The 126,872-nt window shown below is 40.7% G+C and overlaps 2 protein-coding genes across 2 annotated transcripts; one reads left to right on the top strand and one right to left on the bottom strand.

Annotated features, from left to right (window-relative positions):
- Positions 1-79,596: 79,596 nt before the first annotated feature.
- Positions 79,597-93,947, top strand: LOC124097289 (claudin-23-like). The gene is made up of 3 exons (XM_046451736.2): positions 79,597-81,420; positions 89,027-89,120; positions 92,513-93,947. The coding sequence occupies exon 1, from the start codon at positions 80,337-80,339 to the stop codon at positions 81,219-81,221; it is 885 nt and encodes a 294-aa protein (XP_046307692.1). The 5' UTR covers positions 79,597-80,336; the 3' UTR covers positions 81,222-81,420; positions 89,027-89,120; positions 92,513-93,947.
- LOC124097306 (prolow-density lipoprotein receptor-related protein 1-like) lies at positions 87,077-126,852 on the bottom strand. Its single transcript, XM_058582024.1, has 29 exons — positions 126,684-126,852; positions 124,980-125,099; positions 122,399-122,524; positions 121,634-121,837; positions 120,240-120,408; positions 119,754-119,922; positions 118,243-118,468; positions 117,397-117,525; positions 115,821-116,045; positions 109,899-110,210; positions 108,416-108,628; positions 105,634-105,825; positions 104,925-105,140; positions 102,775-103,013; positions 101,416-101,545; positions 100,991-101,175; positions 100,011-100,197; positions 99,262-99,480; positions 98,688-98,871; positions 97,543-97,744; positions 97,288-97,452; positions 96,612-96,812; positions 95,084-95,633; positions 94,570-94,695; positions 92,945-93,055; positions 91,793-91,954; positions 90,397-90,874; positions 88,725-88,833; positions 87,077-88,033 (listed from the first exon to the last, which is right to left on the bottom strand). The coding sequence occupies exons 1-29, from the start codon at positions 126,736-126,738 to the stop codon at positions 88,004-88,006; spliced, it is 5,634 nt and encodes a 1,877-aa protein (XP_058438007.1). The 5' UTR covers positions 126,739-126,852; the 3' UTR covers positions 87,077-88,003.
- Positions 126,853-126,872: the final 20 nt, after the last annotated feature.

Below are 126,872 nucleotides of genomic sequence, written 5' to 3'. Positions count from 1 at the left end.
ACTTGCCAATCACTGTCCTGGAGTCTGGAGATAGAGAGTAAACAAATAATCTCTGCCCTCACAGAGCTTACATTCTTTCTGCCCTCCACTAAATAATAGATTGTATTATTTTTTTTTTAAGTTTAGAAAAGGTCCAAGTGAACTTTTTCAAGACCCAGATTTAGTCTTTACCCTAATTCTCCATAGAGACCACTTCCTTTTTTTATGCCTGTCATTAATAATAATTAATAACACCATTGAATATGTCAAACTCAAATGTCATTTTTAGCTGCAAAAAATAACTTTAAAATTGTGCAAAAGGATAATAATATAACATTAATTAGATATCCATAGGTAATACAGGGTAGTACAAATATATCTAGGTTAGAATTCTTCTAGCCTTGCCAGTTAGTAATTATTTACTATGGACCAGGCATTTTAGTAAAGTGCTTACATGCATTATCTCAATACTACAACAGATATGTGGTAGGGACAGTCATCATCCTCACGTTTCATATGGAGAAACCAAGATATGAAGCATTTAAGTAATATCCCCAAGTTCACACAATTACTATGTGGTATGGTATTCTAGAGATATATACTACCTCTCACTGTGTTAAAATGTCTGCCTCAGGATTGTTGAGTTAATTTGAGATCATGTATTTTATGGAAAGAGATTTGTAAACTGTGTGATATCCTCATTAAAAGTTTCTTTAGTCTGAATGGAAAATCATCTTGAAGTCTAATGGCTTTACTTCCAAAAGTATATTCAGTCTCCATCTCTAAGTATTAAATAAGAAGAATACTGGCTAGAATACTGACTAACCTTTGCCTTTTAAAATTAACTTCACAAATTTATGTACATTTGTTACTATTTTAATTAAATGTTAAATATAAGATGGCTTTTCCTCCTTCATCTAAAAACATGCCCTTCTTTGAACTTCCCCAGATGCAACCATAGTTTCCAGACTATTTTTCTGATATTTTTCTCATAATTTAGCTTGAATTGATCTCCATGAAAAAGCTTCAGCCTCTGATTCTTTAAATATCTTGCTTTCTCCTGTAATCTGTGTACTTTGAGTAGTAATGTATTTATCTTTGCTTTTGTAACAACTGGATATAAAAAATACAAAGCATTGATTTGGGGACAAAGAAAATTAGCAAGTACCAAATTAGATATAGTGTAAAGGCAGTGCATTGTTGTGTATTGTTCATTATCAGTTTTACAGTGAGAAATATGCCATTTTATAAGTGTAGGCTTAGGGCATCACAAGTCATTATGTGTTTTAGGTGCTTAATTCATACTTTATATTAAGGAAAAGAATTTCCAGACACCTCTTGATAACAAAAATTTTCACTTTAAACTGAGTTAAGGAAAAAACCTGTTTACTGTGTTCGTATTTTTATAAGCTACATAGAATAACTTCAAAATAACAGAATTTGGAATATATAATATAGAGAGTAAGGCGTGGCAAATAGCTTCCTGGCTACTCATTATGCTACAGCAGGAGGATCCCAAGTTTGGGTGTAGCCTCAGCAACTTAGTGAGACCCTGTCTCAAAATAAGAAGGGCTGGGGATGTGATCAAGGTCGAGTGCCCCTGTGTTCAATACTGAGTACCACAAAAATTTAAAAAAATATATACATACATATGTACAACAGTTAAAGTTCTAATACTCACCAAGCCTTGTTTTCACTAATGGTGGGGTAAAGAATTTTTAAATGGATGGTGTAAAACAGTTCAAAAATTATTTTTGGCATATATATATATATATATATATATATATATATATATATATATATATATATATACACACTGGGAAACAAACTTACCCAACATCATACCTTGATCTAATTATTCCCTGGCTCTGTCTCTGGGAGCCTAGGACTTGCCAAAGTAGTGAAAGGAAAAGACTCTAGGTTTTCAAGGGGACTCTAGAAAGTAAATAAAATCATTTAAGGAAAGTCAAGAATTGATATATAATACTTTGTTCTAAAATCTCAAAAGACAAATGGGTTGGTGGTCTCTTTTTTTTTTTCCTTTCTAGAAATGGGAAGCAAATCTAATTCTACAGAGTTGCTAAAAATACAGCTATTTCTTGTTCTCTTAAATTAATATGCTGTAATAATAAGACTATATATACACTTTGTGCACAAAATTTAGTATTTCAAAAGTTTAAATTTTTTTAGCTGGGCAAGGTGACATACTCCTGCAACCCCAGCAGCTCGGGAGACTGAGGCAGGATTGAAATTCAAAGCCAGCCTCAGCAACTTACTGAGATCCTGTCTCAAAATAAAGAGGCCTGGGGGTATGGCTCAGTGATTAAGCTTCCCTAGGTTCAATCCCTGATATTTAACCTATATTCTACAGTAAAAAGTCATGCTTAAGGGCTGGGGTTGTGGCTTAGTGGTAGAGCGGTCGCCTAGCACGTGCCAGGCTCTGGGTTCGCTCCTCAGCACTACATAAAAATAAAGATATTGTGTCCATCTACAACTAAAAATAAAGAATATTTTTAAAATATTTTTTTAAATCATGCTTAACTTTGGCATTTACTATGAGTTTTTCCCCCTCAAATCAGAAACTTTTAGGTAAGTCTGTATAATTTGGGGTTGAGGGGGGGGTAGTTTCAGCCAGGCACTGAGGCACACACCTATAATCTCAGCAACTCAAGAGGTTGAAGCAAGAGGATCACAAGGTCAAAGCCAACCTTGGCAACTTGTCAAGACCCTGACCCAATATAAATTTTAGAAAGGGCAGGGAATGTAACACAGTGGTAACTCCTGGGTTCAATCCACAGTAACAACAAAAAAAAAATGCATTTCTGTGACTTTGTTACTAGTTGGAGTTAAATCCACATACACAGAAGTAAAACGATAAGGAAACAACAGTCCTTTCCCATAATGTAGAAACAATCCAATAGTCTTCCCATTAAAAAAAAAAAAATTCACTTTTTAGTTGTAGATGGACACCTATCTTTATTTATTTATTTTTATGTGGTGCTGAGGATTGAACCGAGAGGCAAGCGCTCTACCGCTGAGCCATAACCCCAGTCCCTTCCCATTTTTCCAGTAATGACAAATTCTTAACATTTTCCAAACTGTTGTTTTAAGCCTCAAATATCATCTCATTTTTAATTCTTAGTTAAGATCTTTCAGAATTCCTAAACTTTGTAACATTTCAAATAGAAGTCTTATTAAAATATTTTGTTTTATAACTTTTTTTAAAAAAAGACTATAAAGAAATTCTAGGTTAACAGACATTGTAACTCCTGTTCTGCCTCTGCTCATTTCTCTTAGGTAATGCTGAATTTTAACTAATTTAGACTCATTAAAGTGTTCTGCTTACATCTGTCCTTAAGTGTGTGCCTTCTGTCTTCCAACATTGTATTATCCCTGTACGTAGTGAGGACATTTAATTTTCTTTAAAGTGAGAACCATTTTTTCATTAGATCAAAGGGATAATTTTTCATCCAAATTAATCTTATCATGACCATCTAACTATTTTCCTCAAGAAGCCCCAAGCCCAAGCCTCCAGATTTGAATCCCTGAACTACCTAATAGAATCTCTAAAGATTACCTTTTTTCTAATTGCATTTTAGTGGATTATCAGGGACCTCAAAAATTACTTAAGAGAAAGCAAATGCGAAGTATTCTAGAATTGCTGTCACCTGAGGAAAAAAAATTGTAAAGATGGGGAAATTATTTTATATATATATATGTATACACACACACATACACACACACACATTTTTTTTTCTTAATTCATGTAGGATTCCCTTAAATATTGAATGACTCGGGAGGACATGATGGTTCACACCTGTAATCTCAGAAACTCAGGAGGCTAAAGCAACACAGTCACAAGTTTGAGGCCAGCCTTAGTAATTTAGCCAGACCCTGTGCTAGGGGTGTGGCTCAGAATCAGGGGACCTCTGGGTGCAATTCCCAATGCCCCTTCCCCAATTTTTTTAAATTTATTTTTTTTTTAGTTGTAGTTGGACACAATACCTTTATTTGCTTATTTATTTTTATGTGGTGCTGAGGATCGAACCCAGGATCTCGGACATGTGAGGTGAGCACTCTACCATTGAGCCACAACCCCAGCCCAATTTTTTTTTTTAATTGAGTAATTCTAGTAAAGCTATTCGATTTGTAAAATTTAAGTTCCTTTTGGCCATGTATCTATTGCATGGCTTTTAATACTGTAGATTCCAACAGTATTATTAATATGGGTTATTTGTATATTATCTACAGTGAGATAGGTAAGAATATTCTATATATAGCATCATTTTTCACCACAGCTCCAAATAAGTCATTGTCTGAATTTCAGTTTTTGCAGTCATAAAATGATACCAGTCTCCTGTGGGGATTGAATTCATGAATTTGGAGGTGTAGACTATTATAAATTAATCTACAGTGCATCACTCATTAAAGGCTGACATTTTTTAAACCTATGTAGCATAACTTTGCAACTTACACATGTAAAACTTTTTCTCTGCCTTCAGGAGACAGTCGCTAAAGTCATTTGAGTTAATAATCCGAAGGCTGGAGATTATGGTTTTTATTGTGTTTTGGATATTAGTCTTTTCATTCTGACATAACAAAATATCATAGATTGTGGGGAGGACACTGAGACAAGGATCCCAAGTTTAAGGCCAGCTAGGGAAACTAAGTGAGACCTGCCTCACTCGTCAAAAGAGCTGGGGGTGTTTCATTTCCCAGTAACACAATTTTTTTTTTTTTTAAATCGGGTGACTTAAGTAACGTTTTCTAAAATTTTAGATACTGGGATTCCAAGATCAGGGTGCCAGAATAGTTAGTTTCTGGTGAAGGGGCTTATAGGAATTGAGTCCTCACATGGCCAGAGATAAGAATTGATTATTTAAGAACAACTTTTCAAAACTAGATCTATTTCTTTTGGCAGGGTTTGATTTACAGTTGGGCCTATGACCTATTCATTGAAGGTCAATGATTCCAGAAGAGAGGTCTACTAACATGCTTAGAAAAAAATTTTTTTTTGATTTTTATTGTTGGTTGTTCAAAACATTACATAGTTCTTAATATATCATATTTCACACTTTGATTCAAGTGGGTTATGAACTCCCATTTTGACCCCATATACAGATTGCAGAATCACATCCGTTACACATCCATTGATTTACATATTGCCATACTAGTGTCTGTTGTATTCTGCTGCCTTTCCTATCCTCTACTATACCCCCTTCCCTCCCCTCCCCTCCCCTCTTCTCTCTCTACCATATGATTATCTCGATAGATGCGTAAAAAGCATTCGACAAAGTACAGCATCCCTTTATGTTCAAAACTCTAGAAAAACTAGGGATAACAGGAACATACCTCAATATTGTAAAAGCAATCTATGCTAAGCCTCAGGCTAGCATCATTCTGAATGGAGAAAAATTGAAGGCATTCCCTCTAAAATCTGGAACAAGACAGGGATGCCCTCTCTCACCACTTCTGTTCAACATAGTTCTCGAAACACTGGCCAGAGCAATTAGACAGACGAAAGAAATTAAAGGCATAAAAATAGGAAAAGAAGAACTTAAATTATCACTATTTGCAGATGACATGACTCTATACCTAGCAGACCCAAAAGGGTCTACAAAGAAACTATTAGAGCTAATAAATGAATTCAGCAAAGTGGCAGGATATAAAATCAACACGCATAAATCAAAGGCATTCCTGTATATCAGCGACAAATCCTCTGAAATGGAAATGAGGACAACCACTCCATTCACAATATCCTCAAAAAAAATAAAATACTTGGGAATCAACCTAACAAAAGAGGTGAAAGACTTATACAATGAAAACTATAGAACCCTAAAGAGAGAAATAGAAGAAGATCTTAGAAGATGGAAAAATATACCCTGTTCATGGATAGGCAGAACTAACATCATCAAAATGGCGATATTACCAAAAGTTCTCTATAGGTTTAATGCAATGCCAATCAAAATCCCAACAGCATTTCTTGTAGAAATAGAGAAAGCAATCATGAAATTCATATGGAAAAATAAAAGACGCAGAATAGCAAAAACAATGCTAAGCAGGAAGTGTGAATCAGGCAGTATAGTGATACCAGACTTCAAACTATACTACAGAGCAATAGTAACAAAAACAGCATGGTACTGGTACCAAAACAGGCGGGTGGACCAATGGTACAGAATTGAGGACACAGAAACCAATCCACAAAACTACAACTATCTTATATTTGATAAAGGGGCTAAAAGCATGCAATGGAGGAAGGATAGCATCTTCAACAAATGGTGCTGGGAAAACTGGAAATCCATATGCAACAAAATGAAACTGAATCCCTTTCTCTCGCCATGCACAAAAGTTATCAAAATGGATCAAGGAGCTTGATATCAAATCAGAGACACGGCGTCTGATAGAAGAAAAAGTTGGCTATGATCTACATACTGTGGGGTCGGGCTCCAAATTCCTCAATAGGACACCCATAGCACAAGAGTTAATAACTAGAATCAACAAATGGGACTTACTCAAACTAAAAAGTTTTTTCTCAGCAAAAGAAACAATAAGAGAGGTAAATAGGGAGCCTACATCCTGGGAACAAATCTTTACTCCTCACGCTTCAGATAGAGCCCTAATATCCAGAGTATACAAAGAACTCAAAAATTTAGACAATAAGATAACAAATAACCCAATCAACAAATGGGCCAAGGACCTGAACAGACACTTCTCAGAGGAGGACATAAAATCAATCAACAAGTACATGAAAAAATGCTCACCATCTCTAGCAGTCAGAGAAATGCAAATCAAAACCACCCTAAGATACCACCTCACTCCAGTAAGATTGGCAGCCATTATGAAGTCAAACAACAAGTGCTGGCGAGGATGTGGGGAAAAGGGTACACTTGTACATTGCTGGTGGGACTGCAAATTGGTGCAGCCAATTTGGAAAGCAGTATGGAGATTTCTTGGAAAGCTGGGAATGGAACCACCATTTGACCCAGCTATTGCCCTTCTCGGTCTATTCCCTAAAGACCTGTTAGAGTCTGTAAACAAGCCAAAAATAACACCTGGCATTTTGCCAGGGGAATGTTAGAGTTCATAAACAAGTCTGGATGGTGCCTGGCAAAATGCCAGAGGGAGTGGTTTGAGAAGTAACAAAAGCGAGCCATTAAGTGTGGAGATTCCTTATTGGTTGACTGATGTATCTAGTTTATGCTAGTTAGATAAGCTGTGTGGAATGTATAAATACTGCTCCTGTCCTGCAATAAATGGCTCCCACTCCTGCTGTATCAACGTGCACAAGTTGTTCGTCACCCCCCGGTTATTTTGCTGCAGCTGGACTGCGGCAAAGACCTAAAAAGAGCAGCTACAGAGACACTGCTACATCGATGTTCATAGCAGCACAGTTCACAATAGCAAGACTGTGGAACCAACCTAGATTCCCTTCAATAGATGAATGGATAAAAAAAAAATGTGGCATTTATACACAATGGAGTATTACTCTGCATTAAAAAATGACAAAATCATAGAATTTGCAGGGAAATGGATGGCATTAGAGCAGATTATGCTTAGTGAAGCTAGCCAATCCCTAAAAAACAAATGCCAAATGTCTTCTTTGATATAAGGAGAGTAACTAAGAACAGAGTAGGGACGAAGAGCAGGAGAAGAAGATTAACATTAAACAGGGATGAGAGGTGGGAGGGAAAGGGAGAGAGAAGGGAAATTGCATGGAAATGGAAGGAGACCCTCAGGGTTATACAAAATTACATACAAGAGGAAGTGAGGGGAAAGGGAAAAATAATACAAGGGGGAGAAATGAATGACAGTAGAGGGGGTAGAGAGAGAAGAGGGGAGGGGAGGGGAGGGGGGATAGTAGAGGATAGGAAAGGCAGCAGAATACAACAGACACTAGTATGGCAATATGTAAATCAATGGATGTGTAACTGATGTGATTCTGCAATCTGTATACGGGGTAAATATGGGAGTTCATAACCCACTTGAATCAAAGTGTGAAATATGATATATCAAGAACTATGTAATGTTTTGAACCAACAATAAAAATTTTAAAAAAAATTTACATTAAAAAAAAAGAGTTTGTTTCAGACACACACACTTCTTACGTTGCCTTGGTTGGAAAATAGGCCAAATAAAGACATCTTTGAATAACGCAGGGATAAATGTACTATTGTAAATCAGATCTTTATTATATTTCCAAATATTTAATTTTTGGTTGTAGCTCTCTGCTTTGCTGAGCGTTATGGTTCAGACATAAGGTGTCCCCCAAAAGTTCATGTGTAAGACAATGCAAGAATTTTCAGAGGCAAAATGATTACTTTATGAGAGCTGAAACACAATCAGTGGATTAATCCACTAATATGGATTAACTGGGCAATAACTGAAGGCAGGTAAGGTGTGGCAGGAGGGAGCAGGTCACTGGGCATATGCTTTGGGGATTTATATTTTGTCCTTGGTGAGTGGAGTTCTCTCTCTGCTTCCTGTTCCCTGTCCAGAGCTGCGTCCCTCTGCCATCCCCTTCCTTCATGATATTCTGCTTCACCTTGGGCCCAGAACCATGGAGTCAGCAGACCAGGAACTGAACCCCTGAAACCATGAACCAAAATAAACTTTTCCTCCTCAATACTATTCTCATCAAGTCTTTTGGTCACAGTGATGAAAAAGCTAAAACAGTGAGCATATTTTTAAATGAAGTTTCCTCTCACCATTACCCCTCCTTCTGAGGCTGAAACCCAAGGCCTCCCCCATGCTAGGTAAGTGCTCTTCCATGTAGATACACCACCAGTCCTTTGCTGAGCATGTTTTTAAATATATTTTTTCCTTATTTTTTTAAAGTAATATTAAGTCCCCAGGTCATTTCTTCGAATAATGTTGTCCAGCCTAAATATGGGCTTTAATTGGCACAAAAAACCTGGTCATCTTCTTCACTGGAACGCAGCTCCAGCGCCGCCGCGCTCCTCCGCCCTGCGCTTCTCAGCTGTGGGCGGCTGCGCGCCCGTCATCGCCTCCACTGGGATGCCGTCACTACACAGGTCTGAGTCACCGCGGGGAAGGCCGAGGGAAGTGTGGAAAGCAGGGCAGACCTAGGGGCGGGGCCGGGCCGCCCTAGGCCCAGCCTCTCTAGGCCCTGCCCTAGGTGAAGCTTATTAAGTAAGAGCTAAGGTTTTCTACACTTTGCGGTAGTGTTTGTGTCTTCGGAGAAACAAAGACTCCTGCAGGCCAGGAGTCTTTGCTCCCCAATCCTTAACCATTTCCCTGGGCAACATTCTGCTAAATTCCTGCAACAAGACGTTCACCATACAAGTGGGTGTTAGAGGCCTCTGTCCACCGTTCTGGGGATATGACCCTTTAGGTAAGCAAGACTAAAGGGTCTTATCCCCCAACACACACACACACACACACACACACACAGGCGTTTACTATCTAGAGAAAGAGACACAACTTAAAAACCACCAAGTCTTACTACCACTTTGAAAATCCTGTTGTCAATCTCTGAAGAAGTTCAAGGCCTCTAGGAATGAGTATTCCTCAGATCCACTGGCTATGTACGCAGAGAAACTATCACTGTGTAAGAGGACGTGTGCAATACTTGTAGCAGTAGAAATGAGGGTGAATCTCAAAAGTAGGGGTGAGGGGGAGAATGCAGATTGCAGAATGACTTTGTAGTAACATAAATTGAGGCAAAACAATATGGTAAGTGTAAGAATATTTATACACATGTAATAGAACCGCATTGACAAACATGGAAAGATACACACGAAATTCAAGTAAAATTTCGGGGTAGGAAGAGAGCAGAATGGTAGGCCTACTTCAGAGTGGGCTTCAATTGGCAGCGTTTTATTACTTAAATTGGGTGATAAATAGATATATGTGTGCACAGTGTGGGACTTTTTAAAAATATATTTCTTTGCATACCTAAATTATTTGATTTTTTAAAACAGTGTGATTAGTGCCATATTAGAAGAAGGACAATGCTAAAGTAGCATTTGACAACATCTAAACTAGCCACCTGGAAATATTCCAGGAGGCATTTACCTTTGTCCTGAGGGTTGTTACCCAGGAGGAATGAAGAAGTGCATTTCCAGCAGAAGGAATAGCCTTTGCAAGAGCTCAGAGAGAACGCAGCTTACAAAGGAGCTGAAAGAAATACAGTGCAACTGGAAGAGTTCTATGAAGGGAGTGTCAGGAGGTTAAGTAGACAGTATAGACTTTTCCCTAGGGACAGTAGAAAGCTGTTGATGACTTTTAAGGTGGAGAATGACTTTCAAGAAAGCAATGATCATGAACTCTCTCAGTCTCAAATTCAAATTATTTTTCTCAAGTGAAGCCCCTATGCCAGAATGTCAGGGAGAGGTCTAGTTACTCTCTGCCCTACTTTTAGTTTTAGGTAAAGTTATTGGGGAAGGTCTTAAACAAGGCAAAGATAGAGATGAGACCTGAATGAAGTGTTGAAAATCCCGGCAGTGGAGGAATACTGATGTCTGAGCATTCTAGCAAAGCCATTGCTAACCAGTCTACCAACCACTGCTGATCTGCTCAGCAGTGACCCTCTCTGGCCCAACCCTGGCTTGAACCCACAGGGTCATTGGGTGGATATACTCTATCAGAGGACAGCTCTTTCAACTTGATCAACACCCTCTATACCTTAGAGAATCCGGAGTGCCTGTCTTAGGGCTGTATGTGAGCCATTCCTTCTACCTAGAACACCTTTCTCCACTCAGATATTTCATGGCTCCCTCCCTCTCAGCTACATCGTTGCCTTGTTTAAGGAGACCGACCCCCCCCCAATAACTTCACCTAAAACCAAAACATCCTCCATCCCACATCCTACTTCATCTGCTTTATTTTCTTCATTGCACTACTTTCTGATATGATGGTATACATCTGTTTCCCTTATGTAAGAATGTAAACTCAATGAAGACAAGTAGTTTGTCCTAAGGGCAAATCTTCTCCATAAAAGGTAATACATTAATGAATAGTTCCAAACTCTTGGACTTATCCCAACCAAGTTTGTTTCTTTTTTTTAAAACATCAGAAATTTATTAGGTGCCCAAAACATTACATTCATCTTGACATATCATATATCATACATTTGTTTCAAATGGGGTATGAATTCTTATGATTCCCACATGTACAGATTGCAGGATCACATGGATTATACAGCCACGTTTATACATACTGCCATACTAGTGTCTGTTGTATTCTGCTGCCCTTCCTATCCTCTTCCTATCAAGTTTGTTTCTTGCTGGCACTCACACAAGCTCACTCCAATGCTCCATTGCAGCAGGAGCTTCCACCATTACTGCAGCAGTGGGAAGACAATATAGCAAATCTTACACTGATTATTAAAGCTCCTGCTCAGAAGAAATGGATGTAAACTCCATCCACATTTCGTTGGCCAAAACAAGTCAGATGGCCTCATATGGCCAACAGATGCAGAAAAGAACACTGAGCAAAATGCAGCACCTATTCAACCCTCAGCAAAGCAGAAACAGAAGAAGACTTCCTCGGTATGATAAAGGACATCTACAAAAAACTTAGAACATGAAAGACTGAATGTTTTCCTTCTAGAATCACAAGTAAGGCAAGGACATTTGCCTTTAACACCTCTATTCAACACTGTACAGGAGGTCCTAGTCAGTGCAATAATGCAAAAAATAAAAAATAAAAATAAAAAGCATACAAATAGGCTCTGTTTGCTGGGCATTGTGGTGCATGCCTGTAATCCCAGGAACTTGGGAGACTGAGGCAGGAGGATGGCAAGTTTGAGACTAGCCTTGGCAATTTAGTGAGACCCCAAGCAACGTAGAGAGACCCTGTTTCAAAATAAAAGGGCCAGGGATGTGGCTTAATTAAAAAGCACCCAAAGGTCCAAATTTAAGAATAAGGGAAAGGGACTTAAAAATTATTAGTCAATCCAGGTGTGGTGGTGCATTCCTGTAATCCCAGTAATTTAGGGACTGAGGCAGGAAGTTGTTGAGTTCTAGGCAGCCTTCCCAATGTAGTGAGACTCTGTCTCAAAATGAAAAATAAAAAGCCTCTGTAAAGCTCAGGGGAAGAGCACCTTTGGATCAATCTTCTGCACATAAAAAACATGTTGTTATTCCAAATTTGCATTTAGTCAGGCTCCACACATTACTATGATCATATGAATATCTTTCTCTGACATCTAATCAGAAAGCAAGGTAGATGTATAAACAGAGAAAGAAAAACTAGAAATAATAAGAATTTATATACATTTTTGGGACAAGAGGAAGGCCATGGAGGCAAACATATGAGGTTTAATAAGAAGCTTATTCCTATATCTTAGCCAGATTGAAGGCCAGGAAATTGCCCAGCTCTGATCAAACAGGTTACCATCAAACCAGAGTGTGGGTTTTGTGGTGGTGTCAGGTTAGGCATACATGCAGATCTCCTCTATGCTCCACAGTGAGTGTTTTAGATCCACGGTGTTTAACGCAGGCAGCACTCTTCGTCTGGAATGGGCACTGCAAAACCAGTCCCAGCAGTGCAGGTTTCAAGAACACCACAGGCCTGAGAGGGGAGTTGGCAAATTAAGCAGTCTGGATATGATGTCCCATATTCAGCCCACGTATGAGCAAGTCCCAGCCTGTCCTGGAGACTCTAAACCCCTACACTACACCATAGGAAAGCCTGGCCAGCAGTTGAGTGATGTACCCAAGGGCGTCTGGGGTGATATCATACCCAAAAGACTAGGCATCCCATTGCTGCCACTCACTGTTGGAAGGGTACTGAGTTTAAGCCCACAGCCTGGGCTGAGCTTCCCGGGTGGGTTACCCTAAATGAATGTGTTATGCTACCACTGCCCACCAGGGCTCTACATGAGGACTGAGAGGTGGCTCTAGAACTGCTGGGGATCTGGAGAGTTACACTTATTCCCTGCACCTGCTGTGTATCCCAGCTGGTGGAGACTGGAGTTGAGGCAATGCTGCCACTCTGATGGTGGTTCCCAGAACCAGGAAGCAGCCCATATTATGTTCCAAAATTTTTCTAGGAGGCAGGAGGGGACAGTGATAGGGCAGCCTAGGAAGAAGGGGTGGTATCTACAGATTCCTCTGGTGCTGCAGGCTAGGAGGATGATGCCGGAGACACTGTGTGCCAGGTGGGAGGCAGTGCATGGTTCCTAACTGGGATCGCTATAAGCAGGGCAGGTTCTCCATGGAACCCAGGAGGGCTCCCAGATGAGGGCTGAGGTGTGGTTAGTGGGACAAAGGATTGGTTCAAATGGGAGTTGGGGTTGGAGACCTGAGGTGTTGGGGAGCCAGTGGGCTGCCTGTGCTGCCTAGGGCCATGGACCTTGAGGCATGGGCAGGAGCTGTCATTGGAGGCAGGTGCAGTTGGAAATATTACTGTCATAGAAGAGGGAGTAGTGTCCATGGCCATGTCCTCAGACAGCACAGTGGAGGGTGAGTCACGTGAGCAGAGGACTTGGCTGTGTGGGTGGGAGAGACTCTTGTAGCAGTTAAGTTCTGGCCAAGGCTATTGGGGGTGCAGGTGGAAGGGACTTGGAAAGGAATGAAGAGGAGGAGGAGCAGGAAGAGGAGCAAGATGAGAAGCTAGTGGTGAGAAGCAAGTGGAGAAGTAAAAGGAGGAGGAGGAAATGGAGGAGGACCAGGAGGAGGAGGAAGTGGGTCATTAGGAGGTGGAACAGATGGATGAGGAATAAGAGTGAAGGCACATGGGGGTTGGGGATTTCATTCTGCAGGGCTGTAGGGTTGGAGGAGAAAGAGAACAGGATATGAGGTGTGGGAAAGTGAAAAATGGGAGGTGCTACAGCTCTTCTCAGGTGAGGAGGGGCATGAAACAAAGTAGGAGTAACTCCTATATTGGGACTGGGCCTCAAGGGAGAATCAGAGTTAGTGGGATGAAACAGAGTTTATGAGACTTACATGGCTTGAAAGAGTTTGAGTCAGCTTCCTAGTCACACAGGAAGGGACAACTGAACTCATTGTCCAGTTACCACTATAAATTCTAGAGTGCCTACAAGAGTTTGATTTGAGCAAAGAAATGGCTAAACTCCTTGCAGGAAGTGAAAAAGATAGATAACACTTATTGAGAGCTTAAGCCATTTATAATTTTGACCATGTAAATTTTGAATTTAAATCCCCTTCTCAGTAATCCCGTAAGATAGGTACTGTATCATTTCCATCCTATAGAGGAGACTAACAAGCCCCAGAAACATTGATTTCCACATCTAATGTGACATGGTCTCCTGAATTTGCTCTTTTGACTCTTCTGCGGCTCAGAATATTAAGGGTAACAAGTACCTAATATGATTAAGCTAATACCATCATAAAGCAGCTTATATAGCCTCTGCCTATTAACTATTTTAAGTAATATTAAATAAAAGAATGTTCTAATATAATCAGAAAAGTCATATGCTCTTCTGACATTCCTAATAATGGAAATTGAATTATGACCAAATTACTAATAATACTTTAAAGTATCCAGAGGAAGAAGTCAAGGACCGAGGTGTGATTTGCTTTTTTTCCTGGACAGTCAAGGTAGTCTGACAAAACTGAGCTATTCCAAACCACAAGTCAAGATGTTTGACAAGCTCTTCCTGGCTCCTCTAAAATGCAATTGGCCGCCGATTTTCACAGGACATCCATCACACACATAAATAGAAGGACATGGATTATCACAAAGAGGACAGCCCTGAACTCAAATATTTCCTATGCATGTCTAAGATAACCCCACCACCACCCCATAGTCGTGATTCCTCTGAAATCCTTTGCACTGTGGACTCTTAGTTTCTCTCTAAAGCAAATAGCAAGGGACCCAATCTGCTGTAGGAGTCAGAAAGCTGTTTCCAAGAGGTGACATTGAAAGTTTCTGAACTGTGGGAAAAGGATCAGCAAGAAGGTGGCAGGAGTTATTTCTGGAAGAAGGTGCAGTAAACTCAAAGAACTGAAGGTCAAAGTGTGCTGCAGAGCTCTCCCAAAACAGTAGTTTAGTGTAACTGCAAGTTAGTGTTTGAGAAAGGGCAAGAAGAGATGAGGCAGAGATGGGCCGTGGAGGAATTTATCCCTAGGGCAACAGGAAGCTATGGAAGCATTTCAGTAAATGTTAAGTGTATCTACTATTTTCTAGGCTTGGTTTAAACATTCATGAAATAATGTTTGTAAAGTACATTTGCAGCCTTTAAAAATGAGTACTAAGGAAATACCAAGGTGTTTATATCTCTTCTCCCTGCTACAAATGCAAGGCACCCTCCATACTGTCTTTAGAAAAGAAACTCAAGGATCATGTTTCAGTTGTGAAGGGCTCCCAGACATTGCCTCATGGCTAATCCCACGAAACCGAAACCACAGGTCAAAGGCTACACGCTTGGAATGTCCAGTGTCTACATGTTTATAAGCAGCTTTAGTGGAATCATACTTTCGGATATGCTTTGGCTCATGAGTCCCTGCAAAGTGACAAAGCCATAACCTGCACCATTCCCGGTCTACCCAGGCAGCAATTAACAAGGGTGCACAAAACAGTTTCAGCTATTGACTTCCCAGGTGCACAACAGTGAACAAAGTTCATTATCCATGGAGCTACTGGAATCAGGTAAAACTATAGCAGGTACTAAGTGCTTGAGTATAATGTGGAAAAATTCACTGTTGGGGAGAAACAGAATAAAACCCAATCCCTGGACCCAATAGGTCATGCTGCAACATCCCTAGGTAATCACTATTTTGCTAAAAATACATACAATTGGCATAAATGAATTTTCATCTCTTCATATTTTTTTAGCCTAAGGAAAAGATGGATGATTAAGATGCCCTCTTTCTAGAACATATCATTATTATGCCATTTCATCCATTGTTATGCCATTTCATCAATAAAGTCCAGATTTTATTGAGTTTGTACTTTGTTCTGAGCATTATGATGAACACCTTAAAAGTGAAATTACTTAGGCCTAGTCCCTGCATTTGAATTGCTTATGGTGGAGGGAGAGGTAGACAGATTTAAACAAACAAACAAACAAAAAACAATATAGAGCCAGGGGTAACAGATCCATTAGAATATACAAAGAATTATTTGAAACTATGAGATATATGTTATCCTCAGAACCAGGGTCAGAATAAAAAATAAACAGGAATTCCCAGCTGCAAATTCTTACTAAACAATCCCTTTTACCCAGGACAACAGTCAATCTTTAATAAGAAAAACAGGAAGCATCTTATTCAAAATCCTGGTTAAAGGATGCAGCCTGAATATTCATTAGGATGGGGGTGGAGAGGAGCAGGAGTGAGAAAATAGCAGGAAGCTAGGAACACCCATCGCATGAGAATTTCTCCAGCCCTTGAGATGTGTTTCCTAGACAGCTTCCACAGAAGAGGGATATTGAAACTTTCCTATTGTGAGACTGAATATGACACTGATAACCAGTTTAGAAAATAAACTCTTCTTTAGTTCCTAATAATTGTCAGTTCACAAGCTCTATATTCATTTTAACATTAATGCATGTGAGAATAAAAGCATGGTTGTTTTCTGTACTGTCACCTACAGTCAGATTAGAGGAATACAGAGGCTGTATGAAACCATAATTATGATGTAGTGCAGCTGGAGAAGCTAACAAAGAAAAGCAACCTCTCTTGTTCTTCTTGTAACTGTTATGAAGCCGTGGTCTGTCCTGCTACTATCATTGAGCTGGGCTGAATGGTTGATGGCCAGGTGAGCTAGGGTCAGACTGCCAGAGAGGGGATCATGTATATTCAGTAGTGCTACAAACACAGGGCCATGAACTAGCCCCAGAGGAATGAGATCTTTTTCTCTTTATTTCTCTGAAAGAGGAAGGAAGAAATGCATACTGGCAATATAATATAATTAGCCATCAGATGTCTTGCTGAATTAAGACATTCTCACTGAGGACGGCTCTTCAAAGGGCTAGTTGGGAAAATTTAAAGGTGACCTTAAAAAAAAAAGGTTGTATTATAAGAACTGAAACATACTTGCTGGCAATATTAAGATAGAAGTTAAATGCATTTGGCTGCGCTGCATAGAGGAAATCAATGTTCTCAATTAGCTAAATTTGAGGTCACTGGGTGATTGTTTTCCCAGACCCTGAGGATTTATGAGGTCCAACAACCCAATTCTTTCAGAATGAGTCACCCTCCTCTCACCTTCCTTCCCCACCACCTCCCCACTCCACCTCCATGGCATCCAAGGCTCAGATAAGTACACAACCCTTTGTGTTCTGGATCTGTCTCTCACCTCTTCCTAGAGGAATGGAATGGTGTGGGCGTGACAGCCCCTTGTGATTCCTTCCCAGTTCCACTGACATTAGTCCCTCCTTCAGAGTCACGCCCTGAAGGTGTGCAGAGAAGACCCAGCTCCAGGAAGGGGGGAAGGGTACAGCACCACAACCATAATGTCACCTCCTCCTCCTCCTCCCCAAACACACAAGTGAGCCTTGAGGGAAATCAGGAGCCAAAGAAAGTCATTCTGTTGGGAGAGAGGCATGGTGTGGTGTTGAGTGAGGTGCAGAAAGTGGGAAGAGGGAGTAGTGGACTTGATTGGTTGAATACAGCCCTCGAGATTTACTGTTTGCACCTCTTTTAGGTGCCCCAGGTCTCCCCGCCACCCTTATTATTCTATCCAATCCCCCTATACAAGCTTTCTAAAGAAGGGGACTTAACTTTCGTTATAGATGTTTATAGTCATGGATTCTTTCCCTAGAAAATAAACACACATTTTTTGAAAAAAGAAAAAAAAAAAAAAAACAGTTTTCCAAGGTCCTCTTCTTCAAATGAGAACTCCCCCTCTTCTGACCAAGGTACCATCCAGCCCCTTCTCCATGTGAATTCAGGGGTCAACACTGTTGTGATGCCCCAGAATTCTGACCTGTCCTTGTTCCACACTAAAACCCAACCCCCCGGGGCTGCTTTGGAAAGCCCTTCCACATCCCCTATTCCGTTGGCAGCCTCTGACACGTGGTTTGGTTGGTCATTCCCCTCTGAGAGGAGACCTGATTCACCTCCCTACGCCCTGAGTGGGAACCCAGCTGCAACTCTTAATGGCAACTCTTGATTCCAGAGCCCTGATCCATTCTCTGTACCTGAAGCTGATTTTTAAATTCTCCTAAATTTAATCCCGCAGGGCTGGGCACTTAAAATGTGATTATGGTCTAGATTTTTGTACAAGAATTTGAGAACCCAGGGAGTTTCACCTTCAGGGTGAAAACTCACTTTAAAACATAATTGAAAGCATTCTTTGGCATTTCACAGCATAACAATAAATACTTTCGGAGTACACACCCTTCTCTGTTGGCAGGTTTTAAAAAAAATGTGAACTTTGACATTCCAATAGGAGGTGGCTTAGTATACCCTTCAACATCCCCTGAATTGCTCCTCACCTGTGGCCATTCTGCCTCTAGAAACAGGATGTCCCAAAGGCCTAAACTTCAGGCAGGCAGAGACACTGGGTACCATGTTAGCAGTTGGAAGTTAACTAGCAAGTTGCAAAGTTAAATCTCTGGTTTGTTCTTTTTACAATATTTGTAAGAAAGCAACTTCAAATAAATCACTTCATCTCTCTAGAATGTTTTCTCCATGTATATAATTAGCATGACTAAAGAAGAGGTGTGGGGATGATAGAGTTCTTCAAAGGTGTACAAAATTTCTGAGCTCCTGGGTGATGGAGTGTGTATCAGGGCCCCAGGGCTGCTGTAACAAAATGGCACAACCCAAATGGCTAAAATAAGAGAAACTTACTCTCTCATGGTTCTGGAGGGTAGAAATCCAGGATCAAACTTTTGCTCCCTCTGCATACACCATGGAAGGATTGACCTACTCCAGAGTCCTCACCCAGCCTCCTGTCATTTCTTGGTTTGAGGCAGTTTAACTCTAATCTTTAAGTGGAGTTCTCCCTGTGTACATGTCTGTCTCTTCAAATAGCTATTTGAAATGAGCCATATTGAATTGGGGTCCATCCTGTCACAGTGTAACCTTATGTTAACTAAGTACATCTGCACTTATTTAACTATTTTACCATTTCCAAATGTAGTCCCATTCTTTAGTACTCAGGGTTAGGACTTCAACATGAAATTTAAAGGGATATAGTTCAACAGTGAGCAACACTGTGGTTGTCCACAGAGGTAGTCCTGTATCTATACATATCTGAAAACAGAATCAACTGTATGGGCTTATAGTAATTCAGATTCCATATTAGGTGAAAAAATGAAAATTGTCATGTAGACTATGTGTGTGTTTGTGGACCTGTTGACATTAGAGTAGGCATCAGAGAACATGTCATGCCAGTTCCAAGGCACATACCCGTGTGCAGCTTTACCAGACTCTTGATTCTGTTGGTTGCTGACCAGAACCAGGGCAGCACAAGCTGAGGTTTACAGAGGCACCCTGAGAGGCTTGAGAGGTGACTGAGGGTGCTCACCAGTGGCCGTCAGCAACTGTCCATGTTCAGGGGCTTCCCCCCAGCCCCAAGGTACTCTGGGTTTATATCAGCTAGGAGAGGCTGTTCCAAATAACACCCAAGTATTCAAATCCAAGCTCCAATTGGTTCATTTCTACTGAGGGATTATTTATTTCCTTGATAAAAATGCCTTCAGAGGCTTGGGACACATCTAGGATGTGTCATGAGCGTGCAGGAAGCCAGTTGAGGGTCCATGCATTCTTCTCATCTGGCCCACAATAATCAAGGCCTGTCCTGGAGGTGACCAGGCAGGGTGCCTTTCTCCTGTGGACATGCCACCTGAAACTGTAAACCTTTGCCTTTGTCTTGCCTTGGCTGGGCCCGAGGCTGACCACACTCTCATGTATATAGAGCTTTTCTTCACAAAGGCCATAGGGAAATCTCATGAGATTTCACCTGCATGGCCGAGAGGGAGTCAGGGAAAGAGGGGGAATGATGGTCATTTCTAGTCTTCATAGAACTAGGGAAGGGTCTCTCCTGTGTTTGAAGAAATGAAGAAATCCTAGGACCGTCTCCCAGTAGTCCCAGGCCCTGTTAGCAAATCCACCTTAGGGGATCCTTTGCTCATCCTGAGAATGACCACAGCTGCTGGTCCAATATCAGGGAAATTCAAGGGACGACCTGAGATAAGACTACAACACCTTCTCCCTTCCCAGCTAAACACACACACACACGCGTGCGTGCGCACATATACACAAACACTACTACCACACACAAACATAGACACTACAAAAACACACCACACATAAAACCCACAAATACTATGCACACTACACACAGACACACCAAACACACACACATACACACACATATACACCACACACATACATCAAATACACACACACAATCACATACAATAAACAAAACACCTGCATTCAAGTGAGCCAGGGACATACATGGGTTGTCCTCTGCTTCCAAGCTAAGGTTTTGGAGCCCCCTCAGTCTGACATCAAGATCATTTTCCAGAAAGTTTCAACCTGCTAAGAGTTGGAAGAACACAAAAAATTAATTTAATAATTCTACTTCTGAGGTCATACTTTTAGAATATAATTGCATATTTACATACATACACAACATGCGTACAAAGGTGGGCATTGGAACTTTTCTTTCTATTATTTCATCATTGTTCTGGGGAGTGAACCAAGGGGTGCTTTAGCACTGAGCTATGTTGACAGCCCTTTTTATTTTTTATTTTGAGTTAGGGGGTTGCTAAGTTGCTGAGGCTGGCCTGGAACTTGTGATCCTCCTCCCTCAGTCATTGGGATTCCAGGTGACACCACTGTACCCGGTGGAACTCTTTTTTACAATAGGAAAAGTTAAAAATTATCTAAGTACCTAGCATTAGGAAATGCTTAAATAATTTAAATCTTATCCACACCATGAAATATGATTTGGCTGATTTCTTAAAAAGATATGATTTTGCATATATTAACAATGTCCTTGGAAAATGCTCCCAAAATGATTGTTAAGAGGGAAAATAAAGCAGGATATAAAACTATAATCAGATGATGAACTTCTCTAAAAGGCTAATAGTGCATATCCTTTAATGGTGGTATTGAGTGTTTTAAATTACTTTGTTAGACTTTTCTGCATTTTTCTAAGATGTCCATGATGAATATATGTTACATTTAAAATGAGGAAAAAATAACAATAATAGACACACAGGAGGATCCCATGGCTCTTTCCTTCCTACACCTTCACGCTTCTATCTCGGTCCTCCTGCAATAGGACGTCCCAATTTCTTTTTTCTTCGCCTACTCCAAATTAAACAGTGCTGGATCCCAAAGCCAGCACAGGTCAAACTTGCTTTTCTTCAATAAGAGATGTGATACCAGGCACCATCAACCCACATGTAATCTCAGCTATTCAGGAGACTGAGGCAGAAAGATCGCGAGTTTAAGACCAACCTGGGCAAATTCAGAGAGAATCTATATCAAAATTTTAAAAATTAAAAGGGCTGGCGATGTATATTAGTGGTAGAACAGTTGCCCAGCATACATCAGGCCCTGGGTTCCATCCTCAATACAGCCAAAAGAGAGGAGGACAGATGGAGAGAGAAAGAGAAGATTTTGTGGTCAAACTCCTCTCCTCTTTCTCCTGTTGCCCTCATGCTCCTAATTTCAACACAGAGCCTCTGCAAGCAGCAACTCTGTCCTTCCCTTCACCAGGGCCCTCGAAGGTCCAGACTATCTTAGCCAGAGTTTAATTTCAACAGAGAGGGGTAGAGAATTCCATCTGGGACTCAGGCCTCCTAGATGGAGTCCCTTCAATTCAGGCAGCAATGACCAAGAAATAAGGGCCCTTCCCACGTGTTTGGAAGGCTGGCCCTGAGCCCTGAGCTGTGCATTCCATTATCCTTTTTGTGGGCTGAACAGATGAAATTGCTTTAGCTGAAGGAAGTGGCACGAATTTACTTATTTATTAGATTCGCAGGATGCATCCATCATTCCGACCTCTGGATCAACCCAACCCCTGAGACACACCGGGGCAGACAACAGCGCAGACAGACGTGCGTGTGCCTCTAGCCAGCAGGGTGGGCAGCAGCGCCCACGGTCAGTGCCAGATTGGCGCAGAGCATCTCCCCTTCCTAGATGTATGGTTAATTGTTTAAAGACGTACGTGAGATCATACAGCTAAAAAGAAGGAAAGCTGGCTTTTATGACTCAAATTTCCACCTTCCCAGGCCTTTCTTGCCACTACCGCTAGACAGGGAGTTAAGGCTGCTGCCAAAGGTTCCAGCAGCCTCGCATCTCTAGCCAAGTGTATGGCGTGAGACTCAAGTGCACCCATCTAGGGCACTTCTTTTTATTCTTCTGTTTCTTATTTTCCTTGCAAAGCCCAGCATCACCCCTTGCGCCTCCTCCTACAGATAATCAACCATTTAACAGAGAACACGGCTCTGTTCCACTCCTCACCTATTCTAATATGTCTGGGGCCGAAATGCCACAGGGCTGTCTCCGCTGAATACTAACATGAAGCATCTCTCCCTCCCAGAATCAATCTCTCCTTTCAATCCTCAGAAGCCAGTCTCCCCTCCCCCGCCGGGCTGCTCCCCTCTTTCCTTCTCACACCCCCACAGGTTTCCTTTCCTCCCTTGCCTACCTCCTTTCCCAGACAGAGGCAACGTGTCCCCACCTGAGACAAAGAAAGGAGGCTTTGTTATACCTGCAAGATCCTAAATATTATCATCATTTAATTACTGCCATTCTCCCAGGCTAACTTCTTGGCAACGACTCCTCTCTAGTTAAATAGGCTTTTAAGTTTTCCCAGGAAGGCGGCATCTGAGATAATTTGTGAATGGAGACTAATTTGGGGTGTTACCGCTGGTATAAAGAGGTGACTTCAAGGTAACTGAGCCTTAGAAGACAAACTAGGAGAAAGGTTATGTGTTTCTTTCAGGCATAGATCATCTTTTGGAAATGGATACCAGATTCAATGTCTTGGGCACAAACCAGTGGACTGCATTATTAACTGGCCCGTGTTTAATTCTTCTCTCTCTCTCTTTTTTTTTCCTAACACAAGGAGAGTAGGGTCACATTCACGATGCTATTGGTTGCCAGGAATTGTTCTCTTGGTTGTGTGTTCAGGCAAAAGGACAGCTTGACTTCAATCTTTTGGAATGTTCCTTAGCCAGGAGTGCCCAGTTGACCCACAAAGGTGTCAGAAACGTTCAGATTCTGAAATCCTGCTTTCATCTGTAGAAAAGAGCAACATATAACACACCTGAAGTGACAGCATTGCTGGCACAAGTGGTCGGTTCCCAGCCTTTGCAGAAATTCTGATCCACTACATTTGCTAAATCCATCTCAGGGTATCCAGATGTTTCCAGCTTTACCTGCTAGGATCACAACCTTCCATTTCCTTATGATGTTCTCATGGCAAGTGTCTGGATTCCTTTCACACTCCCAGCTATAGTGGTTTTTCCATCACACTCAATTTTGGCCACTGAGATCAGGCGGTGTTTTATTCAGCTCTTTCCACCACTGTGACCAAAACCTGACAAAAACAATTTTAGGGAAGGATAAGTTTATTTGGGGGCTTGCGGTTTCAGAGGTCTCAGTCCATAGGCAGCTGACTCCATTCCTTGGGGCTCAAGGTGAGGCAGTACATCATGGCAGAAAAGGGTGGGGGAAGAAAGCCACTCAGGACATCATACCAGGAAGGAGGGAGAGGGAGAGGGAGAGAGAGGAGGCGGGGAGGGAGCGCTCTATTTAACAAGGACAAAAATATAAACCCCAAAGACACACCCCCAAACCTACCTCCTCCAGCCACAGGCACCACCCAGTTAATCCCTGTCCAGAGAATTAGTGTTCTGATTAGCATAAGTCTCTCAAAACCCAGTCAATTCTCTCTAAACTATCTTGCATTGTCTCACACATGAGCTTTTGAGGGAAACCTCACATCTAAACCAAAATGGGAGGAAAATCAATTCATTGCATTTACTGTTCTCCACATTGAAGGACTGTAGAGACTTAACACCCAGAAGCCCAGCTTCTCTCTCTCTCTCTCTCTCTCTCTCTCTCTCTCTCTCTGTGTTTTCTAAACTTGATATAGAATTAAGGAAAATTGTATCTTGCAAGAAATTACTTTTAGAGTATTAATTGGTTCTAAAATACCAACAACCAAGAAAATGCTGTCACCTCACTTTTGGTGGTGTCAGGGGAAGTGGTCAAATCTGAACTCTGAGGACAGAAATTAATGACAACAGGCCAAACAAGAAAATTTAAAAAGGTGGCAGGGGAGAAAACAGAGCATGTGGCCCTGTAACAGCATAACTTTATCTTTGAAAAAAAAGAAATAATCTCATCTATTATCACACTATTTTTTTTTATCTCTTTAAGGTATCACGCAAAGAAATCATTTGTCTCATGCATTTTTCTACTATCAGCTCCAAAATGATCATAATTTGTAAATATTTGTGTTAAATATACAAAAGGTGCTTGCTTGGCAGCCAGTGCTCCTTTGGAATCTATGTTTCTAAGACAGTTTGAGGATTATAGAGTACAGAGGTAAAAGACTCAAGAAAGAGACTTCCTGGGTGTTTGGGACATTACCAGAAATGATACTCCAAGAGGCACAGAAGAGAAAAGTGAAGCTGCCTATCGGGAAGAACTGCCCCCCACCTCGGATTCCTTAGAATTTATTCCTTAGAAAATACTATTCCCAGTAGTATTTTCATCTTGACCTTGCCGTCTTTGTTTTGGTATTGAAAACACCATATGGAGTTCTGACCTTAGTGGAAGAACTCTTCACACAGTGCCCAGTGAGCCCATATGTATGGGTGTGTTTAATGAAGCTTTCTGATCCCAGTGTGTCTGTGTCAGAATCTGCTGAGAGCCTGTGGGACCTGGGAAGTCATCCTCTCCTCTCTTCTCCTTGAGCAGGCTCACAGCTCCTGGATGGCAATGCCACAGTTCTGCCTCTCTGGGCCATGCAGGTGACTGTTTCTTAAGGAAATCCATGTGGTTTAGATATGACGCATCCTTCAAAGGCTCACATGTTGAAGGTTTGGTCCCCAATGCAGCAATGTTCAGAGGTAGGGCTTTGGGGGGGTAGATGGATCATGAGGGCTCTGGCCTCATCAGTAAATTAGTAATTTGATAGCATTATTGAGAGGTGATGGAAAATGTAGGCAGTGGGACCCAGCTGAAGGAATGAGCTCTTGGGGATGTGCCCCCAGGGATTATATCATGCCCCTTTCTGGGAGGAACAGCTCTGCTCAACTACGTCCTCTCCACCACAATGCTCTGCCTCAGCACAGATTCACAGTGGTGGAGTCAGCTGATCATGGAGTGAAAGCTGTGAAGCTGTAAGCCAAAATAAAACTTTCCTTTTCCAAGTTGTTTTTTTCAGGTATTTTGTCACAGTGATGCAAAGCTAACTAACCCAGCATCATAGCCCATCTTCTGCTGCTGTAACAGAATACCTGAGCCTGGATGCTTTATAGTGGATGGACATTTTCTCATAGTTCCAGTGACTTCGAAGTCCATGATCAAGGTTCTAGTAGGTTCAGTTGCCTGGTGAGGGCTGCTCTCTGCTTCCAAGATGGTACCTAGTTGCTGCACCCTGTGGAAGGTAGGAAACTGTGTCTTTACCTGGCAAAGACTGAAGGGCACACTTGATGAATGCTATTTGAGTCCTCTTTTATAAGGTCCTTAATGGTCATTCTCCTCACATAAAAAATAATCCATTGTTTGACCACTTGCTTACTGCCAACTAGCAGGGCTGGTGACCTATGCTGGGTTCACAAAATCTGGCTACATCAATAAGTGAGAAAATGAAGAAGAAAGCACACAAGCACACAGAAATATCTTTTCAAAAATCCAGGATGGCTCTTGACCTTAGGGGTCTGTTGGAAATAGAGAGCTTGCATCTGGATTCTTTATTTTTAGGGGGGTCCACACAAAGGAAGGTTCGATGGAATGTTCTTTCCAAAGAAGGCAAGGGGTCAGGTTTCAGGGGGTTGAGTCACACCCATCTCAGGTGTTGTGTGGGAACACAAGCAGAGCGAGAGGAAAGTACACACATGTGTTGCACAGCCCAAAGAGCACACAACCCCAGGCCAGTCCTCCCATACACTCAAATGTGCATTGCTCCCACACACAGTCCATGGCTAGCCCGGGACACTTGCTATTTGCCAAAAACTAGGCTCTCTTAAATTTACTAGAATGTATCATTATTGTTTAATGTGTTTAATCCATCTTGCCAGTTAGGTATTATTACTATTCTCATTTTACAAATAAGGAAGGCATCTCTAAAAGTTAAAAAACAAAACAAATATATACCTGATTGTAAGGTCACCATTAAGAAGTAGCAGGCCTGAGATTTGGTGCCATGCTTTTCTGGGTCCAAAGCATCACTCTTAAATAAAAGCAATAATGACTACTTAGCTTATAAATTCCTTAACTTCCCCTTAGAAGTGAGGATTCAGTTCCTTTCTGTAGTTCAATCCAATATGTTGAGTAGAGTTTGCAGTAGCATTAAAAATATTCTGCCACATTTGCCCCAACCACAAAAGACTCCTAAGGACCCCCCAAAATAATTCAGTAAATAATATTTGTACCTTGGAATAATTTCAAATAACTGAATATGCTACTCCTACATATGTTAACAAAGCCATGTGCTAGAAAGAAGTCAACAAGGGAGGTGGTTACCCTGTGGAGAGATTAAGAATTGGATTGGCACAAAATCTCTCAACAACTGGGAGCTAGAAGAAAATGGAGCAAAGCCTTCAAATTTCTGAGGGAAAGTGATTTCCATATCCAGCCAAATTATTAATTGTGAAAATACACTCAAAATATTCTCAGACACTCAAGATCATTAAGGGTTTACCTTCCTTTTATCTTTCTTGGGAAGCTACTGAGAGCTCTTGAAAGGTAGATACAACAGAAATATACCCAGAAAAGGGTAGACATGAGGCCCAGGCCTTAGAGGAACCAAGAGAAGAGAGAGGCAATGACAAGCCCAACGTGATGGCCAAGAGAGAGGTGACAGGTAGGTGGAAAACCTCGAGGGTTGGAAACCCAGATTGGCACAGGTTGGAAGGCTCTGAGGGGAAAGACTTCAAGAATATGAACTGATAGACAGCAGATTTATACCATTGGGGCACATTTAGGATTGGATATTATATACAGTCACGCATGACTTAAAAATGGGGATACATGGTGAGAACTGCAATATGAGGTGATTTTGTCATTGTGTGAACCTCATAGAGTGATTCACACAAACCTAGCAGGGATATCCTGTGACACTCCTAGGCTCTGAGGTATATACCATTGCTTGTATGGTCCATCACCATCCAAAACATCATTATGAGGACCATGATTATGAGACACTATGTGATTGTGTGTGTATATATGTTAATTGTATATGTATACCATTATGACTAATGTATTTTGCATAGTCCAAGCATTAAAATATACATAAGGAAAGGATGCATAAAAAGAGATATTAATAAAAGCTCTAGAATATTCTTCTCTCACCCCAGTGCATATCTGGTATGCCTTCTCCTTGCTCCACCAAAGTACACCCACACTACAAGTGATAATTTCCTTATATTCATTGATCAGAAGAACCAGAGACATGAGATCTGAAGGAAAGGAGCTACAGAAAGGATCAACATGGACAACTGAAGGAGAAGCCATTTTCCAATATGGTGGGTCGCATTGAGCACCATGAGGTGGGTCCTGGGAAGCTCAAGAGGCCCTGGAACTTCAAAGTCCTAGAGGCTGGGATCAGAGAAGTATGAACTCTTAGGAAAAGCAAGTGCCTTCATGCCCATCTCAGTTATAGCTCTCATTTTACCAGTGAGAATGATTTCCACTTTAGAATCTTGTCTATGTCTAGTTCTACCTCCACAGAACTTATTTTCTTTTGATGGTTGCCCAAGTCATTGCGTGAAATATAAATCATAAGACCTTGTTTAAGTTTCATTTCCTGTCCCGATTGCTCTCCACTACGTACCCAATGCTGCTAACTTATTTGCTGCCATCGGGATATAAACAATTCCTATCAGAGCTCTGAGCCAGATGGGGCAATTTCTTCAGAGAACATTCTCTGAAATACTTTCAAGAGCTTGAGTCTTTATCTGATAGATATGCCAAAACAGAATGGAGGCATATTTCCTTTTTTTTTTTTTTTTTGTTCTATCAAAGGAAAATAAAGACGAAAAGCCTTTTATAAGTACTTATGCCTTATTAGGAAAATTTTTAAAGTAAATAGCTTTAGTCATAGGTGTTAGAGGCAGTCTTCCTAAAACAGAGGGAGATGTATATTTAAGTGGCCACATTTAATAAATTCTAACTTACAAATTGAGGTCTTTGACCATAATTGCTTGCAATATTGAGCACAAAGCACAGAGATGAGCATAATTATGATCATAACTGCTGTGAGCACTTATAATGTAATTATATTCAAGTAATGTGCATGCTGGAAAGACTACTGAAATTTCTCTCTTGAGAACGTGAGAAGTGTGTGTCTTTCCACTAGGAGATATCATCAAAAGCAGAAGCTGGACTGGCACTGAGGAGAGGCCCCAGGTCTCAGTGTCTCACTTTCCCATTGGAAAAGGTGGGGTAACAGGGACAGGTTTTTTCCTTCTGTCTGAAACATACACACACACATGCACCCAGCAATGTGTATGAAACAAGCCAGGTGTGGTGGCTCACACCTGTAATCCCAGCAGCTCAGGAGGCTGAGACAGGAGGATCATGAGTTCAAAGCCAGTCTCAGCACAAGAGAAGCACGAAGCAACTCAGTGAGACCCTGTCTCTAAATAAAATACAAAATAGGGCTGGAGATGTGGCTCAGTGGTTGAGTGCTCCTGAGTTCAAGCCCTGGTACCAAAAAAAAAAAAAAAAAAGTGTATGAAACAACAACAGACATTGGCTACCAGACCATGGAAGACAGCAAATGTTTGGTAGGTGAGAAACAAATTAGGGGAGCCTTACTCTTATCCAGGAAGTCGGTACCCAGGCAGAGAGCAGGGGAATCCCTGAGGCAAAAATGGAAATACAAATCCCAGAACAACAAGGCAGCTAGAGTTTACAGAACAGAGACCGCTGCACAAAGAGAATCCTGGGGTCAGGAAGGGTTTCCTCAACTCTCCATCAGAGGGCTGCTATTACCCGTCTGTGAAGATGCCACTCAGTGCCAGAGGTGGGGGAGGGTATCTCAAAGAATTAGATTAGATAATACCCATTGTTCACCGGGGCCAGGAAGATAGCTTGTCCCCTCTCAGCAGCCCGCCTGAAAAAAGTCAAAATTTGGGGGACACTGGGAGAAATATTGATGAAAGTCAGTGGGAAATAATTAACCCCAGACCCATCAATGCTTCTGATTTACCTCACAAGTCAGAAAATCTCAACCTGAAGGGCTCAAACTAATTTTAAGTAACTTAATCGCATCCGAGAACAAAGCTCAAAAATGTCTATGGAAAAACAAAGTAGCCAGCATTCAAAGAAGACAACAATCACCATGGCTTGAGTCCAATCAAGATCACCAGTCAATCAAAATAAAATAAAAATCACCAGTCAATCAAAAAAGTGTATATATGGGCTGGGGATGTGGCTCCAGCAGTAGCACACTCGCCTGGCATGCGCAGGGCACTGGGTTCGATCCTCACTACATAAAAATAAAATAAAGATGTTGTGTCCACCAAAATCTGAAAAATAAATATTAAAAAATTCTCTCTCTCTTTCTCTCTCTCTCTTCCCCCTCCCTCTCTCTCTCTCTTTAAAAAAAAAGTGTATATATATATATAAAATCCACAATGGGGAGAATAATCAACGAATCAAAATTTACTCAGAATTGATATTGACACAGATGTTAGAGTTAATAATAGGCACATTAACATAGTTATTATAACTGTATTCAAATATTTAAAAGGCTAAGTAGAGGGCTGGGGATGTGGCTCAAGCGGTAGCGCGCTCGCCTGGTGTACCTGTGGCCCGGGTTCGATCCTCAGCACCACATACAAACAAAGATGTTGTGTCGGCCGAAAACTAAAAAATAAATAAATAAATATTAAAAATCTCTCTCTCAAAAAAAAAAAAAAGGCTAAGTAGAGAAATTAAAAAAAAAAATGTTTTTATAAAAACACCCAAATTGAACTTCTACAGATGAAAAACAACATCTGAAATGAAAAAAATAAATGAATGGGATTAGTAGTAGATTAAACATTGCATAAGAATACATCTGTAAACTTGAGGATTTAATAATAAAAACTCTCCTAAAACAAATAATTTTTTTTTTAATTTAAAAAGTATCAACGAATTTTGAGATAACTTCAAGTGGCCTAACATATGTACAATGGTTTTGCCAAAGAAGAGCACAGAGATGACAGGATGAATATTTGAAGAAATAATGGTTGAAAATACTTTAAACTTCATTAAATCTGTAAACCCACAATCCAAAAATCTCAGCAAGCCTCCAAGCAAAAGAATCTTGAAGCAAATGACACCAGGCTTAACATAATCAAATTGCTGAAGAAACCAACACAAAATCTTACAATAGCTAGAGGGGGAAGAAAAAGATGTTACATAAAGAAAAACAAAGACAAAGAGGAGAATGGATTTTTTTATAGGAAACAAAGGAACTGAGAAGACATCTTTAAAATACTTAAAGGCAAAAACTGTCAAACAGAAGTTTATGTGAAGCAAGACTATCTTTCAAAAACAAAGATAAAATGCAGATGTTTCCAAACATACAGAAACTGAATTGATTCACCAGTAAACCCATATTAGAAGATGTTTTAAAGCAGAAATAAAAATAAAACCAGATGGAAATCCGAATCCATGCAAATGAATAAAGAACACAAAAAATAGTGAATACATGTGATTTTTTCCTTACTAGATATTTTTATAAGATAATCTATTTAAACAAAAGTAATAACAATATTGTGGAATTTATAATACATGTCTAAGTAAAGTATATGAGAATAGCACAAATAATATTTTAAGATAGGAAATATTTTAAGATTTTTATGCTATCGATAGATTATCACTTAAAGAGGGCAATGACAAATTTGAGTTATATCCTGCATGTTACACACAATCTACACTACAGCTCTCCACTAAAATATCAAAATGAAGATGTATAGGTAATAAGTCAACAAACAATAGAGAATAAATGAAATAATTTTTAAAGTCATTTAATCCAAAACATGAAGAAAAAGAATAGAAAAAAATGAAAAAAGAACAGCGTTTAAAAATCAAATACAGTAATTCCCCCTTATCCATGGCAGGTACATCCCCAGAGGATGTCCGAAACTGCAGAGAGAACAAAAAAAATCTGTTTTTTCCTATAGTTATCTACTTATGATAAAATTTAATTTGTAAGATAAGCAAAATAAGAGATAAATAATAACTAATAATAAAATAAAACAATTATGACAATATGCTGTGATAACACTGCCAACATCACCAGTCTTTCCTTCCAGGGCCATGATTAAGTCAATTAAGGGTTACCTGAACCCACACACTGTGATACCATGACCATCTGATAACCTAGATGGCTACTAAGAAATGAAAAGGCAGATAGCAGATACAGTGTGGCATGAGGATTCCTCAAGCTACGTGGAACGGTGTAAACTTTAAAATTTAAAAATTGTTTTCTTCTAGAATTTTCCACATAACATTTTTGGATTGCTGTTGACTGTAGGCAACTGTAAACTCAGCAAGTGAAACCCCACATAAGAGGGTACTGTTGTAGCAAGATAATGAGCCCAAATCAATTATCACATTAGCTGTAAATAATCTAAATACTCTTGACTAACAAGCAGAGATTAGAAGAGTGGATTTAAAAAAATCAAGATCCAAATGTACACTATTAGAAATGCTCTTTAAAATTTAAAACAAAAGAAGCCGGGTGTGGTGGCGCACACCTGTAATCCCAGAGACTGAGGCTGAGGCAGAGGATCCAGAGTTCAAAGCCTGCCTCAGCAATGTAGTGAGGCACTTGCAACTAAATGGGACCCTATATCTAAATAAAATATTAAAAAGGACTGGGGATGTGTTTTGGTGGTTAAGCACCCATGGGTAAAAGTCCCAGTACCAAAAAAAAAAATTAAAACAAATATTTCAAAATTAAAGGGATAAAAGTAATAGATAATACTAATATACTAATCAAAAGAAAGCTGCAGTGGCAATAGTAACCACAAAGGGGCACCTAATAGAACCTCCAACCACAGGAAGCAAAAATCTATAGAACAACAAAGAGCACCAACAAATCCAAAATCACACTTTGCTGTTTTCATAATTGTCTCTAATAAGTGCTTGAACCTGTGAAAAGAAAATCAGCAAGTTTGTCAAAGATTTGAAAATCACTGCTATCCAACTGATATGATTGACATTTATAAAATACTCCATTATAATAAAGTACACATTATGTTCAAATGCACCTGAAGCATTTACCAAAATAGATCATATTCTGAACTATAAAATAAGGTATACAATAAATCTAAAAGCATTCAAGTCATTCAAAGTATATGATCTAACTAAAGTGCCATTAAACTAGAACTCAACTATGAAAACATCCCTGGGAAATCCTAATGTCTGAGTGATGGAAACTAAATAATATGCTTGTAAATACCAAATAGATTAATGAAAAATTAGAAACATTTTCAACTGAATGAAAATGAGCATATCAAATATGCAGGATGCTGTTAAAGCAGAACTTAGAAGAAATTTATAGCACTAAATGCCTAGACTGGAAAAAGGAAAGTTCTTAAATCAGTTTCCTCAACTTCCACCCTAAAATGCTAGGGGGAAAAAAAAAGACCAAATTAAATCCAAAGCTACAAGAGTTTTTGAGCCTGCTCATTTAAGTACTTTTTAAATAGCTGCTTTAACTCCTTATGGAACATTCTAGTATGTATATCATCTAATTATTGTTGTCTATTGATTGTCTTTTCCCATGTAAGTAGAGGTGCTTGTCTCTTCGTGTAACAAGTAATTTTAGTTTTGTATTTTGTATCTTGGACAATTTGAATAGTGTGCCGTGAGACTGATGGTTTACAGTACTTGAATTTTGGTGCTCTTCCTTGACTTACATGCTGATGTTTCTTTTGCAGAGATCTCAAAGAGCCATCCTTATGTTCTGTCTAGATTTTGGGGTTTTTTTATTTGTCCATTTTGTTTTGCTTTGCTTTTTGTGGTGCTGGGTGGGGACTGATTTCACTTGCACTGGGCAAGTAATTTGCTCCACCACTGAGCTACAACCCCAGCCCTGTCCCAGATTCATAGTTGAGTTTAGTGGGAGCTGAACAGAAGTGTGGGTTTACTTCGTATGACAGAATTTTAAGATGCGTCCCAAGATTCCTGCCCTCTTGTTTAGGTGCCCTTTATAATCCTCTGCAGGATTTGTAAATTCTGCTAGAACGTCACTCCCATGATCTTGTTACTTTATAAGGCAGAAGAGATCTTGCAGATATAATTAAGAACCCTAATCAGTTGACTTTAAATTAATAATAATAAAAAAAGGTTATCCAAGATAGAACTAATCTAATTTGATGAGTGCTTAAAAGAAGTCTGAGAAATTCAAAGCCAGATAGACTCTGGTCATCCTTGAAGATGCAGTCTCTGTGAGCTCTGCAGTGCCCAGGAAGGGATTCTGCCGATGGCCTCGTGATTGAGGAAGAACACTGAGTCTCATGTGAGATCCCAGCCTGAGCTGATCCCTTGGCCCAAGTCTTGTGAGAATCTGAGCAGAAGAGGTTGCTGGGCTTTGCCTGGACTTCCGACTTACAGCAACTGGCCCATTCAATGATGTTGTGTAAGTTTCTATGTTAGCAGTAATTTGTTGTACTGCAAAAATCTACTATCCTTTATCTTACCTGGAGCCTGTTGAAAGAAGGAAGGAAGGAAGGAAGGAAGGAAGGAAGGAAGGGAGGGAGGGAGGGAGGAAGGGAGGGAAAGCAAGCCTAAGCACTCTATTTTTGAGTAAATGTGGTCCCAAAAGTGACAAGATTTTTTTTTCCTCCCTGAGGTTTTAAATTAACCTCAATCTAATTCTAATCAAAAGAATACTGTAGTGGCAATATTAATAGCAGAATGGCACAAACCACAGGAAATAAAAACTTAAAGAACTATAAAGAGAGAATGAAACAAATCCGGTGTCATCTAACATGGAACTTTGTTAATTTTTTTTCCCTCTGAATTCTAAATATAGTATTGGGAAAAGATCTCAAAGTTTCAAATTGGTTAGCATCAACTCCCCAGCAGTATTGAATCCCATGACTCATCTCTGCAATTATAAGCTACTCGATCACTTCTTTGTCCTTTGTCCCTCTTGGTTCATCAAGCTCAACCTTTTTATGGAGGAAGAGTTAATCTTGCTATGTTATTGCATTAGTTGTCGCCATGTGAATCACTCAACAGGAACGAAAAGCAAGCCTGGTCTAATTAGTAAACTAGAAGAAGTATTCATTTATAGCCACCCATCAGAGAAGCCAAATTAAAGTCACCATGAAATGGCAGGTTGTTTTCCCCCCAAATGTGACAGTTGTCAAAAGAAAGTGTGATCTCCATGTGAGACATACAAGATATCATATCCATCTAATCCACATGCAGGGACACAGGACACATTGAAACAAAGCAGCATATCTCTGGAGATAATCCTTATGGGAAAAACTAGCTGTAATCAGACTGTTTGAACAATATTAAATATAAATGGACCTCTCTTAGAGATTCATAGTGCTTGAATGTGACCCAAGTTTGTGCAATTAAAAAAAAGAAGAAGAAGAATTTAACTTAGTTCATCTCAGAGTTTCTGCAATTTATTTGGTATGTATTCTGTCCAAATTTTATAGTTGAGTTCAGTGAGGTAAAAGAAGGTGTGTGTTTACTTACTTTACATGATAGGTAGAATTGCTTTAGGGATACACTTGTTAAAATTCTTGGAAGAAAAGAGCTCAGTCTCAAAAAAATAAAGAAATAATAAGGAGAGAGAAAACTCATTGCCCTGATTTGATCAACGCATGCTCTCTAACACTGCACCCCACTAATATGTACAGTTATTACCTGTTAATAAAAATTTTAGAAGACATGTGTATATGGTTTGTTTCTGGAAGGTCCCCAAAGTCTCATGTGTCAAAGACTGGATCCCCAATGCTAGTGGCAGAGCTTCTGGAAAGTGGTTAGATCATGAAGGCTTTGACCTCATCAATGGATTAATCCATTGACAAATTCATAATTTGATGGCATTATCGGGAGGTGCTAGAAACTGCAGGAGGTGGGGCCTATTGGAGAAAGGGGGTCATGGGACATGTCCTTGAAGGGTACATCTTGTACCCAGCCCCTTTCTTGCTTATTCTCTCTCTGCTTCTTGGCCAGTAATATCACCTGGAAGATTTTTGGTGGTGGGTTTTTTGTTTGATTGTTGTTTGTTTTGGTGTGGTTTTTGGTGGTGCTGGGGAATGAACCCAGGGCCTTGTGCATGCCTGGCAAGCACTCTACCAGCTGAGCTGTATCCCCAGACCCTCACCTGGAAGATTTTTATCTGAGCAGCCTTGCTCCTCTACACCATTCTGCCATGATGTTCTGCCTTACCACAGGCCCAGAAACAATGGAGTCAGCGGATCATGTCCTGAAACCTCTGCAACCATGAGCTGAACTGAATCTTTCCTCCACTAAGTTGATTTTTCCGGGTGTTTTGTCACAGTGATGAAAAGTTGACTAATACAATAAATAAAAATGTAAAAGGATACTACTCTTTTTAATCAAACTGGTTTCGTTTTGGAAAAGAAAATGTTATATCTGAAAGTAAAATGGTTGCCAGGGACTGGAGGGAAGGGCAAACGAAGAGTTGTTGTTTAATGACTATAATTTCAGTTTTAGGAGAGGAGAAAATTTATGGAGGTGGATGGAGTTGATGGTTGCATTATATTATGAATTTATTTAATACTACTGAACTGTGTATTTAACAATGGCTACAATGGTAAATTATATATATATATATTTTTTTTTTTTTTAATTTTTAAAAAATATTTTTTTAGCTGATAGGCTTTTATTTTATTTATTTACTTTATTTATTTACTTTTTTATATGTGGTCTGAGAATTGAACACAGTGCCTCACACATGCCAGGCAAGTGTGCAACTGCTGAGCCCCAGCCCCAGCCCTTAAAACAATGGGAAAAAACCTCTACATGGAAAATATTTTAGGATATGTGGCGCTAGTGATTTAAATTCCTACATGTTTATTTATCTTGTCCCTTCTTTCTGATGCTCTTGCACTCTAGGTCAAGAGTTGACAATATGTCCAGTGGTAAGAAAAATTCCCAGCATAACTAATGGAAATTGCCACCCCAACCTTACCCCAGCTGATGTGAGGCACTAATGCCTCACACAGCCACTTCAGATAAAATGTGTTCTCAGTAATTCAGTCATTTCAGGCCTCACTGATCAGTTGTGGCTTATCTCTCCAAAATGTTCAACAGATATTTTTAATGCTTCTATCTTGTGCTAGACTCAGTTCATTACTAACTAGCAGGCGTCCCAGCCAGGATGGTTTTACAAGCTCCCAGAAGGTGTGGTCATGCCACAGAGAAATCCAGGAAGAATTATAACTCGTGAGCTTCTGAGAAAGATGAGTGCCCAGGCCTGGAGGGGGGACAGGCAGCTCCAGGAGAGAGACCCTTAAACAACAAGATCACTGGGGATAAGAGCTGCCCTGATTTCTCAGAGTCCCAGGCTCTGGGTGGGACCCAGAGAATTCATCCTCCAAAAACACCCAACCAAATTGCAGCAGCTTTTCGGTTTAATCAGTCCCTGCAGGAAATCTCTTCACGCTGAGAACAAAGCTGAAAGTAGGAAAGGGAGAAATATAAGGAACTGAAAGAATAAATTACTTTTCATTTTGCATTGATTCTAAGATGCACATTTTTTTTCCCACCTCAACATCTCTGAACTCTCTAAACTGCAATATATCTTGTGATCAAAGCATCATGCAACTGCTGTCCTTCAGGCATCCACGTGACATCCTTGTCATTGCTTGCATATGCGAAGCTCACAGCTGTTGCTGTTGTCATCACTTCAACAAAATTATGTGCGTCATTAGTACTCCGTGTGCTGGGCTTAATTGCCATGTAAAATGTCTTCAGAAAGATTATGCGGTGATTCAGCTCTGAAAGGAAAACTCACAGCACACTCCCCGGGAGAGGCGAGGAGACAAAGCAAGGGGGGCCTACATTTGTTATTGGTGTAGTGAATATTCATTGGATGAGAAGTGATTATAATTCCGTATTTTCTTTCAAAACAAATCAACTGCTTTACAGCCTTGCTACTTGAAGGGTATGTAGTCCAGGAGACATAATGTCACCTGGAAGATTGTTAGTAATGCAGAATCTCAGACCCGGCCCGGAGCCTAAGATTTGCATTTTGTGCAAAATCCCCAGGTGATTCCTATGTATGTTAAAGGTGGCGAGCAGGACCTTAGAGAATATATAGTGGAGGCAAGTCATGTCAAATGATTGAGGTATCTGAAGGAGACGCTCATCACACCAACAGTGCAGGTGAAGGGAGGGTGAGTTGTCAAGACCTTCAGAGCAGATGAAAGAAATCACATTGCAATGAGAGGTCGGTGTGACCAATCCACGCATCAGGCAGGGCTGTCATTAAGACACTGTGCCACAGTCTCACTGGTAGAGGCTCTTCCTATCTTTGTGTCTATAAACTAATGATGAGACTTAAAAATGAGGAACATTTTAGATTCAATTAAATATGGGGTATCATAAGAAATAAAAATAAAGCATCTCCTTCAATGAGGGGGCCTGAAGGACAGCAAAACAGTAGAACAGAGATGAGGTCACTGCAATATAAATGGGAAAAACAAGGGCAAAAAGAAGTGGCCAGGGCAAGGGAGGGACAGAGAGGGGCCTGGGGTTCCAGAGGTGTTACTGGTTGTGGACCATCGTGGCTGGATACTGGTATAGCTGAGGGTTGTATGGTTACACAGGAGCCCCCAAATAATAATAACTTAATTTCTTATTTTTCTCAATTTTTTTGCATTGCTGGGGAATGAACCCATGACCTCACGCATGCTATGCAAGCATTCCACCACTGAGCGATACTCCCAGCCCTCCAATAATTTTCACAGCCATTACTATTATGTTTTAGCCCAGAACCATTGAGACTCACAACAAACCCCAGGGAGAAGCAGCACGAACTGATGGCTGAAGTTTGGGTGATGTCATTTCTTCTATAGAGATGAGGAAAATGTGCCCACCAGTATCCTGTTGGTAGATGGCAGAATCAGGATTGGAACCCCAGGCTTATGGCTGTATGCTGAAGTTCTAAGTAAGCAGGCAGGTATCTTAGGCAGCATTTTATGCAAGCAAAAACGGAGGCTCAGAAAACTCAAAACTGTCCAAATTGAGGTTATACGATAAGCCAGTTATCCCGGCATGAATTCACTGTTCTTTCTTTGACTCCCATCTCCTTGGTAAAAATTTACAGAGCTATTAATGGTTTGAAGAGCTTTAAGCTGGTACAGCTTTCAAATAAATGATTTAATGATTATGTTTACTTTACTAAAGAGCATACAGATTATGTGAAAATAATGAGGGTGACCAGGAAGGTGAACCACCCACGGGGCTCTCCATAAGACTCCATGAGAGGAGTGTAGCCAGCAGACAATGTACCCCTGTCACAGCTTGGCTCCAAAGCAGATTTCGTGTCAAAACTGCATTGCCAGGGGGCTCTGGGGTAGAGCGCTCACCTAGCATGTGTGAGGCACTGGGTTCGATCCTCAGCACCACATATAAATAAATAAAATAAAGGTATTGTGTCCACCTACAACAACAACGACAACGACAAAAATGCATCGCTCCCTGTCAGTGTGGAGTTAGGCTAAAGAGCAAATCCTCTGATGAGTGGTCTTTACTCTGGGGCTCCCCAACAACCTGGCCAAGACTTTCTCAGAGCTACAGCACAGAGTGAATCGTACTCCCCACCCCACTTTCCTTCTCTCCTCCCCTGGTTGTTAGACCTGCTCTAGGCTCTGAAGTTCTCTGCCCTCCCTGCTTCCCCCACGTTTCTCCTCCCCATCTCTTTCCTCCAATAAATCTGTTTCACATATAATCACAGGAAAGTTATTGGAGTGCAGCCATGCCCATCTCTTTCCTGTCATCTGAAGCGGCTCCACTGCTATGTGGCAGAGTTGAGTAGTCAGAAGAAATGTCTGTCAAACCCTCTTCCATTGCATATTCCTTCCTGAGTTGCAAATCTTGATGGTCTCTCTGGAGGCCTTTCTGTTTCATTACAGCAACATCCCACACCCTACACTTCTGCCACCTGCATCTGCTGAGCCAGGAAGGTCCTCACAACTCTGAACACATCCTCTACCTGTTTGGAGGTCTAGGAGAGATGATGTCAGAACCTCTGCTCAAGTAACCTGACTTCCCCCCACATGTCTGGCAACAAATGACAAATTCTCTGATTTCCTTTTTAGTAGGTGAAAAATAGTCCCCCAAAGATATCAGGTCCTAATCTGTGAGATCTGTGTTCCTTTACATGACGACGCCTTTCACAGGTGTGATTAAGTTAAGGATCTTGAGATGTGGAGATGATCCTGGGTTCCCTAGATGTGCCCTGAGTGTCATCAACATACCACATAAGAGCTCCAACACCGAAGGGGAGAGGATACAGGATGGAGATAAGAGAGCCACCAGCCAAGGAATGCCAGCAGGCTCCAGTAGTTGGAAGAACCAGTCAACAGAGGTTCACCAGAGCCTCAAAGGGAGAACAGTTCTACAGATTTCAGACTTCCAGCCTCCACAACTGTGAAAGAATATATTTCTGTTGTTTTTAGCCACTGAATTTTCAGTAAAATATAGAAAACTAACAGCCCTTCTTTTCATTCCAACTCCGATAGGTTCAGACACCTTCTCAAGAACTACCCAAGGCAAGACTCAAATTGGAAGGAACAAATCTTTGCTCAGTTCCCCTGCTTTTACCACCTGAGAAGAGAGTTTCTAGGGATGAGCTGTATCTCAGGTCACTGCACCAAAGTGACTGTCCGAGGATGCTCCAAAAGACTAGATACTCAGAAGCACCAGGAACCTTCCTGAAAACCAAGAACGTTATGTACCTTACTTTACCTGAAATTATTAAATCTATTTGCATAGAGGCTGTCCACCAACTTTTTAATATATAAATTGGGCTGGTGTCACCTGAAGAAGTAAGAAGAGGCAGTATCCAGTGAAGTATGTCACGAAAAATTATTTACTAATGCTCTATACTTCCAAAGAGCACCAGAGAAGTTCATAAGGAAAGGTAACATATTCTCTCGTACTTCATCTTAAGAAGTTGGTACAGTATTGTTCTTGTTTTCGCAGGTGACTCATCTGTGGTTCAGAGTGTAAGCCATTTCGGTAGCAAAAGTGACAAAGTACCCGAAAGATGGACACTGGTATTCAGACCCGAGTTCAAGGCGTTTCTCAGGGTGACACTGCCTCTTTTAAGGAAGCCCAAGAAAACTCTGATGTGGACATCACTTGTAAATCACTGTGGATTTTCTTGGTCCCGTTCTCCTGCTCACCCCAGCCCCAATGTAGTGACAGAAGCCTGCATCTCGTGGGGGGTGTATTTTACTCTCTGGCATGTGCTGACACCTGCTGACACATGTAAGGACAGCACTGACGGAAGAGGGTTCCATAAAAGGCTTTTTGTGCTGCTCCTGGGCAGCAGCAGCTCTCAGAAGCCAATAGGAACGTCGCTAAAGATGAGGATGAAGAGGAAGACAGAGAGCGTTAGAGCAGATCTGAGCATATCGCGGCCTGAGACCACGCATCTAGATGCTCGGGACTCCCCGTTATGCCACACAGACCTCGGTGACCTGAGCAAGACCTTCGACGACCTGTGTTCTGCGCAGCGAGCCTGTAATGGGTGATTAATTTGCACCTAACAATGCAAACAATAAAATTATCAGTCGGTAATCCTCCTGCTCCAACTTCCTTGTAGTATTCATCTGGGACATATTCTTATTAATGCAACGTATGTTTAAGTTAATAAAAATAAACATAAAAATCCATAATCCCTTTTACTGAAAACAATTGGATTTAGAAAGGCAATCGAGGTTTCGGGGGAATTTAAAAGGATGAAGTACCTACCACCTGGGTCCATTAGGTGGCGCCAAAGGATCAGGCCTGGATCATAGTGCTGCTCCGCCGGGCTGGGGGCGGGGGCTGCCAGTCTTTCTGCAGAACCCCTCCACCCGCCCCAGCCCCTGCGGGTCGTCCTTAAACTTTAAATTGGCTGGGATTAGTGTGCAAGGTAGTAGGGCCTCTTTCTATGCCCCACACGTTTTCCATCCTCTATTCCTAACGCACCCTTCCGCCACAATCACCGTGTTGTGTGTAGATGAGACTCTGACTTCCAACACTTCCTCTGCTTCCTAACCAGGCAACCACCCGTCTCTAATCTCTCTTCAATCTCAGGCCTATAAGTGGGCATCAAAATGCCAAAAATGCTCCACCTCACAGAGCTAACTAACAAAAAGGGAAAGAAACTAGCATCTATTGACTACCTGGTATATTTGAGGCATTTTTGCATGTCACTTGATTCTAGTTACAGTGGTAATAATATTGTTACTGTTTGTTGAGCAATTACATAGGTCAAGTGCTAGACTGAGTACTCATTTAATTCCTAAGATCACTGTATGGGGGGCTATTAGAGAAGACGAAGGGAAAGCAAGGGTAATGGAAGGGCAGATATGTTCAAATTATATTATATGCATGTTCAAATGCACCATAATGAAACCCAATATTCTGTGTAATTAAAATGCACTTATTTATTTAAAAATTAACTGTGAAATTATGTCTTTATTCCTACTTCATCACTTTGGAACCTGAAATTCAGAGAGGTTAGTAAGCACAAGATAGCCCAGCTGACTGGGATGTGACTTGGTGGTAGACCGCTTGACTAGCATGTAGAAGGCACTGGGTTTGAGTCTCAGCACCACATGAAAATAAATAAACAACTAATAAAAATATTTTTAAAAATCCCACCTGGAAGGCACATCAGGATTCCCTTACATTTCATAAGCCCCTCCATCTCACCTGTGCCCCTATCCAGTCTCTCACCTGTACCAGGGTATCAGCTTCTGGAACCACAAAAGTAAGACACTAAGAATCAATTTTCTGGGAATATAGGTGTGAGGGAAGTTGGTGGTAAAGGGAAAGAGAGAGGGAAGAAGATTGTAACTCCTTCCCCTATTAGGGCCGAAATGTTCAGGGGTCCCTGGTCTACAGCTTAAAGCTGTTCCCATAGCAACAGGTTTTTTTTCTTTGTTCATTTTTTGTTTGTTGGAGGCTATAATCCTGCTGATAACATTATTCAATTACTCTATAGGTTAAATAGTATTTCTCAACTATACCGGAAACTAATCTTCATCTATAATACTACTTTAATAGAAAAATATTGTTGAGCTTTGTGTAAAAGTCTTTTAACTTTTTAGATTGCCAAATTATAGACCACATAATGCTACAAGTATGAGAACAGAGTTTGCAGTTATTTTCTTTAGAACTTAAATGAGGGCTGGTGATATAGCTCAGTTGGTAGATTGCTTGCCTTGCAAGCAAGGCCCTGGGTTCAATCCCCCACAGTACAAAAAAAAAAACCTTAAATGGATGGATGGGTAGATGGATGAATGGGTAGATAGATATACGGATGGATGGATGGATGGATGGGTGATGGATATGTGTATAGGTAGATGGCACTTTGGGCAATAAACAGAATAAGATTAAATGTGGTGCCACAGGGACTTGGTCTCATGTAAACTAGTCAATGTCATTAGTTCTTGGAGCAGTTTATACCTATAGTTACTCAACCAGCTATCTCAGAAAGGGTTCCATTAGTTACCAAGAGAATTACATAAGCATATATAGAGTAGAATAAATAATATCTGTCATTACCAAATAGCTGAAAATGTGTACCCCATTGTGATGGATCAATAGAATCTCTTCACATTCTAGTTCTTAGACATTCCACAGCAGCCAATTCGCTTCTCTTTTATTTCATCCACAGCACAATATGAATATCAGCCTTTTCTTGTCTCCTCCACAACTACTAGAATGGCTATTCAACAAATACGAAAAGAAGCCAGTGTTGGTTAGAACGTGGAGAAACTGGGATTCTTGTTCATTGCTGGTTGGACTATAAAATAGTGTCTCCTCTATTGAAGAAAACAGTTGGCTCCTCAAAAAGTTAATCATTAAACTACCCAGAAATTCTACTCCTTTTCACATATCCAAGAGAGTTGAAAGCAGGGTCTTTGATAGATAACTGCATACCCATGTTTACAGCACCATTATTCACAAGAGCCAAAAGATGGAAACAATCCAAGTGTCCATCAAAAGGTGAACAGATAAATGTGATATATACATGTAATGTATTTATTACTCAGCCATAAAAATGAATGAAATTTTGGCATATGCTACAACACAGTTGAACCTTAAAAATATTATACTTAGTGAAATAAGCCAGACGCAGAAGAACAAATATTATATGATTCCACTTATATGAGGCAAATTCATAGAGACAGAAAGTAGGATAGAGGTCATCAGGGATTATGGGGAGAGGAAAGACAGAGTTTATGTTGATATTGAAGAAATTTTTGTGTGAAGAAAATAGTGATGGTTGTGCAACATTCTTAATGTACTTAATGCCACTGAATTGTACACTTACAAATGGCTAAAATGATAAAGAATATATATATTTGATCGCTATTTTTTTAAAAATCTATTTGTCTATTTTAGTCACTAGATTACAACTTCCAAAGGACCAGATCTTGTTCATTTTGGTATTCTCAACTTTAAGTACAGAACCTAACACACCATGATAAAGGGTTTCATATTAAGAACATACAAAGAGCCAGGCACAGTGCTATAATCCCTGTGGCTTGAGAAGCTGAGACAGGAGGATTGCAAGTTCAAAGCCACCCTCAGCAACTCAGCAGGGCCTTAAGCAACTCAGTGAGACCCTGTCTCAAAATAAAAATGCAAAAATGGGGATGTGGCTCAGTGGTTAAGTTTTCCTGGGTTCAATCCCTGTACCAAAACAAACAAACAAAAACATACAAAGAGAAATAGTAGATTTTAAATTACACACACACACACAAAACACACACACACACAGAAACCAAATCTGTTAGATGCTTTTCTGTTAGCATTTTAAAAATTTCACTCAATCTACACATAGCTAATGAGCATGTCCTCTCTGTAAGGCACTGGAAACTTATATCAGTGAAGAAGGCAAAGTCTCTATCTACAGATGTGAGGCATACCACTGACACATGAAGAGATAATATCTGGGTGAGGTGGAGCTAGGTTCTATGGGGCAATGGGAAAGTGTTGGGTGGGGCGGAACACTCCACCAAGGAAAGTCTCCAGGAAGCTACCCTCTGAGCCCTGGATAATGAGAAGGAACCAGAGTATAACAATCTCAGGGAGCAAACACCTGGAAGAGGGAGGAGCAAGCACAAAGATGTTATGGAAGGAGCACATGTTGGAGACAGGAAAATGGTCACTGAGAATGGACCATGATGGACAACAAGAAAGATAGAATCATACTGTTGGAGAGCAAGTTGGGGCAGATCCCAATGGAATTGAAGCCAGGCCAAGGAAGTTGTATTCTAAAGGCATTAAGAGTTTCTGAGGGTTTTCAAGCATGATCTGATCTATGCTTTTGGAAGATAATCTAGCTTCTCTTTGGATAATGGGCCATTAGGGTACAAGAGACCAATAGGAATCCGGGCGAATGATGGTGGTGGCGTGGACTGCCAATAATATTAGTGCCATGCAGATGGTAAAAGTGGTTGGATTCAAGATACATTTAGGAAGCTTCACAGAAATAATCTGATGGATTGTTTATGGAAAGGAAAAGAAAGGAGTCCAGGATGATTTCTGGATTTTTGTCTGGGCAACTCATGGAAGGTGGGCCCAGGGAGGAAAAAGTGGGATGAAGACTGGAGGAGCTTGGCAAGGATGATGATTTCAGTTCTTATAGTATCACACAATGCTATCGTTGTCTTTAACATGTGAGAAAATTAAAAACAGAAGAGTTCATTTCCCACACATCAAAATGTTTAAAAATTAACCAACAGCAAATGCAAATATCATACAAGATCTGAATGATTTCCACTAGACTCCTCCTGTTTCCGCTTTCAACTAAAACACAAAAGCAGAGGCTAAGTACTTTTGTTTTCCTGCTTAAGGAAATGACACATTTGTATGCCAAGCAGTATAATTGGCCTTATTTTTATCTTCATGTTACTTGATGACTTAGAATCTTTAATTAAACACAGGAAGCTTTTCGTCACTTTTTAGTCATTATTCAGCCAGCATACCTCCTACTAGCTGTACCTCTCAAATCTTACAAAATGACTATTTTAGGTTGCTATTGCTGCTCTAAGTTTTGTTTTGTTTTTGTGGTTCTGTACATCAAACCCAGGGCCTCACGCAATGCTGTCCATACTCTCTATCACTGAGCTATATCACTGCTCTGCCCTGCTTTAACTCTTAGAATTGGTCACCTTACTGCTACACAAGATTTCAAGACCTAGCAAGGCTGGCACAGTCTAATAAAAAGTCAAAATTTGTCTTTAACTATGACAGATTGCCCTTTGAAAGGGAAATACTCAGATCCATTAAGATAGATGTTTATTAAGCAATCTCTCTGTGCCAGGAATTACTCTTACAGAGGCAGAATGGTGGGCATGAAGTCCCCAAGGCTCTTGCTGTGTTGGTCCCATGGAGAACCTATGAGAATGAGCCCAGAGAAACCCTGCCAAGGCAGCAGTGGCACCAATGTAACCTACTTGTCATGGACTGAGAAGACTCTTCTTGAATCTATTTACAAAACAATCAGTTCCTTCCATACACTGAGGGCAATGGCATTCTCATTCATTTGGAATTATTCTAGAATTATAGTTTTTTAAAAAAAACTTATTGAAAGTTTTTATAACTATTTTATATTAAATACTACATGTATTATTATATGTACCATTTAGAACACAATGTACATATCACATACTATAGCTATATTAGTTTTAAATTTAGATAAAATATGTTAAATTATGTATAATATGTAAATATACAATATATAAAAACAACATGTTAATTAGTTTAAATTTTAGATAATGAACCTAGTCAGTTATTCTTGGAGAATGCACTCTGCCACAAATTCTTGGTGCTAGAATTGCAGTTGGTTGTGGACGCCAAATTTCCCTTGGCTGGTTTCTGGATGAGAACAGTTTCATGTTGCTTGCTTTTGGAACTGGGAATTGAACTCAGGGGCACTTAACCACTGAGCCACATCCCCAGCCCTTTTTTGTATTTTATTTAGAGACAGGGTGTCACTGAGTTGCTTAGGGACTCACTAAATTGCTGAGGTTGGCTTTGAAGTCACGATCCTCCTGCCTCAGCCTCCTGAGCCACTGGGATTGAGAACACAGTTAATGCCGCAGTCTGGCTGGGCACAATCAGGAGCCACTTGTCAAAAGAAACTAACTTTATTTTTAGAACCACACACGACAAACAAAATAGTCTCTCAGGAAAAACCCTCAGAGCCTCAACTGCCACCACCGGCTTTCCCCAAGCCTCTCTCTCCCACACAAGCTTCTCTCCACCTCCCACAATCCTCCTGCTCCTGAGGCCGATTGGCTGGGTCACGTGGGCGGAGCCAAAAAAGTCCCCCAATGAGCAGCTCCGTGGTCTGAAAGGGCAGGGAAACAGTCCAATGAGCATCAGCGCAGAGGAGCCAATCAGCTAGATGTTGCTGGGGCCGAGGAGCCAATCAGCTAGATGTTGCTGGGGCCGCTGTGAGCCAATCATCAGCCAGCAGCTGGAAGTTTGCTGGCAGCTGGAAGTTTGCTGGGGCCCCTTTGGCTGTGGCTCTCAACAAGTTATAACTGCTTTTATAGCTTTCTGGTGTGCATCTCAGTAGTAGTCTTCAGGGGTTGATAGCCAGGAGTACTTTTATGCAGCTCGAACTTAAAGAATGGTCAGGACCACTTTGCTATTTCTCTAAGAAGCAATGCAGAGAGAGCCAAGGCGATCAGCGACATGTTTCTAACATATTCCCACAGCAGTAGCATCCTGGATAACTTCCTCTCAATCATTTCTGCTTCTTTCTCTCTTTCTCTACATGCCCTAACCTGAAATTCTTTCCACTCAAGTGAAATTGTCAACATTTAAAAAGTAAAGGTTCTAGGAGAGGGAACTGTCAAACAACTCTGGGCTAGCAATATTTGACCTATCTTGTATGTATGGATGTGTGAAATCCCTCATGTCCCAGTGGAGAGATTTGAGAATACCAGGATGTTGAGTGGTGGAAATGGTCCCAAATCCCATTGAAAAAAAAAAAGAAGAAGACAGACTTCAAAGATAATCTTAGCTTTCTTTACAAAAGTGCCTTTTGGGGGTATGGGGCTTCTGCTTCCAGGTAGATGGAAATACAATTGTTGTTAAGAGTTGAATTATGTCCCCTTCAAAAAACACATACAAAATGCTAACTCCTAGGACCTCAGAATGTGAACTCATTTGGAAATAGGTTCCCTGCAGATATAATTAGCTAAGTTAAGATAATGTTATATTGGAGTAGGGTGGGTTCTTAATCCAGTATGACCACTGTTCTTCTAAAAATAGGAATTCAGAGACAGACAGAGAGGGTGATATAACCATGGAAAGAGAGATTGGAATGAAATTGCCACAAGCCAGAGAATGCCTGAGGCCACAAGGAGCTGTAGAGTCAAGGAAGGACCCTTCCCTTGAGCCTTTGGAGAAAGCAGGCTCTGATGACACCTGGGTTTCTGACTTCTGGCCTCCACAACTGTCAGAGAACCGATATCTGTTGCATTAAGCTACCCAGTTTATGTCACTCTATTGGACAGCAGCCCTAGTAAATTAATATGAGTGTCAACCAAAAAAATCAACTAGCTCCAAAGGCCAACATTACACAAGATCCATGCAAGAAGAAAAGGTAACAAAAGTTATAAGCTTCACAATACCTTTGTATTTCTTATTCTCCAGAGATTTTAATAGTAGGGTCATTCCCCACTTTCTGCACTAGCCCTATTTATCTATTCAGATGGGAAAATAGATTTTGGAGACTGTGAGTTATCATCTTTGTTCCAAACTCTGGGAATCAGAAAGGTCCATATAACCTTGGGTTTTATAAGAAATAGAACGTCAGCCTTAACTGTGAATCATAGGTAGATCGGGTGTGAAGAAGGTATGAAGCTGTGTTCTGAAACATGGTTTTCCATTACAGCAATAAAACTGCTGACTGAGCCCAAGTCATATCTCCCTTCCCTCCCCCTCAACACTTTGTAAACTCACTGGAGTCTGAAATGATGAGAAAGAAGGCAATTAGGCAGAATTCCCTTTCATTATGGGTTGGCCATACAAACTTGGACGCCTATTGAATCTTTCTGAGTGTCAGTTTCAATATTTGTAAAAAGAAAATAGTAACTCCTCAATCCACAGGTTAACTTAAGGAGAAGCCAAGGACCCCAAAACTGAGAACCAGAAGTATCAAGTATCTCACGTTCCCAATCAGGCTGTCGGCCGTTTCTGCAAGACCTGAAGAGTTATTCCCAAACCCAATTGACAATGTTACCCTATTACCTCACCACTCTCCTCAAAATTCAAAAGAGGAAGTCAAAAGTTCACTAGAGAGCCTGGTAGAGAGTTATGGGGTGTTATGCAATTCCCTTCAGCCGGAAGAGGTAAAAGGGCTTCCTCCTCTACAACTCCCCAGCTTCAGACCAAATGGGAGAGAGAGAACCAAGAAACTATTAGAAAACCTGAAGCACAAAGACTGGCACCCACTCCTGCTTATTTTATCAAAGGACTAAAAGTCTGAGCCTGTGGTTGAGCTTTCTGAAGGCAGAGGGAGGACAGGAAGGGCCTACAGTGGAAGCTGGGGGCACTGCATGGAAGGCATCACGGGGGTGGTGGCTCCCAAGGCCCAGAGGGCACCCAGTGGAAGGGCACCAACCTTGGTTTCAGCTGAAAGAAAGAATGAGACTACACCCAAGAAGACCATCTAGGGAGGAAAGGACAAGTGGCTGCAGCAATCCTGAGCTCAGGGAGTTCCAGTGGGTAGGAGACAGAAGGGGCCACCATTGGCTATGCCTACTGGCTGTCTCCACCATTCCCACAAGAGGGCCCCAAAAGACAAAGAATTAGCCACCTCTTGTGCTTAAGCCGGTAAATTATAAATGTCTGAGTTGGATAAATCCTTTCAACCCCTCAACTCTTCTCCCCATCTTCTCTTGAGTCCCAAAGAAACATGAGAGTAGGAAAAAAAAATAGAGAAGCTAGATGTCACTGTGGCCTAGCCTCACTGTTGGGCCCCTAGCTGAGGGCAGGAAGAACCTAAGAAAGAAAGTTGTAAGGCCGGTATGTTGGCATTGTGGTATTGGGCCATCTGGGCCTTTCTGATATCTGGAAGGAACAAGAAATGCTATGAACTCAATCAGAACTATATGCAAGGATAGAGAAGAACAATTCTATAGAAAAGTAGATGAGGCAGAGTTGATAAAGAACCAAATCGCATTCTACTTGAGAGAGTCCCTTAAATTCCAACTTGCATGCAGGGCCTTGGGAAGGGGGGCTCACCAGTGGAGGAGGAGCAGATACATTGGAAGGAATCTGCTTTGCCCCCCACTTCTTAAGAAATTTTTCCACTTTCTCCTAGGGAACCTGGAGGTGAGTGATGGGCCAGGATGGTGGTGGAAGAACTGGTTCTGCATAGATGGTCTGCCTCCTGCTGTTCTCAAGAGATGATGCCTGTGTCAAACACGGACGGTACAGGAAAAGTCACATTTCACATCCTGGTACAAAAGAACAGAAGCAAATGTGAGCTAGGTATGCTGCACAATGGCTGGCACCTCGTAGGTGCCCAGGAGATGGTAGCAACTACTGTTTCCTCATGAAAGATGCAGCAGCCCCATTCCATCATGGGCAGAATGATGGCTAAAATCCACCCAAACCTTTAACTGTACCTATAACCTGAAATTCCACTCTCAACCATAAAATTGGCTTTAAGATGGTGGTTTTTCATTATGGGAACAAAAATAAATAGTGAGTAAGAAACTCCAGTTCAGCCCCAGTCCCAGGAGCATCCACTTCGTTTTGTTCCTGCAGTGGGTTTCTATCCAAATGGCTTCTTCATTTGTCAGGATCTTAACTCAGAAAGAAACAGTTGTCAGGTCCCCATCATTGGGTAGTGGAAATCTGGAAAGTTCATCAAGGGGAAATTATGTAGACAGACTTTAATCTGCCTCAGGTGTATTGATCTGATGCCTAACCACAAATGGGTAACCTGATTCACTTGAATCTCATTAAAATAACATTGAGGGGCAGGAGTGTATCTCAGTGGTTAGAACAATTGCCTAGCATCTAGCATGCACAAGGCCCTGGGTTCCATCCTCAGAACTGGCAAACAAACAAACAATGCACAATGAAAAAACATCATCACAGCATTGTAAGAAATAGCTGACAATCATGTCATTATGTAGAAATTCAAATCTTTGTATTCTATGTAAGTGATACACACTAATTACAAAAAAGTACCTCCAACAGTCCTATCCACTGAACGTAGATGGCATATTATTAGAATCTATTTTAATGAGCACGTGTTTTCTGGCTTGAGGTATTCTCTGTGAGGACTTCTTTATTTTTGGCTGTGATACTCAAAATATCTGTGAGTCATCACGAACGTTCAGCATGGTACAAATTAGTTTGGAAATCAAGACTGACATGATTATTTTGTTGCAACAGTGGTTTGTAATGAAAAGGAGGAGTCATGGAATTGAGAAATACTTTTTAATAATTTAGATATAGTTCATTCAACACGTATTCATGGAGACCTATTAGTTACCCACAGGTAAGTGCTGCAATACGAAGCAGTATTTTTTTTACTGACATCTTTGGCTAAGGTATTCCTGGGATACTTTCATTACTGACATCTTTGGCTAAGGTATTCCTGGGATATTTTCATGTATCTCTCTGGTTCAAACTCTAGGGGTGGGACTGTCATTAATTGGAGTGCCCAAGAGTTTCAGGGAGTTGTTGGGGAGAGGCAGAGTTAATTTCCTCCATCACTGCCTCCTAGGTAGATGGTAGGTAATTGACCATGCTAAATACACAATGGATGCTCTGAAGATGACCAGGGAAAAGGTCAGAATAGTCACTGCTTCACTCTAAATGGGAAAAGAGTATTGGAACAGAAGATGGGAGTGGATAAACTATGACATATAGTTATAGAGATAAAAACAGAGCAAGACAGAGAGGCAAATAGGGGGAATGACATCCATACTTTCTTGGTAAAAATATTCTATGACAGATGGTCTGTTTTATTTTCAAGTGGGTTGACCTGACATCCTGTTCACTTTCACTTTAAACATGGGATGAGTACATTCCAACCAAAAGAAAAAGTAAGAGGGAAAAAAAGCAATGTGAAATTGTCATCGTTGTAGGTGGAAAGCGACACTGAATCAAGGGGAAGAAAGAGCACCCAGGTGGGAGGAGGAGAGTCTGTGAATGTGAGCAGACCCAAGAAGCAACCCAGCAAAAGACATCAGATCCACCAGATCTCAGAGTCATCCGTGGAGTGCTTCTCTCTGATCTCTCCAAACCATCAAAGTCAAGGTCATTCACTCCCATCCACCAACACCCCTCTTCTCACCCTCTCACTCTGAGCTATGGTTTCTGCCATTCACCCAGTCACCAGGCTGATCCACCCCTTCACTCACCATGTCCACTTTGCTCTTCTCCAAGACTACACTTGATGGTCCTCAATGGTTTGGGTCCATTGAGGATTAAACCACTGACCCTCCATGATTTTTCTCCTACTCTCCTCCACCTGGATCCCTTCTCTATCTACTTGGTAGAGGCTCATTAACTGGCATCTCCTGTGCTCCCTTCTTTCCAGGAAGAGGGCTTCCCCACTGTGGCTAGCCGTATTCCTCCTAAGGGTCCAGCAGATACCGAGCAGCATAACTTATGTGTGTCTGAAGGGGAGGGCGGGTTATGCAACTTGAAAATCAAAGAGGCCAGGGGTATAATTTTAAAGGAATACAAATGAAACTGAACTAAAAAGAAGTATGAAAATAATCATCGACTTGAGAAGAAGGAAGCATGTCACAAAACAAGGAGATAAGATGGTTTGAGGTCCTGTTTTACTGTCAAGTGACTTGACCTGACATTCCATTCGATTTTGCCTTGAGCACCGAAAACACTACAGTCCATTCTTTTTTTTTTAAAGAGATATTTATATCCACATTCACCAAGAGCAAAGTGTTTTGAAAAGAACTTGATTTTCTTAATATTGTCAACAGTGCAACCTCTGAATGAGGATGTAAGCTAGTAAAAATAAAAACAATGTTTGATACCTTTTTTTCTATTTACCTCCAAGGATAAAAAAATAGCCAGATGATGGATTGGAATGTTAAAACTCTCAAAAAAACAAAAACAAAACAAAACAAACAAAAAAAAACCCACCTTTCTTTGGTTACATAGACAGATAATGAAGAGCACTCAATTCTGAGCCAAATTGTAATAAATGATATTCCGATGTGCCATAAGGAAGTGAAATGGTCTATTTTAAGGGCAAAGGGAATGTGGTGAAGGAAACTAGTTATAAACTAGTAGGATTTTCTTATTGCATCTTCTGCCAGGAAGGGAAATCCTTCAGTTCATGTCACTAGTATAGGCCCCTTCACCCAGATGTCACCTGGGGAGTTATGGGAACCTATTTGGATAAAACTAATCCGCAGTGACACTAAGGACATATTACAGAGAGAACAGCAGAAAGGAGACCAAGGGTAAATCCTGAATTTGTCATTTTCAACTTAATAGTTCCCAGTTGGAATTTCTGGGGGAAAAAAAGGTTGTGTGAAGAGGTAGCCGAAATCAGGATTCTGTAGGGGAAGGCATTCCTGAGTGGATTTTCAGAACAAAGTCCACAAAAGACAAAAGTGAAATCAAATCAATTCCTCCCACAGCCTGGCTGCTCCAGAGCTCCAACAATTTCCCAGACTTGACTTACATGCAAGCATTCCTGAGCCCCTTCATCTCTGCCTCAAAAATCTTGCTAATCCTTTATGACCCAGTATAAATCTTCTCAACCTTCTCTGACTCAAAAAAAAAAATCTTGCTAATCCTTTATGACCCAGTGTAAATATCACTTCTATGACCTTCTCATTTTGGTCCTGTGTCCCTGGAAATAGCACCCTGCACATACTTTTATTGTAGTGTTTATCTCTTGGTATCATGACTGTACTTAAAATGTCTGTCTCTCCCTCTAAACTGAGCCAGTTTCCTTTCTGTCACCTGCCCTAAGCTGTTAAGTCATGCTCAGTGAAAGAACTAATACATCATTGCACAGATGGAGGCCAACTCTGGACATCCTGGATAGGTCAGCCCTCGATTACCCTCTCTGCTCCTAGTGTCCAGTATCCGTTACAAGAAATCACAACTGGATGATTTCTAAAAGATTGACGACAACTCTAGGATTCTAAAGCAGTTTACTTGTGTATCAGTTAATTAGTGCTGCATGACAACTCCCAAGAATGGGTAACTGACGGATATTTTTTCTTCATAGAAAAGACTAGCATGCCCCCGCTAGTCTTGTCTGGGCACTTTGGTGTGATTATACTCAGTTGACTGGGATGGAATGTTCAGGATGAACTTGGCACCTGCCAGAGGACTTGGCACGAGCTGTCAGCTGGGTACTTTGGTTCTCTTCCAAGAGTCCTCTCTTCCTCCGGACACAAGACAAGCTTACTTACTTGGACAAACTCCTGTACACAGGCAACTATCAAGTTTCTGCTTATGTCACACGTGCTAGATTCCCATTGGCCACAGTTAGTTAATGAGGGAGGAAATTAGACTCTATCTCTTGCAAACAAAGGAGTAAAGAACATGTAGTCGTTTTTAATCTGCCACAACTTCATATACACTCTAGAATTTAATTTTGTTGTCGCTGCTCCTGTGAATGGGACTTCTTTTTTTTTATTATTATTTTTGGTTTTGCCTCTTTCTGCCAATATATTTACACTTAAATATATGTTCTCATCTAATTGCATGTCTTGGCCCTTCTTGGTGAATATTAAAACATAGTTCTGAACTTACTAGGAATGGTTTTGCTATTTCACCACTTCAAATGTTGAGTATTGATTTAAGCAGATATTCTTTACCACTGAGGAAATATCCTTCAATAGTCATGAGCCACATAGTGGCATTTGTGTCCGAGACAAACCACATATACGACAATGATCACATTAGATTATGTAGCCTAGTGACATCATAGGTGTTTTTTTTGGTGTGAGTATACTCTGTGACATTGACACAATGATGAAATTACCTAATGATATATCCCCCAGATCTTGTCCCCAGCGTTAATGTTGAATGACTGTATTTTATTTCACTACAGGTTTGGGTGGTTGTTGTTGTTGTTTGTTTCAATCAGTAATTCATGTTGAAGGCTAACCAAAAAAAGGGATATTTTAGAATGAGTATTTGTTTTCTTTTGATTTATTAATATAGTGGTTTATATTTATCAATTTCCTACTACTGAGTGTTCATTCTATTTCTTATACAAAGCACCCTCCTCCACTTTCCATTCTCTACTGCCAGATGGATAGTCCCAGGGGGGAGGGAGTGACTGTTCTGCATAGTTCATCAATGAGTTCCATTTCTCTTTCTTCCTCACCTGTTAGCATCTTGATCTGTGTTGTTCAATGGCGACTAGTCACATGAAGCTACTGAATGTCCAGAATGTGGCAAGTCTGAACTGATGTGTGTACTAAGCGTAAAATATATTAGTTTTTTATGACTGAGTACAAAAAATATGCAAAATCTCTCATCAATAATTTTTATATTGAGTATATGTTGAGAAGATACTCCTTGGGATATATTGGATTAAATAAAATATAGTACTAAAATTAAATTTGCATGTTTCTTTTTACCTTTTTAAATGTGGCTACAAAGAAATTTTACATTAGAGTTATAAACTATCTATACTATATACTATACTATATACTGTTGTCCATCTTGTGTTTCTATATCAAAATACCTGAGGCTGGATACTTATATAGAAAAGTTTTTTTTTAAGCTTCCAGATTTGGTGGTCCACAGCCTTCACACCAGCACCTGCTCAGCCCTGGTGAGGACCTCCTGTCTATATCACAGCATGGGAGTTGGCCTCATGGTGAGCATGAGCAGGAGCGGAAGAGAAAAAAATATTACATGATGAGTCAGGAAGTAAGAGATCAGGGAGGAGCCAGGCTCTCCCTTCCCTTCCCTTCCTTTGTAGATATGGCCCAGGTTGTCTCAAAGGTGTTAGTCAATCAATCTTCCTGCTGCAGCTTCCCAAGTGCTAGGACTGCAAGCTCACCCCACGATACCTGACTAGGTTCATTTTTTCTTTTATATATATATTTATATTTATATTTTCAAATGGTCTTTGGAGAAAGGAGGCCTAGGGTTTGAACCCAGGACTTCATACATACTAGGCAAGAACTCTTACCACTGAGCTACATCTGCCCCAGTCTAACAAATCACTCTCTGAGAACAATCCACTCTGTGAGATCAGCATTAATAATCCCTCCTTTGAGAATGTTCTCAAAGGTCTAATCATTTTGCACTAGGCCCCACCTCTTAAAGAGTCTACCATCTCAACACCACCACACTGGGACCAAGCTTCCAGCACATGAAGGTTACAACAGCCCAAATTTGTTCTCATCTCTTTCTATCCATGTCCTGGATAGTCCCCCAATCCCCACTCATTCTGGATTTAGCAAATGTGTTCAGAGGATTTAAAAGTGCCTATGCAACAGCCCTCTCTTGCTGCTGGGACCCTGAAACACAAGCAAACTGCCAGGCCAGACCCCTAGAGGATGAGAGGACACAAGGAAAGAGAGGCTGTGCCATCTGACACATCGCAGCTCAATTGCCACTTGGTCTCAGCCACAAGACCAAGCCTAAGCAAGACTCACAGAAGCCCTACCCAGCCAAGCCACAAAATCAAAAGTAATAATTATCATTTTAAGTGATAAAATTTTGATATAACTTTTATTTAGAGGGTCGGTTACCTGTAAAAATGGTAGAAAAAAGCCAACTGATTGAATACTTTTTGCCTTTTTTTTTAATATTTATTTTTTAGTTGGTCACCATATTTTTATTTATTTATTTTTATGTGGTGCTAAGGATCGAACCCAGGGCCTTGCATGTGCTAGGCCAGCACTCTACCGCTGAGCCACAACCCCTGCCCCAACTTTTTGCCTTTAATAGAAATTATGGCATATATATATATATATATATATATATATATATATATATATATATATATAAATAATGAGGATTGGCTAAACTCAGTTTTAATTAGTAAAGCCATTCTGTATTCTCTACTATCCCTTGCAATAGGATATTTAACTAGCTACAACTGTCACCTACACGTCACCCTTACTCTCACCTGCTTATCATACAGTTCAAAATTCACATATGCTAGGTTTCTCTCAAGAAACTTCCTCCTCCCCTAACCATTTATAGATAAGGACTCTTGCCTCCTGAGGTAGGTTTTATTGCCTGTACAATCAGTAACGTTTCACAGGTAATGTGACTAACGTCATTCCTTCTCCTGAGAGTTTTCCAGCTAACTAACCCTCTAAATCCAGCCAACCTCCTCCCTGTGGGATCAGTAGATGTTCTCTGCGCAAGAGAGGGAACCACATCTTCCAATTATTTAAAGCTGTTATTTAGGGAGTCGGTGTCACGAGCAGCTTCTCAGCCTTGTCTGGTTACCAGGAGTTCCCTTCCGGATATCTGCACTGGACCCCGGACCGCGACGTACGCGAACACCAAGCACGAACTCGATTGCCTTTTGAAATGCTGGTTTATTCGCACACCACACAAAGCAATACACGAGGTGGCTGGCACACAACTGCACGATCTTACTCTCAGGCGACGAGAGTTAGTTGTGAGCAAATACATGGAGTTTCCCTCGCGCTTATATACTCTATATGTTTTACATTACATCATTCACTACTAACTTATCTAACATTGGCATACTACCTCTACCTTACATCATTTACTTATCATAGGCATACTGCCTACATTACATCATCTTCTTCAACTTATCTAACACGTACACACTATCTAGTCATCCTCCAGCCAGAGCATGTTTGTAACTAAAAATCACTCAGTCACTGCAAAGCCACTACAAAGTCCAAAACAAGTTCAAACAAGTTCTCCTGCTGCTTTATGCTGTTTATTCATCCTTGATGTCTACTCCTGTCATTCCACCCCCTTGATACGGAGGCGCCGATGGTACAGGTGGTGCCGATGTATCAAAGCGACAAGTACGATCCCCTGTCTTAGGTCGTCCATTCGGAAGTTGCCCGTCCTCGGGGAAACGTATGGGCTGTCGCAGCCCTGTAAACCAATCTTCAGATTGGAAGATGCAATCCACGGCATCTATGCAGCCACCGACCACACAGGAGTGTAGATAGGGTTGAAGCATAGCACGGACTTCACAGCAGAAGGGAGCTTTCACACTTGGAACGAAAAGTTGTTTCAATCGTAAATAAAGGTCCAAATCCAAATCCTTTACTAGATATAAATCTATCACCAAATTGTGAACTATCATAAATGGATAAGTAACATCTCGTTCATAGAACATCGGGATTGCAGTCAGTCGGTCCTTCCTGAATAACAGGTCGTTCCTCAACTTGCGTCCCAAGACCCGGCGGATGATTATCTGGTCCACAGACATAGTTCCTCAAGAAATTCTATAATATTAACCAATCTTAGGTAAGTGTTGATGACAATCCACATAAGTCCATAATTTATCAAAGTAAGGCTTACAAATGTTTCTCAAACATATGTCAAATAAAGATCTAGGAACATATACATTTCTCTGCCTACATTGTGCATTAGGCCTACACAACAAATCAGTACCAAATATCAATGATTTATCGAAGTTAAGAGAAATAATACCATTAATGTAAAAAGCACCTGCATTAGATTCCATTGATAACAAATCATGATCAGACTTCATTAGTTCAGTAAATAATCCAAATAACAGCTTAGTGCACGAATGGGTATCAAATCTACAATAAACATTACAATGCAAATTATTATCAGAAATACAGTTCCAAACATGATTCAAAAATACACACAAAGAGGGCACTTGGCCTTCCAAGGTCCTATCCAGTGGACACCATGGTCCACAATAAAGCTTCACCAACCTACGCAGCAAAGAAAATTGCTGCCCAAATACTACATAGGCACCATATAAAAACCATGTATTTACATGAAATTCAATGCAAAGATGACAATTTGCGTAGTGCGACTGTTCAGAGTAATTCCTCGATCTTTCCGTCCTTCTCCTTCTTGGATTTAATTTTCTTAGTGCCTTTCGCTTCATGGTCCCTGTAATGTTGAAGTTTATCCATTTTAATGTAAGTTTTCTTTCCTGCAGACTTATTAATCTTTAAACAAACCTTAATACATAATACAAATAATACAAAACAACATACATATAGCAATCCTTCCTTAAGCCAATGGAAAGGGTTCCATCTCATAATGCAACTAATATCTGCATGAACTAATTTTCTAAAGAAACCTACAAAACTACAATCATAAGTATACTGAAAGTCACGCGGAATCAAGTATCCGGAATCAACCAACATTTTAACTTTATGAGTTTCTCCTGAGAATCTTTGGAGAAGTTCAGTAGTTTGATTATGTACTGTCTCAATTTCCTTTCCCAATGAAGCATAAATGGACTTAGCTGCCTCCGTCGCCTTCATCATATGTTTATATTCTTCCGACAGAGGTGGCTGGGGCACAAAAGTATGTAACCCAAAAGTATGATTAGACAAATAAACCACCTGAGTCAGGACTCGTACATTTCTCGTGTTAGTAAAATTCAAACTCCTAAACAGATGTTTCTGAACGGTCAAATTCATATGTTCCATCATCATGACATTAGTATGTATATGGCAACCAGCATTCAGACTCAAAGCGTCATTATAAGAAATGTTTTGCCATCGTCGAACCATATAAGGTTCATGATAACAAGACAACATATTAAAATTCCCAAGATCTAACAAAGTAGCCTGAGGCATAGATATAGTTATATCAGAAGTCCTAGGTTCATCTGAGAAAAGATCATAAGCTATAACAGTTGTTTTACCTATCGCATAAGTGGCTTCACTAGGCACATAATATGACATATTGTTCCATTTTAACCAATAAAACTTATCAAATGGTATTATCCAATCTTTACCAATTTTCTTCGGTATAGCCTTCGTTGGATATCCTATTACAACCTTAGATGTCGACATTTGCCATAAATTAATCATGCAGACACCAGTTTCACACCAAGAATCCTTTGTAGGATCTAATATGGTTATAGCTGATGCAGTTTCCATGCCTATGCCAGTTCTAAATAACAGTCTTATTTCTTCTAATCCCGCGGTGATCATTGCCTGCAGATGTTCACACTCCTGAGTTGCCTCCAATTGTTTCATGCGTACATTCCACGATGCATCCATAGTCTCAATCACCTTACTTAATGAATCAACATGATGTTTCAAAAGTTCCTGTTCTGCAGAAAGTCTTTCCATAAGTAAAGATGCGGAGTGCAGATTTTTAGATAATTGTGAGATAACAAAGTTCTGTTTATTCTGAAGTCCTCGAAGAGCTGAAATTTCCACTCGAAGTTCCTCCGTCATTGCTCCAGCGATTGCTGCCCCCAAAGCTGCTCCGGCCAGGAAAGCGCCAATCGCTGCGAACTGCAAAGGTCTCCGTCCTGCTGCATTTCTTTGAACTGAATAAAACAAATCTGGCAACACAGTAGACTCAAAAGAAGGACATACAGTTTCACCTTTCAACAAATCACTAACAGACAATCGTAACACAATTGGCTGTACTTGTGGTTGTATCAAAAATCTAACTGGCTGATGTAGTAAGGGTAAAAATCCTGGAGCCTCTAAAGTCTTCATAAAATTACCGTCCTTTTCCTTGCATGGGAAGAGGACCGCTCTTGGGAAATGGGCAGTAACCCATCCCTTGGTTTCATTAAATCCTCCTCTATCAATTAAGCAAGGATTCAAAGAGGTCGGTTCCATGTAGCATTTCTGCATATCCATCTTTGTACTATATATAATATGATTACCTGCATGTGCATCAAACACATCAGTATTATTGTGTAAAACATCATGTGTTACAATATCATAAAGATTCCATTCATTGTCACTTCCTGGTAATAACATATACCAGTAATAAGGTAATTTTCCTGGATATATCTTACTAGACCAAGTAGAGAAATCCATTCCTTGTGTCAACCACCATTTCAGAGTTTTTCTATCTGCTATATCCACATGGTATCTAATTATAGTATCCCAGAGCTGTGCTCTAGGGCACCCAGTCTTCAATGACCAGTAGTCATCAGCATTTACCAGGTAAGTGTCTGTTTTGTAATTCACTAAAGTAACTTCATCCAAATCTGGTGGTACAAATTCAAGAGAATACACTGTTGGATGTAAAGTATAATTCCTTGTGTGTTTCTCCTCATTGCCTAATACAACATTACCACCTTCATAATGCTTGGAAAAGTTTCCAGTTATATTCACATCAAGAGGGATATCATAGTACGTGGAATCATTATGCATAATAGACCTATGAATACCAATCACATATTGCCATGAATGTGGAAACCATCTGCAAATAGATCTTTCCATAGCTAAACTAACATTTTTAGTGTCCACATAATTAGAATCAAGTCCCATCGGGATTGACATATTATGGACATTCACTCTGATTTTGTCATCACTCAAATTAAACACGGGAATCAAAGTCCCAAAGAAATTATCATAAAACTTAAAGGTACAGTCTTGGCATTTATAATAAGGCCACTTTGAAGATTCTCCTTTGGATCCATTATAAGTATAATCTACCTGCAGAAATGTAACATTATACAAGTGTTTTTCCAAAATATCCTTAGGTGTGACAACCAATACAGGTTGCCAGGACTGATTATCAAACCTATGCCACGTATTATTCACCTCAAGATGCATATGAGAGGCATTCAAATATACAGCATGAAGAGGATTCTGTACACAATTTTGTCTGCTAAAATTATAACACCATGTCCAATTAAATATATTATAATATTGTGTGTAGTTTTTCCACACTGTCTGGTTAACAATGTATTCGTCCACGGTGAATTTATAATCATGTAACCCTGGACTATGCACTCTCTGTCCCAATTTCGGGCCATCCACAATCTCTGAGAGGTCCCATTCATTATTGGCATTTTTAAAAACATACCTCCTTGTTTTGTTTTCAAATAATAGCCATCCAGAGTGATTAAACATTCCAAATTCAGGATGTAATACCCCAGTCGTCCTGTAAGCTGGACCCAGCCTACAGGCCTGTGTGTGAATCTTATAAGTTACAGATGAATAATTACCAATTTTATAATAATATCTATATTGGCACCACTTAAGGAAGGTTGAATCAACAGGGAAGCAAACTCTACCAATAAATGCTTGTCCCTGTGTTCGGTTAAGCATATCTCCAAAAATGCTACGGATACAAACATACCCGATTTTATCCTTTAATTTAGGAGGCGTGGCTACTGGTTTAACCAAGTTATGGGTAAATGGCTGTGGTAAAGGGTCGGTCAACACAACAGGTGATCGCCATGTGGCGGTACCTAAGGTATTGACTTTCCACCAATTATCTATAGTAAGATAAGATTGGTTCCGTATTTCTAAGGATCTATCAGGATTCTGTAGAATCTCGAACTTTCCATATATAGGTAAATTAGGAAAATCCGCTACACAAGATACATAATGGGTATAATTCAAATGAGTTCTGCTTTGCACATCTTCAATATATATAGACATATTCCTTTGTTTAGTGCTCATGGAATCTAGATACTGCTGTAACTCTTTTGGACACCATGTCCCGTAGGGTTCAACTAAAACTTGCGGCCATCTAGGCAACGGCCTAGCTCCTTGTAAATGTCTAGGCAATCTTTTCCACTCATCCAACATTTCCTTAGAATCATTATATGGCAACAAATTTATCCCCAACGTAGTTGTTCGTGGGGTTGTAGTTGTAAATTCACCAGAACCTTCTTCTTCTCCATCATCATATGAAGAATAGTCATATTCTTCATATTCATAATCGAATAAATTATAATCATTCTGTTTGTTGGACACCCAAACCTGAAAAGGCAGTGATGCAACATCCTTTTCTGCTGCTTTTATACATGTAAAGTCATTCTCTTCTGTAGACTCCTCAAAAGTATATACAGTAAGGTTTGGATTATTAAGCACTGCTGCTGTAGCATTATAGCTCTTAACTAAAGGTTTGCCTCCAAGTTTCCTATAATAATACACAAAATGTGGCTTATAAGACCACATATCCATAATCCCAGGTACAAGATGACATCGGAGGGGGTTAGTTTCATATTTATTAGAAGTTCCTCCATCCGCACTAGATCTAAACATTGGGCTATATACCCCAACTGTATTGATGTCCCAAAAATGGTCACACTCCTTAGGTGCGGAGTGTTTGTTATAATGGTGGCAAAATGCATAATTATGATAAAACAGGTATCTAATAGCAGTAAAATTTTGTAGGAATTTGTTACTTTTCCAATATTGTGGTATTACTGCACAAGAATTATTACACTCTTGAAGTGAATGAGTGAAATTAATATAATTGAAGATCCAATCTTTGTAAGAATGCTTGGTCAGGTTAATGTTCCTGATACCAAAATAATATGGAGTTGCAGTAGTAAAAGTAGTGGGAGTTGTAGTTTGATTTCCCATTACTGAATAGAACTGCAGGGCTATCAAAAGTAGCAAAAATAGCAAAAGTAACAAAGTCCTAGGTGCCATTACCAGAAACATAGTGTATAATTAAGTACATAACAGGGTAGCAAATCCCGTACCAACAATTTATGATTCACGTTAATAAAACAAGTAGAACCATTCAAAAGAGCTGTCTGCCATTCGTTACAATAAAAATATCCACCCAAAAACAAGCAAGAATATACAATCAGGATAATAAAGCATATGTTAAACCAAACACACAAACGTTTACCTAGTGACAACATCCTGGCTTTTTACTAATCTGAGGTCCCCTTTTCCAGTTGATACCCATAGGGTATTTCCTTGTCCGTGTGATACAATCTCACCTTTAATCACAGAGTTATCTTTTCTGTTACGTATCCACACCTTATATGGTCTTATATTATCTGGGTTTGGGTCCCCGTCTGCCTGCACATCGATGTCCTTTTTGAATGTTTCCTCAAAGGGTGATCTCCTGTGCAGTCTTTGCCTAGAATTAAGTTCAAAAACTGCAATCAGTATTGCCTTGTCAAATGGCACATCTTGTCCTATCTGCCACAATTTAGTCTTTAATAATCCATTGAACCTTTCAATATTTCCTGCTGCTTGTGGATTATAGGCCAAATGAAAATCCCAATTAATTCCTAAAACGTCAGCTAATTTCTGAACATTTCTACCAGTAAAATGAGAACCCTGATCAGAAGTCACATTCCAAGGACATCCATATGCTGCACACCAGCTCCAAATAGTTTTCATAGTAGAGCTTTGATCTGCATGCCTACTTGCACATGCATGCCCCAAACCGGTACTACAATCTACCATCGTACACACATACTTTTCATTCTGCAAGGGACCAATATAATCAATTTGTACCTTTTCATTAAATCCTCTTGGTGACGACCTATTATGGGGTGGATCCCTCCGGAAACGTTGTACCGAGGATGCGCATAATTCACATCCAGATATCGCATGCTTGCATGCTCCCCAGGTGACTTTTATATTTCTTCCTTGAAACCACTGGAACATTCCATGTGTTCCAATATGTCCTAATTCCTTATGCAATTGTCGGATCTCATCCTCCGAAATATCAGCATTCAATTCAGGAAGTTTTATATGCCAATTTGGGTCACGTTTCAACCGAATCTTTGTATCTGTTCTATCTAGTATTTTCCAAGGGGCCTTATTCACCAGTTTTAGCCCTTCGGAGTCAAATTTACTCAATTTGTCTGCCACATCATTAAATTTAGATATTTCATCTGTACGTCCTGTGTGAGCATCAACGTGCGCTATCTTTACATGTATAGGTGCCTCCGCAAGAAATTTCCAAATATGTATTCCCCATACATCTTTTCCATTAATTTTATAATCAGATTCCTTCCACTTTGCAGACCATATGGCAATACCATTACAAACTGCCCATGAGTCCGAAAAAACGTGTATATACTTTTTCTTTTCATGGATAGATTGTTCAACGGCCAATTTTACTGCACAGAGTTCTGCTAACTGTGCTGAGGCATCCGAGCCTTCCTTCACTAAGATCTTATTATCACTTGGTCGATATGCCACAGCTTTCCATTTAGTGATATTTCCTACTACTTTACTTGATCCATCTGTGAACCATGCATTTTTATGAGAAGCAACTGCCCCCCATTTTCCAATAGGTTGTGTCTTTGGTTGTTTAACCTCTACCGGTACTTCTACCATAGGCTGAGCAAAAACTAATTCTGATAACCTTAATGTCTTATTATTCCCTGACACTGTTGCATCATTAATTATAGTTAACAAATACCATTTCCATTTCAACACTTTTTGTTCCATGGGTAAACCTCTAAAGTCTTCCTCCTTAGTTTGTACCCAATCCAAAATTGGTATCTGAGTTCTTAATGTAACTACTCTATTAGTTAAAACAAAACCTAGACTCTGTACCGCCGTATAAGCTGTCCACACTGTTTTTTCGAAGAAAGAGTACTTGTTTTCGGAAAAAGGAAATCTTTTGGAGTAAAACCCAACTGGTTTAGTCTGACCATTACTTTTAGTATATATGCCCCAATTTCCAAAGTCATTGGCATATATTATATCAATTATAATTTCTTCACCAGGTTGAGGTACATACAATTGGGTATATGTCTGAACATATTCCTTAGCTAATTCTAATGACTTTTTCTGTTCCGGTCCCCATACAAAGTCTGCAGCTTTCCTGCATACCCTGTGTATTGGAGCCAGAATCATTTGCAAATATGGAATATGTAATCTCCAATATCCCAAAATGCCCATCACCTGCTGAGCCTCTGTCTTGGTTTTTGGTGACTGTAAAGCCAAAATCTTATTTATCACTGCATCCGGAACCTTAGGTCCTTCTGTAGTCCACACCACCCCCAGATACTTAACTGACGTGGCTGGACCCTGAATTTTATCAGGATTGATGGACCATCCTTTTGACTTCAATAATGTAACTACCTCGTCCTTTACCTTATTTAACTCGGTCATATCTTTCCCAGCAATTAATATATCATCTACATATGACCATAACTTAGTAGTTCCTTTATCTTGAAAATCCTTTAACGTTTCTTGTAAAGTTACATGTGCTATAATTGGGCTATTTTTATATCCTTGTGGTAACCTCTTAAACCTATATTGTACTGACTCCCAAGTGAATGTAGTCAATTCTCTACTCTTAATATCTAATGGGATAGCGAAAAACATATCACTCAAATCTATAGCACAAAAACAAGTAGGTGAAAAATTTCTAATTTGAGCATAAATGGACTCTACATCTGGGAGAGTACCTGGCATAGAGGGGGTTACTTTATTTATATTCCTATAGTCTACCGTCAATCTCCACTTGCCATTAGGTTTCATAACAGGCCATACTGGACTGTTATATTTAAATGATGATGCCTTTTCTATTATATCTTTTTCCAACATTTCCTTTATTGTGGTGCTAATCTCTTCATGTCCTCCTTTAATAGGATACTGTTTAGTAAATACTGGTGGAGTATGGGGCAATTTTACTGGATCAATCTTTACTTGACTTAAAATTTTTGTTTCAAAACACTTCAATCTCTTCAAAGGTAACCATTCACCATATAATAACCTGAGTTCCTGAATTCCTAATACTCCATGTGGAACTTTGCCTACCAATACTTGTATTGTATAATCCAAATCATATATTTTAAATGTTACCCATTCTTTTCTCATTTCTGCACTATGTCCAGATACTCCTTGTACTATAACTTTTTCCTTAGCTGGTTTATTATTTACAAAATCATCTCTGACTATTGTTACCTCGCTTCCCGTATCTATCAGGAAGGAGTCTGTATATTCTTGATTATCAACTATAAATTTTAATTGTATGAACGGCCGGGTGTCTGGCTGTTTTGCCATCTGGGTGTTCCAAACCTTGGCATTGTTAAACCAAACCTTCTTCTTTGGCCCTGCACCTGATTTCCTCGCGGTACCGGCCTTTGTGGCTTCATTCTGCTTCCTATCTGTCTGTTGTTTACAGCAACATTTCCTTGTGTCCAGGCTTGTCCTGGTCGCACCTTTCTCCAGTCTTTGCCATTTCCCAACATATTTCTGTTTCTTGGGAGGCTCCGCTGGCCAGGCGGGCCTCCCAAACGGAAGTTTTTTGTCTGGTAACATTTAATATTTCCATTTGTTGGAAAACAGACTGGGTTTCGGGCTTTAGCTTGAAATGACATTGCAGCTTGAAATGACATTTTGTGCTCTTGTTGTAATTCTCGGTGTTGCTTTAAGAACTCAACTACATCCCATAGGGTGTTGGCTCCAGCTAGCATGGTTGCCAACATCATTCTATGCTGTTCTGGTGCCCCTTTTATAATTATTCTCCTAAGCGCGGCTGTTAAGTGAGCACTTAAAGGGGATCCTTGAAACTGATTATAAATTTTGCTAAAAATAGCTAACTTCTTTACTATCTTAATCCCTTCACTGGGATTCTTCCACTGTACCTGGCCTTCAAAGACACCCCAATCTATATGTGGGATGGCCTCTGCCCAGGCTATTGCAATCCAATCCCAAAGTGTGCGTACCCTGTCAGGTTCCTCTTGTATAATCTTTGCCAAAGTGTCCGCAACACTCGGATTGTCTATCTGGATATTAACCACCTGCATCTCCTTGCCTGCGAGTCTTATAGACTCGCCTCCCTTACTATGAATTGTAAACAAAAAGTCTCCGTCGGTCTGACCTTTCTGTGAAAAATCTTGCCTTAACTGAACCATTTCAGGTCTAGTTAAGTCCCTAGTTTCAATAACTTGTTCCAACCCATCTGGGCGTCCCCGTCCGGGTGTGGATGTTTTAATTACTGAAACTGGCATGCTGGCCTTATCAGGAGCTTCCAGTTGGTTCAATATATCTTTCAAAAATGGGTTATTACTTCCATTTTTAAGGGCTTCTTTTACTAACCTTTTGCCTCTTAGCCTGTCATCATCTATATCATCTATAATTTTACATAATATTCCCGGGATTTCTTTCTTGTCAGCCCGTTCCATTATGGGCTCGACGGTCTGAGGATTACTTAATGTTACCTCAACTGTGGTTCCTTTCTGGAACTCAGGCATCTTTGCCTGAACAATTCTTTCAATACCTCGCCATGGCGATTGAGATTTTAATTCCTTTTGCTCGAGCTTTAGTTCTCCTATTCTACATTTCTGCCTAAATCTTTTTATTACTTCCTTGAAGCCCATGTTGCTATTTTTAAGAGGATCCTCAGTTTAGCTATATGAATTTTCCAAGCAATAAACCCGTTTGTTTCTATCTTATAAGGTATCTGACTTATTCCCTGATGCCAGCTATATAGTGCCCAATTTTCTATCCTTTCCTTAAGCCACCCCATGCACAGGGACCACCGTCCTCCTAAGGATTTTGGTGGGGGCACTCCCCTTTCATTCTACCTTCAGCCTAGACGCCGGACGATCACGGTCATTCTAGGTTTTCAGTAGAAGAAATTGTGCATTGCCATGTGGGTTATATTTACCTGCTCCGGAGCTCTTCTTCCGTATCCTGCCGACTACGCCAACTGTCACGAGCAGTTTCTCAGCCTTGTCTGGTTACCAGGAGTTCCCTTCCGGATATCTGCACTGGACCCCGGACCGCGACGTACGCGAACACCAAGCACGAACTCGATTGCCTTTTGAAATGCTGGTTTATTCGCACACCACACAAAGCAATACACGAGGTGGCTGGCACACAACTGCACGATCTTACTCTCAGGCGACGAGAGTTAGTTGTGAGCAAATACATGGAGTTTCCCTCGCGCTTATATACTCTATATGTTTTACATTACATCATTCACTACTAACTTATCTAACATTGGCATACTACCTCTACCTTACATCATTTACTTATCATAGGCATACTGCCTACATTACATCATCTTCTTCAACTTATCTAACATGTACACACTATCTAGTCATCCTCCAGCCAGAGCATGTTTGTAACTAAAAATCACTCAGTCACTGCAAAGCCACTACAAAGTCCAAAACAAGTTCAAACAAGTTCTCCTGCTGCTTTATGCTGTTTATTCATCCTTGATGTCTACTCCTGTCAGTCGGTAGTCAAGAAGCACTGTGACCATAATTGGTCATGAACTGTATTCCAATAAAAGCAATTATCCAAGAGATCTTAAATATTTAAATCAAAACACAAATAACATTTGGCACAGAGTGTCTACTGGCCACCCTTTAGGAAAGATTCCAAATCCTAATATATTCACTTATGATTTTCTGTCTTCCTCCTTCTACCCACTGAACTTTGTATGCCCTTAACAGTATCATTTTATTACCCCAATTTGACATTTTGTATTCATGTTTTTCAATTAAATACAAATACCAGAATTCAGGAATTTTGAATTCTATTTTGAATGACTGAGAAAAAAAATTTAAATTAGTTTTAGACTTCTGTATCAAAGTTGGCCAGTACCAACTTCCAAGGTTAATATAAATCCTTCTATAAAACTAACTCAATTTAAAAAGTGCCCAGGCTTTCAACACTTGAACTTGATTTTGAAGAATAAATAACTCAGGTCTAGACACAAATGGAACGAGAGCTAAAATCCAGGTAATTGATAATAATCCCTGCTCCATATTAGTTAGTGAACTGGAAACACTGGTTTTAAAGCCAAATCGTATGTTGGCTCTTTATCTTATCTCCTACAGCAACACAAAACTAGATAGATATGAATACTGCCTATAATTGCAAATCACTAACCACATCATCAATATGAACACATTATTCTCAACTACACTCTTGAGAATTGTAGGCTGCCATTTTTAACCTACAATTGTTTTATTATAAGTTTTAGAAACAGTAGCTGAAGAGTTTAATGAGGTTGAAATTCAAGATTGCTTAAATCTAGATTAATCCAGTTTTTAAAATATTAATAAAAGTGCAATTGGAAGGGCTTACTCTGTTTTACATATTTTATAAGAGTTATCTCACCTATCCCTATAGCAATCCTACTGAAGAGAAACTGCTCCATTTTACGCTTGAAGAAAAAAGATTCTAAGAGTTTGATTTGCCCAAAGGTAAACAGCAAGTGGCAGAGCCCTGTTCATGCCCAGGTCTGCTCCATGCCAGAGCTGGCACTAATCACATCCACTTTATCAGTCTGAAAATTGCTTTCCCTCTCCATATCTCAGAACTCACATCAGGAAAATAAGAAGGTTAGCTTACAACTTCTCTGAGCTTCTTCCACCTCCACCATTTGTTTATCTGAACCTTCCCATTCTCTATTATTGGGTATTTGGGGTTTATCCTAGTTTTTCTGACGTGGAACAGTCAGGAACCTGAGGATACCTGGCCAATTGTTAACACTGTGGGTTTCTATGGCTCCAAGTGAACCAAAAAACTGATAAAATGCCTTGCCGATGGCATCAGGTTTCACAAACAAGGGACAAGCCGTGCAAGTTTAACAGGTTCCTTTTCAAATGGCTTCGGCAATGTGGAGGGGGCAGAGAAGGCTGCACTGATGAGAAAATGGGCTTTCTCAGAAACTTTTGCTTGGAAATTTCTCTATTTTACAAGATTTACTTTTCACCTATTACATTTTAAACAATTCTCATGCCAACCATAAAGTGAGCAATATACATTTCTGCATGTATCAGTATGACGTGGTTTTAAAATCACTATGTAAGTGTTAATGATGGGTACCTTCTTTATTCAGGGCAATTCGCCCCCATTTCTGTCTGGGAGAAACTTAAGTAAGAAAGCAGCAAGACAGGAAAAGAGCTTTCCAGCACAGATCCACACTGTTTCCCACTCTTATCTATAGGTGACACCGAATAAACCTGTCGTGCTACTCAGGGGTACAACAAGGGTACTATTGTCCAGGAAGGGAGTATTATCGTGACCTAAAAATAAGGACATAGACACTTGCTTTTGTACTCCTTTTTCGTTCCCAATCTGAAGAATTCATCCATCAAAGCTGCTTATTAATTTTATGAATTTTCACTTAATCTAAAATAACTAGATTTCACAGGATGAAGCAATAGTTCCTTTCAAAGCCACTATAGCTCTATTCCTTTAGGCTAAAATTTGCACCTTTAATCTACTTTAAACTGCTTACTAAAGATTATGGACTAGCCATATACCTCTTTTGCCTGTGTTACTAGGCTCAGTGCATCTCTTTCTCACACATATTCAGAATTCACCTAGCATGACATTGTAAACATAACATTAGGTCATTCATAGGATTGTCTTATCTGCATAGCAACCATAGGAAAGGGTATCCAGAGTTCCAGGAAGAAAATGAGAAAATATGTTTCCTAATATTTCTCAGTATACTGTCCTCACCAGAATTACAATAATAATAATATAAAAAATAACCCATAGAACAAAAAATAATAAAAAATGAAAAATCAGAACATGTGGCTATTCTACTTACCAGACTACAGTACAATTGCCAAATACATCCTTAAAGTTTAAAATAAATGCCAAATCTGAGTTTTGTGTTTCATGACTGATTTATATGTTGAATCTCACAATTGCTGTTTCCATGTCATCCACACACATGACAAAATTTAGAATTATAGAAAATGACACCTTATTTTTTCCTAGAATATATGCATATCATTTATTGTACATGCATTTCTGTGACTGCCTTGATGTTACATCAAAATAGAATTTAGCACTTATAATTTTTTCACAATATCTGGCCTAGTTATGAACATAAAAATTGAATATCCACAATTATGGAAGAAAAATTTGTGCCATAAGAATGTGAGATTTTACTTCAAAGAAGTGGAGAAGCTTCACTTAAAAATAATATTTTTCCTATTTTAAGTTTTAGAGAAAGAAAATGTGTATAATGCAAATAAAAATTGACTATAAATCCTATCACTCCAAAAGAAACAGAGCTAACATTTTGGTATATTTCTTTTTAATATTTTTCTATAAATATATATTCTTTTAACCTAATTCACTTCATACTACAATACTGTTTTTTTTTTTATAAAGGGTATTGTGAACAAGACCTTCATAAATCTTTCCATATATTCTGTTTATTTTATTGAAACGAAATATCTTACAAGTAACTTGAGAAATTAAAGGGAAGTCACAGTTAAGAGTTTCTTTTTTTAATTATATAATTACCTCTGAAATAATGCACTATTTATTCTACTTCCAGCAGTAATATATGAAAGGAAAGCAGGGAACTGGGAGATGAGAGAGCAAGAAATGAAAGACGGAGACCAGGCAGAGATACACATGAGAGAGTTTATTTGTCAGAGCTGACAAATAAAGGCACATCTCTCCATAGATCGAGAGAGGCAATACAGACTTGGGGTTGGAGACTTTTATGGGGGTGGCTCAGGGATTAGAGCCAGGTGGGTCCTAATGTGCATGGTTTAAGGGTGGGGATGGTATGAGGGAGTGGTGAACCTTTCCTGGAAAGGTCCTTGGGCGGGAAAATGGTGGCTGTCACTTAAGATGGCCACCCAGATGCTAAGCAAGGACATTACAATATCCCCTTGTCTCCCCCCATGTCTATTCAAAAGAGGTATATTTTTTTCCCTTTAAATGTTCCAACTTAAGAATAAAAAAAGTATTCTCAGTTTTATTTTGTACTTAGGTGAATAAAACAGTCATTTAACATATTGCCTTTAAGCATGTTTATTAGATATTTATTTTATTCTTTGTTTTTCACTGTGATGCTAAATTTTCTGATTTGGCAAATGAGTGAATAAGAAATATTAACTCTTTTCTGACACATAAACTAATAAGATTTGCCCTAATTCTGTTTAAGGCATTTTGAAACCAAAAGATTTTAAACTTACATATATTTATATGTTAATCAACTATTTTTTCTGTATAATTGTCATCTTTGATATTTTGCTCAGAAAACTCTTCCATATTCTATTGATTTATCTTCATTTCCTCTTCTAATTCTTTCAGTAATTTGTTTCTTATGTCACTATACGATTATGTTAATCAGATTTCTGTTGCTATAACAAAATATCTTATAAAATTTATGTATAAATTTATATCTTATCTTATTTCAGAAAGATTTATTTCAGCTTATGGTTTTGGAAGTTCAACTCCATGAACTATCAACCCTGTTGCTTTGGGCCTGTGGTGAGGTCACACATGAAAACAAGAGTAGACACTGTGGGAGCGTGTGAAAGAGATAAACCATCCACCACCTAATGGCCAGGAAGCCAAAGAGAGGATGAGAAAGGGGCCAGGGTCCCCTAATCTCCTTCAAGGGTATGCCCCCAGTGACCTCAGGTCATAAGGCCCTGTCTCCTAAAGTTTCTACCATCTGCCATTAGCACCACTCTGGGGACCAAGTCTATATAATACATGGGCCTTTGAGAGACATCCAAGATCCAAACTAGAGCAGCAATTCACCTAGACCTGGGGCTGACACATTTCATGATGTATGGACTGACATTTCTAATTCTCCGCAAGCTAACAATTGCCACAACACTACTGGATTTTCATGCTTTTCTCCATGATTTAAAATCCCATTCTTATCCTAACTTTGTACATAAGCAGAGTTCACTTCTTTACCTTTCTAGTCTAGTGCTAGTATCATGCCAGTTAAATGATTATAGCAGCTGAAGTATGCATACCCTCCCAGGACTGCTTTTTTAAAAAAAAAAGTTTCTTGATTTGTTTCACTCGTTCATTTATCCTGCTAAACTTTGAAATCACCTCTGAAATCCTAGTTTCAATTTTTATTTTTATGGAGTTGAATCTATACATTTATTTGGAAAGCATTAGTTTTTCCATTAGGATTTTACCCAGTGGTTGACTGAGTAGTTTGTTTAGTTCATACCAGAGATTGAACCCAGGGGCGCTTAACCACTGAACAACATCCCCAGCCCTTTTTATATTTTATTTAGTGACAGAGTTTCACTGAGTTGCTTAGTGTCTCACTAGATTGCTGAGGCTGGCTTTGAACTCACAATCCTCCTGCCTCAGCCTCCCAAACCTCTGGGATTATAGGCCTGTACCACTGTGTCCAGCTTGACCATGACGTTTTCTAAAAAGATAAATTGTGACAAAATGGAAATGCTTGTGTTTTTAAAAAATATCATATTGTGGAGGAAAAGTATCTCAAAGACCTAAAGGAATTGATCTATGGCATGATAAATATTTTTGTCCCTCAGTAGACAGGATTGATGGAGTTGAAGATAAGCAGCAAGGTGAGCCAGTAACAGCAACTGGCTCCTGGCAGCAGTCCCATCCCACCTTATATCCCCACCTTTGCCAAGGAGGCAACTGTGATGTCAAAGTTGAGAAGAGGTAGAATTCTCCAGAAATTAAAACTTGAACATATGTTTTAAGGTAGCATTTATGAGAGGGATGGCAAATTGATTCTTGCTTTAGATAGCCAACCACTTCACAGAAAATAAAATACAAAAGGTAAAAAAAAAAAAAAATGACATATGCTATCATAGCAGCATTATTCACAGTAGCCAAAGGCAGAAACAACCAGTGTTCATTGAGGAATGACTGGATAAACCAAGTGTGTTGCATAGAGATAATGGAATTATTCATCCCTAAAAGGAAAAGAAATTCTGAAATATGCTGCAACATAGATGATACATGAAGACATTAAGTGAAGTAAACCAGTCACAAAGAGATCAATATTGCATAATTTTGCTTACATAAGGTGTCTAGAGTAGTCACATTCACAGTAACGGAAAGTAAAGAGGTGGTTGTCAGGGTTTGGAGGAGGATGGAGAGGGGAGTTAAATAAAGGGTATATAGACTTTCATTTTTGCAGGATAGAAAGAGTTTTGGACAGTAGAATAAATCAGATATAACTTTCTTATATTCATGTATAAATACATGACCAGTGAAACTCCACATCATGTACAACTGCAAGAATGGGATCCTAATCAAAATAAGTCACATTCTATGTATATATAATATGTCAAAGTACACTTTATTATCATGTGTATCTAAGAAGAACAAATTTTTTAAAAAAAGAAAAACAAGATTTTGGGACATTAGAATAACAATCTGAATGAACTTAGCATTACTGTACACTTAAAATGACTAAGATGATGCATTTTAAATTACACGCATTTTAGTACATTTAAAAATAATGTATGCTAGCTCCTCCTTTTGTGTTATTATGTAGGAATTTTACAGAACTTCTTTCATTTACTTGACCACTATTTCTTGAGTACCTGCTAAGAGGTAGGTACTAATCTGGGGGCTGAGATATGGCCACAAGCAGGACCAGCAAGGTCCCTAGTCCTTAGGACATAACAATGCACAGAAGGAAACAAAATAAATAAATAAGAAAATATTTTGTAATGACAACTATTATGAAGAAAACAAATTAGAATGGATGTGACACTGAGCTAATTGGAAGCAACTTTTAATTGGGTGTCAAAGGTTATTAGGCACGTGTGACTGAGAAAACAGCCGACTAGCCATATGCCAACAAGAAAGTAAAAGCTATTCAGGCTGCTTCAATGCAATTTAAAAATACACAACAATCATAGTTTAATTTTTTTCATGGTCTAACTTTTAATACTTACTGAACTAGATTTTTCATAGGAAGAATAGTGGTAGTATTCAGGGCTTTATTGTCTGGAGAGAGTAAAATACAAAGGCCTGGGATAGGGACTCTGGTGGGTCCCCCCTGTTGACTTGCCAAAGGTTGTAGTGTGACTTTTTAAGATGAAACCATTGCCAATGATTGCAGCTTTGTGCACAGCAGTACCTGTGGCCCAGTCTTTGCAGGTTAACAGGACTCCATTTGTTTTCAAAATTAGTTGCTGAAGGCCCTGAATCCAACTAGAGCACGGCCAACCGATTCTTGCACTACCTCCACTTCCCTCTTCATAAAAGAAAGCTGTTCTGGGATCTAAGGATGGGCTTACAAAGGCACTGATCTCAGCAATCCTTGTCCTTGCCCCATTAGGACTCATGCTCTGTTTCTCAATCAGCCTCACCATGAACTTGGCACCCTGGAAAGAAGAGGCCAGTTCTAAAATCAGAGGCCTTTCTTAGATGCCCTAGAAGGAGATCTCTGCACAGCCTGCACTTCTTTATCATTAATTTCTGGACTTAAACCATACATACTTCATTATCTAGTATGCTGAGAAAACAAACATGCTCATGGAGGTGCGTGTAACAATCTACGAGGAGCACAGGACAGAAAGGGATAAAATTGATTTCTTGAGGGGCCCAGACACTAGAACACGTTTTGGGAAGAAAACAGAATAGGATGAACCTGATCCCTGCCCTCAGACTGGCTAGAACACAAAACGAATCAAGCACTAAGGAATTGTGGCAGGTAGTCTGCGAGAAGAGGGGTTATAGAACTACAAAACAGGAAGCGTTATCTTAAGGAATGAGGAAACACTTCCAGAGAAAATGGCATGCAAGAAGAGATCTGAAGTGTTCCTTGAGGCTGGGAGTGGCAGGCAGGGCATACCCATTCAGGGTTAGAGAGTGAGGAGGTGGTGGGAGGGGAGGGTGAGACCAGGCTGAATGCAGGTTGGGGCTAAATTTTACAACATATTTATTCATTTAGTAGCAAGCAGACACAAATACAGTCCTTCGGTCTGTCTGTAAATCTGATAAAAATGTCCTTTATCCATTAGATGCTCCAACAACACCTACCAGGAGAGTTCACTGGAGGTAATATTCTCACAGGAGGATTACCTAGCCCACTACATGAGGTCAGGAGGGAGAGAATCCTCTGAGTTGGCTTCTAAACAGGAAGAATTTATAAGTCAAAGCTGAGGCAACAGTTTTACAGGTATTTTTACTAGGCAGCCTAGATTCTAACATCCTATTCCTGGAGAGACAAGGAGGATGACAAAGTCAGCTTTCTGTTACTATAATGAAATACCTGAGATAAACAACTGAGGAAGAAAGGCTTATTTTGGCTTGCATTTTCAGAGGTTTCCATGGTTAGCAACTATGTTGCTTTTGGACTTGTGATGAGGAAGAATATCATGTCAGAGAGCATATGGTAGAGCAAATCTGTTTACCTCATGATGACTGGGAAGCAAAGAGAATGAGGAGGGACTGGGGTCCTAATATTCTCTTCAAGGGCACATACACAGTGACCTAACTTCCTTTCACTAAGCTCCACTTCCTAAAGGTTCCATCACCTCCCAATATCATCACACACTGGGGACGAAGTCTTCAACACACAAACCTTGAGGGGCATTTATGATACAAACTATAGTAAAGCAAGAGCCTTGCTTATATTTCTAGGCGCAATCCACAAATCTCGGTCAGCAGTGACTTCACTTTCAGTGAAAAAGCATTAAAATTACGAGTATTATGTAAAAGTCCAAGGCCTCTGGTACTCATTGGAAACCAAGGTGGTTAATCCCTATAGATGGTGCCTATGGAGTATGACTTTTGGGGTTAGGATTTTTGAAATGTCAACTAATTACCCTCGGAGCAGCTACATATCTGGGCACACAACTCCTAGCTGGGCATAGATGGAAACACAGCGAATCGTATCACACTACCATGTTGCTGTGTCTTGAAGTAAACTTCAGACATCCATCATAACCAGTAAAAGTTCACCTCTGTTTTCTCCATTCTTTCTGAAAATGTCTAGATAAAACTAAGGAAAACATCACCATTCCAGTCTCATCCTTTGCATCAAAATAAAGATCAAAAGACATTTTGAAAAGTACTTTACAAAAAAGAAATACAAATTCAGTGAATATCCATTTAAAACAAAGGTAGTCAGAGGAATTGGAAAACTTGTGTACTGTTGTGGCAATGAAAAATGATGCAGCTGCTATGGGAAGCAGTATAGTGGCCCCTCAAAAAAAATTAAAATAGAATTACCACATGATCCAACAACTCCACTTCTAGGCATATACAAAAAAAAAAAAAGATTACATATACGGCACCAAAAATATTTTAGTGCATTCATGTTCATAGCAGCATTATTCATAAGAGCCAAAAGTTGGAAACAACCCAACCTTGAGATGTGACTGAAGAAACACGAGTAATATATACATAGTGTAAAATATTATATGGTTAAGAAACAAGGAAACACTGAGACATGCTATAGTACTGAGAGGACAGTATGCTAAGTTAATAAGCCAGAAATAAATACTGTATGATTCCACTTAGATAAGTACCTAGAGTAGTCAAATTCATGGCGATAAAGAAGAATCATGGTTGAGAAGGACTGCAGGGATGGAGAAGAATCAAAGTTCACATTTAATTGATAGAGTTTCCGTTTGGGAATGTTTTAATCGGCTTTTTTTTTTGCTGCTGCAACCAACTTTACTTGATCTGGTCATAACCTTCCATTTCCTTACAATGTTTTCGTGGCAAGTGTCTGCTTATGGATTCCTTTCACACTCCCAGCTGTAGTGGTTTTTCGGTCACACTCAATTTTGGCCACTGAGATCAGGAAGTGTTTTAGTCAGTTTTTTTTTGTTGTTGTTGTTGTTGTTGTTTTTGTTTTAACCACTGTGAACAAAATACCTGAAAAGAACAATTTTAGAAGAGGAAAAGTTTATTTTGGGGTTCACAGTTTCAGAGATCTCAGTCCATAGAAGATCGACCTCATTGTTTGAGACAGAGTATCATGGCAGAAGGGTGTGGTGGAGGAAAGCAGCTCAGGACATGACATCAGGAAGTAGCATCAGGAAGCAAAGAGACTGTTGCCCTGGGCAGGGACAAAATATAAACCCCACAGGCACACCCCCAAATGACCACTTCCTCCAGTCACACCCTACCTGCCTACAGTTACCACCTAGCTAATCCCCATCAGGGGATTAACACCCTGATTAGGTTAAGGCTCTCATAACCCAATCATTTCACCTCTAAACTTTCTTGCATTGTCTCACACATGAGGTTTTGGGGGACACCTCATATGTAAATCATAACAAGGAAGATGAAAAGATTCTGGAGATGGATGGTAGTGCTGGTTACCACCAACTTAAATACACTTTAAAATTGTTAAGATGGTAAATTTTATGATATCTGTACTTATCACAATTTTAAGTTAAAAAAGAAACCGCAAAACTTGTAATTCCCATCCCTGGGATTGTTCCCTTCAGAATATCCAAAATTATTTCAAAGCACCTCTGAATTAATTTTGACTTTTAGAAATTGTTTTTTTTTTTTTTTACTTTTAAAATATCAATTATTTCAATTACTTTTGAAACAAAAATTCCAAATATTTTTAAACTTTGAACATGACCTCTATATAATAGACACATACCGTACATGATTGCCAAACCTTTTAATATAATTTCCTACATTGCGAGTGCCACTTTACCAAAATACAATTCCCACACTTCCTTCCTTTCTAGGTTGAAGGCGTGTAAACTAGTTTCCACCTATCAGACCCACCCTTGTGAGACTTGGATAGTGAAGTGTGCAGTGTGAGGTGGGAACCATTATGTGGACATCAATATTCCTTTTTATTTTGTTTGTGTGTGTATGTTTTGTTTATTTTTATAATATTGGGATTGAACCCAGGGGTACTCTACCAAGTTTTTTTAAAAAATATTTATTTCTTAGTTTTACGTGGACACAATATCTTTATTTTACATTTATGTGGTGCTGAGGATCGAACCTCATGCTTGGTAGGCAAGCACTCTACCATTGAGCCACAATCCCGGCGCCTAGAAACAGTTTTATAATTCTAACAAATTTTATAATTCTAACAAATTTCCATGGTCCATAATATGGGAAGTACAGAAAAAATTTATTAGAGAATAATTTATAAAGTAAAAATCATGAGTTTCACTCAAAATGTGCACGTGTCAAATATTGTAATTCAATATTTAAGGAGAAAAATACTATGATGTTAAAAGCAGTTCAAAAGGACAACGCAAAGAACACATACATAAGGCAAACAGCAATGCTAACATGAATTTACAAACCAATGTTAATTAACTAGTCAGTATTCATCGGGCAAATGATCAATTATATTCCATCTGGACAAACTCATTTGCATACTATGGACAAAAATAATTTGAACTATTACAGGTTTTCTACAATTTACAGAGGTGTGAAATAGCCCAAAGCCAAGGAAAGGCCAAAGGACCCTATAGGGTTAGATAAACCTGCAAAGTGCGCCATAAAGGACACTCAATAATCCTCCCCGCCCCGCTGCTTTTTCCCACCTCGAAGTCTTCCACGATGCTGAAAACAGACAAACAAACAAAACCCCAAAATCCTTTGTAACTCCTCAATTCAGAAACACCCTGGCTTTGATCCTTTTGAGTTAAACTTAGTCGGGAAAGCGGAGCATTTACTAAACAACTTGATTGCAACATTTTTGGGCGCGCTTCTCGCCTAGGGCTTCTTCGGTGCACACCTGTCCCGCGCATCCCAGGCAGCTGGGCGCGTACGGTGCCGCGCACTCAGCAGCTAATGGCCGCAAGTCGACTGCGCAGAACTAGGGGATCATCGGAAAGCAGCTGAGAGTGCAGGGAGAAGCTAATCTGCAGGGGGCCAAGCAGTGACCAAAGAAAACTTTCAGAACTGAGATCCGCTAAAAACCCGGGAAACTGCGCAGCAACCAAGACCCGTGGTGCTACGGCGGCGTCACCGCCCCTTTCCTTCCCCGCCCACGGCCTGCCAGGCCCCAGCCTGGAGCCAGGGGCGGGGCGACCTTTGCTCAGTCCAGGAGCCATCCCAGCCGGGCGGGGTCAAGCGGTCTGGCTGAGGGCGGGGTGTCCGAATCTCCCCGAGTCCGAGGTCTCAGAGTGCCAGGTGGCTCCGGAGCTTCTCGCGCTCACCTCCTGCCCCTCCCACCCAGGCTGGGTTTGGCCACCCAGTCCCGCACCTGGATCCGCGGTTTCGGTCAGACCCGCCCGCGAACTGGTTTCGATTGGGGACAGGAGCGGGGCGGGAGGGAGGAGCGGCCAGGATGCGAGGAGGGGACTAGGGCGAGCCACGGAGTGGGGACAGACCCGTGCGGGAGACAAAGAGCGGCCGGAGAGAGCAGGGCGCAGCGCCACGACCCAAGGAGGCGCCCGAGCTGACTTCGGGGGTCAGAAGCCGGAGGAGCTTCAATACAGAAGGCAGCAGGAGAGCCGTCGTGCGGCGGGAGCTCCCCGGGATGCGGACGCCGGTGGTGATGACGCTGGGCATGGTGCTCACGCCCTGCGGGCTGCTGCTCAACCTGATCAGCACACTGGCCCCCGGCTGGCGACTGGTAAAGGGCTTCCTCAACCAGCCGGTGGACGTGGTGCTGTACCAGGGCCTGTGGGACATATGCCGTGAGCAGAGCAGCCGTGAGCGCGAGTGTGGCCAGCCGGACCAGTGGAGCTACTTCGAGGCCCAGCCGGTGCTGGTGGCGCGGGGACTCATGATCACGTCGCTGGCCACCACCGCCGTCGGGCTGCTGCTGGCGTCGCTCGGCGTGCGCTGCTGGCAGGAGGAGCCCCAGTTCCTGCTGGCGGGCCTCTCGGGCGTAGTGCTTTTTGCCGCGGGCCTCTTCAGCCTCATCCCGGTCTCCTGGTACAATCACTTCTTGGGGGACCGCGAAGTCCTGCCCGCCCCGGCCCAACCGGTCACTGTAGAGGTTAGCTATAGCCTGGTGCTGGGCTACCTGGGCAGCTGCCTATTGCTGTTGGGAGGCTTCTCGTTAGCGCTCAGCTTCGCGCCTTGGTGCGAGGAGCATTGTCACAGCTGTCGCAAGGCGACCCCAGCCGGGCCGCGCCGCAGCAGCATCAGCACAGTCTACGTGGACTGGCCAGAGCCCACACTTACACCGGCCATCAAGTACTACAGCGAGGGCCAGCACCGGCCGCCACCCACCGAATACGGTGCCACTCGCAAGCCCAAGGTCGGTTTTCCCATGCCGCAACCGCCGCCCAAGGCTTACACCAACCCGGTGGACGTGCTCGACGGGGAGGGGGGAAAGGCAGCCACCTCCCAGGGGGCATCCTCACGCAGCACCCGGCCCTGTCACAGATCGCTGCCCTGCGATTCTGATCTGTAGACCTCACCTCCTCCTTCCACCTGCAAGGCGGAGACCCTGGGCTTGGGAATGCCTGCACCATTCTACCTTGAACTTGCCAGCTGAGAAGCAGTCTGACTGGGGATTGGAACCCCATCACCTTCCTGAAACTGGTTGGAAAGGCGATCTTCCTTTACTGTGACCAAACTAGGCTCTTTGGCTCTTTGGACGTTTAGTTCAGGTTAGGACAGTTTTTTGTTTGTTTGTTTGTTTTCAGAATTTCATTTTTCTTTGCTGAAGGAGAGAAAGGTTTGTATCGTGTTAACAACCAGAGACAGTAAACAACAAGAAAAAGTTGAAATCAACAAAAAAAGAGGCTCAAAACTGGTTTAAGTGTAACTTGAAACTATAGTATTCTAACACTAATGAACTGGTTTAAGTGTAACTTGAAACTAGAGTATTCTAACACTAATGAATCTTGGATCAGTATAATCATTGCATTTTATTTTTCCTTTGCTTTTTAACTTCTTGTCATGCCAACTCTGGAAAGGCCAGTGTATTTCTGGTTGTGTATGAACCCAGGCTCTTTAAGAGTCATGAAAATGCCAGCAGCTTTAGTGGCTTTTATTGAACAAAATAATCTGGGTAACTCATGCGTACATCTCTTCTTGTGTAGATAGGATTTATCATTTTTATCACTTGTTTTGGTGTGAAAGGTCATTCAAGAGCTTCTCTTCCAGAAGCAAGGTAAATGAAGGCATGCACACAATACTGTTTTCTTCCTTGAATACCTCACCCTGGACACAGAAGACTCTAGATTTAATATTTTTTTACAAAATGGAACCTCATAGCTACATTTGGTAAAGTAGATATGTATATATCTTTTATTTATAAATAAAAAAATTAAACATCAGTTTCAGTAGGCCATGAAAGCTTTCTATACCTCCAGTGCCACTTTCGATAGTTGCAGCATTCTTGACTAACTATTTCCTGGCTACCTAGACACTGCTTCTGAAATCTAGCAGTCAGACCTTTGCACCTCTCTGCATTAGATTACAAAAAGAACACCCCCACCCACCTCAATCCCTGATTGCTTTTGTTTCCAGGTTTGTGCAGCATTCTGTACCAAGCCAAGGCTATTGTTGAAAAAACTAGAAGTACAGGTTTCCACTTGAAGTGAGAGAAATCTTTTCCTCTTCTTGAAGTGGTGCTTAAAGTCACAGGTAGGAAGCTCTGTGTTCCACTAAGGGGACTAAATCTCCAGGAGGACTGGCTTTCATTCCAAGTGGTTGACTTAAAGGTACCTTTCACTGAACTGAATCTCTTTTTTTAAAACATGCAGTTTAAAAGTGGGAACCATCAGTTCAGTAAGCACTGACTATATCGAGAGCTATGATGGAACCAATAAAAACATAGCTGCTTGTGCAGTGGACACAATGACATGCCTTCACATCCCTGTGATTCTGTAGTGGAATCACCTGGGGTTTTGTTTGTTTGAGATCCAACTTGAAGGATGGGTAGCCCTATCACTTTGGGATCCTTTTCAAATTCAGATTCTGATACTATAGGTCTGGGGACTCTGAAACTGATTTCCCAAGTGGCTTCTAGGAGATGTCAAGGCTGATGGTTCAACGGACCTACTTGGAGTTGCCAGGTTTTAGTTAGGACTTTGCCTCAAATTAAGTTTCAGTCACTGCTGGCTGTTCATAGACCTTTGAGCACCTGCCCAGGTGCATTTGGGGACTTGCTGTGGGAGCTGAATCAAAATGGAGCAAAGGCAGCTGCTCTTTTCAGCTAACACTTCAAAAGGCAGTCATTATTGCCTCTGGGAAATCAGGTCCTTGCATACAACATAGAGAGCCCAGATTTCTGGCAAGTACTGAATCTCACCTGCATCCTAATTCCAAATATTTCTAAGGAAACCTTGGTAAAAGCAAAACTGGTGCTTTGTACGTTTCACTTTCCCTCCTCTCTCAATTATTTCCCACTGGCTTATATGTGAAACACCCTTTCTCTGATGATTAGGATTTGATTACTGAAGAGTTAAAATTCTATGTTTGCCCTATCAACAGAAACAAGTCCAAAACTCCATTTTTAAAAATGCAAACTTTTGGATATTGTTATAAAAGTGTTCAGGATGGCACGGAGAGAGGCTCCTGCATCCCACTGGGATCTGTTTTTGGACTGAAGGCCATTCTCTGCCAGAGCAGCACACACTTGGCAGGGGCTTGAGACAAGGTGTGGGAGGAGGTGGAGTCTCAGGAGTCCTGCTGTGGGTGAGACTAGAACTTGGTACTGGCTGACCTAGCAACTGCATGGCAGTGACCCACTAGTGTAGAGTAACACTGTCCCCCACCCAAGCTCTTCACACCTGTTTGTGATGTGCCATCACAGCTCATTTTTAACCCCCTCAATCAGCATACCAAGCACGGGTCGCCACTTAATGCCTATAGGCTTTCCAGGATTACTCACATTATGCCTAGAGGACCAAGAGATCTGGGCAAGTGAAGCAGAAACTGCTTTAAGCCAGCTCCTGTTCTTCCTGTCCTCCAGTCTGCTCTCCTGTGAATGCCCACATCCTCATTAAGAAGGGGTGTGGGTTTTAGCATGTGAGCTGTTTATCCACTGCGGGGGCTGTGGGTGGTGCTATCAGGGTGTTTCAGCAACCACCATCCTCTTCGTTGCATAGATCACTCACCCAGTAAGTTTTGGGGACACCTGACATTTTGCCAGCACATTTGTGGGCACCATGGAAAACAACTATTTCGGGTCCTGTGGTATTCTAGCATGAGAGGTATTGTACAAGTGAAAGGAAAAATGGAAAAGCAGGGTCCAGAGATGGAGGAGAAAGGATGATAGATTAGGAAAAGTGGTGAGGGAGGAGGTGAGATGGGAGATGTGAGCAGAAAACTGTTGAAAAAAGAATGGGGAGCATTCAAGGCAGAAAGAACAGCAAACCCCAAGTTCCAATAAAGTACGAGTAAAACACTCATACTTCATTCTATAATAGTGTGGTAAAAACAGAAAAAAAACCCAGTGGTACAATTGAGTAAGACTGAATAAATCCAAAATTTACCCCTTACCAGATTAGTTTCTGTAGAAGTAAATACAGTCTGAACAATTTCTGAAAATGCTCCAGAATCAAATATAAACAATTCGATGTGAGTAGCTGATGGAACCCTCTGTTCATCAGGGTATAGACAGCCCCACAATCCAGTAGACAGGTAAGTAATTAGAACCTAAGAGCCTCAATCACATTCTCAGGGGTGCTGGAAAAGTTTTTCAACCAGGGTCTCTCTCAAAAACCCACCCATCTTCAGTCTGACCCTCCTAAAGTGAAGTCTTTGTCATTCATCTCTTTTAAAAAGCCTTCAGGATTCCCTTAAGTGTCATCCACTTAGCTCAAACTACTTGACTTGGCTGAGGCCTGAGTTTTCACCCTGGTTACCTTCCTGAATCAGTTCACATTCAAAATGACTCCCTTCCCCCATCAGCTTAGAGGTGTCATATTTGAACATATCATTTACATGTGGCTTAACCTTTGGTGCTTTTTGGGGTTTTACCTCTAAATTGAAGGTAAAAGCATGAATAGTTCCCGTTTATCTCAGTGTCTATGAGCAATGTATGAGGGTTACCTCTTAAAGTGTTTTCTGTACACAAGAGCTTCCTCCTCTCATACACACATGTGCAAAGTGATATATAGCCCAAGGCCACTGGCCCCAAAACCTAAGGGTGGAGTCACTACTGATGAGGTCCATCTCCCCGTGTGGGAAAGAAGGAAAATAAGGGACTCAATTATTACTTCTTGTAAAACCTTGTTTGAAATTCTCACCCAGATGTCCCAACAACCTCCACCCACATTCCTCTATCTGGTCACAGGCATAGTAGAATGACCTCCTCCCACCAATCTTCATTAAGCAGGACTGAAGACACGGAAATAAGGTTGAATTTGCTCAAATCAAGGAAAATATAGACAAGACTCAGCATGGGTCTAGGGATGAGTAGGGGACTTGATCTTTCAGTGGGGCCCATGGAGAGAATGGCTTCAGACTTAATTATGTCTTTACAATTCTTGTCCAACTGGTCTGCCCAAGTTACACAGACTGACAAGGACGTGAGCCAGCAAGCAGTCCTACTTAGAAACCAGGGTGACTCTAAGATGGAGAGAAAGCCTACAAGGGACGTATGTACATTTCACACACTAAGCATTTTTATGATTCCTATGGCAAATGTCCCTGTCACCTCCCTTCTTAAACCACTCATGCCAGCGGTTGCATCCATCATTAGGCTGAAGGAGGCTAAAGGAGGTTACTTAGATGTTCCCGGAGTTTAAATGACATATGCCTTTAATGTAAACCTTGCTCTTTCTGGATTTTTCCGTCATATGTAGTACTGGACTGAATTAGATATCATCAGAGGGCTTCTCTAACTTCAATACTCTGAAGGTGACCATTAAAAATTAGATGAGGCCTGAAGAGAAATGAAATTTGAACAGTGGAGGCTGGGGAAGCTGATTGACCTATATAATTCTGTTGTCAGTCTGAAAGCAACAAACTCCATATTCTAGTTCTTGATTTCTCTGAATTCCATAAGCTCCTCCCGCCCAGGAGTTAAGAATAGTAGAGACTTAATATACATCCTCCCACCATGACCTTTTCCCCCTTGTGTCCTAAGAAGAATTAGTATAAGTTCTTGGTTTAACTCTTAATTGCTATCAGCAGACATAAAAAGTTTTGTGTAGGGCTCTTTGAACCAATTAGCATTTATAATTCTAAAAAATTCTTATTTTTTCCAGAAGAAAACCCAAACCTATCACTGTGTTAGATAAGTTGAGTTTCTAGAAGGAAATGTGGATTTTACATCTGCCACAGGCTTACTGCTCCATCTATTAGGTGTAGATAAATTAAGAAATTAAGAGAGCTCATCATAAAAGAAGGCTCTTGTAGTTGATAGTATGACATTTCTACAAACATAGAAGATAAAGTGATGAAATTGGCATGCTAAAACCAGTTCAGGGAATAGGAATGGCTAGGAATTATTAAATGTAAAATCTGGAGTATTCATTTTTAAGATTAAATCTTTTCATGAACTATTCAGAATGTTCTGTAAATTCTTGAATGGGGAAACAGAATGTTAAACTAGATTCAGGTGAGATAATACACTCACAGGAGATCAAAGATAAGAATAGTTATAAATAGACCAGGGTGGGGCAGGGAGGAAAGGTGATACTTGCTATACTTAGAAGATTTGGCTGCCTGCAGTCAGCTCCATTTTTCCCAAGAGGAGGAAATGGCAGGTGTTTCTGGGTCCCAAACTGGAAAGGGAGCCTGAAGAGTGGGGCTGGAATAGCATTCCAGCTCAGAGCCTACAGAAGCAGGCTGAGCCAGGTGGAACACACACCAATTGATGTAGGACTTAAGGTCCAAAGGAGACCAAGGCAGCAACTCAAACCTGGGCAGAGAAAGAGATAATACTGTTGTACATGCTTTTGAGTTTGATCCTTTCATGTCATTTTTATGTACAGGGAAAAGGCAAAGACTTGCCAACGACAAAACTGACTGCGAGACTGGCTTTTGGAACAGGGATAGTAAGAAAAATCTAATTCTCTCCATTCCTGAGAAGGGCTGAGAGTGCTGTGGCGCTGAAAGTCTTTCTCAGGCACAGCTGAGCACCAGCCAGAGACTCAGCCTTGTCTCAGCAGGAAAGGGGGTTCCTGGGCATTTGTCGTTCAGGTCAAATTGATCTTTACTTCAATTTTTTTTTTTATGTTTCATTGAGAACACAGTTTATATATTACCCAGAGTAATATATAAAATTATACTTGGGGATCTATATGAATTTATTCACCAAGACACTAAATATGAAAAATCTAGATCCAAGCAAGAAAAATTTGCCAAATAAAGCTGTTTATTACAATTGAGACTCATGTTATTGGGTAAAAGTGCTATGCTATATACAGACCTTTTCATTTTCACTCCATGTTCAATTGGCCTGTTGATATAGGTTATTATAATCTCAATTTTAGCACTGGCAACACATTCAGGACTAAATGGTTTGTCCAAGGCTGCTACTATCCAATTTTAGACAATACCCCATCTTCCATCATGGATTCAGAACCCTTGGATTCCTCACATGGGTGTGAGGTCAGTAATAACCCAAGAAGACAAACAGAGGTGTTAGCAGTCCAAGTACCTGCATGTTCCCCCAGCAGGTAAGAGCTAGTTGAGGTGAATTGGGGCACAGCTATACTCTGTTGCTGACTACAGTCTCCATCCACTTTATTTTAAATAAGCCCTGGACAAATCATGTGTCTGAGCTGCTACATCTGTAAAGTATATTAACCTGTTCTAGTATTAGTTTCAGAATTGAATAAAAGCACAATAAAAACAACTTTATAAATCTTAAACAAAAATGAGTACTCAACAACAAAATTTATCTGAAAGAAGAAGTGGTAGTGAACTATCATTTGAGCATTTGCTACTCTGCAGAAACTTGGCCTTTCTCCTAAAAGGCAAAGAGATCACTATCTCCGGTAAAACTGGAAACAGGCCAGAGGATTAACTAGTAAAATCCTTTAAATCAGTGTTAGAGCCAAGATTCCAACGCAGAACTTCTGACTAGTACTGGGTCAGATGCTGTGGGATTCAAAAGGCTCTGTGTTTCTAAAACATATTAACAAAACTAGACAACTTTTTCCAATTTAAGAAGCACTTATTTTAATAAGTCATTATGATTTACCACAAGCTGTTAAGGAGGTTAAAACAGTACACAACGAAATGTATAAACGATTTTCACTGGAATGTTTCAGTTCCATTTTTATAAGCTCAGTCAGTTTGTAAAGAGGTGAGCAATTCCTAGGGGAAAGGAGAGTTGGAGTTAGATATTATATGTTGCATGAGCCCAAAGCAAAGATCAAGGATGTTAAACTAGGCAGAAGTCAGCAGAGATTACAAGGGGACCTAAGTTTTAAGGGTAATGCAAACCCTCATAACATCCTACCCCACCCCACCATGTGGAAGTCCACTAAAAGCTAATTTTTGATTGTTATTACATGCATGTTTCACCTTGTTCAAGCTGTAGTTCTTTTTTAAAAAAAATATTTTTATTTCATTAAAATTTTTTTTTTCATTATCAGGGATTGAACCTGGGGGCACTCAAACACTGAGCCACTTTCTCAGGGTTTTTTTTTTTTTTTTTTTTTTAATTTTCTTAGAGACAAGGTCTTGCTGAGTTGCTTAGGGCCTCATGACTTGCTGAAGCTGGCTTTGAACTCTCGATCCTCCTGCCTCAACCTCCCAAGCTGCTGGGATTACAGGTGTGCTTCACTGTGCCCAGCTCAACCTGTAGTTCTTTAAACCAGAGTCTAAGGACAATAGAGCCAACAGACAATAGCTTGAAACATAACAGCAACATTCACCAAAAACAAGAATCCCTTTAAATAAACAGTAACTACTTTCACTGAACAGGATTTTTTTCAAAAGGACATTTCTTTAACCACATTTCACAATCCATTAGAAAGAGACTTCCCAGCTTTCCTCAGCATACCTGTTCATCGTAGGCTTCATTGACAAAAATCTCACTATTCATTAGATTTTCTTCTTCCTGGTCATTTTCTTTATTATAGGTCAAATTTCTTGATGATGCTGTGCTAGTTCTAGAAATCAAAAAAGCAAAGTTAAAAGAACTGTTCCTTGAGATAGATGCTAAGATTGGGGTATGATTAGAAAAGGCCAGCTTATCCCCTATCAAAGATAGTTGCTATAGAAACTATGCCTTATTTTAATCTAATGCCCACTTAAAAGTAAATGATCAGGAATGTACAATACTTCAATTATTCTTTGTTACAGGCATGCACTTAGCTTCAAAAATGGCATCTCTGCTCAACTGAGAGAAGCCACGTGATTGAAGTCAACCAGAACTGGATCTAAGGACAGGCACATGGTAGGTGGACAACAGTGAATGAGAAAGCAGGTGAACGCAGCAGAAAGACCTGAGGTGACAATCAAAAGCCCAAGGGTTACATCTCAGGACGGTGATGTTAACCAGTTAGCCATTAACCAGAGATGCTTTGGGCAATGGCCTTTTCCTCTCAATCTGCACAAGGAAGGCAGGACAGAGAGGTAGCTTTTAAAGCTTCCTTCATCTTCACATTTCTTCATCTGTACGTCTTTTTTTTAATGTTTATTTTTTAGTTGTAGTTGGCCACAAGACCTTTATTTTATTTATTTATTTCTATGTGGTGCTGAGGATCGAACCCAGAGCCTCGCACGTGTGAGGTGAGTGCTCTACCGCTTGAGCCACATCCCCAGCCCCACTCTGTATGTTCTTTAGTGTCCCTTTCTCAATGTGTTTAGTCAGTGTCTTCCATCACATCTTTTCTACTCTTACTTTTTCTGAAATCTCATTTTTTATTCCTGCTGTATCTTTAGGGTCTGTCTTGCTTTGGGCCCAAACTTAGCACTTGTGCTTTAAATAATTCCTGAGTTTATTTCACCTCTAGTTATGGACTAAATGGTGATTCCCAAGTGCCTAGCATCCATATGTTGAAGTCCTAACTTCAAATAACCCAGAATATGACTGTGGGGCCTTTAAGGAGGTAATTAAGTTAAATAAGACCATGAGGGTGAACCCTAATCCAGTATGACAGATGTCTTTATAAGAAAAAGAGATTAGGACACAAACACACTGAGGGGAAGACATGAGAAGACACAGGGAGGAACTGGTCATCCATCTGCCAGAAGAAAAGCCACAGAAGAACCACTCCTGCTGACACCTTGATCTTGGGACTTCCAGCCTCCAGAATGATGAGAAATTAAATTTCTGCTGTTTATGATACCCAGTCTCCAGTATTATGTTATGGCAGCTCTAGCAAACTAGAACACCTCCTAACAAATATTACCTCCAATCACTGGCACTGACCTTACTGCCTCACTGAAGGGGAATTTTCTCACTTAATTTCTCAGACTCTGCCACTGACCATGGTTAAGACAGATTTTTACCTGCATAAATACCTCAGACCTCATACAGTAGTGCTTACCTCAGGTCTCAAAGACATGGTCCCAATTATTGTTTCTCCAGGGTATCTAATAGGTAAGACTGCTTTACCACCCTAAGTCCTTCCTTAAAAGACAGATTTCTAGCGTGGACTTACGTCTTCAACTCCATTAATATCAGAAGCTAATACAATTCTTCCATGGAAACACGAGCTGATACTTACCGTTTTAATTTGTGCTCTCTTCTGAAATGTAGAAATGCCCCCAGCGCTACCAGAACAACTGATAAGGCAGTGGTTACGCTGAATGCTATGTAGCCAGGGGTGGGTCCATGTACTGCCTCCTCACAGAACTCTCCACCATATTCCCTCAGACAGCTGCATTTTCTCAACTTTCCTTCTGTTGTACAGATTCCCCTCCCATTACAGAAATCACGGCTGCAGGGCACATGTTTTGCCTTCTGAGAGTCCTCGGGCTGAACAGAAGCCCCTCTTTCCTTAGTTTCTGGGGTCTTGCTCTCTCTGGCAGGCATCAGAGTGGTTAGTGGGTTTGTGACAGGATCCCTCATTCTTTCTGGGCCTGGATGTCCAGGTGTGGTGGACTTGGTAGCCTGGGGAGGTCGGGAAGCTTTTGGAGTCAACCTTTTGCCTGCTTCTGACTTTGTAGGTGTTGATGTTGAATGAGATTTACCTGGTCCAGTACCTGTAAACACAAGAGGTAGGTGATACGGGTAGAGTTTACACACACACACACACACACATACACACACACAAACACCCTTTTATTTCTTGTGGCAGGGACTCATTACATTGCTTAGGGCCTCACAAAGTTGTTGAGGCTGGCTTTGAACTTGCTATCCTCCTGCCTCAGCCTCCTGAGCCACTGGGATTATAGATATGTGGCATGGCACCGGGCCTACCATTGCTTTTAATTAAACAAAATACTGTAAAATCATACAGATATAGAGATATGAGGTGTCCCCCCAATATTGTCTCCTATGTTAATGCAGAAATATTTGGAGGTAAAATGATTTGACGGTGAGAACTTTAACCTGATCAGCCCATCCTAGTTTGAATGGACTAACCAGGCAGTGATCATAGGCAGGGTAGGGCACGGCTAGAGGAAGTGACCGCAAGGGGACATGCTCTGGAGGGGTTCGTCTTCCTTGTAGCCCCTTCCCCTTCCTCTCCCTCTGCTTCCTAGCTGTCACGAGGAAAGAGGTTTCTTCTACCACATCCTTTGAGCATGATGTTCTTCCTTACTTTGGGCCCAAAGCCATGAAGTCAGCTGTCTGTAGACTCAGACCTCAAATAAAATTTTCCTACTCTAAGTTATTCTTGTCAGGTATTTTGATGAAAGCTGACAAAAAGCTAATGGTAGAATCAACTCTGAGAATCAAAATTCATTTTCTTTCCTATTTAAGAGAAAGTGACTAGGGTTTAATAGCTATTGGTTCTTCCAGATAGTCAGATTTTCTAAGAAGCAAATTTAGATTGAGAAGTGAGTGAGAACTCTTCACTGTAAGATTCCTGATTCCATTTCCAAATCTTTTTCGTTAGCGGTTATGACCAGTTTCAGCGTGACCATCACAAACTTGCTCCGTGGAAATGCATTTCTCACCATCCTTACAAGATTTTGATGACTCCGAGCATCCTGCAGACTCAAAGCATTTGTTTGCATCGGCCAAGTAGTACCCACTCGGACACTTGCAAGTCTGTCCCTCAGGGTTTGGTAGACAGATATGGCTACATCCTCCGTTGTCCTTTGAGCAGCTGTTACTACCTGTGGATCCACCCCACCCCCAAACATATTGAGTTAGATTAGGTTTCAGAAGAATCTGTGGTTAATGAATTGAGCCCACATTGTTGACATTAATCTCTTGATTTTATCTCTTCTTACTTTATTAAACCCATGATCACCCTCCCAAAGTATTCAGTTAGGTATTCCAATTGTGTCTATGAGATAGTAGAGAAAAACACATGATCATTCCCATGTTGAAATTTCATGTATTAGTTAACATGAAAAATAGATACTAGTGTCAATGAATAGAATAAAGACTAGCTCCACGTTTGGGTTAAAGTGGTATTTCAATTATCCTGTTGTTGTTGTAACCCAGTGCACAATAATAAAATTGAAAATAGAACCCAAGTACTATCATTTGGGTCACAAGTGTCCCCTAAATGTTTCTAAGTTAAAGGCCTGGTAAAGGCCAAAATCCACAGTGTGACACTATTGAAAGAGATGGTGGAAATTTTCAGGGGAGTTATTTAGCTTTCTGGAGACATGCCTTTTAAGGAGACTGTGGGACCCTGGTTTCTTCTTCTTCTCTGTTGCCTCCAGGCCACAAAATGAACAGTGTTGCCTTGCCACATGTTCCTGGCCCCGAAGTAATGAGACCAAACCAACCATGGACTGAAACCTCTAAAACTGTAAGCCAAAATAAACCTTTTATCTTTATAAGTTGATTATCTCAGGGATTTGTTATAGCAATGAAAAGCTGACTAACACACTAATTCTACCAGTGCTCAGGCTAGTGAGTTTACTACTTGATTGTGAATACTACGTAAGTAATGGGACTAATTATGTACCTTAACCAGTTTGTGTAGAAGTACATAAGGATAAGAGATTTACGCAGGTCTACAGGAATTTGCCATAGAAACATTTTAACATTTAATGGGAAACACAAAGATATTTCCGAGAGATATGGGATGATGGAGTATTCCAAAGTTCAGTAGATTACAGCACTGTCATAGTCACTGCAAGTTTACCTACCTTGTTGACTAAATTTACTGTAAACTTTTAAGTCCACAATCTTCTGGTCTACTTGGAACCACCGATTTTCTAAAACTTCTGTTTTGCTGTACCAAACTTTAGTGATTTGGGCTAAAACAAAATCCAATGAAAAATCATTAACAAAAACAAAATTCTATCTTAAGGCAACTTCCTGGGTAAAGAACATGGTTCAGTATGAATACTTTCATTCATTGGCCTAAACCCCAGTTGAGTAATGACAATTTTACAAAAGAGACACATATTTTTCTAAACCTTATTTCTGGAAGAGAAATAAAAACCATTATATACTTTCCTCCATAATAAAGTCACATGTTTGTAAGCATGACCAGAATATCCATATATGTCCCATATATAGTGAGTGAATATCCATATATAGTGAGGATATGTGGAGGCACATTCAATGCTGGATCCATGCAATTAATGAGTAATGATTTTAAATACTATTCTAGAACAACATTTCCAGAAATGGCTTATCTGCAACAAGAGTTACCATGGGATCTTAAAATAAGATGGCAAAGGTCTCATGATGTACCTAATTAGATATCGAAGGTCTCACAATGTACTTAATAAATTAGCATCTCTCAAGTAGGAGCTGAAAACTTGTTTTTTTCCTTCCAATTCTGATGTGACTAGCCCAACTAGCCAATGGACTGGCATTTGAAAATATAAAGAGATAAAGATTTATCATAAACAGAATTTTATAGTTTCTTTAGACATGAGTCAGAAATTTATACACCAAAATCTAATATATATAAAAACAATACACTAGAACACTGATTTAGTATAATCCCTTTGAAATAAGAGAAATTCCATGTTAGAATGCTTGTTAATTTACTTAATACTCTCAAGGGTACTTAATCAACCAAGAGAGGTACTGTCTTCATTTTATAGGTAAGGTATTAGAACGACTGATAGCAGGCATACCACCTAGTTCTAATTCCTAGCCCAGTTCTCTGTGTACTATACCATGGCTATAGCTTGGATAAATGTTATCCAAAGGTCCACGTGTTGAGGTGGGATCCTTAGCCTGTAGCTCTACTGGAAGGTGCTAGAACCTGTAGGAGGTGGAGCCTAGTAGAAAGAAGTTATATCATTAGGGGTGTGCCCTACAGAAGGGGATATTGAGACCCTGGGCCCTCCTCCTCCTCTGTTTCCCCCTCCAAGAGTGAGAAACCTCCTCTACCACATGCTGCTACCATGATGTTCAGGCCCCAAGGCAACAGGGTCAAGTAATCATGGACAGAAACCTAAGAGACCATGAATCAAAATAAACTCCCCTTTTAAGTTGATTATCTCAGGTATTTTGTCTCAGTGATAGAAAATTAACATAACCATGGTATCATCAAAAGCAGAGAGCCTCATATGAAAGTCAGGAATTTCAGGAAGAAAGGAACTAAGCTTATTCATAGGAACAAAAACCAAATAACTAGAAGTTCTCCCCAAGTCACGGAATCACTGTTACAGTATCCTTTTCCAGAGTAGTTTTTCTTCCAAAGGCCAGATACTGCCAAAGACTGGTGCTAAGCCCTAGTAGCAGATACTCTCTGGATATCCAGGAGTAAATTCAGATCACAAAGATAATTGGATGGAGAATCAAGACCTACCATCATCAGTTGTTGTCCAGAACATCATGCCTTGACCAAACGTAAAGAGGTTAAGGCCCTGAATCCCTTGGCGGTCTACTCTGTGTCTAGAGCCATCTTGTTGAATACTTTCTATGAGTCCTCTTCCTAGGAAGAGAGGTTCAGTTAATTTCATTTGGCCCAAACACCCATCCTACATCCTGTAGCTCTATCTGCCATGTCCTGCCTCCCCTCCTGTCTGCCATGCCTTCTCTAAAATCAGGTCTGCTTCATTCATTCCTCTTTAACAGCGATACAACAAGTTACACATGCAGATTTCTTAAGTTCTCAATTTTTATTTCACGAGAGGAACTGCATGACTCTGTGGGCTATGACATGCCACTTAGGACGGGAGAAGATTGTTTAGGATGTGTTGGTAGAAAATGTTCATGCAGAACAAAAAAGCTGATTGAAATTGTGGCTGAAGACAAGAGAGCCAGAACTTCATTATTTCACTCTGGCTTCAAGGTTTAGGGTGCCGTTAGCAACTGCTTACCAGTATCAGCCCAGTACAGGCGGGTCCCTGAATCCGAAAAGGCCAATCCCACAGGCACCTGGGATTTCCGCCATAGCATCTTCCTCCTGCTGCCATCCATGGAGGCACATTCAATGCTGGAACCACGCTTCCTATCATCTAGGGAACCCAGGTCCACGAAGCACATGACTGCAGTAGGTGGGTGGAGCACCACAGACACTGGGCGGTAAAGATTTTCACTGAGCAAGACAATAGGATACTGGGCTTTTAAGGAACCTACACTGATACGCGGCTGTTCACTGTCAATCCAATATACGTTTCCACTCAGCCAGTCCACAGCAAGGTCAACCACAGTCCCCTTCACAGAAGTGATTTTCCTCCACGCAAGTGTGCCAGGATCTTTAAGCCTCAGCAGCCTGATATCACCATGATTCAACTCTGAGAGATAGAGAGTTTTTTCCTGGACGATATAATCCATTGATGCAAGCTGGTCCACATTGGTAAAAGGAAGCATTCTATGTTCTGGTAAAGTTCCTTGTCCTGGGAAAGCTTTTAGATTTTTCAGATACACCTATGGGGGGAAAAAAAATTTAGGACGGTAGAACTGAATTGGTCTAGTCTGACTCTTCATTGATTTTGCATTAACATTAGGATTCCTAAGTTTCAGATTTTCAGATATTCTACCTTCTGAAAGCAGAGAGAAGTTCTTTTGCTCCCTTCCTAGAGCTTCAAGGACTGAAACTTCCTAGAATCTATGTGTTTTGAAGATTTGTACATCTCTTGAATGTCTTCCTCTTTAAATGAGATTCTACTAGTGAATTTCCAAAACCAATCTTCCACCCCAAAATTTCTTTTTTAAAATACCAAAGTTGACAAGTCCTCTGGATGGTAGAGGTTAGGGGTGACTTGTTTGTTATGACTATCTACTCCTATAATAATTTTTTTTTTTGTATCAATGATTGAACTCAGGGGCATTCAACTACTGAACCACATCCCCAGCCCAATTTTGAATTTTGTTTAGAGACAGTGTCTCAAAGAATTGCTTAGTGCCTTGCTTTTGCTGAGGCTGGCTTTGAACTCAGATCCTCCTGTCTCAGCCTCTTGAGCCACTGGGATTACATGCAGGCACCACCACCAGGCTCTCCTCCTGTAACTTAAAACAAGTTTCTTCATTAGATGAGCTTCCTCTCCAGGCTAGAACCTGCTGAGCTGCTTGTATGTAGAGTGTCTCTGCATCATCAACTAGGTCCTTGGACAACTAAGCAAAGGTAAGCCCACTCTCAGATCTCTACCCTCACTGTGTTCTGGTATACTAAGAACTTCTTCAGGGAATTTTAAGTAGGCATGGTCTTCATTCAAGTATTTTGGAATACCTTATTTTGGTCATGATGGCAAGCAGCACATACCGAGTACTGAAATTTAAGTTGTAGGTGAAGAATATTCCAAGGGAAAGGGCCCCTCCCATTGACACCTGTATGTGGAGAATTCAAACACCCACAGTCTGAAACAGTCTGTTTCAGATATGTAAGGAAAAGCTTGGGAACAGTACCTGCATGATAACTGTGGGTAGTACAAGAAACACAAACGCAGACTCCTTGAGTGGGACACAGGTGGTTCCATCATCTGCAAGCAGGAGCCCCACTGGACAATGACAGCTCCCCTTGGATCGTGGGCTCAGAAGGCACAAGTGAGAACATCCAGTGTCCAGACAAGGATTAGAAGACCTGGGCTGTAGCACCTCATGCATTATCTGGAAGAAAATAGCCAGTTGCTGCTATGTATTACTGAATTCTTAAAAACAGAAAAACAACATGAGTAAATTCTTCTCTCACTTGTTTATTTTTATAAATAAATATTTATCTACTTATTTTAAATAAGTAATTTTTTTTCCTAGCCTGGGAAAATAAATCTAGGTTCATGGATGCTAAGTACACACTCTACCACCGAGGTACACTCCAATCCCTAGTTTTTAAATTTTTTTTTTAGTTGTAGATGGACACAATACCTTTATTTATTTATTTTATGTGGTGCTGAGACTTGAGCCCAGTGCCTCACACATGCTAGGCAAGTACTTTGCCACTGAGCTACAGTCCCAGCCCCTAAATTTTGCTTTTTAATCATTATAGATGTATGTCACTGTTTGGTATTTAGGCAGCTCATGTAACTCATATGTACAGCCTTTCTGGGGAGAACTAGGGGAATAACTTAAAGAGCATACTATATACCTTGAGTCCATAGGGCTGTCCAGAACGCTTGATGAGGACAGCCCTGTTCTTGCCTGTCATCTTCTGCACACGCTGCACTGTTCTTGTCTTCATCTCGGACCAGAAGACTTCATCTTCAAACACAGCAACTGAAAAGGGGTTCTTGATTTGTGTTAGCTGCAACATCTAAAATGGTGAAGGTGACTTTTCTAGGGTGAGTTTTACATACGAGACACATGACATTTCAAACAAGCCTAATGTCAAAAGGACACTTACACTAATGCCAGTACCATCTAGGTTGGCAGAGCCAATACAGTGAAATTTGTCATCGGACCAGAATATCTTCCAACTTAACTGGTCGAGGGCTATGCTAGTTGGCCGTCCAAGACCTTGACTGATGAGTATTTTCCTGTCACTGCCATCCATTCCGGCTTGCTCTATTTGAGGTTCTTCTCCAATTTCGGACCAGTACATTAATCTGTGCAAATAAAAGTCAACTTTAAGATAATGTATTGCCTTGCCTTATAGAATATAAGGTCAATGCATTCCTTAAAACACTGTTTTACAGCTCAGTTATTTTTTCCTTCAGCGTTAATTGGGTCCAAGTGCACTTGTGAAATATTAAAGTACACTTTTCCTTGACATTTCATGGTGATTGTTTAGACATCATTAGAGGGTATAGTATCTATCACAACAGTGATACATGAATTCTGAGAGTACATTAGTGCCTAGCCTGGAAATATCCAGGGAACCTGCCAATCTTTCCTTGGCTAAAAAGTAGGATAGTTTCATGGGCATATGCATGTCTTAGACTTCATTCTTAACCATAGGCTATTAGATGCATTGAAAACTACTGCCCGTTTCTGGAGGACCATGTTGATAGATTCCTGGTTAAAAGTATTAAAAAGGTAAGAAGGAAGAGAGAGGGTACCCAATCTGGGTTACCTTTGGATCTTATTTCTTGTATCTTTTTCTTATATTTGCTATCCATAAGGCCTCCCAGTGAGGATATGGGAATGTTAACTTTAAATTCTTTGCTTTTGCAGAAGGAAAAAAGATTCTAGATGGAATAAACCAAGCTTGCCAAAAACTCATATTATTGTAAATTTCACATTTTTCTTAGGTTCCACACTTACTCATAATTTTAAAGTCATAAAGGTCCAGAGGTATATATGTCTATTTGAGCAGAAAAAAATATAGGTGAGCCACTGAGCAAACAATACTTTTATCTCATTTTACTGAAATTAGATCTTTTTCCAGAGTTTCTAAGATTACTTTTGTATAGCTGACCCATATCACTATAGATCTAAAGTTTAGTAAGTTTTCCATTCATTCTGTGATAGGGAACACAAACAACCTAGAACTAAGGAGGAATAACCAATTTCTAGGTCTTGACCAGTCATTCTGACACCTGGACTCACCCATTTAGGGGATCCAATGCCAAAGATTGGGGCTGAGTCAAGTCATCATCCAGGACAATTGTATACTCAGATTTCCCTCTCCAAATGGCAGTCAACTGAATGGCTAAAATCTGACCAGCTGTCCCATCAGTCCAGTAGAGATTCCTCCCAATCCAGTCGACCATTAGACAGTTTGACTTTATACCTGAAGAGAAGAAATAATTTAACATGAGTACACTGTTGAGTGGCAACTTTTACTAGGTTTGAGTTCAAGGGTTCTGGAATTGTACACCATGTTAATTAATTTTCCATCTCCTATATGCATCTCCAACGCAGCAAATCTTTAAAATTCTCCCCCCTCCTATAGTAGATGACCATTAGAGATAATGGTCACCAGCTGATATTTTTACAGACCCTCATGACTACTGAGAACACCATGCACCTTTCCATTTCCTACCAACTAGCAAGCCTTGGCCTCTTTTAGCAAAAGAAATATGATCAAATTCATGTTTTGAATGTAAACAGCCACTCGTTTTATTTTTTATGCAATGTGTATTTGATAAGCATGGAATGGAAGCCTTAAAGGGTGCAATACCTTTTACCACGGTCCCTTTCTTTTTAGTGTCCATACTTATCCACTTTATACTTTCTGCATTGAGATCTGCCCAGAAGACTTTTTGATCCACTAAATCATAGTCAACAGAGAAAATAATCAGGTTCTTGTCTGTGGTTGCAAGAATATCTTCTTTCAAGCTTCTCAGTCCATAGAGGAATAGGTTAAACTGAATTGCAACAAGCAGGACTGGTTCAGCACCTGTCAAATAAGAATTGCTTTCAACAGTCATAAAGGAATTTGAACAGTAAAAGCCAGCACTGACTAATGAATTAAAGGACAAAGTAGTCTCTTGCCTTCTCACTGACAGGGCTAAGATGCCAACAAGATGAGTAGTTCTTCATGATGTAATGGTTAGAATAATAACCATAGTTAAAGATACTTAGAATTTTTTTTTCCATTTTAATTCTCTTCTAACTAAGTATTTGGGAGCAGGCAGACCAGAAAAAAATGCTCGACTGTACAGGTAAGGTTGAGTCATGGTTACAAATGCCAGAATTATGGTTCTGTTACAGTGACATCTTATTAGCAGGTAGTTTCAGATTAATTCAGTGTGAAATGCAAGGTTTGAAGGGATAACTGTGGGGAGGTTCTTGGCTCTTTTTTTGAAGAAAAACAAGCAGGAGCATTTAGGATATAAGAAAGACAGATTTACATTGGGATTCCTGGAAGATTTAGGAACTCAAAGCTCACAATCCAGGGCTCTGAAAATATGTGCAGCTCCAGTGTACCTGTCGCTTTGCAGGTATGGCCATCAGGCTCCAGCAAGTAGCCAGGACGACAGGTACAGATGTAGGAGCCCTGGGTATTGACACAGGTCTGACTACAAGGCCTACTACCCGACTCCTGGCACTCATTCACATCCTGGCAGATCCGACCACGGCTCTCCAGCTGAAAGCCTTGCTCACAAGCACATATCTGAAAGAGACAAGAAGACATTAAAAATTTCTGAAGACAGAACAACATTGACAAAATGGCATCAACCTTGGAATGAAATGTGTACGGGGCTGTGTTGAATTCTGACAACTCAAACTGTTCTAAGAACCAACTTTATATTTAATATAGTCAATTCTCTTTGCCTTATCAACCATGCCACACCCCTTATACCCTTTTTACCATCATGGGTCCAAGTTCAGCCCAGGACACCCAGAGCCTAAGCAGGATCACTGCCGGGAGGGGCATGCAGACTTATCTAGCTGGCTGTCTACCAACAAAGATGCCAGTACAACCCGATACCAGAACAGTTTTTCCCCGACTTGTCCATTAGAATCAAGTTCACTGTGTTCTGCCAACCAACAATACTAACTAGAGCCCAGACAGTTCACCATTTAAGGGCAGGTCAGATTCCAAATACTCACATGGATGCAACTGTTTAGAAGCAGGTAGACAATTTCCTGCAGCATGAGGGGACTGTTTGGCTCTTAGGACAATCCACAACAGTTCTCACTTAGCCCTCCATGTCATTTAGAGCTCAGATGGTCATAGTTTCTACAAGCTGAGTGGCAAGGTTCCAGGAGATTCGAGATAGGAAAGGAGCTAAAAAAAAGTCTCACCGGGAGCCAGAAGGCTCAGGCAGATCAGTGGATGGTCAAGACAGCTCTGCTATGTAAGACTTAAGAGGTCAAGGAGCACTCAGGGACAACCTGAACGAGACCACTGCCTACTTTCCCTAGACCAAGTTTATAGCTGCTAAAGAACAGAAGCAACTCACAGGCCCGGCTGGGGACGGGTAGCAGGTGTGGGAGCACTGTCCTGGGCTGCAGGCTGCCAGCGAGCACACTCCACCTTCATCAGAGCCATCAGAACAGTCTTCCTTCCCATCACACACCTCGCTGAGGCTCAGGCAGGCATCGGTGCCGCACCGGAACTCAGAACCCAGGCACTTCTGAGGGGGGCCTGCAAGGGATGGCTTCTTACTTAAGAGTTGTTTTCTGGCCCCCAGGGATCCCTCCCTCAGCATGGTCTCCCTGTGTATAATCAAGATGCCTCCGTTTGAGGAACAGATTTCTGGTTCTGTAGCATGTGCTTGTGAGCTGGTTGCTCATTCCCACAGTTAGCCACCAGCGAGGGGAGCCCTTGAAAGCCAATGACCTCTGCACCCCTGTCCCGCCCACATGGAGGGCTCCCTTTACTTACATCCAGCCTCGTCACTGCCGTCCCTGCAGTCACTGTGCCCGTCACAGTGCCAGGAGTCAGGCACACACTGGTCTCTACTGGCACAGCTCCACTGGGTCGGGCCACACTGAAGCACCTCAGGGTCACAGTCCTGAGGAGACAGAGATGTAGTCAGCAGCTCCGGCATCCAGAGCCCAGAAAGGGAGCTTGGGGGAAGGAGGCTTGGGTTAGGAGACTGCTCTCAAGCCCGCACTTTAAGGAGGCCAGATGGAGTCCAAAATCTCAGAAGTGACATGAATTATGAGAAAGTCTTTCTGTAGCTGGAGTTTAGGATATCAAGTAGTGGGAAGCAACGTCTAATTTTTGACACACAGACCGATTGGGAAGCCTTCATTTAATTTAAGAAACAGCAAAAGAATTGTTCTAGAAACACTGATGCAGAATTCTGCCTGCCCTGGGTAACACATACCCCAGCAAATTAACACTGAGCATATTTTGCACCTACACTGACTTGGGTACTCGAAGGGAGAGGGACATCTATGCACTTGCTAGTCCCTGGAGCCTTTAGATACATTCTCAGCCCCTCTGGCAGGACAAGATGTATCCTAAATCCACAGTTTCTGACGAGGAAATCGAACACTTAGCAATAAATAAGTCCTTGTTGAGGTCACATGCAAGCAGTAGAATTTGAGTCCAAGCTGCATCTATACCATGCTGGAGCTTTAGTAAAATTCATAGTGACAATTAAGTAGAGCTAGTGACAGGGTTGTTCAGTCCTTCAGACCACATATCTAGGTAGGACATTTATGTCATGGTTATCACATGCTACCACTTGCAAATCTCCTACAACACAAATATGCCTCTTGAAAGCATGGATTTCAACAGCCTCCTGTTAACATTTGGGACACTTTGATGTAGCTAGGAGTGGCTTTTTGGGGAGTGATTATGGTGACTTCTCTGGTCTTGCATTTTCCCCAGAAATCATGTACTATGCTGTGATTAGAAATCCACAGTTGGCCCTCCGTATCTATGGGTTCTTTGTCCATGGATTCCACTAACCCAGACCCAAAATATTTGCAAAAGAAATAGTGTTTGTACTAAATATATACATTTTTCCTTGATATTATTCCTTACACAATAAACTATAACAACTATTTATATAACATTTAACTTTGCATTAGGTATTATAATTAATCTAGAAATGATCTAAAGAATCTTGCAGGATGTGCTCAGGTTATAAGTAAATACTATACCATTTTATATAAGGAACTTGAGCCTCTGTGAATATTTGAATGTCTATGAGGCGGTCTTGGAGCCAATCCCCCCACAGATTCTGATGGGTGACTAAACTCCCCTTTTCCTGAAAGAAGAGTGTCCTACCTTCTCATCACTTCCATCTTTGCAATCCAGGTCATGGTCACATATCCACTCTGCCAGCACACATTCTCCACTCCTCCTGCACTTCACCTCCCCTGGTGGGCACCACAGGGGCCAGGCAACAGGACAGTCTTCTTCATCTGAGTGGTCCAGGCAGTCTCGGTTCCCATCACAATGCAGAGAGAAAGTGATGCACTGGCCATTCTCACATCTAAATTCAGATGGGCTGCATTTCTCATGAACTGAAAAAATAAAAGCTTTAGGTGAGAACTAAACCACATATGAAGCAATTCAATGACAAATAAAATGGCTAGAAGGTCCCTCAGTTTAGTGCTAACACTTCATTTTAGGAACTAGCCCAAGCAAGTGTTAGAGCAGGAAGGTGGTTCTAGTCCAAAGTTGGGTCAGAAAGGGCCTAATAAGGAGCTGAAGCCCCAACCAGAAGATACCCTGAAAATCTGCTATTTGTCCTAGAAATCAAGGGCTGAGGGACAGGGGTGGGAGGATGTGTAGGACACTGGGATAGGCAGAGAGTAAGGACACCTCTCTGAGTCCTTTATTTATCTATCAAAAAAAAAAAAAAAACCCTTCCACAACATTCAAAATATTCTATAATTTACATTCTTAAACTCAATACGTATACATAGATGTTACTTGATAAACATCTAAGAGAAAGAATCAAGCCTAGGAAAAACTATAATAGCTGTTAAAAAGTAAATCATACCTTGAGTATGATTTACCTTCCTTCCTGTATCTCGTACCTCCTGATATTGTCACGGATCCAAATGCAGTCATAGCCTCTGGCTATGCAGTCACCTCCACATTCAAATCTATCATGGTACCTGTTATGGTTGGGATCTGGAACTTCGTCTGAAAAGTTCACGTATTGGAAGCATAACAAGGTGCAGAGATGGAGCTTTCAGAAATAATTAGGTCTCTGACCTCTTCAGTGGAATAATTAATTTGTAGATAATTCACTGATAGCTGAATGGACTACTGGGTGATGACTAAAGGTGGGTGGGGTGTGGTTAGAGGTGTGACCTGGCCCCTTCCTCTTTCTCTCTCTGCCTCCTGACTGCCACAAGCTGAGCAGCTTTTCTCCACCACATCCTTCTGCCATGAGGTTCTGCCGTACCTCATGCTCAGAGCAATGGAGCCAGCCAACCATGTACTGAGATCTCTGAAATCATGAGCCCAAAATAAACATTTCTTCTCTAAGTTGTTCTTTGTCCAGTAGCTTGGTCACAAGGACAGAAGGCTGACTAACATAGTAGCTTACCCAGCTTCCCTCCTCCCACTTAGATTCTCCCAATTTTCTCTTCTACACGATCCCACAAGGCGGAAGCTGAGACCAAAATTTAAATCTTCAAGGAGGCAGAGTCTAACTCAACATAAAGGAACTTTGGAGCATAGATGGATTTCCCACTATATGGTCTTGTAATAGAGGGGAGCATTGGGGCTGATCTCTAAGATCCCTCTACCTCAAGATCTTTTATCTTAGTCTGTTACATCTGTAGAAAAGAGAGTCAATGATCCTCATTTTTGGATTCAGTATTTGCACATTCAACTACTTACTTTCTTTGTAACCTCAGGTCAGTACTTCCATACTCTCATGTCATCTGCAGACACATGCATAGTGGCAAGAAATTTGAGTCACTCAATGTGCAAGTTCCCAGCAGAGGTCAAATAGACGCACTGGGGCATTCTTATGTTGGCTCTTAAACTATAAGTGTACTTTTTGCAGTCTATTTAGTCTCATTTTGGTGATTTTTCTATTGAATGGCCTCCTAGCACAGGGCTGAAATGCTGTCTAATGTTCCTGAGCACAAGATAGCTGTGACTTGCTTTAAGGAGAAATACCTGTATTAGGTAAGCTGTGTTAAGGGCTGAATGGCAGTGTTGTGAGCTCAATGCTGATGAATCAACAACAGATATCATGACACCTTTCAACAGAAATACATATGCAAAGAGGCTAAGTATCAGTCAGTTGATAAAAACATTGTGACCAGAGGCTCTATAGGTACCCAACCTGGCATTACTTCCAGGAATGAGGATGGTTCCATATCTGCTCATTTAGAACCTACCTACTATGAAAAAGCAGCAGCAACTCTAATACTGTTTAAAATACTTTCAGGAAGCCCGTTGAAACCTACCACATCCTTGTTCATCTCTCTTGTCAGAACAGTCTGGGTTTCCATCACATAGCCAGCTCTTAGGGATGCAGCGAGTCTTGTTGTCACAGCGCAGAGAACACTCTTCGACAGGCTTCCAGCAGCTGAGCTCATCAGACCCATCCAAGCAGTGCTGAGCCCCATCGCAGTGGTATTTCTCCTCTATGCACCTTCTTCCATCCAGACACTGGAAGACTCCTTAAATGGAAAATGCCAGAGTAGCACAGTCAGACAGAAGGTCCAAACTGAGATGAATTCACTCTCATTCTGGAATCTGAGGTGCAAACAGACTTCATCTTGTTTAATCTGAGTTCTAATATCTAATTGATTCATAACGTGCTCAGGTCAACTAAACCAGCGAGCTAAGCTAGGTCATTTAAAGCCTCGTGTTTGGTTACTCTGATGACTTGTAAGACCACCTCTGTTAAAAGTGGGCCATTTAGGTCAGATTGGAACACTTAGAAAATTTGAAGCAGCAAGGAAGTAATAGTCTAGCACGTGGCTTAAATGTGGTAAAATGGGCACTCACAGAATCAGAATCCTGACAGGCTGTGGCTTTCATCTATGCAAATCTGCCTAGGGAAAGTCAGCATGACTCTGGTCAAGTCAACACTCTGACAATTCATGGCACGCTCAAAGCCAACTCAGAGTACCTGGCACAAAACACTGAGGACAGGAGAGGGTGACAGACCTGGTTTGTGGCAGAGCTGGGAGCAGTTCTCTTCATCGGAGCCATCCTGACAGTCACGCTGGCCGTCACAGAGGGACTCCCGAGAAATACATTCCTTCCCATCCCGACAGGGAACAGAGGACCGGGTGCATAGTAGAGGTGGTGGAGGAGGAAGAGTAGGAGGGACCATTGTGGCTCCTTCAATCTCAGGATCTAGAGCAAACCACTGCTTCAGCAAGTCAGGCTGGTATGGTTCAGCAATTGGGGCATGCTCCTATTGTCCCCCTCTTCCAGAAAGACATGTCATGGCTGAGTACCAACATTTTTCTACTTCATAAGAATAAAAAGTGAAACTGCCTCGAATTTACATCCTTAGATTAAGAGTGGTACGTTAGATCATTATCTACTGGCTTTGAATTTGGGCAAATTGTTTTCTTCTTGCCAGTCTAAAAACTTTAACCTTAATTTTTTTCACTATCTGCTACTCTATTCCAGTCTGAGGAATAAAAAGTACAGTTATGTGTAGTATGATTGACATTTCAGTCAACAACAGTCTCACTTATGACAATAATCTCATAAGATTAAAATAAAGCTGAAAAGTTCCTAGCACTCAGTGATGTCACTAACATCATATAAAGTTGAGGCTGTTCTCATGTCAAGCACAACGAATTACTCATGTGTTTGTAACGATACTGGTGTTTAAAAAAAAATTCTACCATGCTGCCAGTCATATAAAAGTCTAGCCCAGCTGGGCACTGTGGTCCATGCCTGAAACCCCAGTGGCCCTGGAGGCTGAGGCAGGAGGATGGCAAGTTCAAAGCCCAGCCTCAGCAATTAGTGAGGCCCTAAGCAACTTAGTGATACCCTGTCTCTAAATAAAAAAGGGCTGTGGATGTGGGCTCATTGGTTAAGTGCCTTGGGTTAAAAAAAAACAAAGTCTAGCACATAAAAATATGTACAGTAGGTGTATATGGTCTATTCCATCTGGGCTTGTGGGCTTGTGTAGGTACGTTATATGATGTTAATATAATGACGACATCACTAACATTACACATTCTCAGAAGATATCCCTATCATTAAGTGAGGCATAACTGTCCTTCTGCTTTCCTGCTATAGCATCCTGTGGTCTTGAACAAGGGCCAGCATATAATGGGTCCTCATTTGCTGAAAAGCATTAATTACAATCCTAAAAGTTATCATTAGTGCTCTTCAGCAACCATTGTAGCAACTGAACAGATTTGTTTGAATAATAAAGATTGGATTTGTTACAGAAAATCAACTTTACTGGCACACTTCACCACCTAAGAAATCTGTCCCTATGCCTAATGCTTCTAACTCTTAAAATCAGGCGTAACCAACCAGTGAGTCAAAAAGTAAGGCAGTTCGGTGGCTGGGGTTGTGGCTTGATGGTAGAGCGCTTGCCTAGCATGTGTGAGGTACTGGGTTCAATTCTGAGCACCGCAAATAAATAAATGAATAAAATAAAGGTCCATCAACATCTTTAAAAAAAGAAAAAGTAAGGCAGTTTGGACAGAGGAGGGGAATGGGAGGACAGAATGAGATCGGGTATACAGAAGGAATGCATTTGTCCTTTGTGTTTCCACTTCAAGACATCCAGCTACATCTGCTAACAATGACAATGACGCCTGTGATATGAATTTCCTCTTTTCCTGCCTTGTGATTCAAGATCAGATTTTTTTGTGTGTGTGGCGGGAAGGGGCGGGGGCTCTGTGCCAACAACATTTTTCAAAAGAAAAAGAAAGGAAAGCAACCTTAAGCAGATTCATTCAAATAACCCTGACACAACTTCAATAAAAGCAAGAGCACGGTTTTTCCTGGTACCAGTTGAGCATGCCAAATCCAAAAAATCTGAAATCCAAAATGTTTCAAAATCTACAACCCTGTAAGTGCCAACACGATGTCACAAGTAGAAAATTCTCTACCTGTCCTCATGGGACAGGTCATAGTCATAATGCAGGAGCACTAAACATAATTTAAAAAATTATCTTCAGGCTATGTGCATAAGATGTATATAAAGTTAACTGGATTTTGTGTTTAGACTTGGGTACCTTCCCCAAAATATTAGTTATATGCAAACATTACAAAACTCAAAAAAAAAATCAAAATCTGAAACGTGTCTCAAATATTTCAGACAAGGGAAACTCAACTTGCATCCACAACCTTAAAGGAGTGTCACAGAGGGTCCCCTTTGAGATACTACTTAGCCAGGCATGGTGGCACACCCCTGTAATCCCAGCAGCTCTGGAAGCTGAGGCAGGAGGATTGCCAGTTTAAAGCCAGCCTCAGCAACCTAGCAAGGTCCTAAGCAACTTAGTGAGATACTGTGTCAAAATAAAAAAAATAAAAATAAAAAAAAGGGCTGGGGATGTGACTCAGTGATTAAGGGTGCCTGGTTCAGTTCCATGGAGGGAAAGAATGGTTTCTTTGATAAATAAGTTTGGGAAACTGGTTTAGAGCAAATTAAATGTTTTTTTTTTTTTTTAAGTACCAAAAAGGCTTGAATATGCTGATGTGCAAGATGACTTCCAAAAGGGGTGATGGCCTGCACCCTTCTTTGAATATTGCTAAGAGACTTATGTCATTAAGGAACTTGAAGAAATGGGTTGGATTCTTGTGTTTCCAACACACAGAGACCTTAGGGAGACAGCCTGCTGAACTGTGGCTGGAGACAACTGCCCGTGCACATGTACAAGCACCCAGGATCGGATCCTAGAAAAGCACAACAATGGGAAGGGTCCAGTGAAGCGGAGTCAAAGAATAACCAGACCAAAGAAGGACTCACCCGGCACCTCCTGGTTCTCTGCCAAGATGATCATTTTCTTTACGTATGATTCCTTCAGCACTGAGAAGGGCTCCAGCGTCTTCCTGTTCCACAGCACAAGAGCTGCCTGGTCCACCGTCACCAGGTAGGGCTCATGGGCCGCGATGAGCCCATCACTCCAGGACTTGTTCAAAGAGTACGTTCTATTTTTTAGGAGACTCAGACTTTGCAACCCTAAGGAAGAGCCAAGGTCTTAGAAGCGGATGCTGAACAAGTGATCTGTCACCACAGAATGCTTGGGTGAGGTGCACATGTGCTGTCAGATTGAGGTTCAAAAACCCCAAATATAAAGAATCACATACTCTTCGTATCACGTTTTCTAGATTTTAATTTTATATGTAAAGATAGACTAATGAGGTGCTTTAAGCTCCTGGAAAGCGAGGGGCTTTGTCCTGCCATGAGGGAACGTCAGATGTGACTTTGCTGCTTCCATGTATACTAAAAACTCCTGGCCATCAGCATGTAGCTGACCTCACGGACAGACTCCGGGGGAAGAAAATGAGCAAACTCAGCTACACAGATATAACCTGTACTTGTTTCCAAGTTACAGCTGCAACCCTTGGCCCTCATTGGCAATGGGACTTTGGTTTCATTACTTCTACTTAATGAAGTAGAAGTGAATCCTGGACACGACAAACAGCTATTCAAAGTATATTTTAAAAGTTATTAAGTATGTCATTTCTGAGGTTTTCCATCTTCTAAATCCCCAAACTACACTTTTATTTATTTTATTTATTTATTATTGTGGGGGGGGATTATTTATTTTATTTATTTATTTATTTATTTTTTATTATTACTTGTTCAAAACATTACAAAGCTCTTGACATATCATATTTCATACATTTGATTCAAGTGGGTTATGAACTCCCATTTTTACCCCGTATACAGATTGCAGAATCACATCGGTTACACATCCACTTTTTTACATACTGCCATACTAGTGTCTGTTGTATTCTGCTGTCTTTCCTATCCTCTACTATCCCCCTCCCCCAAACTACACTTTTAGATCAGAGGCAAATTTGAGGTGACTATCCATGCTTTAACTGTCAAACTTCTATTCCCAGTTTCAAGAACTAGGTAGACACAGACAAATTCTGTGTCTACCTAGTTCTTGAAATAACTGGGATGGCTAGGAGAGAGGACTTCAAGTGTTCTCCCCACAAAGAAACGATAAATGTTCCAGGTGACAGATGCACCCTGATTTGATCACTGCACATTGCATACATGTGTCAGAACGTCACACTGCACTTCATAAATATGTACAATTATTGTGTGTCAATTAAAAACAAAAAAGAATTTCCCCAGCACAGACAAAAAAAATTAATTAAAAAAATTGAAAACAAATGTGAAAGAATGACTAGAAGCATTATACTAAAGATAGGACTGTCTAGAGCTCACTGTCCCCTGGTGCTTCCTCACGTGCATTGGCAGTACAAGGGCTTACCTGACCCTTTGGTAGTCCAGAGAATGCTAGCGGAGCCCAGGTCTAAGGCCATCTGGGTGTCTGCTGTCCAGGTGCCTCTCCAGACCTCCTGTCTGATTTTGCCATCCAGGGTTAGACTCTGCAAGTGTTTCCCGCTTTCCACCCAATAGAGCACCCTCCTGGGCCAGTCGAGAAGCAGCTGCAGTATGATGCTGCTGGTGCTGTAGAGGGTATGTGTGTCGGCTCCAGGAATGCTGGTCTTCTGGATAGCACCTCTGTCGCAAGGCAGCCAGAACAGGTGCCCTGTTGATATGTCTACATTTGCTGAGCAGACTGAAGGAGGAAAAGGAACTCTATTATACAGGGCTTTCAACCTATTCAATGTGCTGACTCAAACTCTGGGTCAAGGAAAGAAAGGAGACAAGAGTTGGGGCAAGGATGTGAGAGTCCCTCACAAACTGACAGCTCTCATTTCCATGATGAGCCTTATCACACATGCTCTGGTTCCAGCACCTTGTCACATGAGCTCTGTAGATCCCTGTAGCCACCTGGCAAAGGAGGCACTCATTATATTCTTGTAGGTTTGATGTCCAAGTGGCAAAGCCTACATTTAAATGCAGGTCTGCAACTTGAGATTCACATTCTTTCCTCCTCAGAGGTTAATATGAAAATCAGTCCACTGCATGTCAAGTCAACAGAACTGAAACTGCTAGGGGAAAGCAGAGATTGTGACACAGTGATTCCTACAGTGGTATGGAAGGTCACTGACGGAGTGCATGGACAATGAGGAAATTTACAACTAGAAGGCGCAGTTATGCTAGGGACCAAGTCTACAAAAGCCACAAACTGTCTGTTTTTAGACGTGAATAGCTGAGTTGGGCAGTAGCCTGCAAAGCACTCTCACTACTCCTACCCACACCCACCATAGTGTTATCCAACTGGGTCTCAGCTAGGTATGTCAGCAATACTGGGATGCCATTTAGCACACAGTGTGAGAGCAATATCAGGCTAGCAAGTCAGATAGGCTCATTCAAAACCCTGTTCCATTTTGGTGGTGTGCACCTGTAATCCCAATGATTCAGGAGGCTGAGACAGGAGGATTCCCAAATTTAAAGCCAGCCTCGACAAGTTAGTGAGGCCCTATCTTAAAATAAAAACATAAATAAATAAATAAATAAATAAATAAAAGGACTACTAAGCTCAATGGTAATGGGTTCAATCCCTAGTACCAAAACCAAAAACATACTGTTCTATCACATGATGTCAGTTAACTTCTATGCCTTGGTTTCCTTAAATGTGTAATAGGGTGTTTTTGGTAGGTGTTATGATAATTAGGGTTAAAACAAATCAAATCGAAAGGTTAGAGTAGTGTCTGTCATTTTACAGGAGGTAACAAAGCTGATTTGCACAAGCTTACAATAGCCAATTATTAAATTTTAAAAAATCATTTAAGCTGATTATTCAATATTAACAATTAAATGAATTATACTGATTTATTGAAAGCAACAACTACTCATTACTTTCTAACTGTTCTCCTACAGTTCACTATTACAAGCTGAGTATGCAAATTTTATCCAAAATGCTTAGGACCAAATGTTTTGGATTTTGGAATATTTTCTTACAATGATGAGGTACTTTGGGGATGGGACCCTAGTCTCCAAACACACAATTCATTGATGTTTCATGTACGCCTTACACATGTAGCCTAAAAGGTAATTCTTATACAATATTTTTGGTGCATCTGAACTTTGACAACAACTCACCACAAATGTCAGGCATAGTAAAATCAAGAATCAATAAATGGGATGATATCAAACTAAAAACTTCTTCATAGCAAAGCAAACAAGAATATGAAGAGAGAGCCTACAGAACAGGAGAAAATATTTGCCACCTGCACCTCAGAGCATTAATCTCTAGGATATATAAAGAACTCAAAAAAGAACACCAAACAAACAAATAACTCTATCAATAAACAGGCAAAGGAAATGAACAGCCACTTCACAGAAGAAGAAATATGATTGGCCAACAAAAATGCAAATTAAAACTACACTGAGATTTCATCTCACTCCAATCATAATGGCAGGTATCAAGAATACAAGTAACAATAAATGTTGGTGAGGATGTGGGGGATAAGGTGCACTCATACACTGCCGGTGGGGCTGCAAATTGGTGCAACCATACTGGAAAGTAGTATGGAGGTTCCTTAGAAAATGTGCAAATTGGTGCAACCATACTGGAAAGTAGTATGGAGGTTCCTTAGAAAATGTGCAAATTGGTGCAACCATACTGGAAAGTAGTATGGAGGTTCCTTAGAAAATGTGGAATGGAACCATCATTTTGACCCAGCTATCCCACTCCTCAGTTTAACCCAAAGGACTTAAAATCAGCATAATACAGTGACAGTCACATCAATGTTTATAGCAGTTCAATTCACGATGGCTAAGCTATGGAACCAACCTAGGTGCCCTTCAATAGGTGAATGGATAAAGAAAATGTGTACATATACACCATGGAACATTACTCAGCCAGAAAGAAGAATGAAATTATGGCACTTGCCAGTGAATGGAAAGGAACTGAAGACTGTCATGCTAAGTGAAATAAGCCACTCCCCAAAAACCAAAGGCCAAATGTTCTAGTAGGTGGATGTTAACACACATTAAGGGGTGGGAAGGGAAGAATAAAAGATCATTGGATTAGACAAAGGGGAATGAAGGTAAACAAGAAAGGATGGGAACAGGAAAAACATGATGAATCAGAAATAACTTTCCTATGTTCATATATGAATACACAACCAGTAAAACTCCACATCATGCACAACCACAAGAATGAGATCCTAATTAGAATAAATTATACTCCACGTATGTATAATATGTCAAAATACCTTCCACTGTCATGTATATTTAAAAAGAATAAATTTAAAAAAATTTGTCAACAGACAGACCAGCCATGAAAGTTTCCACTTATTCCACTTTGTGAGAACTCAAAAACTTTCAAATTTTATCACATTCTGGATTTTAGATCTTTGGATTGGGGCCACTCAACTTGTATCTATTCTCTTGTATGCTTATGTCAATTGTACCCATATGGTGGAGATACTAAATAAAGGTTTGCTCACACATCTCTTCCCAACTCCACATTTAATAATGTGTCACATTGTAGCTTGAAATCTGCCATCGTGGGAGTATTTACATGGTAAAAATTGTAAATACTACAAACCAGGGCTTGACTGTTTTCCATTCCCTGGTCTACAAAACAAAATTAAAAAATTAAAAAAAAATAAAAACAAGTGCCCTTGGGCCAAGTCGGCCTCCTTGGTTGGTTTTGTAGATACAGTTTTAGTGGAATTTTGCTGATCATTCACACTGTGTCTATGACTACTTCAGTGCTATAACAAGAGAGAGCCCATTAAACCTAAAATATGTACAATCTGGCCTTCTTACACAAAACGTTTGCCAGATCCTAGTCTAAATCTAAGAAAGTAATAAAATGTAAGTGATTATAAGATTCATCTTGCATGTGTCATATCTATAGCCATTATACTTTAAATACCCCCCAAAATTAAGGAAACATTTTTCTAGTATTTGAAATTTATTATTCAATTCAGCAAAGAAGTCATTTATGTCACTGATGAACTAATTCCAAGTCTTTATCACTTCACTAAGGAAACAAAAGTATCAAACTCTAAGTTGAAACTACACTCCTTCAAAAACATCATTGACTAATCAGATAGTAGCAAGCATTTATTCAAAGATTATTAAAACTTAGTTAAATTGTAACTAACAGAATTGCTTTTGATCCAAGACTTTACCATAAAAAAAGCATTCTGTGAAAATCAGTCATAATAACCACGGAAAAAGTTTACAATAAAGAAATTGTGTGTTTTTTAACATTTGTAGGTTGATATCCTTTATATCAGTAAGTTTTATTGTAAACATATGTAAGTATATATGTTCACTTGTCCTTGAAGAGCTGGTGGTTATCATTTTCAGCACACCCCTGGGTATCACAGGAAGAACTCCAATGTTAACCACCAGAGAAAAAGACCAACAGGCGAGGCATGAGGGTGGGCTACGGGGCAGAAGAGGGAAGCCAGAATGCAAAGGGCCGATGGGCTGCAGGTCATTCCTAGTACTGGGCCTTAGTGGGGGAGCATTTCCTGACTATTCCTCACATTGTCATAGGGAGGAACTTACACATCTGAGTTTTCCCCATAACCACGAAGTTACTCTGCCTGCAAAAGGAGAAATGACTTAAGGTTGATAAATTAGTAAGAACAGACTGGCCATCCTAGATGCAGATGCTGTCTTCCCTTTGTTGGGTTCTGTTATATCCAGAGAATATTGACTTCTCTTCTGGAATTATAGACTCAACCTTGGCCCTCTGTAGATTCTGTTGAGAGCCCAATTATCAGGAATTTCTTTTGAGCCATGCTACACTACTTCATGTATGTGTGTGTGTGTGTGAGAGAGAGAGAGAGAGTGTGTGTGTGTGTGTGTGTGTTGTGCGTGTTGCTGGGAATTGGACCCAGCACACTGTGAAGGTAGGCAAGTGATCTGTCACTAAGCTATATTCCCTGGCTCCTATAGACAGGTACTGTATTTCTAAAACAGAATCTTCGAGCTTTTTTTTTTTTTTTTTTTTTTTTTTTTTTGGTACCAAGGGAGCTTCAGCCACTGAGCCACATCCCCAGGCCCCCATCCATTTTTTATTTTTAAATTTTGAAACAGGGTCTTATTAATATAGTTTGGATCTTGAATGTCACCCAAAGACTTGGTCTTGAGTTTGCGGTGCTATTGAGAGTTGGTGGAACCTTTAAGAGGTGGGGCCTAGTGAGAGGACTTTAGGTCAGTCACGGTGTGCCTGGATGTGAATCATGGATCCCCAGCCTCTTTATTTTGCTCTCTTTTGTTGCTTGGTCACAAGGAGAACAGTTTTTCTCCACCATGCACTCCCCACCATTGCCATCCCTCATCCCCACCAGAGGCCTAAAAGCAACAGATCTGCCTGAATGGGATCTCTAAATCCATGATCCAAAAGAAATCTTTCCTCTTTTCTTTATTTAATTTTTTTTTCTTTGTAAGTTGATTATCTCAGGTGTTGTTTACAGTAACAAAAGACTATTACAGACACAAGGACTCAGCACTTGACGTGAGAAACACCTCAAACGAAATTGTTACTCTCTTGTAAACCCTGAACATCACTGGGGAGCTGCTGCCAGTATTTGTGGTCACCCAACAGGGCTCTCTGGTAAGATATACTACCCCGAGGATGACTCTAAGATATGTATTTCAATACAGCACCTTTTGCACTAAAGCCTGTCCTTAGCACTTGGCAGAGACCCAAGGGACAGATATTCAGAAATCTAGTTCTAATCACAGAACTCAAGTCGCAGTTCTCCCTTATAAAGTAGATGTTTACAGTTAATCTGAGTACACGGAACTTGGGGATGGGGTGTGGCATTTAGGAGTGTGGGAGGGGGAAGAAAATATATATACCATATTAAGAAAATATCTTGCTAGTTCACTCTTAGATCTGCATTGCAAATTACTTCTAAATTCATGTAAGAAAAATTTGCAATGCAAAAATTGAAGAATGAAAGGTCCATTTCTATCCTCCCCTGATTTAAGGCCAGAAATGTAAAAATTTAAAAACCTTATTACTACAGCTCTAGGATTCCCTGAGTCATAGTAGCTTTCTGACAATCTGCACATAGCTCCTAAGAGCAAGAATAAATCAGATATAGTTAACACTTCAATAAGTAAAGAGTTGGTCTTCACCTTCTGGTGCTATTGAGAGGTGATAAAACTTTCAAGAAGTGGGGATTTTCCACTGGCATGAAGATTTATTTAAATCAGTACTTGAAAAGATTTTTTTTTTGGTCCTAGTTATTTGAGAAGCAAAAATAAAAGCAGAGAGGAAAACAAGATGCCCTCCCCTACTTACCAGTACGCCGTGTCCAGATCTCTAGCTTTTGTCCAGAATACCCAGTTGAGTAGACCAGATGTCCCTGAGCATTCGTCCAATAGATGAGGTTCCTTTTCCAGTCAATATCCAATAAATAGATGTTCCCAGAATGTTCTTCAACTAGAGTTCTCTCTATGGCAGATCCCATAGAGCCAACTTTCAACAAGTACAGACGTTTGCCAGAAGAAAACACAAGTTTTAACTCTATGAAAGAAAACGAGATTTGCTATTTGACCATTTGTCAGATGAGCCCAGGGTCTCTTCTGGAGCAGTGCCCCTAACTCAAGCTGAGGTACCGATGTCTGCTTCTGAAGCACACATCCAACATGTGTACCGTAACTTCTAGAGAAGAAGGTCATTTGGGCAAATGCCAGTGTTGCTCAGTGTGCCCAAGACACTGGGTCTTCTGTGGGAAAACTTGGAAAAATTGTGAGAATGAGAGCAGGAGTACTGCTCTGCTTCATTTAATGATCTCTCACTACTAAAGGATTTTAAACACTGTGTTACTCAGGTAGTTGAGTATAACAGTATATAAGTATATATATATATATATATATATATATATATATATATATATATATATATGGCTTCAAATGAAATTCAGGCTAATGAGTTTGCCACTACAGCTTATTACACATGATGTCTTTCAGAGCTGTCCCTGTAACAGCATTTTTAAAACTTAGTTAGAATAAATAAATAAAATAAAACTCAGAACATAATTACATTTATGTAATTTATCCTTAAAACCTCAATATTCTAAGGAAAAAACAGAGTAAGTTGGATAGAGAAGTTCAATGGATTTTATGTCGCCTTTAATATTTTGAAGAGGAAACAGCAACCTGGAGAACTCATGTTGACGATATTTAAGTAAAACAATAATGCGGTAGAGACTACTTATAAACATGAGTCAGAATATAGAATGGTCATAAGATTATCAAGGATTTCTTAGATCACCTCTTTTGCAAGTTTTCATGTAAAGCTTGATTTAAAGTTTATCAAATCTAATTGTCCAACAACAGATGGAAAAATAAATGAAATATGGTACGTACACACACTGGAATATCATCCAACTTTTAGAAAGAATGTACACTTGCTACACTGTGAATGAAACACTTATAGTAACTAGTGAAAGATGGCAGACCCGAAAGATAAATATACTGTAATTTCACTTAATGTGATACCTAAAATAGGCAAATTCATACAGTCAGAATACAGAATGGTAGTTGAAAGGAACTGTTAGGGAGAGGAGAATGGGGACATCTAGTGGGTTAAGGGTTTTCAGTTCGGGAAGATGAAATAGTTCTGGAGGTGGACGGTGGTGATGGTTGTACTTCATGCCACTTAGAAATGACTAAAATGCTAAGTTCTCTATTCTGTATATTTTTTAGCACAATCGAAAGGAAAAAATGAATCAAGTTGTTTTGATAAAAAAGTAGTCATCAAAGAAGGTTGTCAAGGACAAAAGCAACTGATTGAGAAATGGAAGCTACCTTATTTCCAGGCTACCATGGAGGATGCCTCCTTAAGCTGAGCCCATTTTACCCAATGTACTTACCACTACATGTGCCAGAAGGTGAAAGAAACATTCCTTCAGGACAAACACACTTATAGCCCTTGGGGTGGACAGGAGACAGAAGGCATAAGTGGCTGCAGGAGCCTGGAGCACAAGCTGGGTGTCTGCCTGCTATAAAACAGGAACCCGTGAGATGGTTTCAGATGTCCTTATCCACACTAGATCAAAACTTAATAAGGAAGAACAGTTAAGCCACTTTTGTCTTAAGAGGAATTCAATATACTAGTTACCTTCTAATTGGATGTGCTGACCTTTAAACTCCTCTGATCTCTTGATGGTCTTTCAGATAGTGACAGTCACTTATCTATCTTAGGCTGGGACCTTAGGCTTCCACCAGCAGCATCTCCTCCTTGGAGTCAAGGCAACATGACTGTCTGCCTTGCTTACTTCCAGACTCCCTGAGTGGCCTAGGCTCTACTTTGGTTAGCTTCTCAGATCCATTTAAGAAGCGTTCTCTAAGTTGACTTTTCCTATTATGAGGATACCAGGATTTGTTCAATTTTCTGTTTTATTCAAAGATCTGTGAGTACGCCATCCCAGCCCTCTGTGAACAACTTATTATCCTTTTTTCTACATTTCATGGCTTAAAAAATCTAGCTAATGCTTTGGACAGGCACAAGACACATACTTGGACCGATTTCCCCAATAGATACTGGTGTTTGGTTCACCTTCCTTAGAAGTCCTATGTAAGGAAGTCTGGAAGGACACCCAGAACATTTCCCTGCCTCCAAGTACTGAGTTCCAACAACCACCATCTAGCACTATTGGGTGGTTTCACTCTTATGCATTCCGATTCCTCAGCATTTCTACAGCAAGCCATTTACTTACCCTTAGGCTGCTGGGACTTGTGGAGGACCAAGAAAGCAGATACAGAGGCATCCAGTAACAGCTCTCTCTCCTTTGGGCTGTGGGGTGAGGTATGAAACAGCTGTGTCTTATTTGCCCAGAAGAAAGAGTTCTCAAAGACAGCCAGTCCTACTGGGTTTTCATCTTCCAGGAAGATCTCAGGAAAGGTGTACCTCCCGCTTCCATCCACTTTCACTGTCTCTATGGACTGGAGGAAGCATTAGAATCTCATGAGAACGTGGTAGCATTACCAGTGCTGACAAAGTTAAGTGTCACCAGTTTTTTGGACACTGATTAAACATGTCTAGGTAACATCAGCTTCACAGAGAAGAGATCGTTGAAGGATTCATGGAGACTAATGCCAGTCAGCAGATTGGATTGCTTCTTGTACAAACTGGGGCCACAGATACAAACACTTCGGCCTCCAGTGAAATTTTTAACCCAGTTTCCAGAGAACTTCCAGTTCCCCAGGGATGCTGGAGAGAGGGTTCCACTTTGCCCCAAGCCACAGCTTACTGTCCAAACTGACACTGTACCAAACCCTTTCAACTCCACTGTGTGCTGCCTATTGAGTAGGGATCCTCTCTCTTTTCAGCAAGGGCCATGTGTGGGAAGCCATCCGTGACATACATGAGGGCCTTCTCTTGGCGTGGTAGCCCGGGGAGAGGTAGGCCTGGCATTAGGTGGCCCAATGCACGTGACCTTCCCTCCACTCTGCTAGGCAGGTTTCTCATAGTAACTCCGGGATGGGTGTAACCCATTAGGAGCTGAACAGCCTAACTTTAACCTTTTTTTTTGGAGAAGAACATTCCGTGGAAGGCCTTTGATGTCTCCCGATATAAATAAAGCAGGCGCAGGCTGCATTTTGCCAGAACCTCGATCTGTCTAATTGGCTTGCCCATCCTGCCCCTGCTTTTGAAACTACTTTCTGTGTTCTGTGTGGGTTTTTTTAGCCATTCTGTTTTTTCCCTAGCTTTTATTTCTCAGCCAGCCCATTCCACTGAGGGGAACCCCATTTCCACCACCTGTGCAGGATGTGGGCAGGAGCCATGGGAGCAAAAAGAGGCACCAAAATTTTAATTTAACCAAAATCACAGGTAGGAAATAATAGGCCTAAAATTTGACTGGTCTTTTAGTTTGGCATTTCTAAGTATGAAACACAAGTAGCCCAGAACTGTATGCTTTCAAGGATGTAGTCAGCAATCCTAAAAGATCCTGTGTGCGGGCTACAACACAGAACAGGACCAGTGCTTCCAGAAAATTCCAATAGTGTTTGACTATAGAGTTGAAGAAAATCACCTCTCTCCCCCAAGCCAGGTTGATATAGTCTCTTCCACCCAAAGGTGCTGTGCATCTGGCTCTTCTCAGTTTTTGTGGCCAGAAGGTACTTCATAGAGTAGATGCAAACTTAAAGAGAATTTTGTACTTACCTGTGGAGTCAAACCAAGTTCCCATCAAAAGTTTACCTTTCTCTCTGGACCTAAGTGTGGTACCTTTTTGTGTTCACTGATCCAGTAGAGCCTGCCAGTCACATGGTCCAACGTCAGTCCTAAAGGCTCCTCTGTGGTTAGGACAGTGAGCACCTTCCTGTCAGAGCCATCCATGCCTGCAGACTCAACAGCCCTCACGCCTGTCCCACCTCGATTCACCCAATACAAGTACCTAAGAACAGGGGTGCATGGTGTTAGGGCCCCTTCACTTGCACACATGTGTACTTAACTCTGAACAGCCTGGCTCGCATAGCTTTCTTGTACTGGTCTCTCATCATTATATTGCTGATGATCGCTAGAGATTTCTGCTCCTACACTCACTAGGCTTTGAAAACACTAGCTCCATAAACTTCAATTTAGGATTCAAAATTAAGAATTAGGGGGAGCCAATGAAATCCAAGTTGAAAAAGACTGACATGTTCCCTTATTAACTTAAATATCCTAAGTCATCAGTGATTTAGGACATACTTCCAAAGAAACACTACTTACTTCTTTTCAGGAAACACAACCAGCTGCTCTGGCACAAGATCCTTTTCCAAAATTTTGACATAGCCTCTGCCATCACTTAAGCCAGCACAGATGACCCTTGCAAAGCTGCTAGCCCAATACAACTGTCCTGTGGACCAGTCCAAGGAGATGCTATTCACCGCTGTGAGCTCTGGGGACAGAGGAGACAGCTTTATGTTCCCACATTCTCCACCCGTCTTACCTTGCAGAGACTTGGACACACGTTACTACGTTTTCTGATTTTGAATTATACAGTGAGGCAAATAGATGGCAAGGATCAAGGACCAGGGATGAGCCAAGGTGCTTCCAACATGCAGGGGTGGCAGGGAAGGAGGAGGACCAGAGCAGAAGCTTAACTAAGAAATCTGAGAGCCTGTAAGTGACCTGAGTTTAGGCAAAAGTTCTTGCACAAGTGTCAGGCAAGTTGTTACAAATGCTACCTCTGAATTGCCCCCAGACCATTTCTATATCCCTAGCATTACACCAAGCCCTCTTCACATGCATTGTCTAATTTAATTCCCAAACTTACCCAGTGAGGCAAGTAGTAGCACCCTCATCTTATGGAAAGCAATCAAAGGAGTTAAGAACTTGCCCAAGGTGACATACCTAGTGATGGGGCCCTGAGACTAACTGTGGCCTGAGGCTACATTCCAATTCATGTTGCAAGTTACATTCTAAGATGCTCCTATGGACTTAAACCATAGCAGCCTTATCTGAAACCAGACTTCATGACAGGTGTCTCGCAGGTGGTGGTACAGATGGATACACATACTTCTTACACTAGGGGGTAGGGCTACAGTTTGGATCTGGGATGTCCCTCAAAGGCCCATGTGTTAAAGGCTTGGTCCCCAGCCTGTGGCACTGTTGGAAGGCAATGGAAACAGGTAAGAGGTGGGCACTAGTGGGAGGTTTAAGTCATTGGGGCATAACCTTGAGGGGATAGTGGGATGCTAGTCTTTTCTCATCTCCCTTTACTTCCTGGTACCATGAGGTAAATAGTTTCCCCCACCACCCACATACTCTCACTATATGATGAGTCACCTCAGATCCAAAAGCAATGGGACCAATTAACCATAGACTGAAATCTCCCAAAGTGGAAACCATAATAAACCTTTCCTCTTTTTAAACTAATTATCTCAGGTATTTTGTTACAATAATGCAAAGTTAACTAACACAAGTAGCTTTAAGAAGTTAAGGCTCTTAATGCCAAAAAGTATACCTGGGGGCTGGAGCTGTAGCTCAGTGGCAGAGAGCTTGCCTCCTTTGTGTGAGGCACTGGGTTCAATCCTTAGCACCATATAAAAAAATAAACAAATAAAATAAAGGCATTCTGTCCATCTACAACTACAAAAAAATTTAAAAATGTATATATATACCTGGGTAAAGGGGAACAGAGTTTGGTTTCCCAAGGACAAACACATTTAGGACTTCATCTACCCAGATATATGTGCTTCTCTCAAGGTCATATGCAATAGAAATGGGCCTTGATTTTATAGGAATCAGAGTCTCATAGTTGCCTGTTCTTCGATCCAGGAAACCAAGCTCTTGATCTCTTGCTATAAGAATTTTAATACCATCATCTGAAAACAAAAGACAATAGAGATGAAGCTTTTTGCCTCACACATTTCCCTTTAAAGATTTATCCCATCTCTCATGCCCCAAATCTACCTATTCCTAAACTCTGGACTAAGTATTTAGAGATCTAGTGGGTCACCTTGGTGCTCCCTCCCTCCTCTGAACTCTAATACATTGAAACTAACCTTGAGAACTTCACTGCCTTATTGGATTTCAGATTCAGTTCCTCTTCTCTCACCTTGTACCAGATTTGGCAGAAGTTCTGTCCAAGTCTGGTACATAGTAGTCAAATGTAATTTAGTGTTTTATCTCTAAAGAACAGGGCAAGTCAAGACTATGTGTTGGGTCTGTAGAATACTCCATAGTAGACTGTGGAGTAACCAAGTTAGTTAATACAATTGACACTCAGGTTGGGGAATGAATGGTATAATGGTAGCTCCTTTTTGGAAATAATGGAGTCATCTCTAGTACTAGACTTAAAAATGAATTCTCTATGTCACTTTCCCCTGCAATTACTGCTAAGAATAGCACAGGAGCTAGGCTTTGCTTCTGGTATTGAAACTCACCTGTAACTCGACATTCAGTCCCATTGTTCAGTTGGTAACCTTGAATACAGTCACAGGAGTAAGAGCCTGGTGTATTGTGACATAGCTGGCCACAAGGACTGAACACCATAGAGCATTCATCTATATCTGATGACAGAGGGTCATAAGTTAGAGGCAATCCAGGAACAAGCTCTGCAGTATTTTTGCCCTTTGGAGCCACTTTCCAGATGCTACCTGGTTGGGCATTTGGTGGAAATCATTGTTCCAGGCCCTAGAATAGTCCACGCTGGCCACCAATGATTTCCCACCTACATTAATACAATTTAGGAAATTTCAACATTGGGACCACAAACGTTTGACTACAGAATACTGTTATCCTAGCAATGTTCCTGAGGTACCATTTGAGAATGACAAGTGTTACATCCTGGAGTTCACTGCTAGCACCATGGGAAATGCTTAAGCCTCACAGGTCTAACTGGCGAAATTTAGTTATGGTGCAATAGTATCTCAACGCCTAATGGCTGGGACCCATTAGAGCTGAAATCACAAAATCAGGAGAGATTCATTTCTTTATTTTGTAAGCAAGAAGGAAAATGGTTCCTTGGCAGAATTGATGCAAAAACGTTATTGCTCCAAACCCACCGGGTCCTAAAGTAGAATAATGTTTTCCCATCATGCCAGAAGAATAAGCAACAGTCAGGCTCAAGGGCCATCCAAGTCCTATAGTGGGCTGGAAACCCAAGAAGGGTACTCCAGGGGCTCGGGGATGGGGGCACAAAACCCAGACACTTCTAAGAGCCATGACCAGATGCTGATTTCATATTTCTAATGATGAATTAATCTGTTAAATTATCTCCTGAATTAGTAAATTGAATTTAATGATTAAATTTTAACATTAATAAATTGAAAATCTAATAGAGTTATAACAATCATGAATGAATTGCTAATACAAAAGCCTTTATACTCTCTAAAAAATACTATTTAATACTAATAAACCAGTCTTTTCTCTTGTAGCCTTCCCAAGTGGGTAGAGCTACAGGAAGGTACAGTCATGGAGAGAGGGCACTATTGAGTAGGGATCATTGACCAGGTTTAGGGTGGAAGGGCTGATTAATCCCTCAGTCCAGAGCACCAAAACAATAGATCCTTTACCCTTCCAATCACATTTTATCCTAAAGCGTTATCTTTATTTTTGTAGACAGGTGCTATAGGGTAATAGTCATAATCTTTTAAATTATTACTGAATAATGAAGGTATATGAAATTTATTTTAGCTATTGTGGCACCATAATCCCATTTACAAAGAGAAGAAATGAGTCTTCTCCAGTGACTTGGAGAAGGTCAACCAGCAGGAACAAGCAAGGGTAAACATACAATGGGCTGGAATTTCAGATTCTGTCTTGAAACCCATGCTATGGACCTTAGGCATGACTGTAAAATGACAAGCATATTTATTCTGTGACAGAAATCCTCTAAGCTCCACAGGGAAAGAACATTAAGTTTAACACTTTCTTGTTTGGCATCAGATGCCCTGCAATTCCCACAAAAGAGACATTAACAAGCACTGGCAAGAACGTGGAGAAACTGGAACCCTGTGCACTACTGGTGGTGCATCCACTGTGGAAAAACAGTTTGAGGACTCCTCAAAAAATCAAACAAGTATACATGATCCAGTTATAGTCCACTTTCTGGTATATACCCAGCAAATGGAATTATCACACAGATATTTGCGTATCACGTTCTGCTAAGAGCCAAGTATATGATGCATGGCATTTTTGGTCGAAAGGTGACGCCAGCTAGCCATTGAGATGATATGATTATGTTAAGATTTGCATTCATATGGATATTGGATTCCTGCTGTTCACCTAGGCTGGCTACAGGACTCCTGGAGAGTTTCCATTGGTTGGGGAAGTACAGTAGGAGGGAGTTCCGGGGGAGGAGTGCTCGCTGCGGTTCCGAGAGGTGGCCGCGTGGGTGGATAAAAAAATCTTCCCGGGCGCGTACCGGACATTGGAGGCAGTTTCAAAAACTAAAGTTTGTTCCTGCTTGAGTGGCTCGTGATTTTGTGCCCAGCCAGACTGCGGCAACGTTCATACAGTATTCTTTGCAACAGTCAAAAGGAAGAAACAACTACTGGTGATTATCTACCAGTAGTCGGACACCATATGTAGTATATGTGTATTCAGCCTTAAAAAGGACAGATATCCTGATGCATGCTATTGACATACGTTATAACATGGATGAACCCTAAAGTCATTATGCTCCACGGGATAAGACAAACACAAAAGCACAATTACTATATGATTCTCCCTATGAGAGGTATCTAGAATGGACAAATTAGGTATCTAGAATGGACAAGTTAGTTACCAGGGAATAGGGGGAGGGGAGTTGTTGTTTAACGGGGATGGTCTCTACTGGGGATGATAAGCAGCTCAGGAAATCCGAGATGGTAATGGTTGCACAACATGGTGCACGTATACAACAGCATATGTTTGAAAATCACATGGTACATTTAAGAATGGTTAAAATGGCAAAATTTACATTAAATGCATTTTACTGCATTAAAAAAATGTTTTAAAAAGTTGATTCAAACCAGTTCTGACCTGCACAGCTCTGCCCGTCGGGCTGCAACCACCATCCTGCCCTGCAGGAACACCGGACACCCCAGTGTGTGTCACTGCACTGGCCTTCACAGCCACCGTTCATCACAGAGCAGTTTTTACCTGGTGGAGACAGGAAGTAGTTCAAACAGTTGAATGCTGAACCAATATTTATAAACTGTGTTGTGCACATACCTTCTAGGCCTGGTTGAGCAAGTGATGACCAGTTGTGACTGACCTTTGACCCTGCCCTCTGACCCTGCCCTCTGGCCTAGGAACAGGGACCCTTCAGAGAGGAGTGTGGAAGAGCAAAAGATAGGAATCCCAGGAGCCAGGGAGCAGGAATTTCTTTCCAGGCCAACAGTGTGAATGATTTCAAGTGCTGGTGTTATTTATTATTCTTGCTCAGGGAACCAGAGACCTCTTATCAATGATTTTTTGGAATGCATGAGTCCGTGAGACCCCTACCTCAGGAAGTGATATACTGGCTTATGAATCCTATTGAATTATCATCCATGTACAACCAGAAGCCTATACTTTGTCCCACTGTTTATGCTTTTAGCATCTTTTAAAATTTATTGGTTCTTTTTAGTTATACATGATAGTAGAACTCATTTTGATACAATTATGCAAGCATGGACTAGATCTCATTCGAGTTAGGACCCCATTCTTGTAGATGTACATTTTGGTGGGACCCACTGTGACGTTTTCATATATGTGTATAGGAAAATCGTGTCAGATTCATTCCACTTTCCTGTTCCTATTCTCCCTCCTTTCCTTCCATTACCCATTGTCTAATCTACTGAACTTCTCCCCCGCCTTTAACATCTCTAATCCATTTTCCTTTAGTACAAAATTTGTTTGGCAGAATTTTACAGTACTAAAGAGGTTTTGTCATATATATGTAAGACCATATTTGGGAAGTAACTAGGAGACAGATGACAAAAAGACTTGGAGAGAGACTCCCACATTCTCCTTTCCCTGGGAACCTGAACCACAGTGATTCTTGTGGTGAGAACCAGGACTTGTTCTCAAGTCAAAGCTGCTTCTCAGTAGCCACAGGAGTCCAGTCTCCATTAAATCCTTAGAGAATTTTATGTTTTTGTCTTAAACAAAATGATCTGGTTCTCAATCAGCATGACATGTGCCAAATGGTTAACTTGTCTTCTACAGGTTTGTCATTTTCTTTGTACTCAATTTGCAAAGTTGACTTGAGTCTTAAAAAATCCCTAAGCATAAAAAAAAAACTGGACTAGTTGATTATATACAAGTAGTTGTGTGCCCTGGGGTCTTCCAGGGAGGGGTCCTTGTAGCAGAATCTCTGCATCAGTCTGGTTTGAGAACACCACTATAGATATTTAAGCCTAAATTGAATGTGTGGGCCTTGTTCTCATAACAAAGCTACAGACATTCAAAGACATAATCTTGGCTTTCTACCAGAATTTCAAAAGCAATACAGTTAGAAGTGTTTAGCTAAAGCTACAAAATGAGAATTAGCCCTCAAAGTTTGATAGCTTAGATAATATATGCTCACACTTGAAAGACCAAAGCCAGGGGCTATAACTGATAAAAGGATCCATCCTTGATACGTGTGAGATTTAGTCCAAGCAGCCTCTCAAAGAGTAGACCTCCATGGTAACTATCGCAGGTCCGCTGTTTAAGCCTATTTCCCACCTCCCACCTTAAGCTAAGCAACTGGTTTCTTACCACATGTGGTGGGTTCATCGGTGCCATCTGCACAGTCTGCTTCCCCATCACACATCAGAGATTCTGGGATGCATCTCCCTTCATCACATCCAACCAGGCCTTCTGGACAGGAAGCTGTGTAGGAAGTGAAGCATATTTTTTTTTCATTGAGACTCACAGGGAATGGTAGAAACAGACAATTCTTTCATG

The sequence above is a fragment of the Marmota monax genome, unplaced genomic scaffold, assembly GCF_021218885.2.
Source record: "Marmota monax isolate L192 unplaced genomic scaffold, Marmota_monax_Labrador192_F-V1.1 WCK01_AAM20220418_F8-fsc00752, whole genome shotgun sequence".
Lineage (NCBI taxonomy): Eukaryota > Metazoa > Chordata > Mammalia > Rodentia > Sciuridae > Marmota > Marmota monax.
The sequence above is the reverse complement of the archived record's forward strand: the minus strand, read 5'-3'. Positions and strand labels throughout refer to the sequence as shown.

What these genes read in the sequence shown, in the direction of transcription:
- LOC124097306 (XM_058582024.1), bottom strand. Translation starts at nt 126,738, where the DNA reads ATGTGTGATGGGGAAGCAGACTGTGCAGATGGCACCGATGAACCCACC. An exon ending in CGACGGGCAGAGCTGTGCAG is followed by an intron (nt 122,525 to 124,979) that starts GTCAGAACTGGT and finishes CTCTGTCATCAG; the next exon opens with ATATAGATGAATGCTCTATG. An exon ending in GAGAGATGAACAAGGATGTG is followed by an intron (nt 103,014 to 104,924) that starts GTAGGTTTCAAC and finishes TTATTTTTTCAG; the next exon opens with TTCATGAGAAATGCAGCCCA.
- LOC124097289 (XM_046451736.2), top strand. Translation starts at nt 80,337, where the DNA reads ATGCGGACGCCGGTGGTGATGACGCTGGGCATGGTGCTCACGCCCTGC.